Below are 144,179 nucleotides of genomic sequence, written 5' to 3'. Positions count from 1 at the left end.
CAAATTTTTTATGGATTAATATGACATTTTTGAAAGTTTCAAGCATGGTCTTTTAAATTGTGCCAAAAGTTTTGCAATGTAAAATCTTTTGAAACATTTGTTGCTAAAAGAAAGATTGTTTACTTAGAGAAAGTATAGAAGTGTTTCCATATTTTTATACAATCCCTTAATATGGAGTAAAAATTCCCTTTTTAAATGTACAATTTTATGACTAAACTATTAAAAAATATGTAAAACAATATTCACACATTATTTCCGGACCTTAAAATATATTGGCATTTCAATTTTCTGCTCTATTGGCAATTTATACTTAGGGTGATTTCTTTATCAGTACAAGTTTTACTTAGGGTGATTTCTTTAACAGTACAAGTTTTACTTAGGGTGATTTCTTTATCAGTAAGAAGAAATGTCGACAGAAACACTGGATCATAGGCTCCCAACATAGGCACAACAACTTTTTAGAGGGCGTTGAAGACCACCAAGGGGACGTTGGAACTTCCTAGAGAATGCGTAAAATCTTGCACACAAAATAATATTTCAAAATATCAAGTACATTTCGAAATTATAAATTTTATTTTATACAAAAAAATTTATACTTATTTAAATCTGCATAAATTGTATGATTTTAAAGCATTCATTCAGAAATTTATCGAGAAAAATATTACTTGCCGTCCAGTGAATTTGCAGGTTTTTGTACTCGGAAATGTCAGGTAACTTTACTTTTGGTTTTCAAAATCCAAACTAAATATTTTTGATTTCTTAATAATTTATTTCGAGCATAATGGAACAATTGATTGGATTTTTAAAATCGTTTGCTGCAAAGATTTTTAGTGATTTTACAATTTAGTTAAAAAAAATTCGGTTTAAATTATTATTTTTTTACGTAAAGATTATTTTATAAATATTTGCAAAAAAAAGTTTAATTATAAAGTTATTGGATTGTAGAGATTTTCAAAAATATATCTATTGTCGTGATTATAAACATACTTAGATCGAAAATAAAGAATACAAAAAAGTTGTTTTAAATCGTTTTATAAACGTTTACGAGGAGAGAAAAAAAAATTTTTGGGAATGTTTGTTTTTCGAAGGTGGCCATGAGCACAAAAATTTCGGGATCTATGAACTATATAGATGTTATAAGAATTTTAAACTTAAAACTCTATTTTGAAAGTTAAGAAGTATAAAATTCTATAATACAGCATTTAAAAATTATTATGTAAGTTCTATGTAATATCTATGATATTCTAATCAAGCTATTCAACAAACTTCAATTCCATTTTTTGCCTGAAATTTATATTAAAACAAGGTCAAATATATAAAATAAAATGCAAACCTTTTTATAAGGAAAATAAGCTAATGCCATTTTACCACAAAAACTGCCAATTAAAATGTCCCTATACCTTAAAAATATATTACCGTTTAATTGCTTTTCTCTGTAAAAACTTATAATTACGCAAGAGGAAGTTTTTTCTTTTAAATAAAAAAGTTTCAAAACGATTTTGTAACCTCAAGGAAACTTCATTAAATATTTGATATAAAAAATAAAAAAAATTATGGTAAATCACTTCCCTTTTATTGATATATGTCTTTATTTAAATAAATGACGAAATCTTTTCTGATTAAATTCTAATTTTTAACTATTTTTTTAAAGTTAGTTTTAAATTATATTTTTATATGGTTTTCAGAAAAATTACTTCATATTAAACTATGTCAATATTTTTTTGACTTTAAAAGACTGAAATTCTTCTCTGGACTCAAATTAAAAATCTATAGCATAATGTCGTTAAAACCTTCAAATTACAAAAACTCGAATTTGAACAAGATTAAAAATTTTAAGCTTTTTTACTGGCCACTGACCAAAAATGAAAGTTAATTAAAAGAATTTTTTAAACAAAAACGAGGCGAGAATTATCAATTGTACAATTTTTAGAAACAGTCCTTAAATAAAAATTAAGGGAATAATTAGATAAAAATGCAAACGCAGAACTGTAAACATAACTTTCAACTATAAACATTTTCTAAATTAAACAACAATTTAGGTTCATGTTGTTTCAAAAAGTTAGAAAATATAGTGAATCAAAATAAAAATCTTATCAATGAGATGTAGAAAGAGATTCATCGCAAAATTAGTTTTAAAAAAAACTAAGTTCTGTAACATTTTGGAAATATTTTTTTATTAAGAAAAATTCTAAATAATGTTAACTTTTCCTTCTCACTGAAATAGCTCTTTTATACCACCGTATCTATGAAAAGTTCTTTATGTCTGAGAGAATTTCACCACTAATTAAATGCTTAAATTGAAAAAGGATAATTTTTTTAAAAAGTGACGAATTCAAAAAAGAGAGTTAGTTAACCATTATTTCATAAGAGTACAAAGAAGTTTAAATATTTATCTCACATCGTATGATTATGCAAAAATGTATAATATTTCGGAAATATTACCTCTTACCACCTATTTACAACTTACCATCAATATTCTCACTGCATTTAGCTTACTATATACTTATGGTTTTCGTTTTACAATTAACTGACTTGTTTTTTTCTTCGTATCAAAATCCTTAATAATCACCGTATACAAACGAAGAAACAATTTATCCAGAAAAATAAAATATATATAAATACGCTCTAAGAAATGGCTCGAGAAAAATGATTAAATGACAATCTTCTATATTATATAAAACGCTAATGCGTACGTATGTATCAATAAAACCGATGATATTTCTTTTCTCGCGCTGGCAACAGTTTTCATTTTTAATTGATTGGCTTCGGCGCGCAAGAGCACGTAGTGAGCATCATATGGCTAATCCATGTTATATAAAACGCTAATACGTTTTAATTGATAAGCTTCGGCGCGCAAGAGCACGTAGTGTGCATTATATGTCTAATCGGGTGAATTCTCACCGAATTATCAAAACAATTCTCACAAAATTATCTTCATCGAATCCGATGCTTTACATCCGGCGTTCAGTATTATTTCATATTCTTTTCCAACACATGGTTTTAGCCCTCTGGTGGGAAAGACTTTAAAACAAAACTTACAACAGTTACTTTTCTCAACAACTGAAATTTAGAATAGTGTGATTAAGAAAATATGTGAACTGTTTGCAATTTCAAATTAATATTGAAATGCACAGGCTTAGAATTTTCTACAGTGAAAAGTTTTCGGAACTTCAGTGTTCAAAAAAGTATACAAAAGTTAGACGTTAAGATCGTATCCAATGCGCGAGCAAAGTGAAAAAACTGTTTATTAACTGCTTTAACCTGATACGGTTTAACAACCAGAATTTTATCGCAGCAACTAGGCCCACCTAGTGAAGCCACTAAGTTCCTTACAGCTGGGTACATATTATTAAATTGAGGGCTAATCTGTCAATCTTATGACCAACAGAGCTTGGCTTCGTGTCCCAGCCTTGACACAACTATATTTCCTCCATTCCCTTCAACACATTAAGAGTTTCCAGTGTCCTTAATTTGTGACTCTGAACTATTAGGATACGATACTCTTATACACGCATTCATGGCAGCAACATAAAGTTGCTTGACACAAAAGTGTATAGTATTTCTCAACTCAAAGGATGGGTGAAACAACCAAATAAAATAATTAAACCAGTTTTCACAGTTCATTTGATAAAGCCCAATTCAACCAAAAACAAACTCCGATGCCCAGTAACTAAAGAAGAGACGAGCTTCAATGTCCAGTTGAATTTCTTTTTTGCGGTTTTGAAACTATGCTAGTTGTAAATGATTAAATAACCGTATCGTTTTGAAGTCATGACTTTTTAACCATACTAGTTGAAAAAGGTTTCAAAACGGTAAAGTTAAATATATTTTTTACTGTAAACTTTACGTTTAAATAGATCAACAAAGTTCGGCTAGTTATTTTACCGTAATTTTAGGAGGAAAAATCTAACGGTGTGTAGTAAAATTTCTTTTATCCGAATCTTTTTACTCCGAATACCTCTGAGAACAGAAATCAATTTTAAAGTTTTCTTTCCTCTTACATTTGGTTTATTTATTATTAATATTATTTTCCCTGTTTAAATAATGTGCTGTCACTTCTGATAAAAAAGCGCGAATGTTCTTTGTAAAAAATATATTATATCCCATTGCTAATGGAATCGGAGAATGCCTTAAAAGATATGCAAAGAATCAATCAATAAAATAAACTTTCAAAATCAATGGATTTTGCTAACAAATCAGATTCAGTTGCTGCCTTGCGTAATTTGTTCTTTCAAAACAGAAATGAAGGAGTATTGACGGATTTATTCATCTTGAAATCAGGGTTTGAATATTACTCTAAAGATACGTAATTGCGATTTTCAGGGAAAATTTCTCAAAAAAAGAAGTGAAATAGGGAGTAAATTTGTCAGGCAATAATATTTCACATGGATAAAACCTAAATACAGTTGAGGTAGCCAAAAAAATACCAATACGTTACCAAAAAAATTCTGTTGATTTCTAAAGCTATGGTTACTATCAAATTCTATTGTATTAATTGGTCCATATCGGAGACAATGTAGCACCCTTTGGAATCATTGAAAGTATTTTTCTATATATTATTACTTGGGCAATAGAATTTTTCAAAAAAATGTTTTTTTACCAATTTGACAAAAAGACATTTATTAAATAATCATGCCCAAACTAGATTTTAATGTAAAGTAGTGCTATGTTATTAAAAAGTAGTGCTAATATAAAGTTGTGCTATGTTATTTTTGAAGAAGAAATATTTTAAAACAGTGTAATAAAATGTCTGCAATCTGAATATTTTGATATTCTGAGGAAGGTCCATTCCCATTTTATTAGATAATGCATTGCATTCTAATAATTTGTTATCTTGTATTAAATTCAATAATATTTTAATTATAAATTGTTTGTTCTTAAAAAAAGAATAGGAAACTTACTAAATGCCTTCCTTCTTTAACATCTTAAGGTCTTGTTCTTGATGTTAATCCTTATGAGAATTTTAAAAATCTTTTTAATCATTGTTTCTTAAACAAAGGTATTAGGGAATGCTTCTTTATTATATTTAGTTTGCTTTAAAAGCACATTTTAAAATAAAATATTATTATTCCACAACTGTTTTAAAATTAAAATTGAACTTAACGTAGAAATATGTTTCCGAGTCCATGTTTAAATATGATGCATAAATAAAAGAATGGTTTTAAAACTGCTTTTATATAAGCTAACTTTTAATTTCTTTTGAAAACATATTACTCATGTATATTAATGCTGCTTGAAACCGTAAGGTAAAGGAAATAATAAAATTAATGAAAGCATTAAAGTTAATACCTTTGTACTTTTTAAAAATAGTTTTAAGGAAAGAAAGAGCTCTTATTGTTGACATTTAAATGTAAACAATAATATACACTCTAAACATTTATTTTCTAGTAAAATACATTTGTTAATTTATATGGAGATTAGTTAAGCAATGCAAATCACCTAAGAGTAATTAATGTTCTCATTCTTAGAAATTTTAGGGGATGCTTTCTGGATTTTTGTGTTTCTATTGTTTATACGTTATGCAACAAACTTCGCCGAATACTTTCACGATTTATTTTGAATTTCCAGTATGTAGGAAATATTAATTGCATTATTTTACAATATTAGTCGTACCAAAATCATGCAAGCACTGATACACTTAATGTACCAATGTATTTAGGAGACCAGTTGAAAAGTGCAAGGAAAAAAAAACATTGTTAAATACTCTATACCATAAAAAAAACAGCAATGAGTTTGCAAAATCAAGAAATAAAAAACGGCAAATATTTATTTTTTGTGGACAATATATAATGTAAGCTTTAAAAAAAGATATCCCTTTGAATAATTATATGTAGGTATTAAACTGTAAAAATTCCGGATCAAATTATAGTACAAAGTGCATACACATCGAGTGTGTTAGTAAAATAAATTATAACGTAAAATCTATTTTCCCCATCTATTTTCCCCATATCTATATTATATCGTAATTTTTATGATAATATTTATTTAATTAGAGTGATTCAGTTATTTTGTGGTAAGTATTACTATAAAATTTATGGTATATCAGATTTTGTTTGCTCTGTAGCCAAAACATAACATACCTAAACATCACTTTTAGAAATATACGTAGCTGTAGCTTTACAAATCTATCAAAAATTATAGAATTATCTTCGATACTTTTGTAGGCACTTTTCTTAATATCTTTCATCTAACAAACACAATTCATTTGTTGTATGAAGTCACATTTTTCGAATAAATTTATGGAAAATTCATTGCATTCCTTGCCGAATAACTCCTTAGTATAAAAATATTCTAATAAAACTTCATATTTACACTTTAAAATTCATGCAATAAAATAAAGTAATGCAAGCAATGCATACATTTCTGTATAAATCTATAGCAAGTATAGATGAGAAAACCGAACACATCACAATCAATCTTCGGTGAAACTTGAGTGCTTACAATATAAGTTTTCATCAAATACAGACTGAATGAAAACTTCCCGTTTCTACAAACTCGAAATGCCAAATGAAATTTAGAACTTCGCCTCCAAACATAAGCCAACATCCACTAAAACCTTTCAATATATATTTACTATCAATCCCAAACACCCGGTAAGATCTGGGAACTTCTAATTTAGAAGTGTAATTCCACCTCCGCTTAAAACGCTGATCAAGAGCGCGTGAAAAGCTTCGCCCTCACAGTTAAAATTGAACTTCACATTTAATGAGTAATCGTATTCTGTCAAGTGTCGCATGGATTAGTAATCTAAGATCTATCCAGAATTCCATCTTTTGAAATCGTCAGAATTTAGAAGTGAATCTAAGGCTTTTGACAAAAGAAGTCGTGTTAATTAGAAGGGAAGTTAATCTAGGAATGGAATGTTTAGAATTGGTGTTAACAGTCCGAAGTTCATAAAATTTATATCAGCTCAGTTTATTTCTGAAACTATATTGAATACTAGTATTTTAAATTGGCAATACATATTTGAATTTTTCAACTATATAAATTTTATATGATTAATATAACAACTTTTTCATTCTATTCTAGTGCATGAGATTTTTAACGGATCTTGGATGTTTTAAAGTCGCTGATTTCAAATCTGCAATTGATTTCTCACTCAGAGATTCAGAATTTTACGAAAAATGACATTTTTAGTCGATTTTATGTGGAAATGTATAAGTTTAAGACGACACATATAACAAGGATTCACATAAATTATGTAACAAACATCTACAGGAGTTAGGGCATATCGTCTAGTTCGAAATTGTATAGGAACCCATGCCCAGAAATGTCATCGCACGTAGCTAGAGTGACTATTATGACCTGCTCAGAGACACATGAAGGAATAGTTCATAATGTGGAAGCGCCCCTAGTGGCAAATGATTACATCTCCGACCATGGGTTCCTATTCAGTTTTATTCCTGATGATGTGCCTTAACTCCCTTAGAAGTTTGTCTTAACTTTTATGTGACCCTGTTATATAAAATGATTTTAAACTTGTACATTTTGACAAAAATGAACTAAAAAGGTAATTTCTTAAAAAAAAACTCTATAGCTTTCGGAGCAAAGCCATTTTCAGATTTAAAAACCAAATATTTGATGTCAAATATTTGTATAAAAACAACAACAAAATTGTTCCCCTGTCTAATCAATAAACATTATCAGCACTATAAAATGAAGTACAAAATTAAAAATATCTATACCAACACGATGAGAAATTTTAAAACATTATTACTTTTTATTGTTCTTCCCAATGCCTTTACATCATCACATTAAGCAAAACAAATTTCTAGTAGTTCACCCCGTCGAAATAACGATTAACTGTATTCAGTATTGGTTGGCTTCATTCTACTTGCTGAAGTTCACAACAGTAGAAATTTAATACAACCAAGCAATTTTTCCCTTTATTTTATTATTTTTTATCATCTGTGATTAAACTCTTTGACAAAATCTGAGACCATTTTAGACGTTTATACTCAGGCATTTAGTGACATTTGACGATGATTGTTCTGGTATTAATCCACAGAATTTATTTAGAAAGAAAAATTCATTTTAGTTCTTGGATATTTCTGTTAAATTATTTATTGATTATTTATAACTATGAATCATTTTCTCCCTTAATATACGGTAAAAAATATAGAAGTATACAAAAAATTTATAAATGGAAAGATTTAATATTTTTACTTTATTCGTAATTAATTATCTTAGCATTAATTGTCTATATGATAAACCTCACTTGAAATAATCACAATAAAATTTTAAGAGAAAATCAGTTAGTTGGTTTGTAGCTTATGGAACAAAAGCTAGCTGTATTGCACCAGGAATTTGGTCTAAATATCAGGTTACATAATTGCATTATATACTAAGTCATGGTATAAAATTCAGTGTTCTTGATGGAGAAGTTAGAAACAAAATAATACAATTCAACACAAAATTCAATTACTATCATCGCGTTACAAATCACAACTTAAAAAAACTACCAAACTGTCACTTTTCGATTGCGTAAAGTTAACTTATTTTTGCAAATTAGACATTTAAAAATACATTCAATTATTTGACTTAAACACATAATACTCTCGACTGAGTGAAACATTCCTTTACTGATACTAAATATACCCTTTGGCAATTTCCCTAGTCAAATATTATGACACCAGAAATCAGCACGTCAATAACATAGATCGTAAACATCAAATAAAATTAATGCAAGAAATTTCAAAATTTCTCCTACTCGTTCAACAAGTTCAAATATTTTTCTTTTGAACAGTAAAATTGGACAACTTTGACGTTCCGCAAAAGTTACAATTCTTGATCTTAGACTTCTCGTCATCTAATATTGTAGGAAAAGAAATAATAAATTGCTTTTCTCAGTTGAAATAAGACACTTAACTTGTTAAGACATTTGTACATGAAATATTTTAAACGATGGTCTGGCACATTAGAGAAAAAATAAAATAACATTACTTTTCAAAGTATCTGGAAAAATCACTGATAACTTTAAAATAATGTAGTTTAAAAGTAACTCACTTGTTAATTCACTTGTCACGATTTCCTACTTCACTTTTAAGCTTTAACGTTACGGAGGTTATTAATACGCGCACTACCTCGGTATATTGCGAAGAACTCTTGATTTCGCGCTTAAACGGACCTTAGTTAATCTACAGATTATATAGGTAATATGCATATCAAGGTAGTAAGACTAATTTAATGATATAGTTAGTTAGTTATCTGATGTTTTTGGCGCAAGAGCCAGAAATGGCTATACCGCACCATGAACTTGATCTAAAAAACGACTACTTGGTTTAAATAAGACATATTTAATGGTATAAGGTGTAACGATATAATATTGTACCGAGCACAGGGGTTCATTTTGATGACTGAAACAGCTCTTACAACAGACTCCGAAGATGTATTAGCAGAATCTTTTAGAAAATATAACTATTTCTAGCTCGCAATAACAGCTCAAACCGCAGTCTAGTACACAGGGTTTACAACTTCAAATGGTTCAATGAACTCAGAAGAGACTCAGAAAATCAGAACACTATTTCTGATAGAATCACTGCTTAGACTTAGACTGAGTGTGGCTGAGTAGTTCGAGAGTACTCCACTCCTTCAACTGGGTTGGTGCCCTTATACACTTGATGTACTGTCGTTAATAGTCATACAAGAGAAGTAGCAGAAGTTCTAGTAGACTTAAGTTGTTTATACGTTTAGTCAAATAATCACTGCGGGTCATACTTCTATTTATATACGCGTGGAGACGGAACCCCGGAATTTTCCTCATGATTCTGGACAATTTCCGTACAACTCCGCAAAAGTTAGTCTTATGGCTTCGAAACTCCAATTTTTCAGAACTACCATTTTGTTACCAAAATGATCGCCACATCGCCAAAAAATGTCTCCAAACCTAGTTTTCTATAAGAAATACAATAAGCGTTATTTTCTCTCTAAATTATCTAAGAATTACATTACTTTCTTGGACATTTTCTGCTCAAGCTGTTTATGTAGAGTCCGTTTTACATTTTTAGCCTCATAAGAAAAGAAAATTCACAAAATTATACAAATATATACAAATTCGTATCAATTTATGTGTATAGTGACTTGTTGGTAAATTTGGATAAAACTTTACACCATATTTAAAGAATTTTTATATTTTAACTGTTTTGCAATTCGTTATTTTTAAAAGTTCCTCAACATAATTGCTATGATTAATACAGTTGATCTGTTTAATCTTACAAAAACATGTATTTCTCATGAAAACAGAGTAATTACAAATTTTTCAATTACAAAAAAATAAGAAAGATATAGTGTTTAACCCTTTTAATATGCTTAATTTACAGGTATCATGCAACTAAAATGGAAATAAACATTTTTACTACAAAAACACTTTGCTTATATTCGAGCAAACAATTAGAGAATTTATAAGACAGAGAATTGAAATGTGTATTCTTGAACGTTAAGCAAATAATATTGATAAATTTAAAAAAACGGACAAGTATACTAGACTTCAAGGGGAATGAATTCTCTAAATTCTTTGCTCTTTACTAATTCTGACTTAACTACTTTGCTTAATGACCGAAAATTCTTTCGCAGTAAAAACTTTTTAATAAGGAAAAAACTTGTTTACATCTGAGTTTTGAGAGAAAAATTCGTAAAAGATAATTGTATACTTCAATTATCAGTTTAGGGAATTTACTTAAACTTAAGTATTAAATTTTTATCTGAAAAAAAAATAATTACGAGTTATTTGACTCAGTTTTTGCAAGTAATTGGTGCAATACTCATTTCATGTAAATTTATTCTTTCAAAGCAAAAATGTCAGATTCTTTAAGTTTTTACAAAAGTCCAATTAAAGATTTCAAACTAGTGTTATATATTGTAAATGCAGCTCATTTTTTTCCTAATTTTTCTTGCAAAATATTTTGCTATTTAGTCGCATAAAACTTCTTTTCATCAAAGTAATTTCCATTATAAATATTTTATTAGATTGTCAACTGACTCAGAGAAAAAATTTTAGTAAAACTGCAGCTATGTATGGTACTTATGGCATTTCAGGTTAAAGAAATAATTATAATAATAATTGTGATTAATTATTTAAAATATACGGTATTTAAATCACTCATTTGATAGTTTTTCTCAGCTCATGTGACAACAACTTACAGAAAATTCCGATTTTCAAAATTATAGTTCTTATTACACACAATTGGTATCAATACAAAACTGAAATGTAAATTTTACCGAATAAATAATTTTTATGCCATGCTCTAAGAAAAGAAAAATACTAAGCTTATGATAAAATTCCTGAAACTACTAAATTTCAATAATTTTAAATAATAAAATTACTAAATTTTATCACATTTACCAAGTTTTATCAGATATTATAAAACCATATTTTATTGCTAATTTTACCAAAATCATCATTTCGTCACAATAAATTTCTTCTTTTAAATTTACCAAGATTTTTGGTGTTTCCATAGAGCCAGAAACATGGTAAATTGTAACATATTCTAGTAGTTTTGACGAAGTTTTTTTTTTTTCGGCGTAACTTAACGTCTCCGCTCTGTAGACACAATACAGGTAAAGGGTTAAAATCTGATTTAACAGACGGCTATTTGTTATTAATTTTAAGATCCCATTATCATGGCCATAGAAGCTTAATGTCAAGTATGTAATATCATGTCTAAAAAAATACAAAACTGAAAAGTTAATTTAACCGAATAAATGGTTTTTATGGGTATGGGTTTTATGGGTAATATGGTTTTCATGCCAAGATATGGTTTTCATGCTAAGATATCATGATAAAATTACCAAATTTCTTCACATTAACCAAATTTTAGCTCATATTGTAAAACAATATTTCACTGCTAATTTTACCAAAATTAATACTAAAACGCTTCGGTAAAAATCACCGATCTTTTTTATGTCCCCATAGAGCCGAAAACATGGTAAACTTTATCATGCTCTAGTAGTTTTTACCATACTTTATTCTCGGTGTAAAATCTGTTTGTTTTTTCTTAAGTAATATGATTTAAATATTAATTAAAGTATGATAGGTAGTTAATCTGCCTTTTGTATAAGAATCCCGATTCAAACCTCTTACTCGCTGTGCTACAATTATGTATAAGCTTTAAAATTGGAAGTTTTAAACTGGTGTCTTAAGGGTTATTTATAACCGTTAGATGATATTTATAATCCAGGTAAACTATCTTATCTTTAAAACAATAGTTTTTTTTTAGAAAATATAAAAGATCATAGAATAACAATAATTTCAGACAAATGCTAAATTTGTTCCAAATCCATTGTGTATATATTTTGTGAAATGCTAAATTAGTATTATTTGGCACACATTTTCAACATTTTTCATAGAAAATAATAAAGATGGTCTTCATTGAAAAGAAGGAAAAAAAATTTTAATGAAAATACTTAAAAACACATTGAAACAATAATATAGAGCGCTCTTCCCCCAATGAGGACACCCAGGTTCAAATCCCATCGATGGCGGGTTTATACGAATTCGGCTCCTGGCTCACACCAAACGCAGTGCTGACGTAAAATATCGGATCATTGGTTAGAGTCTCCTTGCTGTCAGGCTAACCGTGGGAGGTTTTCGTGATTTTCCTCTCCCATGTAACAGGAACGAGGGTCAGTTCCATCAAAAAGTCCTCAGTGCAGGCTAATTTCATCCAAAACTTGTACCAAGATTTCCCTTGTCATCTGGGTTGGATTCAAAATTACAAGTTTATGGAGTTGCATATATTTGCACAGTACACTCAAAATTTACATTTGTAGTAGAACACTCAAAATTGGGTCGGCTGTTCAACGACAATTATAAAGTAAAATTAAATTTAAAAAAATCAATAATACAAGTTCAAACTATGCTACACGTTAAAGTTAATACTACTAGAAACTATAATCTTAAATATTTGCAAAATATAATCCAAATAAAATTTATTATTTAAATTGCTCCAGCATACAAATAAATTACATGATATTTCAAAAGTAATTCAACATTTTGACTACAATATGCCTGTTCCTTAAGAAACAATTTCTCCATTAATCTAAGAAAGATTTGTCTACCTTCTAAATCGATCCAATATTCGCTTTTTCACAACCATTGAATTACACGTTTATGGAAACATTAAATAATCCTATAACATCTGACAATATTTTATTCCTGTCAAATTACCTTAAGCGAACGCTAAAGGAAATTTATCAAAATACTGGAAAAAATAAAACAATCAACGGATTAAGCGAATCAAGAATGCTTCCATAAAAATATTCCTCACGGGTAAATATATTTTTCTCTCCGTTTATACACATCTTATTGGCTGACAATTATGTCAAACGAATAAAAGTTAAATGGAATCAGAAGCTCCTTTTTGATTTCTAAGATAACATAACAGAATATGCCAAATACATTATCCTTTATAATAAATAATGATTTTTCCATGTGCAATTTTTGAACTTAGAAATTACATTTAGATATTGCTTTCTAATAAATAAAAAAAAGTATTTATCCTATTCAAAAAACTATCAAAATGTTCTACTAATATTTAATGTTTAACAATTATTAAACCTATTATACCTAGAAAAGAAAACCACAGAAGGAAAAAGTATTTAAAAAGTAACTGTTACCTATTATTTATTAAATGGGAATACCTTTTTTATAACTTTTATAAAAAAATTTGAAAGCACATTTATAAAACTTTAATTACTATATTTTAAAGATATATTATATTAACATTAATTTTTGTAAAATATATTATATAGTTATAAATATAACAAAACATAATCTTACAAATACAGTATTAATGATTCAAATTGATTTCTCCATTTCATGTTTTACTATTAAAAGTGTATCCATTAAATATACATTGATTTTTAAAAAAAAATGAAAAGTGTAAAGCAAATCCTTTAAAATTCATTTGGTTGGTTGATTGATTATAGTTATAGCTATACTACGCGCAAGAAAGCACAAGAGCGAGATATGGCTATACTGCGCTCGCCACTAGGTAAAAAAAAATTCTTCAAAGTAGTGAATATAATCTTATTGTTTTGACAAACTTGATAAGTGTTTAAATATAGGGTCACTGAGCAAGGATTTAAAATCTGGGAAAAAGCCTTAAAATTCAGACGCATCTTTTTATAGGAAATATTATGCATCCCTTTTCTTTTATACGCTAAATGTTCCAGAATATTTTTTCATCTAAACTAATCAGTCAAAACGTATTCTACGCCTGAACATATTCAATAAATAAAAGTAGGTCAATGAAAAAGCTTAATAAAATAGCACCTAGCTTGAACATATTTTATTTTATTTCATAACCGTTGTTGAACAGCCGACCCAATTTTTAAGTTTATGACTACCAAGATTCAACACCGAAGTCTCTTAATTTTGAACAAAATCCAGAAGACAAGGGAACTCCTGAACCAAATATTGGTAGAATTTTGCCGTTGTGAAGGACTTTTCGATGGAACTATCCCGCATTTGCGTTACATCGAGAGGAAAACCACGAAAACATCACTCGGTTAGCATGATTGCAAGGGGACTTTAACCCATGATCCGTCTACCACTGAGGATATTTGTCATCAGCACTGTGGTCGGGGCGAGAAGGATGCAAAATTCGTATCAACCAGCCGTACCTGGGATTTGAACCCGATTCACCGCATTAAAAAGCGAGTGATTTCTCCCCCGAGAACAAATGAAAGTGTATACATAATATAAACACAAATTTGGTAAAAAAAAATAAAAAAAACGTGTCTTTCGAATATCAGTCTAAATCACGCCTTTTCATTTTTCATATTGAGTATTTTCAAAGAAAACCATCCTTTAATCGGTATGATGTCCTAGAATTTTGCTCCTAAAAGTTTTGTTATCTTGAACATATAGAACAAATAAAAGTATATCCGTAATGTTAACATTGTTTGGGTAAAAAATTTTAAAACGTAAACCGAGTCTCTTAGAATTCAGGCACAACGCTTCAAAAAAAATATTATGAAATTAAAAAAAATTCTTTTATTTGATTAAATGTTCTAGTATGTTGTTCCTTACAGTAAATAAATAAAATATTTTCACATGCTTGAAGATACTGAACAAATGAAAATATATCAATAATATAAATACAGATGGGTCTGAAAAATTGAAAACCTAAATCATGTTTTATAAAATTCAGACACATTGTTTTATAAAAAATATTACTAGAAAAAAACATTCTTTTATCGAAAACATTCCGAAACGTTGTTCCTTACACTAAATTTCAGATAAAAAATATTTGTATCTGAACATCTTTAACTAATAAAAGTGTATTCAAAAAATAAACACTGATTGGATGGGAAATTGAAAAGCGTAAAGCAAGTCCTTTAAAAAATTTAAACATATCTCTTTCTGCAGAAAAACAAACCAAATACCAGATGTAATTTAAATATTTAAATTGAAATCTCGTTCAATTCGTGCATGATTACTTCTCTCCGTCTTGAACTTGATCCTAAATAATGCATTTCTTTTCAATTTACTGTGTATTACAATTTGATTTAGAAAAAAATTATTCCAATACTATTTTTTCCTAAATTATCCTCCAACGCTTTTTCACTATGCTTTTTTTTATTTCCAAGTCATTTTTTATAATAAAATTGAAAAAATACCTCAAACAATGACAGATTTAGGAAATCTTTTAACAGCAAATTACTTCGCCAGAAATTTAAATAAATCTAAATGTCATCCGGGCATGAAAATTGCGTAGTACGTTGTCATACATACTGCGAAAAAATTTAAAACAAAGCTTTAGAAAATGAATGCACCATAAACTCATCTTCTATGTAGACTCCATTATCTGCAATCAATGAAAACAAAATAACTATTTGGAACGAAGTTCCCTTTTTTGTAATGAAGAATCCAACTCGTTTAGTAAAAAAAAGTAGTTAAATTAGTAATCTTAAACAGTAAAAAACGAAATTCCTTTATTTTAAATTAGTTGAGGAAAAAAGTTTTCTGTACTCAGATCATGAAAACATTAGACGCAAGACTTTTTCGTAAGCTTATATTAACTTATATTACAATCTAAATGACTTTACTGTTTCTTTATTTATGTAGAATTTATTTGAAATAAGATACTTCTGCAATCATATATAATGACAGACCTTACAATATATTTAAAAAACCTTGTAAAAAGTAAAGTAAATAAATAACAATATAAATTATAATTAATAAAAGGTTATTTGTCGAAGTCTCTGTAATCTCATGAAATGATGCTTTTTTGCAAATAACACGCTATTTTCATAACTGATGTGAATTTGCAACAGTTACTCATCACCGTTGTTAAGTGAAGTTAAGCTTATTTTTAGCCAACTCTATATGTTCATTCTGAAAATGGCGCAAAACGTCAATAGGGAAAAAAAGACACATTTTTGAAACAATATAAAAACGCTCATGGTTTAATTTTTTAATATTTTGAAAAACTCCATTTTCTAGGATTATAAAAATTTGCCAAAAAGAGGAATAAATCGTTGATTTTGATAATTTTCAACTAGATGGTAAAATGTCGCCAAATTGGTGATTTTCAAAAAAAGTTAAATTAGCTTATCTTATGAAATATTTTAGAAATTTGTCAGTTCTTAAGCCCGGATAATTCCTTACAGCAAGATGGCATATTCAGATTAAAATTATATATTTGCTTCAAGTATAAGGTACTTAAACTGTGGCTTCATTTTTCATGGCGAAGGAACTTCGAAAATCCTTGTAAATTAAAAAAAATACACCCTATTGAGGTCTGCATCTACTGAGGTCTGTGAATCTTCCTTCTCCATCGCTACACGATACACATTTGCAATGATAGCAGATTGTTGAACATTTAAATTTTTTTCTATGTGTAGTCCTCTTTTGCACCCCTTTTCCCTTACACAAAACACATGTGCTGTGGTGGTGCTGCTTCTACAGTTGTTATGGAAACTATACTGCTCTTATGTATTTTCAGATCAATGGGATTCGTTTATTTACTACACTTATTTTTAAAAAAATAGGGGAAAAAACTCTTGTGCGTGCTGTTCAGCAAGATGCATTTTCAGTGAAAGGGAGAGTAGTGAGGTTATGTCTTTTTGAGAGATTAAAAAAACAGTTCCTTATGCATTTTATACATTATACTAACTCTATTCTTGCTGAGTATTTTATAATGGGGCATTGGTATCCTGCAGCATTTGATTCATATTATCATTTTTATTGAATACTTTTGCTATTTCCATTCGCTGGCCGTGCTTTTAGAAGGTTCAAAAACTCATTTGTCCACTCTTTTATCATATGAAAATTGTACTTTTTAAACCTAAAAACAGCGAAACTGCAGCTACAAATAGACTAAGAAAATTGAACGACGATAAGCAGATGCTTAAGATTGCTATCATGCCTTACAGTATCAATTCTAATGAGTGATTAAAATATTTTGATAGTTTAAGCTATATTCTTTAAATCTTCTCGTATTTCCGCTTTTTCAGGCTCAGTTAGTTATTAAATATCTCTAGAACAGGTTTTCATGGTTGCAATCATGCCTTACAGCATCAATTATAATTAGTCATTAAAATGCTTTGATAATTTAAACTATATTCTTTAATTCCTCTCGTACTTTCACTTTTTCATACTTTGGTAAATAAAATTTAATGTTTATTCAAAACATCGAAGTTTTTCTTTTTGTTTATTCGTATTTTTTATGAGATAATCAAATGCTATTATAAAAAAAATATATTCTTTAATTCCAGCTATATTTCCGTTTTTTAATATTTTGATTAATAAGATACATGAACTTCAATTATACTTTAAACTAATTCAAGTACATTAAAATTTAGTAAATTGGAAGTAAAATGTAATACAATTACAAATGTGAAGTGTTTTTGTTTTTCATCAAAGAATCTAACCCACTATTTCTTAACAGTCAACAACAAAAAAAATATGCCTTGAACTTCAATGAGGATTCCTTAAGCTAGCTCTTAACCATTGTTTTTATAACCCTAACTCCTTGCATAAAAGAAAAAGTTCGTGGTTAAGTACCCAATATTTTGTCTTTTCTTTCCCTTAAAGAACGCAGTGAAGTGTGGCTGTAAGTCTTATTTATGCTCAGAGTTCGAAGGATATAAACTTTTTTACTCCTTATTGCAGCGCTATATTTTTTCATCGATATTAAATCTTCCTTTCGGTAAACACTTTAAATTTTAAGATAAAAACTATAAATACAGGAAATTTTTTTTTTATACTTTAGGTAGTTATAACATTAGAGAAGACACTTATATGCTTAATTCTGAAGAAGATAAAAATTTATTTGAAGTGTTTTTGAGCATGCTACTAATTATATTTATTTTAAGAAATTTATGACTAAAATAAATTGTGAGTTAATTTAAGAGTATGCCTTCAATTAGCAAAACAAGGTACTAATTATGTTTTAGTTACATAATTTTACTAATTAAATTTTTATACTGGATATAAAAAATGTAGTTTAAATAATTAGAAAGTAAATACTGTTTTGTTTGTCTTACAGGAGTTTTATTTGCATCTTTAGCTCCTCGCATAATGTTAAAGGTCATCCTAAAATCCACGCAGTGCATTTAAGTGCAATTCTGATTTTAAAAAAATCGTTATTTTTTATGGATTGGTAAAGCAAAGTATAGGGTAATGTAGGAAACATTCAATTAAGTAAATAATCTTCATGCTGGCACATACGCCCTCTTTCGACAAAATGCCCAATACAAAGGTAGCATAAATGTAATTGAATTTTGTTAATACTGCGCTCAGTTTTCTTCTTCAAGACATGGATGCTTATGGGTTTGTTGTCCTAAATCTTAGAATTTGTAAAATTTCCAAGGAACGGTCCTTTGGAATTGCATTTTGCCTGGGTGACCAATTCTGATCACCAAAATCAGAAATTACCGTACCAGAGAAAGATTCAACATTCCTCAAAATGTTGCTCATAAAGGAAAAGGCGTTGTCCTTTTCTGTTGCACTCCATTTTTTATAATCATGAAGTCTCAACTGGCCCACTATTTTTTTTTCAGTGACTACATTTCATTGCACAAATGATGCGTAAAAAAACCTTGTATGCATTTTGGGACACTCTTTGTTGCATAGAGTGTTTTAGAAAAAAGCCCTTTTCGCTTAGTTTTGATTAAAATTCATTGGTACTTAAGTCAGAGAGGAAAAAAATTATACTGCAACGCATCTACTAGAAGCGAGAAGACCTTCGCCCGGATCACTCTAGTAATCCAAACAGCGAAGGGGGTTAAGGAAGGATGCCACTAATGAACGGATTTCTCGTTTATGGTAACCCGTGCGAAAGCCTTCTCTCTTCTAGATGTTGAACACACTCTCCGAACATGATACGTGATGAGGAGTCAGTTATGCATTTTTGGAAGTGAGTGAGTAAGTGATATAGATTTTTGACTCTAGAGCCATTTCTTGGCTACACCGCGACTAAAACTAGGTTGAGTTTAAAATAACTATGTTAAGATTTTAATAACTCGGTAACTTATTTTGTATCGTGATTTTTATGTTTGGGAATGTAGGAGGGGTACAGGTAAAATTGTGTGCGGATTTTTCAACTCTGTCAGCAATTTCATTGCCTGAAATTAATGTGTGTCCTGGAAACCATTCGAAAATTATTTCTTACCCTAAATTCTGTAAATCATTATATAACTGCATCATATATCAACTATGGAATCTATCTCTAGTTTAACTATTTACTAACTTACTTAAACTGACTTTTTACTGGATTCGTTTAATACAAAATTAATACAGCTTTGGGAGTCGGAATACATAAATACTCCTCAAATTTTGGGAAGAGAAAAGCTGAAGGGCTAAAAATATTGCACCTGATTCAGATGTGAAAACAAATTGAGTGTAATTTTTCGTATAATACAAGTTCTAGATTTACAACGGCACGTAACTTTCGCCTTTAGAGCCATCTGTGAAAATTGGATTAAAATCTTTGTAGTCCTCTCTGCGGAGATTAAATATTTGACAATAGATAGCTGGCGAGATCTGTCCTTTTTTTAGTAGATTAAAAATTTCAATTGCATAGGAAACTATAGTATTTTAAAGAGAACTTGTTTCAAGCCCAGGCAATAAGTTAAATTTTTCTAAGTCTAAAGTAGATAAAAGCTGTTTCATTCTCACCCCGAAAGTTGGGATTGTCAATGGTCGGTTATTAAAATGAATAAGTAATTTCGGCTATTTTATCTTTGTGAGAGATGGTTCATTATGGTCAGAGATGGTTCCTAGTGGTCATCTTTTCTCACACACTTGCCTCAGATATTTCACATGGGACTTAAATGTTAGTTTGGAGTCTAAAATCAGGTCAAGGAATTTTGCTTTATTAACTACTGGAATGGGAGTATTGTGCATATAAATTTCTGATTCTGGATGAATGCCTCTTTTTCTAAAAAAATGAAGATGTCCAAGTTGAGAGGAAAGTAAAACTATTCTTATCAGCCCTTTGCAACATTTTATTGACAGCGTGTTGAAGTTTCCTCTCGATAGTATTCATGTTATAAGGTTTACCAGTAATTCGAATGTCGTCGACAAAGAGCTTTCCGTCTACATGAAATAGTACTGAAGATAAAGTGTTATTAATTTTGATGAGGAAAAGTGTGACACTAATGACGCTTCCCTGGGGAATTCCTTCTTCTTGGTTAAATGTATTTGAAAAAGTCGTATTCATTCGAGCATGAAACCTTCGGCTCGTTAAAAAATGTTTGAATGAAATAAAACTTATTTCCTGATATGTCGCACCTTAGAAGATCTTATAAAATGCCATATCGCCATGTTCCCTCCTACGCCTTTTCCAGGTCAAAGAAAATGGCGACGAGATGTTGACTTTTTTAAAAAAAACTTCTCTTATTTCACTTTCCATCAATAAAATATTGTCCAAGAGTAGCATTTTCAAAAATCACTTTGTTTAGGTATTAAGTTTCGTTTCTCTAATATATCAATTAATCTATTGTTAATAACCTTATCAGACAGTTTGTTAAACAAGTGGTAAGATTTATTGGTCTGTAACTTAGTGGGTTTCGAGGACCTTTTTCAGGTTTAGGAACAGCGTTGTTGTTGCTCTGTTGTTGTTCATTTACGTCGCACTAGAGCTGCACAATGGGCTATTGGCGACGGTCTAGGAAACATCCCTGAAGATGATCCGAAGACAAGCCATCACAATTTTGATCCTCTGAAGAGGGGATGGCACCCCCTCTTCGGTAGCACAACGACCTGCACGTGAAGTCGAGCACTTTACGGTAGAACAGTTTAACGAGGACCAATACCGCACACCCTCGGTCCCTACGCAGACTGATCCAAGTGGTCACCCACCCGCACACTGAGTCACCCGCAGCCAGTGATGCTTGACTTCGGTGATCTGCTGAGAACCGTGTCTTAACGATCAGTCCAATGCGGGACTTAGGAACAGCGATAACGAAAGATTTTCTCCAATTCGATGGAAATTCTCTTTCATGCCAAATTCTATTGAAAAATTTTAAAATAATCTTGAGGCGAGTGTCAGAAAGTTGTTTACAGATGCTATTATGAATTTCATCTGTGCCATGTGCATTGTATTTACAACGGTTAATTGGTGTTTTAAGTTCAAATAAGATAAATTCAGAATTATAATTATCAACTGGTTAAATTTTTTCAGCCAACTCTTTATCTCTTTGGAAAGAAGCTGTATAGTTTACGATGCTGGAGTTTTTTCAAAAACTATCAGCAAGAGTATTGGAAAGTTCTTTTATGTATGTTATTTTATGGTTATGAAGTTCAAGATACGTAACAGATGAAATAGTATAATGACCAGATATTGTTGTATAATGACCAGATATTGTTTTTTCCAGATTTCTTATGATGAGGTATGATTATTTATGCTACTAACGTATTGAATCGTGGAGGCCTTTTGACTCTTAATTTTTCTTTTGTCGTACAATGTTTCTTGCTGTTGCTCGATCTTTTTTTAAATTCTATTAAAATTACTTGAGTTGGAAATTTATGAAATTTTCTCCAGGCTTGTTTTGGGGTTCTATGAGCTTGACTACATTCTTTGTTCCACCAGGGTTTGGGGTATTTAGGACATTTTGAGGAGGAATAAGGCATTGATTTTTCAATAGCATCTATGAGAATATTAGTAATTTCGGAAGTTGCTTCATCAATATTTCTGTTGTCATTCCCTGGGAAGGATAGCTACGAAGTCTTTTTCTTTTTATACCGCCAGATGGCGTTCTTTTTAAATTTGTATGTGTTTGTTTGCTTTTTGTTAATAAACCTTTACTTTCTGTCTGAATCCCGATCCACGGACTACAGTTGGCAGCACGGCTGTGGTTTTGAAAATTATGACGCAGTAAAAAGTTTCACTTAGTTTCGCCGTGATTTACATCGTTTAGATTCCAAAATCAAAATGAGCAGGGATCTGCCGAGTATCCCACTGCTGAACAGTGAGAACTTTTATCAGTGGAGTATTAAAGTCAAGGCTTTGCTGACACTTAAGAAAATTGCTAATGTGCTAACTGAAGAAGCCCCCGTTGATCCAAAGTTGCGAGAACAATGGACACTAAGCAATGATGACGCAGTTGCATACATACAACTATCGCTTTCTGATGACCAAAGTCTTCAGTTCGCAAACGAAACTAATGCTAAAATCCTATGGGAAAAAATTCAAAGCACATTTACTGGTAAAACAGAAGATCGAAAAATCGATGCAAGTAACGAAATAAAAAATCTTGAAATGAAGGAAAATGAAAATGTGTCAGACTATATTGCAAGATCACGAGGACTTAAAACGAAATGTTCATCACTTGGACTGGAAATTTCTGAAAGAGAACTTGTTTATTACACTGTTAGAGGTTTACGAGGACAGTTTACAAAAATAAAAGAAATCCTGAAAACCCAACGTGAAAAACAAATGGATGAAGTTTTAGAAATACTGCGGGAGGAAGAGAACAACTTATCAAAATTAAAAAATGAAATTCCTAGACGAACAGAAGCATTCCAAGTAAAACATAAAAATGAAAATAGAAGCAGGAAGAAATGTTTCATCTGCCATAAAACAAATCACCTAGCTAAAGACTGCTATTTCCGAAACAAGAACGAGGGAAATCAGAACCAAACATCTCAAGAAAAAAGAACATTTTCGAACTATAAATCGGGCATGAACAAAATCAAAAACAATAACGCTCATTGTGCATTTGAAAATCAAGATAAACATTCTAGTGAAAATTTTGCACTTACCGCAGAACAAGAACAACACCAAATAAATTCAAGTGCTACCGGTAAAAACAAAACTGTTTTCATTTTGGATTCTGGTGCTACTTCACACATGGTAAAAGATTTAAACTTTTTTGAAAACTTAAATCATGTTAATGGAATAATACAATTAGCAGGTAAGAAATCAAATTTAATTTCTAAAGGAATTGGCATTGTAAAAGCTACAACAACAGTTGATAATTGCAGTAAAAATCTAACAATATACGATGTAATATATGTACCAGATTTACGAAACAATTTAATTTCAGTATCTAAATTAATTGATAAAGGTTATAAAATTGAATCTAATGGTAATGATATTTTGATTTTAACTAATGATAATCGCAGTGTTTTAAAAGCCGTAAAAGTAAACAATCGTTTTGAAATTTTAATGGAACCGTGTAGTAACATTTCACCTAAAACATTTGATTTTAACGATGTAAATAATTATGAGTTACAATGTAATGAAGTAAGTAATTTGGATACTTATAATATTTGGCATAAAAGACTATGTCATTTAAATCCACAATACATGGTTAAAATGCAAAATGTTATTGGCATAAATTTTAAAGATTTTGAAAATTATCATTGTGAATCTTGTGATATAAGTAAAGTAACTCATAAGAGTCATCCATCAGTTAATATTGCACAAAGTAATTCTGTATTAGAGTTAATTCATGCGGACCTTGCAGGCCCTATAAATTGTGATTCATTAGGAAATTCAAAATATTTTTTAGTTCTAGTGGATGATTTTTCTGGGATGTACTTTTCTTATTTTTTGAAACATAAAAATGAAGTATTTGAAATGTTTTGTATGTTTAAAGAAAGGTATGAAAAATTAATGAATAAGGAAATCAAAAGATTCAGAACAGATAACGGTTTAGAATTTGTTAACAACGAGATTGATAGTTTTTTAGAAAAATATGGGATCATACATGAAAAAACAGTACCGTATAATCCTTCGTCAAATGGACGTGCTGAGCGAGCCATAAGAGTATTAGTAGAAAGGGCTAGAACATTATTGTATGAAAGTGAATTACCATTAAAATTTTGGGCTGAAGCAATAAATTTTAGCACACACATTTCTAATCTTACACCGCGTAAAAATAAACAGAATCTTCCGATTGAAATATGGTCAGGAAAAGAACCTAAACTTAACTACTTAAAAGTATTTGGATGCGTCGTTTATTTTCATATACCTAAACAATTCCGTAATAAATTTGATGTTCCGGGTAAACGTGGGATTTTCGTCGGTTATTCTAGAGAAAGGCGCGCTTATAGAATATATGATGTTGATAAAAATATTGTAATTGAAGAGCGATCTGTTAAATTTAACGAATCATTAAGGGGAAGTAAATTTTTAACAAACAAAAATGAATGTAGCATATGGAACATTGAGGATTTGACCCAGTTTAATATGCCTCTACCACAGATCGAAACTGAAACCCAAAACTGCCCTCCAACTGAATCAAGAAGTGAACATTCTTTTTCTCATAAATCTTCTCAAGAAAGTGCTGATTCACAAAATGAAAATAATCAAAATACTCCTGCATTAAGACGTTCTGAAAGAATTAAAAATAAAATATCCGCAAACGCGAACTTAACCTTGAAAGGATCATCTATTCCTCAAAATTATGACCAGGCGATAAATAGTAATAAATATTCAGAGTGGAAAACCGCAATGGAAAACGAACTTCTTTCGATGGAGAAACATAAGGTTTTCGAATTAATTGAGAGGCCTAAGAAGGAAAAAATAATAAAAAGTAAATGGGTGTATACATTTAAAAATGACAATAATAACAAAATTTACAAAGCGCGACTGGTTGCAGCTGGATTTAATCAAATTAAAAATGTTGATTATTCTGAATCATATTCACCTGTGGTAAATATTGAATCATTTAGGTTATTAATTGCTTTAGCAGCAAAATTGGATTTATTTGTTAAATTTTTTGACATTAAAACTGCATATTTATATGGTGATATTGATGAAACTCTGTATATGGAACTACCTCCAGGCTTTGAAGATAAATATGGTAAAAATAAAGTGTGTAAATTAAATAAAAGTATTTATGGTCTACCTCAATCTGGTAGAAATTGGCATATAAAGTTAAAAAATGAACTTAAAAAGATTGGTCTCACTCAACTTGCATCTGACAATTGCGTATTTACTAAAATTAATGATAATGATTTTTTCGCAATTTGTGTATACGTAGATGATTTGGCAATATTTTCTAATAATTCGAAATTATACAAAGAAATTATTTCAAAACTTAATCAAACATTTGAATTAAAAGAAACAACTAATGATTCAAAATTTTTAGGCATTGAGATTTCACAAAAAGAAAACGGAATTGGTCTATCTCAAACTCATTACATTGAAACTTTAATGAAAAAATATGGTTTGGAAAATTGCAAGAAAACAAATATTCCCATAACTAAAGGTGAAGATAGATGTTTTAATTCTACTGATGATTTAGTAGATCAAACTGATTATCAGGAAATCGTCGGTGAACTTTTATATTTAGCAAATAGAACTCGACCAGATATTGCTTTTGTAACTAGTTATTTATCACAATTTAATAAACGTCCTGAAAAATGGCATTATGTTTTGGCCAAGAGAGTTTTGAAATATTTGAACGGTTCAAAAGATAGAGTCTTGTTTTATAGTAAAGAATTTGGTTTTTTAAGCTGTAGTGCGGATGCAAGTTGGGGCAATGCAGAAGGAGGAAAATCTTTTTCAGGTTGTGTAATTATGATAGGTAATTCTCTTATAACATGGAAAAGTAGAAAACAAAGATGTGTGGGACTTTCAACATGTGAAGCTGAATTGTTTGCTGCAGCTGACACAGCTCGAGAACTTACTTGGATAATAAATATGTTAAATGAACTGAACTGTAAAAAATTTATTGATGCTCCTGTTACTATGTTTTCTGATAGCCAAGCAGCTATTGACTGGTTGAATAATGGTAAATCTTCTAACAAAACCAGACATGTAAATCTTAAATTTCATTTTGTGAGAGATATGATTGAAGATAAAATTTTAAAAACTGTTTATAAGAATACTAATGATAATATTTCTGATTTTTTAACTAAAGCTGTAACTTTTGAGAAGTTAATTTTTTCTTTGGAAAAAATAAGTTTAATTTGAAATTTATGTTAAGAGAATTAATATTTTTTATGTGTATATTGTTATATGTGTTAAAAAGTAAAATCCTTCTCGCAGGGGGAGATTGTTGTCATTCCCTGGGAAGGATAGCTACGAAGTCTTTTTCTTTTTATACCGCCAGATGGCGTTCTTTTTAAATTTGTATGTGTTTGTTTGCTTTTTGTTAATAAACCTTTACTTTCTGTCTGAATCCCGATCCACGGACTACAATTTCTTGTGCCATTTTTAGTTTCATTGAAACTGAGAGATTCGTGGAAGACAACCAATGAGCAGCCTTGATACAAACTCGAGGTAAACGAGATATTCTTTTTGCAGTTAGTATTGAAACATCAACTATAATTGGGAAATGATCACTCCGGTAAAAGTAATTGTCCACTAGCCAACAGATGACGTTTGTGACTAGCCGATTGATGCATACAGGTCAATCTGCATCTCCTGTTTCCCTGAAGCATGGTTCCAAGGCAATGTATTGAGGTAACAGGATGCCCTGCAACTACCAGAATCCCTTTATCCAGAGACACGGGTCTCCACGCACGGCGAACACGTGGGTGGTCTTTTCCCATCAAGCTCTGATACAAAAGGGTGGTAAGTGAACAAAGACAAACAGCCCTCACCAGTAAATTTAGCAACCACGAGAAGGGAGAAAAGAAAAGCGAAAATAAAATAAAACAAAAGGAGAAAGGGCACCCCGGGTTCGTGTCTCCTAGTGTTAACCTAAAGAAGATTAACTCTCTGAAGGGAAATTCAGTAACAATTTTAAGATACAAATTATTGTAGAATGCAGTTCAATATTTGAATTTTGCAAAGCCTGTATATAATTTTGGCATCTGCATGGATTATAAACATGAAGAACTGATATTGAATGTTAAATACATTTCGTTTTGATTTCGAAACAATTCAATCATTTCTTTCATTCTTCTTTTTTCTTTCTTTCTTTAGCTTTATCATTGACAGTTTATCATTCCTAAATAAGCTTACACTATTCAAAAATAAAAGACTGAAAGATAGAATTGAATACTCTTTTAAAACTTTATAGATTTATATATATGATTTAAAATTTCTAATAAATTAAGTTCTCTTTCGATACAGACAATCACGATTTCAGTTATTATATTTTCTGGGTGGAATGTATAAGCTAAGTTCGAAAATATGAATACATATTTACAGAATACATCCAATTTAAAAAGCATTATAAATAAAATAATAAAGGATAACGTTTAAGCCTACAAAGCATGCTGTAAAAATACTCAAAGCAAAAATAATCTTAAAGGGCAAATCAAATGCAGTAGACCAAAGTTTTACTTTAAAATGAGAAAAGCTTTAGAACAAAATGGTTTTGTACATCAAAGAAATGTCAAAGTTCTTAGAAAAAAAGTAGTGTTGGCTTAGATTTCCGCTTTTTGTGCTCTGAACTTAGAGGCAAGAGTGGTGGAAAAAACAACAAGTCAAATCCCAAAATAAGAAGAAATAGAATAAATATTCCTTCAGCAAAATGAAACAATTTCTGATGGAATTCAAGCATATTACTTCGAAAAAAAATTATTCTAACTTTTTGTCATACGTTTTCTTAACTCACGTCAAATTTCAAAGCAACATTTTTGAACATTTGAAAAAAAATGCATTGTATCATTATTTATCGATGGTTCAAAGATACTTAGTTTTTACAGCTCTTGTTGCAGCATCGGCAATAATATAAGTTTCAAAATGCGTGATTATATTATACATAATCCAAAGTTTACTAACAAAAAACTAAATCTTATGTTGAATTCCAATTATAAAATTTGAATACTTTTTAGTAAGCTTTTATTTCAAAGTGCATCATAAAAAGATAATTATCGTCTTAACGTTTTGTGCATTCTCATTGGACGCACGACATGACGAAAACGCATGACATGTTCTTGAAATATAGAAGATCCTGGTCTTCGTTTTCCACGAAAGCTGATAAGGCTTGAGACCCCTTATTGTAAGGAGAATCAAATGTTTTAAGTTTTGAATGCTTACATATAGCATAAATAGAATTTTTTAGCATTTAATAATTTATTTTACATTTCTGGCATTCTATAACATTTTACATTTCTGGCATAAATAGTTAAAAATAGCATAATAGTTATAGACTATATTTAATATTTTCAGAAGTATTAATAAAAGTTTTTTTATTGGGTAGCAGTCTTTTGAAGGTAGAATGATCTAAAGCAGTGTTCCCCAACCCCCGGTCCGTGAATCAAATGGTACCGGGACACCCATTTCATTGAAGCTGAATTTAAATTCCTAGGTTTATACCCCAAATTAAAAATATCTGCGTTCCACTAAAATTTCATTTATTTTAGAAAAAAGGGGGGCCGTAGGTAGTGACATAAATTTTTTAATGTTTGTACTGTATCATTGTCTCCGATAACCCCCAGATGGAACCGTCTCATTGCAAAGAAACAAGCTCAGGGTTCTCATTGATTTAACGTTCCAATAAGTTAAAATGTTAAATCACTTTATATTTATTTTCTTGTTGTAACTGTATTTCATTTTTAAGGCATGTTTAAATACAATTAAATTAAGATTGATAAATCATAATAATCTAAAATATAAACAATTAATGCCCCCCCCCAGCGGGCCACGATAAAACTATCAAACGTTGACAGGCCGGCGGTAATAAAAAGGTTGGGGAACACTGATCTAAAGGACAGGTTTTCAAATCATCAGAGTCATCTTTTGACGAACATTTCCTCTAATTTTAAAGCATGGTGAGAATAAACTCCCTCGTTTTCTTTAACCATTTTTTTTTCAAAGTCATCGGTTATTTTTTGACACCCGGTAAGGGAAGATATATGTGGGTTGTTCGTTACCGATTAAACCTTTTTCAAAAGAGTAATTTTCTTTCAATGACAGACACATGGACACATGACATGATCTTCATTTAAATTCATAAAGTTCTTTTTAAAAATATTGATTTTGTCGCTTTTATAAAAATTATTTCGAATACTGAAATAAATGTCTTTGTGTATCAATTTTATCATCAATAAAATTAATTTTTTAAACAAAAGAAATAAAAAAAAAATTGCTTCCTTAACTATCCAATTAATCTACATGAAAAAGATCGTTGGTAACAAGCATATTCTACTCTTAAAAATTCCTTTTAAAGTTTCTAAGAAAATTAAATAGTTGAAGGAGAATTATGACGATAAATCTTCTTTGAACCGAAAGTGCCAAACTCAACATTATCTCTTGTTTCTAATGGCTTTGGGATGAAATATGAACTTTATAATGCCACAATACAACTTGTGTTTTTGAAGCCATAGGATCATTTTTGTATTTTCTTTCCTTCTTTACATTTTAGCGGAATATTTGTCATCGTATTATATCATTATACATATTTAAAGATGATAGAATAGTTTTTGTAACATGAAAAATTAATTCAAACCTGCCAAAACCATGTATTCGACCACAAAAATGGAATAAGTTTTTTTTGCAAGCATGAATTATGATTTTTTTTTCAATTAATCATTAAAAGGAAATATTCAATAAGCTAGAAAATTTTGTGCTCACTTTTAGACAGTTATTTTCTAATCTTGATACATAAATTAAGGTTATAATCGCGTAATAGAAACTATATTTACTTCCTTAAGTTATAAAATATTGCTACACAACCAATTAAAGCCAAAAAAAGTAAGGGTATATCTAATGCAAAAGGTATTTATTTATTGAAAGCAGTATATATAGGTATTTTTAAGTGATTAAAAATGTGATTGATTGAATTGTTTTAGCAAGAAATCGTGGTTTTTTTCTGTTCGAAATATTAATTCTAAACAAGAAAATAAAAAATGTTTGAGAATACATAATTTTAGAGTAATAGGATTTATAAAATATGGGGTATCGTCAAATATTTCAAAAAAAACATTCTTCGTCAAACAATAGGTTCTGAAACCCATCAAAAGGAAAAGCACTACATTTATATTTTTATTTGCATTAAATACATTATTAAGAGAAATAATAAAGTGTATAAGAAAAATCTTGAATATACTACACTGTAAAAAAATTACGGTAAAAAGTACCAATTCTCAGGATACCGATACTTTTTATCGTAAATTCATTTTTGCAGAAGCATCTTACATAACAAAAATTCTGATATACCGAAATTTTTACAGAATTAACTACCGTAAAATTACTGAATCATTCTAATTAAATAAATATTACAGTAAAAATTGACGCCTGGTGGCTGAGCGGTAGCGCTTCGTGATGTCGCGCCACAGGTCCCTGGTTCGAGCCGGCCAAGGTTCATTCAGGCTCTCTTCCCTTCAGTGGGGCGATAAATGAATACCAAGCATGCTTGGGTTCTAAACACTGGAGGTTCCACGTTCGGCTGACCACCTGACCGGAACATCTGCGCCCCAGAGCCCTAGGTCAAGAAAACTGAGATGGGCACAGTAGGCCTTGGCCCTCTATGGGCTGTCGCGATGCTGAGCTTAGTTTAGTTTTACAGTAAAAATTACTGTGTAGTATTTTTATGGAAAAATAAATTTTTCGGTAAAATAGATGTTACTTATGCACCAAAACTTCACACCGTTATTTGATCCGGATTTTTTTTACAGTGTAGTTTATAGAACGCTGTGTTATCTCACTCAATGAAAGCGTTCACTCAGTTAAGAACACTTCAGTGGTTTTCTGAAGCTCGTGCTATACACAATTGTTTCAGAAAAAAGAATTAATGATGTGGACTTTTTTTTATGGGAATGTCAAAATAGTTATATTATGAATTAAATGAAAAGTATTATATAGTATTAAGATATATTTTATTTTATAATCAAAAGAAATCGATTAGAGACAGTGTATTAGCAAACAGTTACTTTAACTTTATTTGCTCTCTTCTAAACCTTCAAACAATTATTTAAAACAATGTATTAGTTTGAATATTCTACGAAATTTCTCTGCCGTTTTACTTCCTTTATACAAGTAAACACACAATGCAAAGCACAATACTGAAGATACATGGCAAAAAATTTCAAAATAAAAATCTTTTGTCTTAACAGTGCTAACGTTTCCGACTTGAAACAAAATAAAATTTTTGAAACCAAAAACTATTTGCTCAGCTAAAATTATCCGCTTAAAAAAACAATGGCTGTAAGATCTTCCACCAAGTTGCAATGGAAGATAATGTAAATATTTCAAGTCCGCTGCTCTTCTGCGAAAGGATATGTGTTTACATTGAGTCCATTCTTTGCTGAAATATCTTTTCCTTTGGGGAATACATCGTGTTTGGGAAGTTGAGATGGGTGGAAAATAACCATGCATTAGTGTCAAGCCCTGCAAACACTAATCTTCTTCAAGAATGCTTCACCAACCAGCTGCTTATCAAAAATTCTATATCATTTCAGCACTTTATGGAACAGGATGCTTGTTTTTATGCACTGGAAGAAATAATAAAATAGAATATGATAGTCGAATAAGGAAAAGTTTTCGAACTTACTTTATGAGCATTAAAAAACGATGTTTGTGCAGACAGATAATGCATCATTTCAGTTATTAAGCTGAAAAAGTTAGCTAGAGAAATAAGTTACTTATAAAGAGCTACTTAGTTTAAATTTAAATATATACGATTTATATTTAATGCGATAAGAGTTGGAGTCATTTTTTTTCTAAAACGATAGGACGAGAAAGATTTTATGTAATGTGTTAAGCACAGAAATATAAAATTGCGTGAGCCGCAATGGCTCAGGGGATAGAGCGTTAGCCTTCCAATGAGGCGAACCGGGTTAGAATCCCAGTCGATACGAATTCCGCATCCGGCTTGCATCGACCACAGAGCTGACGTGAAATATCCTCAGTGCTAGCAGATCATGGATTAGAGTCCTCTTGCTCTCAGGCTAATCGTGAGAAGTTCTCGTGGTCTTCCACTCCATGTAACGCAAATGCGGGTTTGCTTCATCAAAAAGTCCTCCACGATGGCAATTTTTTCCCAATACTTGATACAGGAGTTTCCATGTCTTCTGGATTGGGTTCAAAATTACAAGGCTGTGGAGTTGAACATTAGTGTCGTAAACCCATAAAATTGGATCGTCTGTTCAACGGCGGTTATGAAATATAAAATTATGTGAATGATCGAAAATAAGTAAGCAGTTTGACTATGTATTTTTTTAAAGAAAAATTTTTTCGTCTTCGGAATTACTTTAAACTCTTTGACGCAGGTGGGACGATGGTGTATGTACCTTATATGTAATTTTTTCTCAAAGTCTAATTTCTAACAAAAATGTATTTTGGTATTTTTTAATGATTAAAAACAGTCTAATTGTTGCTAGAAAATCGATACGAATTCCGCATCCGGCTTGCATCGACCACAGTGCTGACGTGAAATATCCTCAGTGCTAGCAGATCATGGATTAGAGTCCTCTTGCTCTCAGGCTAACCGTGAGAAGTTCTCGCGGTCTTCCACTCCATGTAACGCAAATGCGGGTTTGCTTCATCAAAAAGTCCTCCACGATGGCAATTTTTTCCCAATACTTGATCTAGGAGTTTCCATGTCTTCTGGATTGGGTTCAAAATTACAAGGCTGTGAAGTTGAACATTACTGTCGTAAACCCATAAAATTGGATCGTCTGTTCAACGGCGGTTATGAAATATAAAATTATGTGAATGATCGAAAATAAGTAAGCAGTTTGACTATGTATTTTTTAAAAGAAAAATTATTTCGTCTACGGAATTACTTTAAACTCTTTGACGCAGGTGGGACGATGGTGTATGTACCTTATATGTAATTTTTTCTCAAAGTCTAATTTCTAACAAAAATGTATTTTGGTATTTTTTAATGATTAAAAACAGTCTAATTGTTGCTAGAAAATCGATACGAATTCCGCATCCGGCTTGCATCGACCACAGTGCTGACGTGAAATATCCTCAGTGCTAGCAGATCATGGATTAGAGTCCTCTTGCTCTCAGGCTAACCGTGAGAAGTTCTCGCGGTCTTCCACTCCATGTAACGCAAATGCGGGTTTGCTTCATCAAAAAGTCCTCCACGATGGCAATTTTTTCCCAATACTTGATACAGGAGTTTCCATGTCTTCTGGATTGGGTTCAAAATTACAAGGCTGTGGAGTTGAACATTAGTGTCGTAAACCCATAAAATTGGATCGTCTGTTCAACGGCGGTTATGAAATATAAAATTATGTGAATGATCGAAAATAAGTAAGCAGTTTGACTATGTATTTTGTTAAAGAAAAATTTTTTCGTCTTCGGAATTACTTTAAACTCTTTGACGCAGGTGGGACGATGGTGTATGTACCTTATATGTAATTTTTTCTCAAAGTCTAATTTCTAACAAAAATGTATTTTGGTATTTTTTAATGATTAAAAACAGTCTAATTGTTGCTAGAAAATCGATACGAATTCCGCATCCGGCTTGCATCGACCACAGTGCTGACGTGAAATATCCTCAGTGCTAGCAGATCATGGATTAGAGTCCTCTTGCTCTCAGGCTAACCGTGAGAAGTTCTCGCGGTCTTCCACTCCATGTAACGCAAATGCGGGTTTGCTTCATCAAAAAGTCCTCCACGATGGCAATTTTTTCCCAATACTTGATCTAGGAGTTTCCATGTCTTCTGGATTGGGTTCAAAATTACAAGGCTGTGAAGTTGAACATTACTGTCGTAAACCCATAAAATTGGATCGTCTGTTCAACGGCGGTTATGAAATATAAAATTATGTGAATGATCGAAAATAAGTAAGCAGTTTGACTATGTATTTTTTAAAAGAAAAATTATTTCGTCTACGGAATTACTTTAAACTCTTTGACGCAGGTGGGACGATGGTGTATGTACCTTATATGTAATTTTTTCTCAAAGTCTAATTTCTAACAAAAATGTATTTTGGTATTTTTTAATGATTAAAAACAGTCTAATTGTTGCTAGAAAATCGATACGAATTCCGCATCCGGCTTGCATCGACCACAGTGCTGACGTGAAATATCCTCAGTGCTAGCAGATCATGGATTAGAGTCCTCTTGCTCTCAGGCTAACCGTGAGAAGTTCTCGCGGTCTTCCACTCCATGTAACGCAAATGCGGGTTTGCTTCATCAAAGAGTCCTCCACGATGGCAATTTTTTCCCAATACTTGATCTAGGAGTTTCCATGTCTTCTGGATTGGGTTCAAAATTACAAGGCTGTGAAGTTGAACATTACTGTCGTAAACCCATAAAATTGGATCGTCTGTTCAACGGCGGTTATGAAATATAAAATTATGTGAATGATCGAAAATAAGTAAGCAGTTTGACTATGTATTTTTTAAAAGAAAAATTATTTCGTCTACGGAATTACTTTAAACTCTTTGACGCAGGTGGGACGATGGTGTATGTACCTTATATGTAATTTTTTCTCAAAGTCTAATTTCTAACAAAAATGTATTTTGGTATTTTTTTAATGATTAAAAACAGTCTAATTGTTGCTAGAAAATCGATACGAATTCCGCATCCGGCTTGCATCGACCACAGTGCTGACGTGAAATATCCTCAGTGCTAGCAGATCATGGATTAGAGTCCTCTTGCTCTCAGGCTAACCGTGAGAAGTTCTCGCGGTCTTCCACTCCATGTAACGCAAATGCGGGTTTGCTTCATCAAAAAGTCCTCCACGATGGCAATTTTTTCCCAATACTTGATCTAGGAGTTTCCATGTCTTCTGGATTGGGTTCAAAATTACAAGGCTGTGGAGTTGAACATTAGTGTCGTAAACCCATAAAATTGGATCGTCTGTTCAACGGCGGTTATGAAATATAAAATTATGTGAATGATCGAAAATAAGTAAGCAGTTTGACTATGTATTTTTTTAAAGAAAAATTTTTTCGTCTTCGGAATTACTTTAAACTCTTTGACGCAGGTGGGACGATGGTGTATGTACCTTATATGTAATTTTTTCTCAAAGTCTAATTTCTAACAAAAATGTATTTTGGTATTTTTTAATGATTAAAAACAGTCTAATTGTTGCTAGAAAATCGATACGAATTCCGCATCCGGCTTGCATCGACCACAGTGCTGACGTGAAATATCCTCAGTGCTAGCAGATCATGGATTAGAGTCCTCTTGCTCTCAGGCTAACCGTGAGAAGTTCTCGCGGTCTTCCACTCCATGTAACGCAAATGCGGGTTTGCTTCATCAAAAAGTCCTCCACGATGGCAATTTTTTCCCAATACTTGATCTAGGAGTTTCCATGTCTTCTGGATTGGGTTCAAAATTACAAGGCTGTGAAGTTGAACATTACTGTCGTAAACCCATAAAATTGGATCGTCTGTTCAACGGCGGTTATGAAATATAAAATTATGTGAATGATCGAAAATAAGTAAGCAGTTTGACTATGTATTTTTTAAAAGAAAAATTATTTCGTCTACGGAATTACTTTAAACTCTTTGACGCAGGTGGGACGATGGTGTATGTACCTTATATGTAATTTTTTCTCAAAGTCTAATTTCTAACAAAAATGTATTTTGGTATTTTTTAATGATTAAAAACAGTCTAATTGTTGCTAGAAAATCGATACGAATTCCGCATCCGGCTTGCATCGACCACAGTGCTGACGTGAAATATCCTCAGTGCTAGCAGATCATGGATTAGAGTCCTCTTGCTCTCAGGCTAACCGTGAGAAGTTCTCGCGGTCTTCCACTCCATGTAACGCAAATGCGGGTTTGCTTCATCAAAAAGTCCTCCACGATGGCAATTTTTTCCCAATACTTGATACAGGAGTTTCCATGTCTTCTGGATTGGGTTCAAAATTACAAGGCTGTGGAGTTGAACATTAGTGTCGTAAACCCATAAAATTGGATCGTCTGTTCAACGGCGGTTATGAAATATAAAATTATGTGAATGATCGAAAATAAGTAAGCAGTTTGACTATGTATTTTTTAAAAGAAAAATTATTTCGTCTACGGAATTACTTTAAACTCTTTGACGCAGGTGGGACGATGGTGTATGTACCTTATATGTAATTTTTTCTCAAAGTCTAATTTCTAACAAAAATGTATTTTGGTATTTTTTAATGATTAAAAACAGTCTAATTGTTGCTAGAAAATCGATACGAATTCCGCATCCGGCTTGCATCGACCACAGTGCTGACGTGAAATATCCTCAGTGCTAGCAGATCATGGATTAGAGTCCTCTTGCTCTCAGGCTAACCGTGAGAAGTTCTCGCGGTCTTCCACTCCATGTAACGCAAATGCGGGTTTGCTTCATCAAAAAGTCCTCCACGATGGCAATTTTTTCCCAATACTTGATCTAGGAGTTTCCATGTCTTCTGGATTGGGTTCAAAATTACAAGGCTGTGAAGTTGAACATTACTGTCGTAAACCCATAAAATTGGATCGTCTGTTCAACGGCGGTTATGAAATATAAAATTATGTGAATGATCGAAAATAAGTAAGCAGTTTGACTATGTATTTTTTAAAAGAAAAATTATTTCGTCTACGGAATTACTTTAAACTCTTTGACGCAGGTGGGACGATGGTGTATGTACCTTATATGTAATTTTTTCTCAAAGTCTAATTTCTAACAAAAATGTATTTTGGTATTTTTTAATGATTAAAAACAGTCTAATTGTTGCTAGAAAATCGATACGAATTCCGCATCCGGCTTGCATCGACCACAGTGCTGACGTGAAATATCCTCAGTGCTAGCAGATCATGGATTAGAGTCCTCTTGCTCTCAGGCTAACCGTGAGAAGTTCTCGCGGTCTTCCACTCCATGTAACGCAAATGCGGGTTTGCTTCATCAAAAAGTCCTCCACGATGGCAATTTTTTCCCAATACTTGATACAGGAGTTTCCATGTCTTCTGGATTGGGTTCAAAATTACAAGGCTGTGGAGTTGAACATTAGTGTCGTAAACCCATAAAATTGGATCGTCTGTTCAACGGCGGTTATGAAATATAAAATTATGTGAATGATCGAAAATAAGTAAGCAGTTTGACTATGTATTTTGTTAAAGAAAAATTTTTTTCGTCTTCGGAATTACTTTAAACTCTTTGACGCAGGTGGGACGATGGTGTATGTACCTTATATGTAATTTTTTCTCAAAGTCTAATTTCTAACAAAAATGTATTTTGGTATTTTTTAATGATTAAAAACAGTCTAATTGTTGCTAGAAAATCGATACGAATTCCGCATCCGGCTTGCATCGACCACAGTGCTGACGTGAAATATCCTCAGTGCTAGCAGATCATGGATTAGAGTCCTCTTGCTCTCAGGCTAACCGTGAGAAGTTCTCGCGGTCTTCCACTCCATGTAACGCAAATGCGGGTTTGCTTCATCAAAAAGTCCTCCACGATGGCAATTTTTTCCCAATACTTGATCTAGGAGTTTCCATGTCTTCTGGATTGGGTTCAAAATTACAAGGCTGTGAAGTTGAACATTACTGTCGTAAACCCATAAAATTGGATCGTCTGTTCAACGGCGGTTATGAAATATAAAATTATGTGAATGATCGAAAATAAGTAAGCAGTTTGACTATGTATTTTTTAAAAGAAAAATTATTTCGTCTACGGAATTACTTTAAACTCTTTGACGCAGGTGGGACGATGGTGTATGTACCTTATATGTAATTTTTTCTCAAAGTCTAATTTCTAACAAAAATGTATTTTGGTATTTTTTAATGATTAAAAACAGTCTAATTGTTGCTAGAAAATCGATACGAATTCCGCATCCGGCTTGCATCGACCACAGTGCTGACGTGAAATATCCTCAGTGCTAGCAGATCATGGATTAGAGTCCTCTTGCTCTCAGGCTAACCGTGAGAAGTTCTCGCGGTCTTCCACTCCATGTAACGCAAATGCGGGTTTGCTTCATCAAAGAGTCCTCCACGATGGCAATTTTTTCCCAATACTTGATCTAGGAGTTTCCATGTCTTCTGGATTGGGTTCAAAATTACAAGGCTGTGAAGTTGAACATTACTGTCGTAAACCCATAAAATTGGATCGTCTGTTCAACGGCGGTTATGAAATATAAAATTATGTGAATGATCGAAAATAAGTAAGCAGTTTGACTATGTATTTTTTAAAAGAAAAATTATTTCGTCTACGGAATTACTTTAAACTCTTTGACGCAGGTGGGACGATGGTGTATGTACCTTATATGTAATTTTTTCTCAAAGTCTAATTTCTAACAAAAATGTATTTTGGTATTTTTTTAATGATTAAAAACAGTCTAATTGTTGCTAGAAAATCGATACGAATTCCGCATCCGGCTTGCATCGACCACAGTGCTGACGTGAAATATCCTCAGTGCTAGCAGATCATGGATTAGAGTCCTCTTGCTCTCAGGCTAACCGTGAGAAGTTCTCGCGGTCTTCCACTCCATGTAACGCAAATGCGGGTTTGCTTCATCAAAAAGTCCTCCACGATGGCAATTTTTTCCCAATACTTGATCTAGGAGTTTCCATGTCTTCTGGATTGGGTTCAAAATTACAAGGCTGTGGAGTTGAACATTAGTGTCGTAAACCCATAAAATTGGATCGTCTGTTCAACGGCGGTTATGAAATATAAAATTATGTGAATGATCGAAAATAAGTAAGCAGTTTGACTATGTATTTTTTTAAAGAAAAATTTTTTCGTCTTCGGAATTACTTTAAACTCTTTGACGCAGGTGGGACGATGGTGTATGTACCTTATATGTAATTTTTTCTCAAAGTCTAATTTCTAACAAAAATGTATTTTGGTATTTTTTAATGATTAAAAACAGTCTAATTGTTGCTAGAAAATCGATACGAATTCCGCATCCGGCTTGCATCGACCACAGTGCTGACGTGAAATATCCTCAGTGCTAGCAGATCATGGATTAGAGTCCTCTTGCTCTCAGGCTAACCGTGAGAAGTTCTCGCGGTCTTCCACTCCATGTAACGCAAATGCGGGTTTGCTTCATCAAAAAGTCCTCCACGATGGCAATTTTTTCCCAATACTTGATCTAGGAGTTTCCATGTCTTCTGGATTGGGTTCAAAATTACAAGGCTGTGAAGTTGAACATTACTGTCGTAAACCCATAAAATTGGATCGTCTGTTCAACGGCGGTTATGAAATATAAAATTATGTGAATGATCGAAAATAAGTAAGCAGTTTGACTATGTATTTTTTAAAAGAAAAATTATTTCGTCTACGGAATTACTTTAAACTCTTTGACGCAGGTGGGACGATGGTGTATGTACCTTATATGTAATTTTTTCTCAAAGTCTAATTTCTAACAAAAATGTATTTTGGTATTTTTTAATGATTAAAAACAGTCTAATTGTTGCTAGAAAATCGATACGAATTCCGCATCCGGCTTGCATCGACCACAGTGCTGACGTGAAATATCCTCAGTGCTAGCAGATCATGGATTAGAGTCCTCTTGCTCTCAGGCTAACCGTGAGAAGTTCTCGCGGTCTTCCACTCCATGTAACGCAAATGCGGGTTTGCTTCATCAAAAAGTCCTCCACGATGGCAATTTTTTCCCAATACTTGATACAGGAGTTTCCATGTCTTCTGGATTGGGTTCAAAATTACAAGGCTGTGGAGTTGAACATTAGTGTCGTAAACCCATAAAATTGGATCGTCTGTTCAACGGCGGTTATGAAATATAAAATTATGTGAATGATCGAAAATAAGTAAGCAGTTTGACTATGTATTTTTTAAAAGAAAAATTATTTCGTCTACGGAATTACTTTAAACTCTTTGACGCAGGTGGGACGATGGTGTATGTACCTTATATGTAATTTTTTCTCAAAGTCTAATTTCTAACAAAAATGTATTTTGGTATTTTTTAATGATTAAAAACAGTCTAATTGTTGCTAGAAAATCGATACGAATTCCGCATCCGGCTTGCATCGACCACAGTGCTGACGTGAAATATCCTCAGTGCTAGCAGATCATGGATTAGAGTCCTCTTGCTCTCAGGCTAACCGTGAGAAGTTCTCGCGGTCTTCCACTCCATGTAACGCAAATGCGGGTTTGCTTCATCAAAAAGTCCTCCACGATGGCAATTTTTTCCCAATACTTGATCTAGGAGTTTCCATGTCTTCTGGATTGGGTTCAAAATTACAAGGCTGTGAAGTTGAACATTACTGTCGTAAACCCATAAAATTGGATCGTCTGTTCAACGGCGGTTATGAAATATAAAATTATGTGAATGATCGAAAATAAGTAAGCAGTTTGACTATGTATTTTTTAAAAGAAAAATTATTTCGTCTACGGAATTACTTTAAACTCTTTGACGCAGGTGGGACGATGGTGTATGTACCTTATATGTAATTTTTTCTCAAAGTCTAATTTCTAACAAAAATGTATTTTGGTATTTTTTAATGATTAAAAACAGTCTAATTGTTGCTAGAAAATCGATACGAATTCCGCATCCGGCTTGCATCGACCACAGTGCTGACGTGAAATATCCTCAGTGCTAGCAGATCATGGATTAGAGTCCTCTTGCTCTCAGGCTAACCGTGAGAAGTTCTCGCGGTCTTCCACTCCATGTAACGCAAATGCGGGTTTGCTTCATCAAAAAGTCCTCCACGATGGCAATTTTTTCCCAATACTTGATCTAGGAGTTTCCATGTCTTCTGGATTGGGTTCAAAATTACAAGGCTGTGAAGTTGAACATTACTGTCGTAAACCCATAAAATTGGATCGTCTGTTCAACGGCGGTTATGAAATATAAAATTATGTGAATGATCGAAAATAAGTAAGCAGTTTGACTATGTATTTTTTAAAAGAAAAATTATTTCGTCTACGGAATTACTTTAAACTCTTTGACGATGGTGTATGTACCTTATATGTAATTTTTTCTCAAAGTCTAATTTCTAACAAAAATGTATTTTGGTATTTTTTAATGATTAAAAACAGTCTAATTGTTGCTAGAAAATCGATACGAATTCCGCATCCGGCTTGCATCGACCACAGTGCTGACGTGAAATATCCTCAGTGCTAGCAGATCATGGATTAGAGTCCTCTTGCTCTCAGGCTAACCGTGAGAAGTTCTCGCGGTCTTCCACTCCATGTAACGCAAATGCGGGTTTGCTTCATCAAAAAGTCCTCCACGATGGCAATTTTTTCCCAATACTTGATCTAGGAGTTTCCATGTCTTCTGGATTGGGTTCAAAATTACAAGGCTGTGAAGTTGAACATTACTGTCGTAAACCCATAAAATTGGATCGCCTGTTCAACGGCGGTTATGAAATATAAAATTATGTGAATGATCGAAAATAAGTAAGCAGTTTGACTATGTATTTTTTAAAAGAAAAATTATTTCGTCTACGGAATTACTTTAAACTCTTTGACGCAGGTGGGACGATGGTGTATGTACCTTATATGTAATTTTTTCTCAAAGTCTAATTTCTAACAAAAATGTATTTTGGTATTTTTTAATGATTAAAAACAGTCTAATTGTTGCTAGAAAATCGATACGAATTCCGCATCCGGCTTGCATCGACCACAGTGCTGACGTGAAATATCCTCAGTGCTAGCAGATCATGGATTAGAGTCCTCTTGCTCTCAGGCTAACCGTGAGAAGTTCTCGCGGTCTTCCACTCCATGTAACGCAAATGCGGGTTTGCTTCATCAAAAAGTCCTCCTCGATGGCAATTTTTTCCCAATACTTGATACAGGAGTTTCCATGTCTTCTGGATTGGGTTCAAAATTACAAGGCTGTGGAGTTGAACATTTGTGTCGTAAACCTATAAAATTGGATCGTCTGTTCAACGGCGGTTATGAAATATAAAATTATGTGAATGATCGAAAATAAGTAAGCAGTTTGACTATGTATTTTGTTAAAGAAAAATTTTTTCGTCTTCGGAATTACTTTAAACTCTTTGACGCAGGTGGGACGATGGTGTATGTACCTTATATGTAATTTTTTCTCAAAGTCTAATTTCTAACAAAAATGTATTTTGGTATTTTTTAATGATTAAAAACAGTCTAATTGTTGCTAGAAAATCGATACGAATTCCGCATCCGGCTTGCATCGACCACAGTGCTGACGTGAAATATCCTCAGTGCTAGCAGATCATGGATTAGAGTCCTCTTGCTCTCAGGCTAACCGTGAGAAGTTCTCGCGGTCTTCCACTCCATGTAACGCAAATGCGGGTTTGCTTCATCAAAAAGTCCTCCACGATGGCAATTTTTTCCCAATACTTGATCTAGGAGTTTCCATGTCTTCTGGATTGGGTTCAAAATTACAAGGCTGTGAAGTTGAACATTACTGTCGTAAACCCATAAAATTGGATCGTCTGTTCAACGGCGGTTATGAAATATAAAATTATGTGAATGATCGAAAATAAGTAAGCAGTTTGACTATGTATTTTTTAAAAGAAAAATTATTTCGTCTACGGAATTACTTTAAACTCTTTGACGCAGGTGGGACGATGGTGTATGTACCTTATATGTAATTTTTTCTCAAGCTCTAATTTCAAACAAAAATGTATTTTGGTATTTTTTAATGATTAAAAACAGTCTAATTGTTGCTAGAAAATCGATACGAATTCCGCATCCGGCTTGCATCGACCACAGTGCTGACGTGAAGTATCCTCAGTGCTAGCAGATCATGGATTAGAGTCCTCTTGCTCTCAGGCTAACCGTGAGAAGTTCTCGTGGTCTTCCACTCCATGTAACGCAAATGCGGGTTTGCTTCATCAAAAAGTCCTCCACGATGGCAATTTTTTCCCAATACTTGATCCAGGAGTTTCCATGTCTTCTGGATTGGGTTCAAAATTACAAGGCTGTGGAGTTGAACATTTGTGTCGTAAACCTATAAAATTGGATCGTCTGTTCAACAGCGGTTATGAAATATTAAATTATGTGAATGATCGAAAATAAGTAAGCAGTTTGACTATGTATTTTTTAAAAGAAAAATTTTTTCGTCTTCGGAATTACTTTAAACTCTTTGACGCAGGTGGGACGATGGTGTATGTACCTTATATGTAATTTTTTCTCAAGCTCTAATTTCAAACAAAAATGTATTTTGGTATTTTTTTATGATTAAAAACAGTCTAATTGTTGCTAGAAAAACGATACGAATTCCGCATCCGGCTTGCATCGACCACAGTGCTGACGTGAAGTATCCTCAGTGCTAGCAGATCATGGATTAGAGTCCTCTTGCTCTCAGGCTAACCGTGAGAAGTTCTCGTGGTCTTCCACTCCATGTAACGCAAATGCGGGTTTGCTTCATCAAAAAGTTCTCCACGATGGCAATTTTTTCCCAATACTTGATCCAGGAGTTTCCATGTCTTCTGGATTGGGTTCAAAATTACTAGGCTGTGAAGTTGAACATTAGTGTCGTAAACCCATAAAATTGGATCGTCTGTTCAACGGCGGTTATGAAATATAAAATTATGTGAATGATCGAAAATAAGTAAGCAGTTTGACTTTTTTTTTTTTAAAAGAAAAATTATTTCGTCTACGGAATTACTTTAAACTCTTTGACGTAGGTGGGACGATGGTGTATGTACCTTATATGTAATTTTTTCTCAAGCTTTAATTTCAAACAAAAATGTATTTTGGTATTTTTTAATGATCAAAAACAGTCTAATTGTTGCTAGAAAATAGATACGAATTCCGCATCCGGCTTGCATCGACCACAGTGCTGACGTGACGTATCCTCTGTGCTAGCAGATCATGGATTAGAGTTCTCTTGCTCTCAGGCTAACCGTGAGAAGTTCTCGTGGTCTTCCACTCCATGTAACTCAAATGCGGGTTTGCTCCATCAAAAAGTCCTCCACGATGGCAATTTTTTCCCAATACTTGATCCAGGAGTTTCCATGTCTTCTGGATTGGGTTCAAAATTACAAGGCTGTGAAGTTGAACATTAGTGTCGTAAACCCATAAAATTGGATCGTCTGTTCAACGGCGGTTATGAAATATAAAATTATGTGAATGATTGAAAATAAGTAAGCAGTTTGACTGTGTATTTTTTAAAAGAAAAATTATTTCGTCTTCGGAATTACTTTAAACTCTTTGACGCAGGTGGGACGATGATGCATGTACCTTATATGTAATTTTTTCTCAAGCTCTAATTTCAAACAAAAATGTATTTTGGTATTTTTTAATGATTAAAAACAGTCTAATTGTTGCTAGAAAAATCTGTTAGATTATCGGAATTATATTTCTTCTTAAATATAAAATCAAAAAGTTGTTAGAATTTTTTTCATTCATATTCAAAAATGTGCCAATAATTGATTTTATAAATTAGAGAAATTTCAATGATAAATAACTGTTTCTCATATATCTAAATAACTGCTAATAAAAGCAAATTTGTAAAATTATTGCTTAGAAATGAGCTGTGTTTGGAAGATTTTAACTCAGAAAAAAAAGCCTGTGTTTCATACTGCATTCCATAACCATAAATTATTAAAATGCTAAATTAAAATAAGGAAAAAATATAAAAAATATGCTAATTACAAATTTTGCATCATTGGGTAAAGCATTTAAAATTGCTTTTTGAGCAGACAGATTATGTGTCATTTTAATTAATCATATTAATCTTATTAATCATTTAATTAATCATATTAATCTTATTAATCATTTAATTAATCATATTAATCTTATTAATCATTTAATTAATCATATTAATCTTATTAATCATTTAATTAATCATATTAATCTTATTAATCATTTAATTAATCATATTAATCTTATTAATCATTTAATTAATCATATTAATCATAATTATCTAAAAAGTTTAATTAGCTATTTGTCTTGAAAAATAATTATATAAGTTTAGAATTTACTTGAAGAATTCATAAAAACTGTTTGAGCAAAAACATCATTCGGTAGAAGTTATCTGAAGAAATTTTTTCATTAAAAGTTACTTATTTGAAATCTAAGAATATATTTTCTAAGAAATACATATCCATAAACATTGTGTGTACGAGTAATCTATCAGCATTTTTTTTTGTTAAAAATATAAACTTCTATTAAATGTAAAAAATGCAGGAGATGTGTGAATTACCTAAAATTATTACGATAGTAGTACAAAAGTCATCAAAGTACTTTCTGAAATAAAAGTTTTAAATGATGTTGTCTACTGCTTTCAAAAAAAAAAAATTTTTTTAATTAAAACTATGTTTTTTATACAGACTGAAAAGGGAAAATAATTTTATTTTTGTTAAACCTAAAAACAAAAACTCAGGGTGCATTACTTTAAAAAAAAAAAGAAAATTAGTGGGGGATTTTTGGTGGGGATCGAAGTACACTTCGAAAGTGATGCACCCTCTGTAGCGTATCTACCACTACAAAACTACAACTACAATTCACTAGTATATAAGGCATGTTAACTCGACTCTATGTCGGGGTACCTTTTCTTGGATGACGGTTGACATTGTCGATAACTACTAGCCCCACATTGGTGACCTTCGGACGTGATGTGAACACGCCTACCTTGGCAAAAACGCCCACTTTGATCTGAACACGCCTACCTAGACAGTAACACCTACTTCGTTGGATGGTCCACATTGAAAATTTGACTTGCTACTTGTGACTGCATCATTATCCACCTCCTCACGCAGTTGCTACTCAGTCTCATCTCGATCACACACAACGTCGGCTTGCATACTTGTGATTACTCGACTGCTAACGGCAACAGAGGAGCGACTACAACCGTGAAGTTAATACACCTCTCACATTCAGCACTCAAAAAAATACGGTGATCTTGATACAGCTCTCCCGGCTTCGCACAAAACAGCAATGAATCAACTAGTGGCATCCATTCATCGAATTCTATCATAGCTATAATTCTGGTGGGGGAGTACTGTAGCGTATCTACCACTACAAAACTACAACTACAATTCACTAGTATATAAGGCATGTTAACTCGACTTTATGTCGGGGTACCTTTTCATAGATGACGGTTGACATTGTCGATAACTACTCTCCCCACACCCTCCATTATCAATTATTAAAAGAAGGCACCACATTTTTATAATAAAACTCCACAATTAGTATAAAAAGCATTAAAGAAATCTTTTAAATTTTTGCACAACTTGTAAAACATGATTTTTAAGTGCTGAAAAGTGACTCGGTTATGCAAACATCTGTACCTTTTACACCTTTTATTCAATGTTGATAAAAATGTGCAAAAAAACACCTCATCAGTGAAAGAAAGTAACATACTAAAACAACAGTGCATGCATGACATTAAGCTTCTGAATATATATTTTTTGGGTTGGGATAGACTGGTTGGTAGGGTACTTAATTTATTTAATCTTATCAACCACTACATCAGAATGGGAATTTAAGAATTTCAACACAATAATAATTTAACAACTTCCACATCAGTAATAATAATTCATGAACTTTCACGTCAAAATAAGAATTCATGATGCTTAACATAAGAGTATGAATTTATGAACTTCCACTTCCATTCCACAACATGATATAACGAAATATTTGCCCATTTTAAAGAAGGTAGTTTTTAAGAAGGTATTAAAATATTTTAAATTTAAACATTTTTTATCTATAATTATTAAATCAGCCGACCAGCCTAGATGGTGATCAAGGAGTTGACTTCATGTCAGAAAGGACCCGGGTTCGAATCTCGCTTCGAGTTTGATGTAATTTCTCTCTTTTCTATAGATTTGTCTTACGTTTTGGGGGTGACGTAATCCACCTATATGATGCTCACGAAAAAGAGATCAACCATATCACTCGCTAGGACATGCCACGAGGACATATAGTTGCCAAATATGGTGTATATTGGAAGAAAAAAATTACTAAATCTGTATCAAAATTTAAAAGAATTTATTATAAATTTTATTTTGCAAAATAAAACAAAGAACGAAAAAAAATAGAATTTCCAAAAAATAAATCCAGAATTGAAGCTTATCTAACTTTGAAATACTTTTATTACCCTTGCATGTTAATTATTTATGCAGCATTATACTTAGTTGAAATATTTGTTAACCATACTTTATATAAATCGCAAAGTAACTGGCACCATTAATATTTTGAATTTCCAAAAAAATATCCAAACTCTACTTTAATGTTCACCAAATAAAATCGCTAAATTATTTTTTCTTTACTTACTGTCAATTATTTAGAACAAATTTCTTCAAAAAAGTTTAAATAAGAAGGTTTTCAGCGAATATATTCTGTTTAAATGTATTAAGAACGAATTTTAAAATCATTTTTATTGCAGGAAAAAAAATTACTGAAATCCGCTTTCTTTAGAATGTTAAAACAAATTCGTTTCTTTTGCGCCTTTTGCCTTTTTATTGCGAAGAAAAGACCCATTAGCATTTAAATGAGTCCATTTAACATTTTATGAATTTTCGAGTCCCTGGATAGCAATTACAGAGTGGAAATAGATTGAAAATTATTAATTTTTGGATTTTAGGATGAAATTCGATTTCGCAATTCCTTTTTGTAATAAGAAATGTGAATCTCACTTCAGTTCTAAGCGAGAAAGCGACTTTCGAAATTTATATGGATTACGTTTTAATAAATATTTATTCCCGTTGTTGTTTCATGACAAGAAAATAATAAAAAATTAACTGTAATTTTTTTATTTTAAAGTCTCATTTTATCTTCAGGAAAAAGAAAATTTCTATTTTTAATCAAAGTTTATTAGATTAAATCCCTGTTTTGTTTTTGCAGCAACTTAAAAAATTTCCTCCAGTAAAAATTTAACATTAAACATTCCAGTTTAAAAATAAAATTCAAAACTTAAATGATATTTTATTTATAAAATGTTCCATTTTTAGCACAGGAATTTTGTCGTTTCACGAATTGAACACAATCAATATAAAAGATCCAATAATAATTTGAAATTAATAACCGGTGTAATGATAAATGAAATGTAAAAAATATTCACTTATAGTTTTAAAATCAGAGTGGCGCAGTTGGCTTGTCGTCGGCCTTCGGAGCCCAAGTCTGCGGGTTCGATCCCCGGCCCAGACACAGTATTTTCGGGATGCTGAAAATCCTCAGCGGCCATGTCGTATGATTATGCGGCATGTAAAAGATCCTTGGAGTGCCTTATTGGCTCTTGGCATTTCCGCCAAAATTAAATTCCTAGTGCACTTTAGCATCCAAATAGAGTCTCGGTGCTGCCATCTAGTGTGGCAGAAACTAGACGTCCAAATTAGCATGACCAACGGTATCTCACCCATTGTGGTTGTCCTGAAAGAGTGGATCCACCTCTGGAGAATGCATTAGGTCAGCTCAAGACCGATTGTGCAGCTCATTGAAATAAAAAAATAAAAAATAAAAAAAAAAGTTTTAAAATCTAGTTATATCGGATAAATAAAACATTTTAAGACTTCGAAAGTCCAGATAATTTCCCACTATTATCTCGACGACAAAAAGAACCACGGATACCTCTTTTTTAACACATTATCCATTGAGGATATTTTACACTAGAGCTTTAATCAATTCATTAGAAACAAAATACGAATTAAGTAGCCATCGTTAAAATAGTTAAAACTCGAGGTTCCCAATTTTTTTCGACTGTAGAACCTTAAATGATCGACCTTTTTTTGGCAGAATTTAAAGACGTAATGAATGCCTTTCATTAGCAATGGGGAACAGATTAATAACGAAAAACGCTATTAACTATTTCAAAAATATTTGATCTGAATTTTAGTGATTAGTTTGAATGAAGAATGAAATTCACATCATTTTATCAATATCATTCTTAAAATTGAGTTTTTATGTTAAACAGATGAATGCATAGCTCTGAAGAGGTATCTAATCTAGTTCTGCATTTTATTTTAGTGTATGCATAAATTGTAAATAAATAAGCTGAAAAATGGAAACAGGAAGAAAATAAACATTGAAAATGGTAAAACATTCAGACATCTTTCTTCAATGTCGAATTTGGTTATTTTTATTCGATGTAAAATACTCGTATAATTTTCACCAGCACATATCTTTTTTTATAATTTATTTAACATACTCTTATTAAAAAAATAATGTATTCAATTGGATTCTCTTTCCTAGCAAGTATTTCAATTGAATAATTCCATAAAAATAACGAAAATATTAAAAAAAAATAATCGATATAAATTTAAATTCAGGTTTCGAGTATTATAAATGGTTTAAAAAAAAGTCATAACTTTTAGAACCCCCATGATCCTTTCACGGAACAAAAGGGTTCCGCGGAACACCGTTTGGGAACCGCTGGTCTAAACTATTGAGCGAGTAGGATCCGAGCTTAACGAAAAGAATGAAAACTTCATACGACTTGGTGATGCCACAAATTATTACTAATTATTAATAATTAATTTTACTAACTATAACGAATTATTAATTATTAACTATCGAGTGTGTAGGATACGGGCTTTATGAAAAGAATTAAATTTTTATACGATTTGATGATACCACAAATTTATACTTAACTTAAGCAACTTTTCAATTTAAGACACCTGCCAATTTAAGATCATTTACTTCAGGTATTATAGGGCAGTTCAAATATTACGTAAGCATCTAACGGAGGTTATAAGTTTGCTTACTTTTGCTAACAAGCGGAGAGCAGGGTACATGGAATGCTTACGTAAGTCATTAAAATCTCTTTTTAATTTTCCAAAAAAATTTTTATTCAAAAAAAAATTACAAACATTTGGGAATAAATTATAAATTATTTGGGAATTATTTTTAGAAAAGTATTAAATTTGAATACTAATTTTGTGAGATAAATATGTTGCCCTTTAATACACTATACAGGAAACAAAACAATGCATTTTTAAAGGTTTAAAAAAATTTTAAATATACGTATAATGTAAGTAAACCTACCATAAAAGCACTGTTTAAGATTATAGTTAAAATATCTCAAGTTTTTTTTTAATTTAAAAATACAAGTTTTTTTATTAAAAATATGAAACATATGATTTTAAGGCAGAATTATCTTAAATATAAATAAAAGTTTATAAATTTACTTTTAATTTACACACATAATTAAAATAGAATATATGATCCAAAAGCAAGCAACGAATGGCATAGAAATTAACAAATTAAAGACAGTGTTGCTAAAACCAGCATCCACAAAATGATTTTAATTGCCCCAATGGTTTAAATAACTCCAAATGATTGAATGTTGCAAAAGAGTTGTGAATTACTGCATTAAATGGTGGTTTAAATATATATAAAAAATCATATAATTTAATTATCCTCAATTTACATTTGAAACAAGCTTACTAGGTTATTATTATTAACTTCCGATACTAATATCATTTGTAGAGCCACGTCACTTGTTATAAGCAAATAGATATTTATCTTTGAAGTATGAACAATATATTAATGAAATTTACCATCGAAAGGTAAACAGAACAGTCTCAAGAATAAAATATCTATTGGCGGACTACTCTCATGAAAAATAATTAGATTGGTTTCGTAACAATTGCTATGAAAGAGAAGTTTTATATGAGACAAATTGATCAAAAGATGTGTAATTCACTAGGCTGACACAATCAAATTAGAATCTTATGTAATAATCGAATAATCTACCCGTATTATTATGCAAGATAATACTTCAAGATCGTTTGATAAATTGAATAGTATTTATAACATAATAAATAGACAGCTGTTAATATAAATTTGTGTTCCATAACGCATTTATTAACTTTTTAAGTGTGATTCGATGTCAATTAAGATAGTAAATGTATTATTGGTATGATAAAGGAAGGAAAAGGGTACATTCGAAGTATTAATTAAAATCAAAGTGTTGTTTAGTGAGAATAAATTGGATAAAATGGAAAACCTTTTGTTCGAATGGTTCGATGAATTCGTCTTTTCTCGTTAAACTTACATTTGTAATCTACATTTACGAATTAATCATGATATCATATTACTTCTTTTAAGTCCATAAAAGTGGTACGTTATCGGCTAAAAGTTTAAAAGGAGCATTGAATTGAAATAAATGTTTTTATTAATTAGAAATTTTATTGTTTCGATTAGGAACTGAATTGAACGGTATATTTAGTTTACTAGTGCAAAATCCTGAAAAAAATGTGTCACATTTAACAAATTGTTAAAAAAAAGTCAGAATTACTTGATGTAAAAATCAAAAAAAAATTACTCAAACATTCATCGATATATTAAAACCCCCAACGTAATCTCAGAGAAAAACTGAAGTTTCTCTTGCAGGTTTGAACTCTATCCTTTCAATTCCATTAAAAAATTGCGACATTTCGTACTTGAAAGAAAAAGATGAAGTAAGTAAAACGTTTTTTGAAATTAAAGCAGTTGAGCAATTCATGACAAGTTTTATCTATAATGCAAATGAATAAAATAACCTTATATATCTATAAAAAGCAGTGAATATTTATCTATTTTAATGATTTATTAAAATAGATTAATGTTTCTAATATTTTAATAATTAATATAGATAAATAATTCTAATAACTATTGGAATCTATAATATATATAATAGAATATAACAGAATAGAACATCTATAATAGAATCTATAATATCTATAATAGAATCTATCTATAAAGTATTTGAAATACTTCTATTGAACTATTTGAAATACTTCTTACAGATAAATACTTCTATTATTTTAATATGATCTATTTTAATACGATCTATTTTAATACTATCTATTTTAATATTATCTGTTTTGAAAATTTAGTAAAATAGAGTGAGAACTTTTTATTCTTTATTTTAGACATTTTTCCAGTTTGTTTCGTTTTGTTTTCTTTCTTTTTCATCGATAAAAGCACACACAATAATACACTAATCTATATCACGATCCACCAAAACACTGCCTCAACTACTACTCATAATAAAAATAGGTAAAACACACAACACAACATAAAAAAATATACATATCACACAATCAACCACGGACTGGCTCACAATAGCAGCCAAAGTGACTGATCACCACACACGCCACACCACTGACCCTGCTCCCAGTCCCCGGGGACAGACAGTGAGTCCGGAGCTTTTCAGCTACCCGTGATGGCTATTTATGTTTTAAAAAAAATTAATAATAAATAAATAATAAAAAAATAAAAAAATATCTGTGACGTGACTAGCTATTTTATATTGTACTGTCATTGCCGATGTCCATCCTGTGAGTCTGTAATGTAACGCTGCTAGTTTATCTATGTAAAATTAAATTGTCGCTACTAGGCAGGGATAGCCTGGTCAGTGGGGTGCCGGACCCATGTCCAAGAGTTCGCGGGTTCGGTCCCCGCCGGTCGAAGACTCCCCGTGTAGTAAATGGTGACTGATGCACGTTAAATCTGTCAAGTCTCAAAGTCCTCCATGTTCCCATAACAAATCAATACCTCTGGGGGTACCGATCCAGGAGTTTCCTTGTCTTCTGGATTGGTTCAAAATTACAAGGCTACGGCGTTGAACATTAGTAGTCGTAAACCCAAAGATTGGGTCGACTGTTCAACGGCGGTCGTAAAATAAAATAAATAAAAAATACCGGAGAACGGAATTCATAGTAGCTGTCTTGACTCTCGACTAGACTTGCTTGGGAGAGGTTGTAAATGGGATGATTGAAACATAGCGCTACCCAGAGACCTTTGACTTTGGCACTGAATCCAGCATGCAAATGCTCTCTCGTTTAAAAATCACACTATGGTTTGTTGTTGGATACCAGGAGAAGATATTTCATAGCCTCTATTGCTCTTTATGAGCTGCAGAGCATTCAGCAATCCACCAGGGCTTACGATGTCGGGGAAGAGAGCTTGATGTTTTTGGAAAGCTAGCATCCTCTGCATTCATTATTATGGATGTTACAGTTTCAACAAAGGTTTCAATATTGTCATCATAGCATGTGTTACTTTAATAAGTTGTGCGAAGAGCCTCCAGACAGGACGATCATATATAAAAACAAATAGTCTAATAATAAAAGTAGATGAATCTGAAACAATGATTGGAAAAGGATCGCTATATATGAAGATAATCAACAATTGATAATTGTGAAAAGAGTAAAAGCGCAAATGAACATAAAATCAAACAATGCAGAGATAAGAACATTGCAATAAAAAATCCGGGTAGATCCATCAAAGTGAGTGTCTTCACTTTGATTCGGAAAACAGAAATTATGATCTTGGATGAGCGTTTCAACTTGTTGGCCTCGAGCACTTGTGTCCGAGCTACCCCACAGTTTGCTGTGGCCATAAAAATCCCAAAGCAAAATAAAAGGCGCTGACAGGTGATTTTTATCAGATTGTGAAACGGAAGCATTTGGAAATCGATAAATAAAACAGACTGTTGAGAAAATGTTTACATGAACTTTAACTACAGTTGCCTATAATTTAATTGACAATAAAAGGCGAGTTAACGGTAAAACCTAATGACGTTAAAATTGCGGCACCATCATTCGATCTACTACCATCGTCCTGATAATTTCGGTAACAAACATAGTTAGAACATAAAAAAAACTATCAGATCATGATAAATGAATTTATTTATAATGAGATTTTTTTATTAAGTTGCAAATTACTATATCATTTATTAATATGTAAGTTACAAATAACCTGCTTTGTAAATACTTGTGCATATTATAATTTCGTTGGTCAGTAGGTCGCAATAGGATGTCACATCCACTACGAAAGCATTGAATATTCCCTACACAAAAAAGAATTGAGAAAGTAATTTAATCTTTTCATAAAATGCCAATTTAAACATTATTGTCTAACTAAAAAAACACAGTTCATAGAGTACCGGAACGTTTTATTACACATTCTCGGAATTTTGAGTTTTTGTTCTGAAATATGTAAATGCATGTTTTTTTTTTGTTTTTTTTTAATTTAGCAAACAAAAAAAAAACCGAACCCAAGGAAGCTTTTTCGGAAAGTGGCAGCATAAGAAGTAAAAGCAGAACTGTCAATGAAAGATCTTTAGCTGATGTAAGACCCGTAACTTGAGGAAATTATTTTTTTTTTTAAATTAATGAAAGATCTGTCATCTTACAGATTTGTTTTAATTTATATGTAAGTGTTCCACACTAAAATCAATAAAAATTTAAACCAATGCTCTAACATATTTTAGGTAATTTAGTTTGTGTAAATGTCACACTCGCAACATTAGATTGGACAATTTGGTTAGTGTAGAATAGTTTGATATGAAAGAGATATATCGAAATTTACTGTAAATATTGTGTGCATTACTGCTTTCAATAACCTATAAAATATAACTTTTCCGCTTAAGTACTGCCGAAATGCAAGCTTTGGTTCACATATGAGAAACAAGAATATTCTAAACTATTATGCTTTAGAATCTGGTGAGCGAGCAAAACGATCACGGGTCGCGCTGTAATCAGAAAGGAAAGGCAATACCATTCCGGGGTTTAGAGAGTGATAACGAGCAGGGGTGATAGATTCCTAGTTATTTCCCGTTACATTTTTTATGTAAATCATTTTTATGAATTCTTATAATTTATGAAAGTTCTGTAAAAAGACACATGTATTGTGCTATTATAATCTTTTTACTGATTAAATGATTAAAATCTATTTTAGCCATTTAGTATGCTACGTAATTTATTTTTTGAGCAATAACTGATATTTTATTAGAATTTATTTATGAAATTTGCTTAATACCTTATATTTGCAAACAAATTGCTAAAATAGTTAAAGGAAAATTGTTGAAATATCGAAAACAATTGCTATAATATTGAATCATTTCAAGGAACACCAATACCGGCTATTGAATGGAATTAACTTAAGGAAATAAGTCAATATGGAAATATAGCGTTTATTGTTTAATGTGCAGAATCAATTTCCAAAATTCTATTTAGTCTTAAATGAATCTTCATTTAGATTTGAAATATGTATAATGCAAAATACTTGCATATATGAATACACAATTATTTGGGACCCGACAATTCTTGACTCCCCATAATCCCCATTCTCATAATACAGTATTATGTGACAGCTGATATCGAACGATTTTCAATATAGAGACGGATTTACAGATAACGTTTGGCAACAGCTGGCATTAAGAGTAAAAGATCATACTTTCATGGCTGTCCAGATGTTACGATGATGAAATCTTCAACGATAAGTTCTTAAGCTCAGTCGCCTTGCTTTGTTATGGAATGGTTCCATTGTTTAGATGCTTTTTAGGAAAGAAATTGTAGCAACACGTTTTATTTTGCAATAAAACAGACGAAAGAAACCGTCTTCATATTACGTTCATTAGTTTCTTCTAAGTTTAACCAGAATAGAACTAAAGCAGGTATTAAATTTGACTTTTTATTCAGAGCTAACAAAACATTACTTTTAGGCTTTCAGTAAAGAAATCTGAAAACTATTTTTATCCAAGAATAAAATCACTAGAGAAACACATTACGATTTTTTATTTTATTTTATAACCGTCGTTGAACACCGACCCAATTTTGAGTTCACGACTACCAATGTTTAACTCCATAGCCTTGTAATTTTGAACCCAATCCAGAAGACACCTGGATCAAATTATCTGAAAAACTTGCGTTTGTGGTGGACTTTTTAAAGGAACTAACCCAGATTTGAGTTACACGGAGAGGAAAACCACGAAAAGTTTCCATGGTTAACCTGACGACATGGGGAATGAAACCCATGATCCGTCTACCACTAAGAATATTTTACGTCACCACTGTGTTTGGTGTGAGCCGGGTATCGAATTCATATCGACCAGCCATCGCTTGGACTCAAACTCGGGTTTCACATTTTTAAGAGAGTGCTCTATCCCCTGAGCCACCACGACCCACGTAATGATATTGAAAGTGATATTGAAAGAAACAAAGTGATATTGAAAGAAATTTCATTAAATGATCTCATTCTCTAAATATTTAAAGAAATATATCATTAAAAAGCACTTAAATTATGAAGATGCGCTCTCTGATGAAATGTAGAATTTAGTGACAGGAGTTGAAGAGTTAGATGCAGCAAACTCGAGATTATAAAATCAAATATTGTCACAAGCTGTATTTGACACAGAAATAAACTATATTTTATTAAAGGAAAGCATAAGATTTACGAAACGAAGGAAAAGCTCTAAAACACTGTATATATCCATAGTTGTAAAAAATTAGTTACACAAATAATTTTTCTACTCTTTTTTTCTACTTTTTATGAACACTACGTTTATTTTCCACATTATACCCTGCTCAAAACAACATTTTCATGATTTTAATTTATAATTCCAAATTCACAAATCAGGTATTAATATAATCTTCAATTTGATACATTTAAGTAAAATCAATTATTTTTGAATTTAAAAAAAGAGTCACAAACATCATAAATACACTGTTTTGAAATGCGTGATTCCTTTGATAAATCGAAATTTAGCACCACGAACTGTTGGAGAATAATATTCAAAAAAAATATTACAGGCAAATATTTCAATAAAATTTCATTCTTCTCATTTTTAAATCCACTTTTTTGTTTAGTTCTTTAAAAAGCAATAATTATTTTTTTCTCTCCTCTTCTTTTAATCACAAATCTTTCGATTGTACTGAAAAAACATGATGCTCTCTCTGAAGGAAAATATCCAGAAAAGGAAAGAAAAATAAGTGACGCATTTAAAATCCAAACGGAATTATGAGAGTAAACTAAAGCTTTTGGACAGTTGAAAAGTTTTTTGACAATTCAATTTCTTTCAATCAAATCGACACCACATACGCAAAAATGTGTAATTAAAATTTTAAAGCAACAGTATCATATCTTTGGTTATGTTATGCTTATTTTATTATATTATGTTGAACAGTCAACACAATTCTGAGTTAACAACTATAAAAGCTCATAGCATAGTAATTTTAATTCCCATCCAGACTACAAGGATGGACTTACCCGCATTTGGGTTACTTGGAAAGGAAAACCACGAAAATATCCCACCGTTGGCCTGATGGCAAAGGAACTCTAACCCATGATCAAATCCACCACTGAGGATATTTTACGTCAGCACTGTGGTTGGTGTGAGCCGGGTTCTTAATTCATATCAACTAGTCATAGCTGGAATCGAGCCCGGGTCAACTCATTGGAGGCGATCTCACTATCCTCTGAGTCACCAGGGCTCTTTCCGTATCATTTCATTTTATTTTATGACCGTCGTTGAATAGCCAATTTAATTTATATATATATATATATATATATATATATATATATATATATATATATATATATATATATATATATATATATATATATATATATATATATATATATATATATATATATATATATATATATATATATATATATATATATGTGATGATGATGATGATCTTCTTCGCATCTGTATCTAAAGAAATATAAAACTGAAGAAAAGGATTAAGTAATTGCTTTTTAGCCGTTATGAATTCTTATTTTTCAGATTTTTTAAATAAGAAAAAAATTACGATTCGAATTGTAATAATAGTCGAAATTATGTTCGTAACAGTCGAAAATTAAGTTCGAAAAGTAACATTTTTCTCAGTTTTGATACTCACATACCTTTTCCAAAAAACAGCTTTACAAAACATTTATTTCTTCCGAACTAGATGGCAGCACAATTCACAAAAATTATCTTACATTAAAAAAACTTCTTATTTTTTGAAATTTCGATATCAAGCATCAATAATGCCTTTTTTGAAAAAATTCTTTCATAAACAAATATCTCAAAAACTAAACTATTTATAAAACTAACCTGTTTATAAACCTAAAATTTTATACGATGAAACGAAACTCGAATATTTTTTTCAGTTCTAGCTATTTTTATTATAATTACATTTAGATATCAATGATAGGCGATTTAATTTAAAACAAAACTTTTTTCTTTGGACCTTCCAAGTGCCACCTAAAATGATATTAATAACATATTCAATCCATCATTGAAATAAATCACGAACATTTTTAGAAATACTCTAGATTCAAGAATTTTTTACTTCTGATACATATTCGCAATGTCACTCGACTTTAAAATATTAAAATCGAAATGTGTTTTTTGTTTATCAGAATAAATTTTATCATTTTAAAACCAAGCGTTAAACGCGTGTCATAAACTTTTAATCGGATCAGTGATCGTAGCGTCAGCTAAAAAATTTCCCTCAAGGCTAACAAAAAATTTAAATTTTAGATTTCACTTTGTTTTAAATATCCTACTTAAAACCAAGCATATAATTAAATTTTAATAAAGTACTGAAACCACAGTTAGAAATGCATTTTTTAAAACTGATTTATTAAAAGGAGTATTTTAAAATTTACTCAGCTAACAGTTTTAAGTTAGTTTGGAGTAATTGGCGTAAGAGCCAGTTGTGGCTATATTGCACTTAAAACTAGATTTATAAATAACATTTTAAATGCCATTGAAAAACTAGATTGATGAATAGAGTACCTTTGTCCTTGAAAGAGATAAGAGAAAATGTTGGAATGGAGATAATCTCCAATTAATGAAATTAACGACGGATCGGAGCTAACAAAACGGCGTTGTCTCTGCCCTTACGAAAATTTAAGATATTTTTGAGGTTGTTTTGAGGTATTTTTGAGGTATAGGTTGTTACTGTAAACTCAGTTACTACCTCGTAAAGGTTGTTACTTAGGTGTACGAGGTCGTTTTACATGGACTTCAGCTCATTTTGAGGTTGTTTCGAATTAACTTCATATCAACAAGACCAAGGCAGTAGCCAGGATACTTTTTCGGGGGGGGGGAATGTGGTAAGAAGCAAGGACAGTTTCAGACATGCAAAGTAGGGGGAAAACATTGTAACAAATATTGTTTATTCTGTTGTTTGCAAATGTTAAACTTATAATTAAAAAATATTACATAATAATTATTTTTCAATTAATAGTACATGATAATTATAATAAATTTGTAAACAAAGTTTGCAAAGACATGCGACGGGGATTTGAAGAAAATTTACTCAATTACTTTTTTTTTTTAAATTTTTTTTTTACTTTGAAATATGCTTAATAAAGTTAGCCCTGTTAGCCTTTCTTCTTTAGTAGCATTTCTTGTTGCTGTTTTTACGCGTTTAAGAGTAGAAAAAGTTCTTTTTGAAGTTGCTGTGGTAATAGGCAACGTAGCCAATATTGATAACAAGCAATAAATGTTTGGGGAAAAGATACTGTCATATTCCTCCATTGCTGAAAGTGCCGTATCTGGTCTACAAAGGGGTTCACGCAGATTCCACTTTGATGCCCATACTTCCATTTCCCCCATGAGGTTTTCGATGTCAATGAAATCTGCGTAGATTCGGAAATTGCATAAATTAATATCAACGTTCACACAATACTTAGGTAGCACTTTATTGAGAGATGCAAGAGTATCTTCGTGCTTCGAAAATCTTTCAATCAGTTACTGGGAAAAGGTTTGATTCGACAGTTTCTGTTTTTCTTTTTACTGAGAGACTCAAAGAAAGACTAAAAAGTTTGAATCCCAGAATTTCGGGGGGGGGATTTGTCCCGACGCCCCCCCCCTGGCTATGGACCTGGACAAGACTGATAAGGTGATTTCTAAGGTATACCAGGTTATTTTTCTGACACTTTGTTATAGGTATAAAAGAATTTACCTCATTTCAACTAAAGAGAGTGAGGTATTTATCGAGATGAAGTCATTTTATTTATACCTAAGATTATTTTGAGATTGTTTAAAGTACACTTCATATTAACTCGCTCAAATACAATATTAACTAACTAAGTCTATGCGAAATTCGGGAAATGTGCTTGACACTTATTGATTTAGTTTTATTACTTTTGATCAAATAGGCTTCGATTTTTAAACTCAAATTTTATTATTTTTGTTTTAAAGACGCTTCCTGATCTTAAATAATTGAAAGTAAGAGGATATTCTGAGAGGCTATTGTTGTAGGCTTTGCAATGAGAGAGAAAAATAGGAATATTTCTAGTTGCTGTTTAGGTCTAGTTGTTGCAACAGGTTACGCAATTACAGAAGAATTATTTATTTGAAACTTTCTTTTATAGCTTAACAAAAGACGCAATTACTGGCGAAGATGTAATATTGAAAACTTCGGGTAGGTAAAGAAGATCTCTACTAGTAAAATAAATTAATAATATACACTATTCTTTATATAATATAATAATATAAAAATCAATAAACTAGGTGGACAGTATAAAACCTCACGTTTGCGAATTAATACCTTCGTAAGTATTTTTAAAGAACTTTAGGTTGTCCCACCTTAGATTGATAAATTAATACTTCTAAAAATGCAAAAATATGTACTTGAGGTAATGAAATAATATCCTAAGCTAGAACATTGAGCACCTCACGTAAAAATAACCTTTCCAAGTGTCAAGAAATACACTTGAGGTTGATTTATGATAACCGGAAGTGCAAAATGGCACACCTTAAGTAGATAAATACTTCAACAACTATATAAATCCACACTTGAGGTTCAAAAATAATAACCTTAAGTAGAACATCGAACACTTCACCCACATATAAAACAACCTATCAGACGGCCGAAAAATACACTTGAGGTTGATCTATAATAAAACTTGATGTATACAATGACGCATATGAAGTTGATAAAAAATACCTCTACAAGCATAAAAAATATATACTTGAGGTTAAAATATAATAACCTAAGGTAAGACACCTCACGTTAGTAAAACATTATCTTTACAACTGTCAAAAAATACGCTTGTGGTAGATCAAGAATAACCTGAATTGTTAAAGGAAACACCTTAGGTTGTTGAATAAATACTTCCACAGGTGTAAAAAATATACTTCAAGTTTATAAGTAAGAACCTAAGATTGAGAACGAAACACCTTAAAGTAGTAAATATCTACCTCTTCACAGATGTAAGATGAATCACCTCAGGTTGATACATATATACCTCAGAAGATATATTTAAGGTATATTTGAGGTAAAATTTGAGGTATTCATTTGCACTCTTCTCATTCTAACGACATATTTAAATAACAACCTCATTTATACCTTTGAAAAATACTTTATTTATACCTCAATAATACCTCAATTTTTCCATAAGGCTGAAGTCTACATTTTTTACACTGGATTAATATATGTTTTACTATAAGTAGTTCCTTACAACTGGAACACTCAGACAAAGAATATAGAAAATGAATTCAATAACAAACCACAAAAATGTATACAACACGTTTTAGTGGTTGAGAAAGTAAGGCCATTTAGTTCTAACCAGTTATAGTTTATTAATAGAATGTTGTAATTGTCTTTCAATTTTACGCATCTGAAGGGCTTTACAAGAAATACGAAGATCGCCTACTAATAGTCTGCCTTCCACTGTAGTTGGCAGAGTGGATAAAATTTCATTAATTTTTATGAGAAATAATGTTACTCTGATAACACTGCCTAAAGACACACCTTCCTCTTGATTAAGAGTGTCAGATAAAATATTACTCAGTCTTGCTTGAAACATCCTGTCAGTTAAAAAGCTTTTATTAAAATAGAACATAATATCAGTAATGACATAATTTAAAAGATCTTTTAAAATTCCGTAACGCCATGTGAGATCGTAAGCTTTCTCAATGTCGAAGAATATAGTTACAGTCTTTTTAAAAATGCTTCGCGAATAACCGCTTCTAGTAGCCTCAAATTGTCGACTGTAGAGCCGCATTTTTGAAAAACAGCTTTGTTTCTTGGATAAAATAAGGCGGGATTCTAATATATATACTAATCTCGCGTTCATAATTTTTTCAAGAACTTTGCATGGGCAACTTGTTAGCGTGGTTGGATGTTACTTGGAAGTTACTTATATTCATCTTTCTCGAGAGAAGGGGGTGCAAGAGCTATATTATCCATTCGAGATTTGTGTCTTCGCAAGTACTGGAGGCATATGTAGTTGAGAATAATTCTCTGTCCTGGAGGAAGTGAAATATTGTGCAATTTTTTTTTTAATTTTCTTCCATTCGTTTGTTGACTTGGTGTTATTAGTTATTTCGCTTACATATACATATAATCCAGGAATTTTTCTGACTTTGAGAATTTTTCGAACAAGTGCCGGTGCTTGTTTGAACAATATTAAATTTTCAATTGTAAGATATCTGCAAAATTTTCTCCAGGCTCATTTTTGATCTCTAAAGGGTTTTGAAACGTTCTTTATTCCACCCGGGTTTGATATCTTTTTGTAGGTAACTTATGTAAGGCGTTTGGAATGGATTTTTCAGCTGCTAATAAAAGAGCGTTAGTGACATGAAATATGGCTTCTTAGTATCATTATTGTTAATTATATGTTCATTAAATGTTATTGAATCCTGAAAAAGTGACCAGTCCACTAAATTAAAACGTAATTTTGAAAAAAAGACAGCTGTTGCCGATTCAAGTTATGAGATATTAATAATCAAGAGGAAATTATCACTGTTATAAAGATGATCCCAGGCAGAAAATGTCATACCCGGGTGCTTCATGAAAGAAAGAATAACAGTTTTACAAAAATAAACACGTGTGAATTAAACTATTGATTCATTCAAATATTTTTAAAACTGAAACAGAAATATTTTTTTTCAGTTCGAAAATAAATATTTTTGAACTTTTAAAATACATTAAATCAGTTTATGGTATAAAAATAAAAATAGAATTAATCACAAGTAGTTCTTATAAAATAAGTATTTTTTTATTATGATTTACATTCGAACTGAATATTACGTAAGTACAGATTATTACGCAAGTGACGAAATAAACTTTATAGCTCGGCATGTCAAAGTAAATTCACGTCAATATCGATGATTTGAAATTTTGTTTTGGATGTTTTGTACGCTATTACGTTTATGACTTTCTTTTGAGGCTTTTTTCTTCTGGAAACACAGAAATGCCCCGTTCACAAAATAGCCATGAATATCCAGTAATGATACTCCAAGCCATAAACCAATGTATCCTCCAATAACGCTGAATACTTGGATCCCCTAAAAGGTAAAATTCTCAGATTCAAATTAAATCACAAAAGCTAAAAGTTAAAGCCTAAACACCGATTCAATAAAAAAAAATTAATTTTGCTTTATCACACAAATTACACGGAGAAAGAAATTTTGGTAAAATTACTGCCCTGGATGCTAATGACACTTATAATACATCGAAACCATAATCTGGTTATTAAATCAAAAATGTACAGCCGACGGCGCACTGTGGAACAAAAATCATTTTTCGCTGTCAAATATTAAAAAAATGAAGTTATAAGAAAAAAAAATCTCAATATGGTTTTTTGTAGTAAAATGTCCAAGGAATATGACGGTGTATTTTTTTTTTTTTTTTTAGTTTATTAATGGAAATAGCAATTAAATGGAAACAAAGTCGAAATAAAAAAATTAAAATTTTTCAGTTTAATTTTTATTAATATGATAAATCCTTATAGTAAATAAAAATATTAAAACTATGCATGATTTATAGATAAATGTATTTCTAAGATATGTATGGATTCATTATTTTACATAAATACTATTAAAACCAGAGCCATTTCCCTATTTCTGCCCTGTACAATGGAATTTTAACTTTAGGGTGCTCTATAAAAAAAGCTTTACGTTGCCGAGGTAGAAAAAAAATTGTACATTTGCTTGGTATATATACTCAAGAACTAAGAAAAATTAGCTGCGAATATTTGCGAATTTGGCTGATATATCGATTTTTATAGTTCGTGTCATTTTTATAATAATGATAAAATTAATGAAAAAATTATAAAAATAAACTTGAGATTATTATTTTTGCTATAACATTTTCAAAACTTTTTATATCTAGCAAAATAGATTCATCATTTTTTTTAAATTCGATAATTGAATTTGCAATTAACAATCTTAAATATTTTGATTCAATTTATTTAGTTTAAATTTGTTTTGATAAATATTTGCGATTTTAAATCCATTACTTTATTTATTAGAACTATTAACCACAAATTTGCAATCAAAGATCTCAAAAACTACTAGTAAATAATTTTTAATTTATTTATTTATAATTTTTTCAATAATCATCCGCCATTTTGCTTTGTTTTTGAAATTATGACTTCATATTTGAAATCAGCGACCCAAAAAACCTATAGGTGATCAATTTTTAGAACATTGAAGTTAATTTTCTAATTTTGGCCGCATTTTTCTGATTTTGTCCCACATTGTGGCGCCTGATAGCACTTGTTATTCTGGACCATCAGTTTCACCAGCCATAAGCAGAAGGTTAAACCATCCATTTGGTACTTTTTCCATTCATATGGTAACGGTTTACCGGAAATTCGGGTTTTCAAAATCTTAGTTCTTATTATGACTCATTTAACAAAAAATACAAAACTGAAAATTAGATCCACGTTTTCCAAATATTTTCACATATTATAAAACAATATTTTATTGTTAATTTTACTAAAATCATTACCTAAGCGCTTCGGTAAAAATTTCTCAGCTTTTTGATGTTTCCATAGAGCCAGAAACACTGTAACTTTTCCATACTCAGGTAGTTTTGACCATACTTTTTTAAATTTATTTAGCAAAGTAAATGTGAACTTATTAGCTTTGCAAAAAAGATTTCCATTTATGAAATTAATGATCAATTTATAAAAGTCATTTAGTTATAAAGAAAAACTATTAATTTCAAAACGTTTCGTAAACGTATAAAATATTGTTTTCAATAAAATAAGATGCTTCGCTCACAAACCTCCGTTAATTGATTTTCATTCATCATTGTTTTTTTAATCTTGAACGTCAAGTTTTTCCACAAAAGCACAACGCATTTTATTTTCAAAATGTACAATTATTCTAGCTTTAAGTTAGAACACTTTGTTAATATGTAACTCGTAATGAAATAGCTGATTACCTAGATTTAAAAACTAACCATATGTACTTGAAAAAAAATAATCTAAGGAATACAGATTAAGGAACTCATTAAGAAAATAAATGAGAAATAAGTTTACTCGTTGATGAGAATTATAACAATTCAACTAAATAATTGTTTTTGTCATTCCTTAACAAGTTTTTTTATAGTTTTAAAAATTTTTCAATAAATGATAAAATTTGTGCAACGTATATTCTCTCTTTTTTTTCTTTTTGTTAAATTTGATTGACATCTGTGCGAGCTTATAAAATAAGGAAATAACGGTTTTGTGAGGGGAAAATAAATTTTCTTCAACAATGAAGTACATAAATTTGCAATAACTTTTGAACAATTTGTAATTTTGAAATAAAATTCGTGTTAGGATCACAAATAAAAATGGCACTTTCCAATCGTCAAATTCTAACTTCGTAGTTGCATTTCAGCAGACTACAGATCAACCAAACATTTTTTTTTTCTCAAAATTAACAATTATTAATTCCTGAACTAATTGTCAAATCTTAGTTTTTTTTTTCCTTCTGTCGTACTCTCTGCACTTTTTTCTACATCTCAACGTAATTTCAAGTTTCTAATTATTTCAGATTTTGTGCAGCAAAGCGAAGTATAACGTTACGCAAAGAAAGTGCGAAAAATATCGCATTAAAGGCACTTAAAATTGCAATAACTTTCGTAAAATTGGAATTTTGAAGAAAAAAAACTCTGTGTTAAGTTTATTAACAAATATAGCCCTTTCAGCATACAGAATTTTCTTTCTTTAGTTACATTCCTGCTATAATTGAAGAGTGATCCGAATGGAATTTCTCTAACAAGTTTAACAGTTAGTATAATTTTCGAACTAATTATCGAATGTTAACTTTTTTAGTCCCATTATAGTACACAAGTTTATGCCTTCATATAGCAGTTTTTCATGGAAAACAAAACAATTTTCTTAAAATTACCAAATTCAATAAAAAATACATTCCTGTTATAATTTGTAAAAACACTTTAAATTACCATTGTGTATAAATAATGTTTATACTCTCATTTATAATTCACATATGCCAAAAACTAATTAATTTTTCGGAATATTTTTTATGAGATACACAGTGTGTAGAGTTCAGTAAAATATACTACATACTAAGTGAAATCTAGTTTTGATAGCGATGAACTATTTAATTAATAATACAAAAAAATGTATTGAGGTTTTTGAGGAAAATACATACCTGAAAGAGCAATTTTAATTCAAAAACAATATTTAGATATGTTTTTAATAAAACATACATTAATTTTTGAATGTGGGTACATCAAAGTATGTTCTTTTGAAAGCATTACTGTATAAAAACGTAGAAAAATTATGCTTCAGATTTAATCCATTTGTAGCCAATGAATATAAAATGCGTCAAAAGCTTTATTAAAATTAATTAAATAATTTCGCTTTTTCTTGAAAATAGATGTAATAAATTGAAAATAGATCTTAAAAATAGAAAGCTTGATTTTAGTCTGAATTAAACCTATTTCAAATAATCATATTAATAAAATAACTATGCCATAAAATTATCTTTGAGTATAATAAGTGTTACATATTTAAGTACAAGACCTCAAGACCTTTCAGCGAAACTTTCCAGGCTCATTAGATAATTTCGAAAATTAAATACTAAATTAGGTTTAATTCAAAAAGAGTGTGAAATTTTTTTAAATTTTGAGTCCTTAGATATTTCAACTATTTTGATTTGATAATTTTAATAAAAGAAAACTAATTATAAACTCATGTTTGTGAAAATTGCAACACCATGAGGGAATCGTCATAATTAAATGAAATTTAATATACAGCTGACTAGTAGTAGTACAAATAAATTATAAAATTTTCAAAGCAAACAAACAATAACAAGAGATCAAAATCAGTATTTTGTGTAACCACCACGCGCCGCATTAAGTGCTGTTACACGACGTGGCATGGAGTCAAACAAATTTTGAATGTCTGCCTGAGGAAGAGCGCTTCATATTGTTTGTATGCGTACCCAAAGTTCGTCTGTAGAAGCAACAGGACGATGATCACGAGTGAGACGCCAACCATCGAAATCCCACACATGTTCAATCGCACACATGTGAATACGCAGGCCAAGGAAGAAGCTGTACCTGCCGCGATGCAAGGAAGGATTGAACAGTTCTAGCTATATGAGGGCGGGCATTGTCCTGTTGAAATACAGCGCCTGTCGAGGCTTGAAGGAAGGGAACAGCTTGGGGCTGTAGAACTTCACTGATGTGCCGGTTGCTGTTCAGATTACCCATAATTCGTAGCAATTGAGATCGTCCATGATATGCTATGGCACCCCAGACCATAACTCCAGGTGTTCGTCCACTGTGGCGTTCGATAACGCACTCCGGAAGGTGGAGTTCACCGGCATAGCGTCTGACATGAATTCGACCATCATGGTTCTAAAAATTAAAGCGGGATTCGTGAGAAATCACGACACGCTAACATTCAGCACGCCAGTCCCTATGCTGTTTGACCCATTGCAGCCGCAGGCGGCGATGGTTTAGCGTGAGGGGGATCCTGTATAAAGGAGTCCCTTGAGCGCAGTCCATGCTGCAGCAGGCGTCTATGAATTGATGAAGCACACAATGAAACACCTGTCGCTATTGACCACTGTGCTGCCAGTTGTCTAGTGGGGACCGTACTGTCAGTCAGCGCCATTCGGACCAGGTGTCTATAGTCTCGAGCTGACGTGACATTTCGGGGTCCACTCCCGGATTTCCAAGTTGTCTGACACTCGTTCGTCCACTGCTTCCAAACACACACCACTGTGCTGCTGTTACGCTGCACACGAGCGGCATCTGCACCATAAGATAATCCAGCTTCCCGAAGGCCGATGGTTCTCCTCCGTTCAAAGTCCGTAAGTTGCTGAAAACTCGCTCTCTTTCGTCGAAGAGGCATAAGTAACGACTGAACTAACGTTTACCACAAGCAGATTACCACCGATTACCATACACGCGTCGCTACAGCCGTCTATTTATTCGGATCTATCAGCCGTTCAGAGGGCGCTGCTCAGCATGCGCATGCGCTACAGGTCTGAAATTCTAATCATTTGCATAACATGCTCTACTTTGCATTTCCTGAAAATTTCAGCTCTCTCGCATAAGTCCTTCATGGTGTTGCAATTTTCACAATCATGAGTTTATAAGAATATACCCATATCTTACATATTACTTTTTTTTATGTAGTGGTGTGAAAATCCTAATTTTGATAATTACTTACATTATATTTGGGTCGATGAGTGTATATCTCCGAATCTGCAGTGGCGTAATATACACGAAGGCAGATTAGCTTACTCCTAAACAAAAGAAAAATTTTAAAACATTACTACCATATATTTTTTGATAATCATCATTCACTGATAGTAAATTTTAATTAATTATCAGTTATTGCTCTCTTTTGATAGGACCTTTATTCTCTCTTTATGCATACAATATACGTATACAACCATGCAAACGCTGCTATATAATCAATTACTTGTAATCATGATTACAAACATTTATAATCTTGATTGCAACTGTAATCGTGATTACAAGTTATCGTGACTACATGTAATTATGATTACAATTAATCAAAATATATGATTGCACATATACTTATGCACATATACTTATATTGCACATATACTTATACTTATATTGTATGTATAAAATATATGTACGTATATACCTAATAAATATGCATGTGCAAACAATGTTGACATGTACATTTATACACAATGAATGTATGCATTTTCCGCAAGTACTTGTGCATGTAAAATGCATATCCATGTTCATGTACGCATGTACATACCAGTACCTGTATGAACATACGTTGTATGAACATACATGCATTGTTTGTACAATGTATTTCCCATGCAGATATCTAAAATATATTTATATCTTATGCATGTACATTGTACAATGTATGAATGTCCCATACGTGTATTTTCAAGTAAAATGTGTTCCATGCATGCATATATAATGTATGTACGTCCCATGGCTGCATGTACAATCTCTGAATGTCCCATGGAGGCATGTACGATTCAGTCATGAACAATATAAATGCATATATGTGCAATATATGTGTACGTGTACATGGCATGTATCTCCAAAATATGCATATACACTTACACGATATATGAGTGTTCAATGTATGCTAATGCATGCATGTACGACTTATTTATGAACAGTATATATGTGTATATATGTACATTATATGCATGCATGTATGTACATCATATGCATGCATGTATGTACATCATATGCATGTACATATACACGATATGTGTTTGTTCAATGTATGTATCAAAAAATGAATAATAAATTTGTGCACAATTGTACGTATATTGGGCGTACTTATATTTCACACATACATATACGTACATTCGACATGCATATGTTGTACAAATGTACATACTTGCATTCGACATGCATAACATGTGTACATGCATACATATATTGTACAGAATATAGTGATCAGATGAACATTCATATATTGTATATATCATATATTGTTCATAAATCTTTCACATAAATCGTACACATATCTTTCACTATTGTACATAAATTTTACGTGTATACATTTATGTTATCCCAATGTATGTAATATGTAAAATGTATTTATGTCCAATGAAAGTATCCACACATGTACAATACACGTATGTTCCAAGTATGCATGAACAATGTATGTACATTCATACATTGTACATGCGTACATTGTGCATACGTACAATACATTTATGTCTAAATATATGCACAATGCAATAAATAAAATAAATGTAATTTAAGTGTGAAAACCACTGATAACGACTCTAGCAAGTTAAAACGATATTTAAATTAAGTTGCCAGCTTTAATTGTTCTATATCATTTTAAAATTGTTTGAATAAAAAATAATTTCCGGGTATTTTCTTAAATATTTGACACTACAAATTTATTTTTTTTGTAACATAATGCATAGTTCATAGAAATTTTTAGATGGCAATAAGAAAGGGTTAATTTTAAATGTAGGAATAATATCTAGGAATTTATAAAGATTATCGTTAAAGATTATCCGAATGAGATTATCGTTTGCTTTCCGAAAAATAAGAGATTGAGTTTTATATGTTTTAGAACAAATTCTAAAACAAACTCTAATAACTATACAGTTATTTTTCTAATACATGCAAAGTGTTTGTGAATACATACATTGTAAATACAGATACTTAAATGTACGCATGTATTTATACATTAAATGTAATTACGTACATGACACGCTGCATGTGCATGCAAACATTCTCTGTACATATAACAATTTTTTGTACATCCCTACATTATACGTGCATATGTATTAACAAAGAATATAGATATATACTTACATGTACATACATATGTACATAGGTTTCGCGTACAAGTCATATATCTATGCACATGTAAACATTCATGCATGCATTTTATTTACACAACTATATGTACTAGTGTAATAACTATATGTGCATATAATTATGTGTACTAAGCATATGCGTATTGTATTATGCATATTACAATTTAATTATGTATATTGTATGTACAAACAATGCTTGTGCAAACATTGTACGTGTATATATAGGAATCACAAAGTGTATGTACATGCTTTCGTACATTACATGTACATAAAAATATGCAACACCATACATACGTACATAATGTATTTATTTATAGTATACAATCGTAATTACTTGCAATCATATAGTTTGATTACAAGTAATCATAATTACTTGAAATCATAATTACATGTAATCATATATTTTGATTACTTGTAATCATTAATTACCCGTAATCGTTTTTGTTGCGATTGCTTGTAATCGCAATTACTTGGAATCATGATCACAGTTGTTATCAAAGTTTTGGTGAATTGTAATCAAGATTACAAGTATTTTTTTATAATTTTGATTACTATAATCAAAATTATAAAAAAATGCAATCACGATTACAAGTAATTGATTATACTGTAATCGACTATTGTAATTATGATTACAGCTGTAATCAAAGTTGTAATCACGATTACAAGTAGTTGATATATAGTTGATATATAATTAAACGATATATTTATTTAACTATTGCTGTGTTAAACTAATATACTTTTTCGTTAAATATCGAATAAATTTTTTTCATTATTATTAAATTTTAGATACTAATTCGGGAGGATCTATGTTGAAGTTTTATTTTTATTTCATTTACCAAAAAGAGTCTTAAAGATTTGATTAGAGATACAAATTACGGATTACATTTTTAACTATACAAGAAAAAAACTGTATACGCATACTTATCTTCATCTGATAGCGTTCGATTAAACATGTCTACATCTTCACATGCACCCTAAAAAAATATTCAAATATGTACATTTATTGACAAACATGTATATTTTTTAACAATAAAACTAATCTTACTTGTTGAAGTGCATATGAGTCAACAGCTAAATAAGTATAAGTAATCTTGCTGAAAAAGATATTAAAATAATTACTAAACACATTGTAATAAACTTATTGTTTACTTGGAAAATTAAGAAATGATTTATGTCTTTTTACACATACTATAATTCAACAACAAATTCCATATATTCTAATGTAACATTATGTTTTGACTACAATTTTGTATGTTGCTCACTATTTTTATGCTTTGTAATAAAAAATGTGGACTGTTAGCTAGCTCAATAGATAGTTATGACAACATCCACCTTACAACTTTGTTTTCTTTTTAAAGATTTTATTAAGTGAAAGCTAACATTTATAATAAAATTCCAAAATATATTAGTCCCAGTGTGGTAAAATTAACTTACTGTATAATAATGACATTTTTTGGGAAAAGAAAGCATAATTCTGGCAATAGAAACCAAAATATACTGTATTTAAACAATTCATTTGGTAATTTTTTCGGAAATTCTGGTTCTAAAAATAATGTTTCATTTTACTTACATTCTCAATAAATTTTTTCTATTTCATGCTATGAGGTATCATGATGAAATTACTAAATTTTATAACATTTACCAAATTTTATTATATATTATAAAAGTATATTTTACTGATAATTTTATCAAAATCATTAGCAAAGCGTTTCAATGAAAATCACGACACTTTTTGGTGTTCCCATGGAGCTAGAAGCAACCACATTCTGGTAATTTTGATCATACTTTTTTTCTCAGTTTACCACTAAAAACTCTTTCTCAATACGACTATTTCATAATTGCATCGCTCTAAACTAAGAGAATATTCAATGTACTTGAAATAAATGATCTCTGACTGTAAACTTGTTGATTAACGGAAATGTATTGTGCGTAAAAAATATGCAGGAATAATCGATATTCATATTCATAATCGTCAAGCAAATATTAAAACTTTTTTATCCCTTGCCAAAGTTGTAAAGCAAAAACGAGATACAAAATTTATAGTTTTATATATACTTAGCAAAAGATTTCAAGAAAACGTTAAAATTTTTTGATATATTTAGCTAAAAATATCGAAAATGTCAAATTAAAGAATTTTAATATTTTTTACTAACTTTTTCATCAAGTAATACTTACGTGCAAGGCATACGACATTCTGGGTAGCATAATTCTTTTACTTCTTGATCATGCTCCTTCAGACAATTTTCTAAAGATAGTTGGAAAAAAAACACTATGAATAGAGTTTTTTGTAACTAAATATTATAATACTTTCAGGAAGTAATTAGAGGATTTAGATTAATTTGAATCAAACATTGACCCTAAATTTTATTTGTGTTCATCTAAACAACTTTTAAATCAATAGGTGAGAAAACTTTATAAATATAAAACTCAGAATTAGAAATTGAAAGCACTATGATTTAATCGCTGTTCAATATATTTTTAGAACTGGTTTAGTTTGTTATCAATATTTGTTCAATCAGTTTGCTATCAATATTTGTTTGCTATCAATACTTTGTATGCAATCAATATTTGTTTTCTACATTGTTCATTTCATTTTTCTTTATTTAATTAATTCTAAATAAACAAATTGTTTTATATGAAAAAAACAAAATGCATGACATGGGCGCCTAAGTCACCAAACCTAAAATTAACAAAAAATATTCAGCATAATCTGAATAATCAAATTTCTTTTTTTTTTTATTTAAAGGAAAATAGAAAAAATTACAAAAATTTATTTGTAGAATTGTTCTGAATAATTACGAAACTTAGAAGAAGAAATTATTAAGAAGTAATGCAACAGACAAAAGACACATTTATATATGGAAGTAAAAACTCAAAGTATCAAATTTTAGTCATAGTATTCATTTTTTGGAGTTTAGACACTATTTAGATCAAATTTAAATTCTGCAATAACCTTACAGTTAACTAGAATAATAAATAAAAATAAGTAATACATGGTGTTTTGTCCGTTATTTTAAAATATTTGTTCCTAAAGAAAAATTTAAGTGTATAAAGGAATGGTAATCGTCAGAAGACGCTGGTAAATTAATTAGAATAAAAAATTTCAACACTTTCATATTTTGGAAAGTTATTCTAAAAGGAAAAAAAAACGTTTATGTTTGTTTGTCAGTTCGAAATGTTCAATGCAGGAGTCAATTTTATTGATGGCAACAGTTTTTCTTTTTTTTTCTGCGCAATATAGATCTGTAGATAGTAATACTGGTTAAAAAATGTTCCCCGGGTAACTATAATGATAAATATGGAAATACAAAAGAGTTCAATTTATCGAAAGTTCACAGGCTAATAGATTATTGGCCCAGTTGCCATTTTTTAATAAAAATTTCTAAATCAATAATAGTCATCATGAAATAAACAAAACAATTGCTAAGAAAATTCAATCCATTTTTTTCTAATTGTAAATTTCAAAAGAACTTGTAAAAAATTTTAAAATACATAAAAATTCAGCACTATCGAATATATTCAAGAACTATCGAAATCTGAAGTTTAAAGATCGCAAGTAACAAAGTGTTATTGAACCTGAATTTACTAAACACTTAATTGAATAAAAACTTTTACTTTTTACTTTACACTTTTTTTCAAGGCATTGTAAAAATTAATGGAAATTAAGTACGAGTTGTTATTTAAAATTTTAGAAAATAATAATAATTCTTTAACATAATTTAAATTACTGAAAAAATATTGCCTTTTATGATACCCTTTAAAACCGCCCCTATAAAGGAAACAGTGGGTAGTGTTAATAATATATGTTTCTCATTCTCACAGCTGGCGCTCTGAGCAGTGATGTATTATTAATTAATATTCAGATTCCATTCAGACACTGTATCGTTAACATCATTCATCGCTATGTTATTCAATATACTTTTCTCTTAGAAAGCGTTTTGTTATAAATTATGAAACTCTCCCATCTTATATTAATTAGCGAAATACGAATTCGCGAATGAATGAATGAATAACGAATGACCCCGAAATTATCGTATTTCACAGGATTAAAAACTTGGGAAATGAATATTTATGATATTTTCGTAGTTACTTACTCTCTTTTTGTTTCCAGCAGGTTCGAATATCATAAATGAGAGATAATCTATGGACTGTACAATCGCAATATTTTACGTGGTACTCTGCACAACATTGGGACATGCAATCCTAAAAACCGACAGATGTAAAGTTAGTCATTTTTAGTAATTAATGATTTCGGTTAGAAAGTCAGAATCATTCACTAAGTAAACTAATTTTAATAAATGCAATTAAGCATTTGCGTTTATTAATCCATGAAATTTATTGAAGAAAGAACATCATATTTAATAGGTATTGTCATACCTCTTGCGTCTGTTTTGCACCGGTTCTTCTTTCCTTAAGGCCAGTATAATTCTTGCAGTTAGTCTGGTAAGGCTCTGGTAGTACGTGGATGGTACTCTGAAAACAGGTATCGAATTCATATGAATCTTTCTAATTGCGTTCAACTTATAGAGAAAATAAATAAATATTATTATCAGTAGTAAAAGTTAAAAAGATTCTTGAAGCACAACCAGCTGTTGGACAAGAGGATCGTGAAGAGTCACTTTTAAAACCAATGGCATGATGGTTGAAATGTGATCATTGCAAATCAGCTACTTTCACCTCCCAATCATAATGAAGGAAATGAAGAGTCACTTCTAAAACCAATGGCATGATGGTTGAAATGCGATCAGCATTACAAATCAGCTACTTTCACCTCCCAATCATAATGAAGGAAATTCAGCGATCTGAAGCTTTTAACGTATAAGTAGTTGCAATAAACTTCCCAGTCAAGATGAATGATATTCTTCGAGATCTAAAGCTTTTATCATAACTTATAAGTAGTAGTAAACTTCCCATTCAAGATGAATGACATTTAACGATCTGAAGCTTTTATAGTAACATATGAGTAGCTGTAAACTTTAAATTAATAATTTTCGCGTTTCCAAGTTTAGAATTATGACTGAATAGTAAGTATGCTGCATTGTACGAGTATAACACAAGTTTCATCGAAATTTTAATACTCATAGTAAAATTAATTCTATTAAAATGAAAATTATTAAAAATTAATTTTATTGCTATCTACTGAATATAATTAGTTTTATTTATCGTCCACTTCAAATAAAAATTGATTTTATTACCTAAATTATACAATGTAAAAAATTCCAGATCAAATTACGGTAAAAAGTTTACCCTAAAGTTTTATACCTTAACATTAATAGTAATATTTATCTAATTAAAGTGATTTGGTGAATTTACAGTATAGAATTGAATTTAATGTAGAGTTTAATGGCACAAGGTGAATTTACAGTAAATATTACAGTGAAAAGTACGGTATATCATATATTTGTTCGTATAATTTTACGGTAAAATGAGCTGGTATCCAGAGTGCTAGTACTTTTAATCGTAATTTTATCTAGAATTATTTTTTTAGTGTATCATTAGTGAGGAGGAACACTCCTATTTATATTATAGGTTTGGCGCGGAAACACCGAAACTTTTTATATGGTTCTCGACAATTCCAGTATAACTCCATAAATGGTAGTATAATCGTTGCGAAACTTGAATTTTCTGGAACTATCATTTTTTTGCCAAAAGTGGTAGCTAAGTACCTCCAAATCACCAAGATTATCACTAAGTCACCTAGACTATCGCCAAGTCGACAAAAATGTTACCAAGCCGAGTCTTTCAGAAGAAATACATTCGACGTTATTTTCTCTCCAAATTACGTTAGAATTACGCGACTTTCCTGCAAATTTTCTAACTAAATTGCTCATTCAGGGTCCTTCTGAAATATTTAGTCTCATAACAAAAGAATATTTATAAAATTATCAAAATATTTTCGAATTTATTACAGTATCAATTTATAAATAATGAAAATGAAACACCTCTCTTATCCCGTAGTTGTAAGTTCGTCCAGGTTGCAAACTGACACCATCATATTGAGGATTGGGAATAGTCTCAGGATCGTGTATAGTCATCCGTGCCCTCACAACAGGATTCATCGGACTGTACTCATGACTTTCTAAGTTCAACATTATGGACAACTCTATTTAAAAATTTAAAGCAGTTTAATCCTTTCTAGAAACAAAATATATTGTGCTAAGTTTAAAACTACGTTTTTTAGATCAAGACTCTCATGCAATTTCATGTTTAAAAATATTACATGTGTAATTGTTTACTGAATGGTTTAAATTACTTAATGCCAATTCAAATAACATTCAACAATTAGGTATTAAGAGGAAGTAAGTCAAAGTAATTACAAAAAGGCTAGGAAATGTTTTAATTAATTTCAAAACTGACATGGCATTACGAACAATACCTGAAGAGCGCCCACTCCTTGGTCGAAACATACTGGCATTTAAAGGAATGGCTGATGCATTGGCCCAGCGAGCATTGATTGTATAACAATTGGTGTATTCATAATTGAAATATTGACCTATCCTAAAATGCAAAAACAATGTTATAATATTTTATATATAAACTTTCAAAAAAATATAAAGAAAATTTTTAGATTGTAATAAAAAGGAATTTATTGGAGATTTTTTTTTGTATCAATACTTTTTAAAGAAGGGTTTTTTTTTAATAGACTATGATAAAATTTGAATGCAATCAAAATTATGATATTTCATGAGAAATTTTTATTTATCCTTTTAAAATGGGATTTTTGGGGTAGATTGTGGATATAAATTGTATTAACATTTAAGGAGGATTGGATTATCACTTTTATGGCGTATTAGTGGGTTTGTAGCTGGTTTTTCTTGTGGATCTTTTTTTTTGTTCTGACGTCCCCTGGATGCGGGATGACTTTTGAGCGAGTAAACAGGTCAGTATGGATTATTTCGCCTTGATGGAAAAAGTATAAGAAGCGTGAAGAGTGGCTGAAAAAGCAGTACGACGGGAGTGGGGATCGTGCCCGATGAAATGTTGGGTTGAAACTTCACCGCTGACAGGATCTATCATGACTGCTAGAAGTGTGTTCTGAGCCGGTATCTCCGAGAATGAGTTTAGATATAGCTGGAGTCTCGGAGTGAGTTGATCTATGCTGAAAGGTTGGTGTTTGGAAAGAGTCTCTGGATGCCGCGACTAAGTACGCATCATTGGTCGGATGAGCTGTTGTCTGGAAGAAAGTTGATCTGAAGCCTCAGAATAGTTGACGGGAAGTGATAGATTGAATGTCGCTAAGTTCAAGACGGTTGGCAAGAATTGAGCGTTCCTCGGCAGAAAATCGAACGTTTCTAAAGAACTGAATGGCGGTCAGAAAGTCGAAGTTCTCCTAGTCCACAAGTCTAGCTGCAGGCCCGGTGGGCGTTCCAGAAGGTGATCTGCAAGTTCCTTGTGTATTTATAAACTCTAATTTCTTACCTTTTTAGTAACTTTTTAGAAGAGCATTTTATTCCGTATTTTAAATTATTTCTATCAGGTGTTAAGATACCTATTTTAAGATGAGCCTTGGATATTTAATTTTAATTATCTGTTGTAGGAATAGAATGACCTAAAGTTTAAATCTTTTTGTAAATTTAGAATGAGCTAGGATTTTTATTTCATAAATGTCTCTTTTAGTGTGAATTAATTGAATGTGGTGCATATGAAATTTAAAAGTGCTTTTTATCGAAAAGTTTTATCTTGAGTATAACCATTTGGAAATTTAAAAGTGTATAAATTGGAAATTTTAGTGCACATGAAGGCATCTGGAAATGATTGAAGTTGTGTTTGTTGAAAATTTATAGTTATAATAAAATTTAATTTTAATTGTTAAATGTTTCATGTAATTCATTAGTTATTTGTCTATTTTTGAACCTGGGTAACCGTTACCAAAATTCAATTAAAAGTTCACAGCCTTGCCAAAGTTTGAAGGGTAACGGTACAAGATTTAGAATTCTCAACTTTTTATTAATGACTATTTCGATTGTTATTTCTAAATATTTTCGTCCTTTAAATTCTTAAAATAATAATTTTAATTACTATAGCTATACTTCTTTAATTTTATATTTTGAAAAAATAGAACACGTAACATATTCATGTTAAGTCGCATATTTTTGAGAGCAATTATTACAGAAAGTCGTACGTTACAATAAATAATTACTCAACGGCAAAACTGAAATTATCATATAAAAATCGTATTAGTTAAAAATTTCTAAATGTGTAACCAAATTAAACCGTGTACACTGATATAAAAAAACATGATCAAAATTACGAAAATATGGTAAAATACACCATGTTTTTTACCATGTACCATGCTCTATCGCCAAAATAATTTTACCGAAGCTCTTTGGTAACTATTTTGGTAAAATTAACAATAAAATTTGGTTTTTTATTATGAGAAAAAACTAGGTAAATGTGGTAAAATTTGGTAATTTTATCATATACTTTCGAGCATGGTATGAAAATCATATATTCGGTTAAATTTACTTTTCAGTTATGTATTTTTACCAATTGCGTGGTAACACGAACCATATTTTAGAAAATCAGAATTTCCGGTAAGCCGTTGCCATATGAAAGGAAAAATTATCAAATAAATGGTCTAAATACCGTTTTGTATAATTATTTTTAAGAAAAATAAGTTTTTTTAGAAGAAATGTCATTACCATACAGTAGGGTAATTGTACCAGAACTTTTTTTTCTTATGCACTTTTTTTGTCAAAATAATTAAATGAACTCCTAAAATACTCACAAACCGTCGCAAATTCGTTCCTCAAACTGGCAAGATCGAATTAAATCTTCTCTGGTGTGACCCATAGTTATCCTAATAGATCGGTTCAAATATTTATAGGCTTCCATCATTCTAGTTACATAAATCTAAAAAGATATAAAAGAAAACTGCATTAAAATAACGCCATAAGACAAACTATTAACTAAAGTCGCCAATCACTAGATATTTAACATTAATGCTAAAAGTGGGTTTCTTCAATTTCAATTCGTTTTATCACAAAATTTAACGCAATGTTGGTTGGTTAAAGTTTATTTGCACAAAAGTAAGAAATGGCTATATTGCGTTCGTTGCGTTTTTAGGATGTACTGGGGAGTTTGGGAAAATTTCGTTTACTTTTCATCAAGAAAATCAATCATCAAGAAAAAATATTTTATTGAATCATATATTGTCTAATCTGGTCAAATACTTTTACCATTTTTCAGTCAGTAACATGATTCCACGTGTATAAGATTGATCTGGCAAAAAAACAACTGATCCAGGTGATTTTTCTCCTTATTTGAAGTAAAGGTTTTACCGTCGAAAAAATTTCGTAAAAAAAGTCATTAAAATTTTTTAGAAACCGAAAATTTGTTGCTGACAACATCATAGCTGCCAATTTGCACTCCATTGAGAAATAATTTTCTTAACGGTAGCAACATTAGCGTTTTAGCTTATAAGATCTTGAAGTTTTAAGTTTCAAAGAAAAAAATTTAAACTACCACGACGAATCAGTAATTTCTTTAAAAAGAATATGAAATAAAACAAAAGATCTATTTGTTGGCTAATTATGCTTGATGGTTTTCTTTTTAGAAAATCCTTTCAAACTTAATTGTTGTTTTACTACCACTTCATAAAATCTTTTTCAACGACCTTACAAGTTGGCAGGTATGCAGCTTATTTCTCGTTTCCAGTGATAATGCTCTTCAAAAATTGATTACTTTTTTTAAAGTTTGAGAAGCAAATCACAGACAACAACGCGGCGTCACAAATTTCTTACAATAAGAACATGGGGAACCCATATGTCGAACTTTGAGATTAAATTTTTAGGCTTTTTGAAGGATTATGAATGATCGAAATCAATAAATTTGATGTCTCTGCAATTTCGCAAGTTGTTATTCGCCGGTGTGCATCAATTAATGCCTTTTTTGCGTCCTTATCAGCTAAAACTGGCGTGGCGCATCATCGTGCATTTTAATCGAAATTATTTTGAATCGAAACTTTGCAAACCAGTTTTGGCATTGCCGTATTCATCGAATAATTTTTTTCTTGCTTGAACAGCGTTTTTACCTTTTCGATAGTAAAAAAGTTAACTATGCCGAAAATGCTGCTTTTTCACTTTCTATATTTGAAAGGACACCAACCAAAAAAAAAAAAAAAAAAAAAAACTACTGCGTATAATCAATCAAAATTCCCAAGGTAAACCATGCCATATCAGCTGTCAAAATGTATAATGATTACACGGTTTAAGTTGGAAGTTGTACAAGAAAAAAATACAGTTAAGTTCTCTGTTGGGGAAAAACGAAATTACTTTCCGAACAACCCAATATTTTAATAATAATTTACAATAATTTTTTTAAGCAACAATACTATAATTGCAATTTTACAATAATCAATAATTTACAATAATTAATTTTTGCAAGGAAAAGGTTTTTTATAGAAAATGTTATTGGCTGTATATTAGAATATTAAGACAAACAAAAAACCTAAAAAATACTTTAGTACTGAATTAAAGTATTAAATCAATTATCCTTGAGGTTAATTGGGTATAATATTAAAAAAACACAACTACTTCCACTTAGTAGGAATAACATTTACCATGACGCAATGCTAAATTCTATGCCCCTATCCACATAAATGCCACTATCCACATAAATCAATTATTAATCAAAAATCGAATATCAATTACTTTTCTTTATAATGCAATAAAATCTGGCGAGCAGCTATTTAAACGATCAAACACTTCGTTTGTTTATTTGTGGCTTGAAGTTAGGCTCGCAGAAAATGCCGTTCATGGGTTAAATTTAGTAGGAATAACACAACCTGTGACGTAGGCTATAGTATACCCAATTAAGAAAAAAACAAAAGTATGAGAAGGAACTGATTTAACCTCTTATTAGAATTATTTTTTAAATTTGAAAATACGCTTGTTTTTTTAAAAAACTGACTGAGTTTACTCAGTATTTTAAAATACTGGGTGAATCTGCAACATACATCATCACTTTCGCCTTCATTTTTCTCACAAATTGATTTATCCAAGTTGCACCACATACTTTGTCGAACTCTGCAATAAATAGAAATGAGAGTGTCAATTATTGAAAAAAAACTTATCTGAAATGAAACATTTGCTGAATAAAATTATCTAAAAAATTCATTATTTAAACAAAAATTAGAATTTGATGTTCATAAAACTTTATAATCTAAAATGTAACTAACGCAATACCGACTCTATAGATTATTATTTCCTTCGCAGTCTTTAAAATAGATTTTTTTTTTTTTGATAAAAACTATTTCATGAAACAATTCTTTTTAATCACATTGTAAATCTGGTTTTCTAAAATTCTCCTAGAATCCATCCGTAAAAGACGTCACACTTTCTTTCAATATTTTGACCCTCCTTATCCCATTTTGTCCTTTCACCAAACCCAAGACTACCTTGTCACATGTCACGCTATGCCACGTAAGCATATGCTATCAGTTTAGAAACAATGCTCACATTATAGATCATATTTTATTTTTAAGCAACTACATGTTTCAATGACAAAATATGAGTGTAACAAAAATCATGATTATAGATGTGTACTTATTTTGATTTGAAAAAAAAAATATGAACACAAATCGTATAAATCTGCTGATTAAGAATGTAGTTATGTATTAATTTCGAATAAAGTGTATGTCTCACTTCTTGCTATCCCCTTTCTCCCCCTTGTCAAAAACTGTAACTATTTCGCGAATTCCAAGCATTACATATACTACATCATTACCGTGCTTGGTAAAATTACCATACTGTACGGTAATGACATTTCTAATAAAAAAATTAAGAAACATAGTTCTGATTAATAATATAAAAATATTAAACCATTCATTTGGGGATTTTTTCTGTCTACATGGTTATGGTTTTCCGGAAATTCTGGTTTTCAAAATTGTAGTACATCTTACCAGACATTTAGAAAAAAATTCAAAACTGAAAAGTAATTTAACTGAATGGTTTTTATGCCATGATCTAAGGTATCATAATAAAATTACCAAATTTTATTATTAATTATTAAAAAAAACATAACTTATTGTTAAATTTACCATAATCATTACCAAAAAGCTTCGATAAAACTTACCAGGCTATTTGGTGTATTCATAGAGCCAGAAACACTGTAAATTTTGCTATATTCTGGTACTTTTAACTATACTTTTTTTCTCAGTGCAATAGTGATTTGTTACATTTTTTTTAAATATTATTTATGACTTCTAATGTACATATTATTTCGCTTTCACTTTTGGTAAAGTTTCTACAATAAAGGCAGTCATTCCACAAATAAAATAAAAATACGGTAAATAATTTTAAAATAGACCTACAATTTAAAAAAAAAATGTCAAATGAAATGTCAAATCAAGAAACAAAATCGACTTATCTCACCTGTTTCCATTACATACTGTAACCGCTGGAAATTTGAGAACAGGGGCTTGTTTAACATTAACTTCCATTGTAGTTGGATACTTGAAGTATATTTTTAAAAAAGCCAATGTCTGATATAAGCATCCTGAAAAATAGGCTATAGCTCCCAAAAAATAAAGTACTCGATAGGCTAAAGTTTTCTTCACTAAGAAGACATTTTGCATTGGTTCATTGCTTTTCTTTTTAGACATTTTTGTTGTAGAGTATCTTTCCCATACATCCATTTTCATCTTTATGTAATTAATATAAAATTAATTACCACTAAAATAAATGAAAACTGTTAAATTTAATAAACACTAAAATAAATATGTTTGTAAAAGGATAAGCATTACTATACTATGACTTACTATTATTATAGATACAAAAGTCATTACATAATCAGCATTAATGTAAGCTGTAAGTTGGTAAAAAAGTTTTTTTTTCAGACTAATTACTAGATTTAAGAACTTTCTTAAATGTTCTAAAACCCAAAAATTCTATGAGAGTTAAAATATTATCTCTAATTATAACAAGTAAAATGAAATAGACAATCATTAATATGGTATGAATTGCTACTAGAATATTTTAAAAATGTAAAGCTTTAAACTTGAATAATTTGAACTTGTATGAATCGCTAATAAAATAGAAGAGATAAGTTTATAGAAGAGATAGTTATAGAAGAGATAGTTATAGAAGATATAGTTATAAAATATTAATAATTTTAAATGAAATAAAATTATTAATATCAGTAAATATTATTTAAAATGCATTTCGACAACAATATAAAATATTTAAATATTAGTTTTAGAATTAGCAACATTAATATAAGTAGTTGGTTGGTGAAAAAGTCTTTTTTAGTACTAACTACTGTATTTAAGGACTTTTTGAAATGTTCTATAGCTCAAACAAGCTCAAAATTTATTTTTACTGCATCGAAAGTTATAATATTATCACTAATTAAAATAAATAAAATGAAAAGGCAGACATTACTATAGTAAAAATTGATATGAAAATATTTTTAAAATGTAAAGCTTGAAATTTGAGTAACATGAACTTGTATGAATCGCTAATAATTTAGAAAAAATATTAAATGATATAAAATTGTTGATATCAGTAATAAAATGCATTTCCACAACAATATGAAATATTTAAATATTTTTAATATTAATGACATTAACATAAGTAGAAAATGGGAGAAAACATTTTTTCATAACTACAGGTTTTTCATAACTTCCTAACAAGCTCAAAACATTTTTATTTTAATCAGAAGTTAAAATTAAAACAAATTTAAAACTTATATTTATGCTTACTTGTTCAGAATAAAAGACATTTAATTTTTTTTTAAAAAAATACTATTTAGTTATTAATAAATACTTAATTAAATCACCTGCGACAGAGATGCAACTAAGCAGGTTTTTGCATTTTAACTCCTCACCAAATAAAAACCTGCTTTTTCCATTTAAATAAAATCTTACACGTTTCTCCTACAATGAGTGAGAAACATACATTTTTTCACTCTAAAATTTTTAAATAAAAGTAAGATTATTTTAATTCAACGTGACTACTGTATACGTGTACTTGTTTTAATCTATTTTAGCATATTTTATATTTCATATAAATTAATTGATTTTAAAGGATACTAAACTAGATACGTCTTAAAAAATTATAAATAATATCAAACTATGTCGTTAACTGTTGACTGTAAATCAACTTGTAAACAAAATAAGTAGTAAAAGTTGAAATCGAAACAAAATCGAATTTTTACACGCTCACATTATGTTTTTAACAACTGACACGATGTCTCTTATTCGTGCTTACATAGATGCCACACCTTCCATTTTTCAAATTCTATTCGTCAAAAAAGGGGATGGTACTTATCAATAAAATCGAATTTTTTCAAAACAAAGTATGTAAAAAAAATTTTTTTTGTTAGGGATCGTTTGCAAACTGTTTGAAGAAAATGCTAGTAAACCACACGCTTTAGAAAAAGAAATTTTCTTGAATAAAATTTTACGTGTAAAATATTTAAGTTTGAAGCAAAATTTATTTACAATATAGAATTGTTAAAAATATTAAGAAAAATTGCATAGACTAAAGAAACAATATTTTAATAATATTTAAATTTCGAAATTCAGTCAAAATCGCTTTCACTCTAAATCCAAAGTTAAAAAAGCAGCTAAATACTTTTTATAATCGTAAATAAAGCTTTAGAAGTAATTTGACTTGATGTCAGTGAAAATGAAGTAACAGAACAGTTTCGGTACTGTTCCTATATGCGATATAACTTGGTAAACTGTGTAATTGCACTGCATGGCCCATTAAAATGATGGATGGTCCATTAAAGTTTTTATAAAACTATTTTTTTTTAATTATAATTTATAATAAATGAAATAATAAATTTAGTAAAAATAATGCTTCTTTATGAACCCTAATAAAATGACAGAGGATAAAAATGTCTAAAAACAACACTTTTAGTAGCTCCACCTAGCGATTGGTAAAATAACTACATTATTAAGTAAGGTATCACATATTGGGACGATGCCACAAGTTCAATGTATTTTTATAGTATCATTTTGGTTTCCAATTACTTTCTTATAATGTTTCTTTCCTTCAAAATAATTTCAGAAGTATTTCCCTTTCCATGACTAGTGCTACACGTTATAAAATAATTTACTATATTGAACAACAAAATAGTTGTACTAGTAAAATTTGTTATTTCTTTTCCTTTTTTCTTCGTTTTTTTACATCGTTAAAAAAATGTGAAAAATTTAATTCTAAAGCTTATATTTATTCATCTATGCCCGACATACTGTATGTAAAACAAAGCAACAATACAAACCGACTTTTAGACAGTTACGAGCAAGAAACTACGCAAAACATAACAAGAAGGATATTCATTCTACTTTAGAAAATTACCCACTAAACCTTTTGTCTTTAACATTTTCCAGAATCAAAAATTACCTGTCGATAGATCCATACATTAAGGCTGGTTTTGTGTGATAACATTATAAATTTCTTACCTTTTCTACACGTGTAAAAAGCTTCCATTTTTATTTAAAAACTATATCGCTTCCATGCAAACTATAAATGAAATGAACTTTAAACTAAATTCTTAAATTAAAATATTTTTTTTTTACTAGTAGTAATGAGTTTCAAAACACAATGCAACTTTTATAACTTACCAAAAACTATTAAGTATAAGAATAAATATTTGAATTTTTCCTTATTCGTTGAAATACAATCATGAAATTATGATTCTTTGTAATTAAATTTTACTTCTATAAAGTAACAACAAAAACTAGCAAACGCTTACTTAATTTTAAACTCAGTAAATTCATTTTAACTTCATCAGTTCCGCTCATTTGACAAAATTAAAATTACAAAATGCAAATTTAGTGTAATAAAAACTTTTCAATCTACATGATTACTGTAATTACAAAAAGGTGACAAAATGGAAAAATAAAGTATCAATTTACCTTTGCTTTTTTTCCGCTTTTAAATTTTTTCCAAAACAATATCAATATATAACTTATTTATTCCTATCATCTGTAGAAACACTAAGCTTGATTATTAAAATTCCAAAACAACGTACGTTTTTACTATTCTATTTTCGCAATTTTTATTTTAACTCTTCCCTTTAAAATAATATCCACACATCACTTGATAATGCACGCTACACTATTTTTCACCATTAATTCTTGCAAAACAACACAAATTCTGGAATGTAATTTATCAAACTTGTCTTAAATGAAACTTATTTAATTTATTATTCAAAAAAGATGCAAAATATAAATACATCATAGCTTTCTACACACGCAATTTCTTTCATCGATTACAGAACCGCTGAGAAATCGTACGATTAATTAGAATATTAAATGCAATAACAAGTTGAAAACGATAATGAAAGGACAAAAATATTTTTTATTTGTTTTGTGGCAACAGGTGCTACTTAGATAAATCCATCTTTTTTGCAATATTCTTATAATAGTATAAAAGGATTTTCAACGTAAGTGTGTCAGATATAGTTTAGTTTTCATGGTATATTTATCTTGAAAACTGTTATGGTTTGTGAGATTCAAAGACCATTTGACAGTTATGAATCGATATGAAAGACCAGTATGTTTACAAAGTATTCAGCACTTCTTCTAAATGGGCATTGCGATGAAAAGAATGATTAACCGAGTAAGATTCAATATCAATACATATTTTAGATTTTAGCAGAAAATATATTTATTTATTCTAAAATGAAATATGCAGTTATTTAGTTTATTTTATGTGTAAGAGTAAATGGCTAAAAATATCTTTATACACTAAAGCTTTTTGAAGGAAAAATATATATCGGCTTATGTTGCACTTCCATACTTCTTTTTGTTGAAATGCACTATTATTTGTAGCACTTTTCGCGTTTTCTTTTGGAAAATTCTCACTTTTTTGTTAACCCTTTCTGTTTCACTATCAAAATACAGTGTTCTTTTTCCTGAAACTTTTCTTGCACGTTATTGCAAATTGTGTAAAATCCGGCCTGTGCACCAATAGATTTCATTTATATATGCAAAGACATAACAAATAAAAATCTTAATTTCCTTCAGAAAATAAATTTATTACTTTTTTGTGCGAGGCGGCTGCCGGTACGTAACTTTGATTATGAAATTATTAGCATGCATTGTAAATGTAATAAAATAATGAAATGTTATAATTTATAAACCGGAAAGATCGACATTTAGGATATGAGCAAGATAGTCGAGTTACGTTGATGGCATTGATTAACTGGGATGCTAGTTAGTTAGTTTTAATTTTTGCGCAAGAGACAAAGGAGACTATACGATTAACTGGGATGAGACAATGGATTTAATTATGGATTTAATTATCATCCTAATAGTAAACTGCCTTATACCAAATACGAAAAAAATTTATTGTTCTAGTTGGGCACTACAGCTTTTGTTACGTGATGCTATAATACCTCAAAACTGTATTCCAGTAAACTTTTCCAGATGCACTTCAGATAGTAAAATGGATTATTCTTTTTTTTTTTTCATTCATAAAAAACGAATAACTGATTGCATTTTTCCCTTCTCCATCGTTCAAACCTGGTTGAAATTTAAACTAATGTCAAATGCATTTTATCTTTAGGCAATGTTATAAGCAACACATATTAGAGAAACCTCATTTTCTGATATGTTCTTAGACATGTTTATGCATTATTTAAAAGTTGAGCAATTAAATTGAATTGAATATAAAGTTTAATGGTTCAAGGTCCAAAAAGGAAATACACAGTTTTAAAAACAGATTAAAAAGTAAATAAAACAATACTTGAAAAATCAAGTAAAATGATGAATACTCTGAAATAATACAAAGTTAAATGCGTTCATAAGGGGATAAAACTTAATAAAAATGGTAAGCACTGTAGTACAGTTATATAAAACTTAAAATTCCTAAAGCGAGTAGAAATTCAAGGCTGTTAAGATGATGGGTTTCATCTAACATTCTTGTATACATGAAATGCGGTTGCATCGCATCTTGTATATATAAATTGGTTAAATCAAGGGCAAACTATTAAAATGTAATGAATAGTAAAAAGAAAAATTTTATTACTTATTTCAAATATATTTTAGAAAATTCGTAGATAACTGTTGCTTAAGTAAAAATAATGATCAGCCTTTTTCATTACGAATTGAGAGTCTCTTTTCAAAATTAATTCTTCTATTTTAAAACTAACCATGCTGCACCACTTAATTATGACACTATCTGTTTACATGCATTATATTTCAATTATTTTTCAGGAACTCCCTAATCTGCATGGAGAATAAAATTGAACAAAGGAACATAAACCAAAACATTCCAAGTCACAAAAAATGACTTTCGAAAATAAAAACTCTGAGCGCCGCGTCCATCCAGACCAAATCAGCCCTGCCAGCCATACGTCAACCAATTCTTTCTGGAAAGAGGATGACCAACTTTTACAACGCATGAGTAAAAGAAAAAATCAGAAAAAGAACTGTTTCAACATTACAGCTAATAATTGGAAGTATTGCATTTACATCGTAGGCAGCATCAGCATTCTAGGTGGATTCCTTTACCAAAGCTTATCGTTCTTATTCATGTTCTATGAATACCCATCTAATGTAGAGTACTATGTTTCAAATGATGTGGAAATTGATTTTCCAGCAGTAACAGTGTGCAACGCCAATCCGTAAGTAGAGGTTTTTGTCTCTGTTCAATATTGAATCGTACTGAAACAGTTGCCTATTTTTCTGAATCAAATGTATCCACTTAAAGTATCAACTAAAAACGATATAAATACCGTATTAATAATTGAAAACAACACTTTGTGGTTATAAGCAATTAATATATTTCAAATCAGTCTTTTGCTTACAAACATTTTTAATTGAGGAATTATTGTGTCAATTTAAAAATAAAATGCAAGTTTTTTTAGTGGAAAAAGCTACAAATTGATTTTATACTGTGTTTGTGGACTTGCAGATATGCCAAATACACTATCATAAATTTTAAACACATTTACATAGTAAACTTTCGAAGCTAAATTTATCACAGCAAATAAAGTAATAAATTTTATATCTTTCAAATTAATTAATTTTAGAAATTAAGTAAGTAGTAAATTTGTTTAGATTCATTGGCACAGTGACTAATTGATGTTATATCACATCTGCAACAGTATATGCATTAAAAATGAAGTTTAATAAAATGGGTGCAATATCTATATTGAACTATTAGTCTAGAGTTAGTGAGAATATTTTTATTCAGTACAAGTGAGTAAACTTCTTTTCTCCAAGTGTTGTTAAAATTAACTTCCAACGTGAACAGTCCAACTTAGAAACATATCCCAATTAGCTAGGATTTTAATAAAATAAATGTTATTCTATAAAAAAATATCTATGGGCAAAATATCTTCATGTCGAACGTAAATATTTAAAAAACAATCATGATGTATTTCAATTGCTTTCTTTTAACGCTATTCTACACATAGTAGAAATAGACTTAAACAAAAAATAATTTTTGTGTCGAATTATCTTTGGATAAATAAGTTTTTGTGTAAAAAGATTTTTCGATTTGCTTAATTAGTTGTACACAGATCATGAAATATGCAAAAATGGGATTAAAATAACGGGGTCAAACCTTTCGACAGCGCTCTTCACTATTTATATTACATAGTGACCATATTTTTAAGGTGCGGCTACCCCATATATTTTGTAGTTCTAGAATCCAAATCCGTTGAGATAAAAGGTGTGCTTACGTTGGGAAAGTGTATTTTACTTCCCTTTGGTCTCATTCCGCAACTTAAAATATTGTTTGCACTAATTAATAAACATGCTTAAAGACAGCACCTCAAACCATAAAGGTTGAATACTAGCAAGTGAAAATTCATTCATTAGAACAAAAACTACCATAGTATTCGTTTTTTTTAATGTGTTCATTGTACAAAAAAAGAACAGAGCACTCTATGCAGATGATATCTTAAGTTACGAAATCAGGCACAAAAACGTACTTTTTCTGAATAAACAAGCCTTTTTTTAATAGATTTTCATTTTTGGCCCTAAAAATGCAGGGGATAGCCAAAATCTGAAAAATATAGCCATATCTCCAGATCTTAAAAGAATCGAAAATTTTTGCACACAATTTTAAAATTTGCTCTTTAAACAATGATAATTCCATGCAAAAAATAGCTTTTAGTAATTATTTGCTATTTCTTAATAATTTGTTTAACAATGGTCGAAAAGGTTTTGATTAAGAAGACATACAATTTTTTATATATTTTAAAAAATCTTGGATTGCAAAATCTTGAGCATAATCGGTCAAATAGATTCCAAGTTATCAAATTTTTAAAAATCCTCCATTTAAATTTTGATTTCTCGAGAACTGTTCGGCCAATAGCGTCTAAATTTCGTAATTTGCCAATTTTTTTCTAAAAAAAAGAACGTAACATTTGATTACATAAACACAAATGAAAATTGTATTTTTCATAAATTCTCAAACAAGTCTTAGTGAAAAGAAAAATTATTACACAAATGAAACAATTTTAAATTGTTTCACTGTGCTTAGTAATTATACAAAATAAAAGGTGGCTTACCGTTCTTAATAAATTATACATTTTTTTTTCAGGATTAGATATAAGCTGTGGTGTAAAGAAAATCCCTCCATATGCTTTCGCAAACCAGGGGAAACTTTAAAAGTAAATAAAATTTACGTCATTGTATAATTTTAAAATATACACATTTGCATTGTGTAACTTTTAAGAATAATATATTTTCCCGTTCTTAATTTTGAAAAAAAATAGAAAAGGTTTCCTTCTAATAACTAATGCATCAGTTATATTTTTATTGTAAGATTTTAAATGCTATTACAGTAAATCCTGATCAATAAATAGATTTGTGTCAGATGTGTTTTCATGCAAGAGCCATATTTGAGCTATACGATGCCTGAAATCTACTAAAAGAACGGGAACACTTGGATCAAGTGTTGCGACAAACTGACTTCCGTTGAGAACTTTTCGATGAAACTAACAAGAATTTGCGTTACATGGAGAGGAAAACTACAAAAATCTCCCACAGAAAACTACAAACCCAATTCAGAAAACGAGGGAACTCCTGGATCAAGCAGTTGAAGAAAATTCCTTACGGAATTTTTTTCCGCTGCTTGGAAATTCGTAAAAAAATTCCCGGATATGGAGAGGAATACTACGAAAACCTCCCATAGTTAGCCTGACGGCAAGGGGACTCTAACCCATGATCCATCTACCATTGAGGACATTTGAGCCGGGTGTGGAATTCGTATCAACTAGGCATTGCTGGGATTCGAACCCGGTCAATCTAATTCATTGGAAGGCGAAAGCTCTATCCTCTGAGATACTCCAATTCATACTTGCTGCCTTTCTGAATACGATAGATCACTTTGTTTAATAAATTAATTTTTGTCACCTAGCGCAATAGCCAAAAAAGGTAATACCGTGTCGAGCTCTTGGTCAACCACTTTGCGCTATGATGTCACAAATATATCAGTCCAATAAGTCGTGAGTTCACAAGCTTATCGATTATGTATTCTTCGAACTATATGACATACTTATTACCATTTTATATGTTTTATTCTGTCGACGACATAAGAACCCAGGCCCACGCTAAGCATTCGTCACCTCATCATCTGTGATAAAACCGTAAATTTGGCGGAATAAAATTATGTTTTGGCGAAAATATTGGCAAGTGATTTCTTACACTGCAACGAAAAATATATAACCTGATCCTCAAAATTACGCCGAAATGAATTTTTTATTAGATTGCAGTAATTTTCGGTAGATGCGCAGCATAACCAATCAAAATTAGGTCCAAATAATGTAAAAACCAGAAACAAACTACCGTAAAATAGTTTTCTGCGAAAAAAAAAATAAATCATAAAAAAATTTTAAGACTTACATTTGGCGAAGACTTTCGAACATTTGCGAATACTTTTGATATTTGGCTATTTACTGGCTAATAATTTAAAATCCTTTGCTTGGGCCCTAAAAACCCAAATGAATAATTTAATTTTGAGAAAAATTTGAAATTTCTCGATACATTTTAATAGTTACTTATAAATAATATATAAATTATAAATTAAAGGATGTTCGACAACGACAAGCTGATGAGTATGATAAGTTGAGCAAAGAAAAAAGAATCAAATTAGGAAACCAGTTTGAAGATTTCGTTCTTTATGCCGAATTCGCTGAAATAGTATTAACTGAACCGTAAGTTGTATGATTGTATGTACCACTTTTATTTTAAATTAATATTTTGCACTGTAAATAGAGTGAGGTATGAAATATTTATGAAATTTAATGTATTATTAACCGAAACTTTGACAATTAAAGAAAATAGCTTTAATTTGTTTAATACCAATCTATGGGAACACCAAAAAATTCAGTAATTTTTACCGCAGCACTTTGGTGATGATTTTGGTAAAACTAACAACAAAATTTTGTATAATATGCAATAAAATTTGTTTAAAAGAATAAAATTTGGTGATTTTATCATGATACCTTAGAAAATGGCTTAAAAACCATTTATTCGATTAAATTTACTTTTCAGTTTTGTATTTTTTACTAAATGTGTAGTAATAAGAACGTTAATTTTGAAAACCAGAATTTTCGTTAAACCGTCGCAATAGGAACGGAAAAATTACCAAATGGTTTAAAAACAGTTTACTTTGGTTTTGTTACCAGACAAAGTTACCAGAAAAATGCCATTACCATACAGTACGGTAATTTTACTAAAATACGGTAATTTTACCATCGTGGAACTTTCGTTACATATAGAACATATAGAAGAACTCTTAATAATCAATTTGTTACTTTAAACCAATTGTTAAAGCAGGAAAATTCATCGGCCAAGCATTAGGGCTAATTTATCTTTAGGGATTAGTTCTCAACCCACATTTCTCCTTTTACTTAAAATGGTAATAAAACCTTTAAAAAAACATCCAATGGACAGCAAGAGAGGCACAACATGTGATCTGTCAATCTAAACAAATACTTGCAGTTAGAGGCAATGTATGTTACAAAATTGAAGAATGGTCACATTTTTTGTTGCAATCATTCAGGTTTATAAAAATTGAGTAATTGTTATTATTATTTTTACGAAATCATGTATTTTTAAAACGTAATAAGTTTTAAAGTTTTATTATAATTAAGATACATTGATCATTATTTGTTTCCCTAATTATTTCATTTGACAATAAAAATTATTATTAAAAATTTTCGAAAGATTGTATTAAAGTAGTGCTCACTTATTTTTTATGCTTGCAGATTTGCTCAGTTTTATGATTATGAGTTTACGAACTGTTTTACATTTAATGCTCGTTGGGGAGAACAATGGAGTATAAAATCTGCAGTTCTTTTTAATCCTATCACAGGAAAATCTTCAGGTATGTTATGAACTTAGAGAGTAACATTTATTTAGAAAAGTAGTTATTTATTTTCAGTTGATGAATTCAGTTATAAAAGCAATTTCTTAAACTTTTAGTATCATGTGTTAAAAATATCTATTATACAAGATGAAGAACAATTATCTTATCTATGTAAGTAAGATAGTTGCTGTTATCATCAGTCCTCGACATGATACCCAGCGGTGGACTGACTGATTTAAAAATTTAAAACCTCTGAAACAAAGTGCGATAAAAAATGGAACAATCGATATGTCTATTATGAAAGCTGTAAACCTTTTATGAACAAATTTTATGATTGAGTAACAAAAGTTGCCAGGAGATGGCGCTGTTCCCTATACAGTGTTCTTGAAAGGAATAAAAATGTCATAGGACTATAATCCAACCTGTGATATTTCAGTACCAGCTCATTGAAATACATGATTTAAACCTCCTATTCCCGGTACGATAACCTCCTTTTACGTTTTCGAACTAAAACTGATCGCTCTGATCATCAATCGCTTGCAGCGCTATCTGTTGGCAGTTTTTATAACTGAATTTCATAATTTCCATTCAACATTTTTAAAGCCATTACGTATTACCGTTTGCTTTATTTCTCCATTATCTTTTATTTACGAGATTTTTAATTTTGCAATCAGTCAGTCAATTTACTGGGATTCTGTGAATAGGATATAGATATCGTGAAAAAATTTTGAAGTCAATAATTCGGGAAACTTAATTGTGCAACTGCATTTTCGATATTTTATTCCAAAAAAATCCATTTTTTGTAAAGTATTATCTGTTTGTTGCAGAGTTAGTTATTTGCCTAAATATTGATGTAGATAACTACAGTAACATGACAGGTCCCCCAGCTGGCTACATACGAATGGTCATTGTGATGCCAGAATTGGCATACACATATTTATTTTCTATCTTTTAAAATATCCTTCATTACTTAAGCTTATTTTTATTAATAGAATTACTTTTAAAATAAATCAAAAACTTCGAACTTCTTTTTAAGCGAACATAAAATATTTATTTTTTCTCTTCCAGATCAATGTAACGGATACTTTCTTTTTATTTCATTATTATGCAGACATATAAATTTACTGTCGCCTCTAATCGAAAACAAAAATCTATTTATAACTTTTTATTTTAATTTTCCAACGGCTAAAATGTTTCGGTTGCATGGTTATAAGAATTCACATAAATTTGTTGGCGACTCGTGATCGCCAAGGTGTTCTTTTTAACCCATGTGGATATGCTAGTTGGCTTTGTTTTTGGCTATGATATATTATGATAAATCGCCAAATTTTGGATCTCCTACCCATACTCTTTCTCTGTCCGTTGAGAATAATATATTCACTTTGAATTTCTAAATTGGTGAGACTGGGACCCCTTCTGGGGGTCCTCGCCAGTCTTTAATTTTCTAACGGTCAGAAATGTTGTTCTGCCTTTATGATCTCTCAATAGAGAGTATTATTCTTTTTTCATCCCTTTAAGGGATTTCTTATTTTATTGATGAAGTGGCCACTATAGAAATCTTAAGTTATGATTAATAAAACCTAAATTTACATTCAATGATTTGCACATTATTTCCTGGAAACTCAACGTTATTGTTTTTATTCATTCAATATTGGCCAAAATGAACATTCATACATTCCACTATCAACGATACGGTTAATGAAGGAAGCAGCAAAGACTTTCATCATTACAAAAGTGGTGCCTAATGACGGGGAAACGTATCCTGTAAGAATATTTACGTCCATCATGTATCATTCCTATTTTATGAAAGCTGTAAACCTTTTATGAACAAATTTTATGATTGAGTAACAAAAGTTGCCAGGAGATGGCGCTGTTCCCTATACAGTGTTCTTGAAAGGAATAAAAATGTCATAGGACTATAATCCAACCTGTGATATTTCAGTACCAGCTCATTGAAATACATGATTTAAACCTCCTATTCCCGGTACGATAACCTCCTTTTACGTTTTCGAACTAAAACTGATCGCTCTGATCATCAATCGCTTGCAGCGCTATCTGTTGGCAGTTTTTATAACTGAATTTCATAATTTCCATTCAACATTTTTAAAGCCATTACGTATTACCGTTTGCTTTATTTCTCCATTATCTTTTATTTACGAGATTTTTAATTTTGCAATCAGTCAGTCAATTTACTGGGATTCTGTGAATAGGATATAGATATCGTGAAAAAATTTTGAAGTCAATAATTCGGGAAACTTAATTGTGCAACTGCATTTTCGATATTTTATTCCAAAAAAATCCATTTTTTGTAAAGTATTATCTGTTTGTTGCAGAGTTAGTTATTTGCCTAAATATTGATGTAGATAACTACAGTAACATGACAGGTCCCCCAGCTGGCTACATACGAATGGTCATGCATGACAATGACATTATTCCTAACCCTACTCAAGATGCTGCCAGTTTAGAAGCAGGAGCCTTTTATTCATACAGCATTCAAAAGGTTTAAGTTTTGATTTTGCTTATAAAGATCAAGAAATAAATTATAATCTCTGTTGGTAAGAGAAATAACAATAATGGGTGTATTGTATTTGCATAAATATGTGAGATAATCATAACTAATATGTGGTACCACTCTACATATGCGAAAATAAATTATGTATAGGTTAAGGAAAGCTCCATGTCGTTATTTTTTGAGGTTATAAAACAAAATTATTAGTTCGCCTTTTTTTACCTACTTTGTTCAAGACAATGTGGCTTACATGTAATGAATCTAATAATATTACAGTGTATGGAAAGGACTGATACCAAAATCAGTGTACTGCTTATGGGATGAAACAACAAAAACCATCGAATGAATGCTGTTTTCTGGCGAAAGTCATTCTTTATATGAGAATAGCAAGATTTTGACAAGAGTTGCTGTTCTCCGTCATTCTAACGTTAACGCTATTAGAGCTTCACACCTCATGCGCGAAAATTTCCCACTTAATCGCAAGGTCAATGAGGAGTAAAAAATGCGTAGTAGATCTGAGTTACGGTTCACGTAAGACACCCTTTATGCAAAATCTCTCAAATATTGAAACTGCTGTCTCTTAACGTTTGAACCTTAACCCTTACTTTATGTGCTTTAGAAAAACAAATGGTCTTATACACTATCTACCAATAAGTATTGCATTGCGACACGTGTGATTGAAAAGAAAAGCAAACTTTATTCATAGTCAATAGTTGGTAGAGCCTCAACGAGAGGCAATTACAGCGTGAACCCACCGGTGCATACTTTCCACAAGTCCTTGTGTGACGGCTAGTGTTAATTTCTTCCACTCGTCTTCCGCACTTTAATGGATTAGCTTAGATAATTTGCAGTTTAGATAGGTAATGAAAATATTAACTGCTTTTGAATTTTAGCAGCAATACACATCTTAAATAAGATTAAAAATAGGCATTTTGCTTAAAAATAAAACTAAGATAACAAATCAAGTTAAATATATTTATTGCAGGTAACAACTTATCTACTCGAGAGCCCTTACCAAACAAGATGCCGCAATTATTCAAAAGAAAGAGAAATCCGAACAGGAGCTAAAATGAGCCAAAAGGTGTGTTTATTTTCACTTCACGTATTTACTAATAAAATTGGAATTTTCTTAAATATCGAAACTCAAAATGAAAGAGAGAAACACAGAGATGCAAAGAAAATTACAAGTAAGTTTTTCAACAGAGAAAAAAGATGGGTAGCCAAAGGAATATTCTAAAATATAATCTTTAATTAAGAAGTTTTAAACCTTAAATCTATCTCTGTTGATTAGGGATTTCGTTCTAATATCATTGATTCTATCAATGGTAAATTATTTCTTCATTTCAATAAAATCTCTAATTAAAAATTTTTAAATTTGTCTTGCCTTATTATTCTAGAATCAGTCCTTAAATTGTTAAAATGTTGAATCGATTTGAAATTAAAGTCATTTTTCCCCTATTAGCGAATCAAATTTAAAGACAATTGCTGACATTAATAACTGGAGTATTTACCAAGCTATATCGTATTACAAAAATAATTAGTTTAAAAGTAGTAAATAGTTTAGTTAATTAAAGTTCACGCTCATTCGAAACCATTTCTTTATAAAATCAAAATTTATCTTCTTTTTGTTTAGAACTGTCTCCTAGAATGTTTTAAGAACCAGACAGAAAAACAATGTGGTTGTTCATATCGAAGATTATCCTTAATGTACGGGGGTCAACCATGTGAGTTTAACTCTCAAAGTAAGTGTACAAATAACTTTTAAGGTATAAAAAAAATTAATTTGACCAGAAAAAAGCTATAGCTGTATACCCTCTAGTTGAATAGTTTTTTCAATTATCACATTTTTTGCGTGATTTTTTAGGTTTCAAAAGCTATCATGTTTGAAATCGCGTCAGAGAATTTCTATTTATTTTTTTTCATCCTTAAGTTCAAACGCTTCGAAGCATGACTCATACATTCCTGGTATGAGGACATCGCTTTAGCGACTATACAAATAATTTGTTGTTGCTTTGATACCGAAGTTTTTCATATTTAGAGCTGAAAAAAACGGTATCCAACAGATATAATCTATATCAGTGGTTATGGAATTTATTTGTTAACAGTAAAAAAATGTATTTTTTGACATATTACGATGTAGTTCAACAAAAAATATCTGTAGTTTTAAAGAACACTATACATTCCTGGTATGAGGACAGCACCTTAACGACTATACAAATTATTTGTTGTTGCTTTGATACCGAAGTTTTTCATATTTAGAGCTGAAAAAAACGGTATCCAACAGATATAATCTATATCAGTGGTTATGGAATTTATTTGTTAACAGTAAAAAAATGTATTTTTTGACATATTACGATGTAGTTCAACAAAAAATATCTGTAGTTTTAAAGAACACTATACATTCCTGGTATGAGGACAGCACCTTAACGACTATACAAATAATTTGTTGTTGCTTTGATACCGAAGTTTTTCATATTTAGAGCTGAAAAAAACGGTATCCAACAGATATAATCTATATCAGTGGTTATGGAATTTATTTGTTAACAGTAAAAAAATGTATTTTTTGACATATTACGATGTAGTTCAACAAAAAATATCTGTAGTTTTAAAGAACACTATACATTCCTGGTATGAGGACAGCACCTTAACGACTATACAAATAATTTGTTGTTGCTTTGATACCGAAGTTTTTCATATTTAGAGCTGAAAAAAACGGTATCCAACAGATATAATCTATATCAGTGGTTATGGAATTTATTTGTTAACAGTAAAAAAATGTATTTTTTGACATATTACGATGTAGTTCAACAAAAAATATCTGTAGTTTTAAAGAACACTATACATTCCTGGTATGAGGACAGCACCTTAACGACTATACAAATTATTTGTTGTTGCTTTGATACCGAAGTTTTTCATATTTAGAGCTGAAAAAAACGGTATCCAACAGATATAATCTGTATCAGTGGTTATGGATTTTATTTGTTAACAGTAAAAAAATGTATTTTTTGACATATTACGATGTAGTTTAACAAAAAATATCTGTAGTTTTAAAGAACAGGAAATTTCTGTAGAAAAGTACAGAATTATTATGCTTTTTAACAGAAATTCTTTACAGTATAGTGCAGAATAAAACTGAGGAATTGCCCTATTCCATGTATTACATGTTCTTAAGCCTAATAAATTTTTAATTTTCAAAATATCTCTTCTTCTACTAAGTTTTTAATATAATTTAATTATTTTTTAACAGTGTACTGTCTCGGTGTCTTTGAAGATGAAGTATTTAAAGCTTGCAATGCTGAGTGTCCAATAGGGTGCAAGTAAATTCATTAATATAATTAATTAATTATATTAAATTAATTACTAAATATTTAAAATGTATCTATATTTATTCAATAAATAATTTGCAACACAATACATTATTTTCTGTTCAATTAGAAACGAAATTTTGAAATTACTATTCTAATCTGGAACGCATAACAAAATAATTTTAATTCTTTGATATTTAAGGAAAGTGGAATTCAATTATATCAACACTGATAAAGAGCCTTTACCTGAGGTAAGGAAATGCCTTTAATTCACTTCAGAAATATAATTTCTTAACAGCTGTTTCATAATTAATTTTTTTTAATCATAGGATGCTTCTTTTTATGATAATATGGGCCTCGGTAATGTTTTCGAGACTACTGAAGAAATAAAGTAAGTTTTTTTAAGGAAACATAAATAAATAAATTAAAGCATGTTTAATTTATATATTAAAGGCATATTTTGGTTGTCATCGATTTGAAGTATAATATTTATATTTTTACATTAATAATTGTTATTTTAGTTACAGATAATTTAAAAAATTATAACAGATTTATTTAACTTTCCTGTAAGAAAAAGAAAAATATCAAACACAAAAGCTACTCAAACTGACCAACTACGCAACTCTCAACTACTTCAACTACTCTAAAGTAACATAGTTATGGTTCAACATTTTATTTTATTTTATAACCGTTGTTGAACAGCCTATTCAATTTTGAGCTTATAATGATCTATGAATGTATCTTTCTGGAAACGTAGCCTGTCATGCTAATTAATTAGTCGTAAATTTCTGGCACAAGGGTTGAAAAAGGCAATACAGCGTATAGGGTCGTGGTGGCTCAGGGGATAGAGCGTTCACGTTCTAAGGAGGTGAACCGGGTACGAGTCCCAGCAATGGATGGTCGATACAAATTCAGCACTTGGCTTGCACAGACCACAGTGCTGACGTAAAGTATCCTCAGTGGTAGGCGGATGGTAGGTTAGAGTGACCTTGCCGCCAGGCTAACCATAGGAAGTTTTCATGGTTTTCCTCTCCAAGAAAGCAAATGCGGGTTGTTTCATCAAAAAGTTGTTCGCGAAGGTAAATTTCTTTCAATACTTGGTCCATTAGTTCCCTAGTTTTCTGGATTGGGTTCTAATTACAAGGCTACGGAGTTTAACATCAGTAGACGTAAACTCGAAAATTTGGTCAGCGGTTCAACGACGATTATAAAATAGAATACCGCGCCTAACATTTGGACGATCGTAGACTGTCGTGCTAAATGCTAAATTTTTCAAACATTCAAATTATCTCTTTTTAACGCTTTACAATTCTTTTGAACTTTCATATTGCCTTTTCGCAATGCATGGCAAACACAAAATGTTTTTACCCAAAATGGGGGAGCAGTTTCGTTTTTCTTACAAATATTTTTTTGAATATCGAATATCCTATATTTGTTCTGCCAATTATATAACTAATTCGACAAATAAAAGCAATTAATTCACTCATTCAAACAAACAAAATCATTAAACAAACCACTTCAATCATTTAATATATTATATTCATTTTGTATTTCATACCAAATTTATATTTTTACTTTTAGGAGAAATATGGCATGTGTGCGAATACATCACGATTTAACAGATACAAGATCTTTGAAGTATCAACCAAAATATGTGGTAAATATTGAAAAATGTCATAATTTGGAAAGTTCCTCTATCTATTCCTTAATCTTTAATGCTGATAATATTTTTCCTAAAAAAAAATAAACCCTGACTAAGCTTTTTGAAACATTTAAATTAATTTTATGATTCAAAAGCACTGAATTTTAATCATTATAATTTTTTAAACTATATGTTCGTAACCTCGCTTGAAATCGCACAAATATCACTGATATATTTTTATAATTTATTTGAATATTTTATTTTGAGTGTTTCGTTATCGCCATTATAATTTGTATTTTTTATTCATCGAAGTAAAAAATGTACACGTCCTTAATTGCAACTTAATATTTAAGTGCGGTATAAAACGGTATTTCAATTTAAAGAATCTTTATTCAAAGTGGGATTAAAAAAGTTAAAATCCAGTTAATTAAAAAAATTTTTCTCTTCTGCAACCAAAATCCACTCTTTGCACAACTTTTGATGAAGATTTGTCATATTTCGATAAAGCCTTCGAATCGAATTGAATTGAATGTAGGGCTTAATGGCACAAGGTCCAAAAAACATGCTGCACCACATACATGATTAATAAACGGTAAAGTAAATTACGTACCTGAAATTAGGTAAAATAGTACATTCTCAATAACAGTGTAAAGTGTTAAATGCATTCATAACCACTATAAGACAGTTATAATTAATTTAAAATTCGAAAAGCGCGCTGATTGTATGATGGATTTCATTTAACAAGTCTTTTTTACGAAGAAAAAAATGGAGTTCAAAAAAAAGAAAATTTGATGTTGATTAAATCAAATAACACTGGGGAAGATTTTTCTTCTATAGTATGGGATTTTTAAAGAGATCTTAAATATTTTTGCTACACTAATTTCGAATCTGCAATCGATTTCTCTCTACAAATTATAGTTTTTATGGTTACAGTTTATATATTCCTAACCAAGATATTTTAAAATTCTCCTCAGTGAATACTTAGAGTCCCCACTTCTCTGCTAAATAAAGCGTGGTAGGAGGAAGGCGATAATACACTTATAATGCGATACGTTAAGGTCGATTTTTTTAAACGTTAAACATGTTTACAAAACCAATACGTTTTTTATGAACTTGTACGTTCATATAAAAAATAAACTAAACTAAAAATACCATTTTTGAAAAAAAAATTTAGTTCTCCGAACAAAACTAATTTTAAGTTTGAAATCCCCACACCCGAATTAGGTAAAATCAAATAGTAAATGCTACAAGAAGTTTGTTTCTCAATATAATTAAAATATGATGAATTGATAATAAAGCGCTACAAGTATTGAATTGGAGAAGAGGTTCCTTTAAAATTAAATAATGATGAGTCGACTTTGTATGCCATCTACGTATACGGGTGAATTTAACACAGCACAGGCCAAAGCCCTAATATAAATTTAGCAACATGAAATATCTTTTCACTTTGAAGGTCTCCATAAAGAACCATAAGAATACCATACCATATGCTGCTACCATAAAGAATTGGCCATAATATTAGCATAAATAATTCCTCGAGTTAGTAAAGAGTACAGATAGTGTGTTGTGTTGTTGTTGTTGTTACACATCCCCCTGGAAAAGGAAAGCCTAAACCAGGTCCAAAAGGCCCCGTCGCGTCAGTTCCCCATATATCTGCAAAAAGTCCCGATCAACCAGCAGCTGCTTAAAAGAAGCGCCAAGGCAAAAAAAGAAAGTGATCAGGACTAGCAGGTTGTGAGCAGGAACAAGGTCGGAAAGTCTTCTTCCACTTTTGAAACCTTAAACACTTAAGGTGGCCACTACGGAATCTGGCCATAGCCGATTGGAAAGGCCGAGGGCCGCAGCATTGTACAGATAGTGTTAATGAAGTAATGGCAGATCAGGAGGCAGAAACAACCAGCTCGGTACCTAAAATTCCAATATGGCTGGGAATCCCACAAAACAAAATGTCAAAACTAATTTTGTGAAAGTTAGATAATACATTGTAAAAAGTACCGGTAATCAGAGTGCCGGTACTTTTTACTGTAAAATCAATTTTTACCGTAGAATGTTACGGTACAAAAATCTTATACACCGTTATTTTACAGTAAAATCTCTGAATTATTCTAATTAAATAAATATTACTGGAAAAATAATTATATAATATTTTACTGTGAAAACTGGATTTGAGATAATATGGATTTTACGGATGATGCCCCTTAAGTGCCGGTACCTTATACCGCAATTTGATCCCGAATGTTTTACAGTGTAAGTGCTTAATAATACATAAAATAGGGGGGATTTCGCTATTAACATGAACCAGCAGATGGAGAAAAAAAACGTAGGCTGTCAGACTAGATGCATAAACCTTCGAATCTCTAAGTCCTAATGCTTGAAAATCTGATCATTTAGCTCAAAAATTATACAGGGTGTTTACTGTTTTTATTTTGCGCAATTTACACGCTCAAAAAAGTTCTTTTATTGTTTAACCGTAATATCGGTCACTAGAACCAGAGTAAAGTAAACATTTGTTATAACTTATTAAAATTTTAAGTTTGTCGACCATGTTTCCGTTTTAAGTTGTAATAAAGTGCCTTGAAAACAAATTCAAGAAAAATTGTTTTGTACAATAATATGGTTCAACTTGTCGCTGTATTAAAGTTGATGCTAATTTTAACGATACAATGGCTCAACGCGCGTACCTTCTGGCTTTACTTATATATGGAGAAATTAGGTTAGTAGTCGAATTATCAAAACTGTCCAACAATCGTATCAAAAATATAAATTTCCAAGGTACGAGAAAGTATATTCTTTCTTAAAAATCATTGTGTAAGATATCAATTTATTATTTCCTTTAAAAATGATACTCTGAATGCATGAAACAAAAAATGTAGCGCGATTTGTAAATGTTTTTAAATTGATATGATCTTTTTATTTTTTTCTAGACAGTTGAAGTGTTCAGCTTATTAGGAGGTTACAGTGGATTGTGGCTCGGTTTCTCAATTTTGCATTATTACGGCTACATCTTGGCCAAAATAATGGAATTCATTCAAAGAAGAAAAGTTTTTGACAAAAGAGAACATCTCAGAAAGACTCGGAAAATTAAAAAGCACTACAAAGGAAGCGACTAATAAATAAATAAAAAATTCTTATGTTTTTATGTCATTAAATAACTTTGAAATTAATTTTAAAAGTTCAAAAAACTGCTTTTATAGTGAGTAAATAAAAAAAAATTCTTTTCAAATGAACAATATAAAAAAATGCGCACCAACATTATCATTTAAAAATTAAGTTTTTTTTCGAAATAATTGGCAAAAATAATAGCACAAGGGAGGGGGAAATCTTTTCTTTTTTTTTTTCGTTTTCCGTTGCATGAGATTTTGTAACAGATATTAAATACTTATATATAGCTGATTTCAAGTCTGCAATTAGTCTCTCTCTCTCTCTCTTTCTAAGCTACAGTTTTCTTAATGACATTTTTTGTCTATTTTATTCGAAATGCACAAATTTAAAAAAGTTATGTACAACAGTGGGTCGCATAATTTAGACAAATTTCTAAGAAGTTACGGCACATCATCAGGATTAAAATTACATTGGCACCCATGCTGGAAATGTCTTAATACGCTGCTAGGGGCACTTTCCAATTACAAATTGTTTTTTCGTGTGCTTCTTAACAGGTGCACTCGAAGCAATTCCTACACAATTGTAATTCTGACGTTGTGCTCTTACTCCCCTAGAAGTGTTTTGCAGCATTTATGTGAACCCTTGTTACACATAACGTTTTTAAACTTCTACATTTCGACAAAATATGGACTAAAATGCCATTTAAAAAAATCTGTAGCTCTCGAAGCAAAACTAATTTCAGTTTTGAAATCCTCACTCCCGAATCAGGCAAGATCAAGTATTTGTATAAATATCACAGAAAAAAAATTCCCAGTGTAATCATACAATAAAATGTATTTGTACTAAACATTCAAATTCTGTTTAAGCAAGAACTAAATTTTCGAGTGACACAGGCAGAATAACTTTATTAAAAGAAGTTATTAAATAATTAAAGTTACTTTTAATATAAATTAATTGCATTAAAATAAAAGTTTGGAAATATATAAGATTTATTGATTTAATATAGAACAATAACTTGGAGTTCAAACAAATCTTACAAACAATCTTATTTTTCTTAAAAAATCTCTTCAGTGCTAAATATTAATTACAGCTGAAATTTAATTAACTAACTTTTGCAAAGATAAATTATAGTTGACATTTAATCAATTTCCTACTTTTAAATGTACCATCCATACAATTTTCGATGCCCAATAACTTTTACGCTTCGCAAGTATCAAAAATATTTCGAACTCAGTTTAGACAATAATGAATATTTCACTCCCTTTGAATTACTACTTAAGGCATAATAAATTTCTCAAAGATTTACTTAATTGTTTCTCCAAACTTCAATTAGTTTACTCTCTTACTTTGATAAAGTAAGTAAATATTAGCAAGCTCCTTAAAATAAATTATTTTTTGGAAAATCAGTTGCAGTGCTGGTTTAATCAAAATATATTAAGTAATTTATAAATCTTTGATAGCATTATCAACAACTCCAAGAACCCGAAAGCAACTCAACTACTTAAAATATTTCCTGGATTATAAAATTCTTAAGTAGTTTCATATCAAACTTGTCTGGGATTATAGTACTCCTAATGATAGCTTTAAAATATTGGTTCTTAAATATTTATTGAGAGGAAAAGCAGTAATTAAAAATCGCACTAACGCCGCATGTGGCACTAGGAATACTGAAATTCCTAAAAGCGTCGTTAGCCGTTTAAATTTTTTTATTTCACATTCCCTTATTGGTTTTATTATTAAATCCTTTCATATAATATTAAAAATGAAGGAGTTCAAAACTTTCTACATATTATCCAGATACTTAAAATCTTAAGGAAAATAAACACCGTCTGAGGATTGTTTGTCGCTGAATTCAATTGAAGTATAGTTTACTGACACAAGGTCCAAAAAGGACATGATTCGGCAAGCGAAATTTTTGAAAAAGTTGGCAGAGCCCGTGCAGTGGATTGTGAGTAAATGTGGCAACTCATATGATGAAACTTGTAGATTTAAATATTTTTATTAAATATAGTGTCATCTCGATGCTGGAAACAATTGAAAGAATAAGTGCTTATAATACAGTTTAAGCATATAAGGCTAACATCGTACATCACCCGGACACAACGATATAATAACGCAAATTTGTAAAGTGGCATAGTAAAGTGACCACTACTTTCAACAATACCACCTTTTATACAAATTCAGTAATGACATGCAAACTGAATGACGTCACTTACGTTATATGTAAAAGAAAACATACCTGTTGCCAACACACGACCGAAACTTAATTCTTTTAATTCAATATGTTCTGAGGAGTAATATACCAGTCCTACAGAAACAGTTCAGAAAGAGCGTGCGCGAAATTTATGTTCATAAAATGCATAAATAAAATCACATAAAATGATTACTAGCAAAACCGAGTATAAATAAAAACGAACATAAGCTAAATCTGATACAATGGTAAATACTATAAAACAACTTGCAATTTAAAATACCAATAGTACGTAGAAATGCAAAGATGTTAGGATGGTGGGTTTCATCTAATAAACTTTGTTTGTCATTATTAAACATTTATTTTCCTGAAAAAAGAATGAGAATTACGAAAAAATTGGTAATGAGAAAATCAAATAATATTTTTGTGCTATTGGTAAAATAATTCTCTTCGAGAGAGAAAATATTTTTGTGTACCTCTTTCAATTGTTTGTGTAATTAATAATGTTAAGAGAGCTGTGTAAATTTTTCGGCTATTCCACGCAACAATCAATTAAAAATCTATTAAATCAACAAATAATTAAAAAACACAACAAAAAATTTTTGATAGAATTTAATTAACCTCATTCAATTATTTACATAATGGACAGTACTAAGTGAGTGAAGGAGTGCTATAAATATTCGGCTACGCAGCGTCGAAAACAGGGTTAAAATCAAAAACTAATTTTAAAAATTATAAAATTAATCAAATTTAAAAATATTTTTAATTAGCCTCATTCAATTATTTGCATGATTGACAATATTATGTCTGTAAGTACTGTAAAGTTTCGGCTATGCTCCGCGGAAAACAAGGAGAAATCAATAACCACATTGGAATTATAATAACCAGGCTGAAACTGAAGGAAATTTTAAGAATGGTTGAATATTGGTTGGTTGGAGTTTATTTGCACCAGAGCCAGAAATGGCTAAACTGTAGACACTAGGCTTAAGAGTTATTGTTTTATTTATTACTAGGAGGCTTCGCCGCCTGCTCGCTAGCGCTCACCAACCCCCGGAACTGCTTTCACAGTTCATTTCAGATTGCTTCGCAATCCAATGCTCGCTTTGCTCGCTCATTGGATACGTTCTTAACGTCTAGTTTTTGTATACTTTTTTAAATACTGAAGTTCCGAAAACTTTTTACTGTAGAAAATTCTAAACCTGTACATTTCAATATTAATTTGAAATTGCAAACAGTTCACATATTTTTCTTAATCACACTATTCTAAATTTCAGTTGTTGAGAAAAGTAACTGTTGTAAGTTTTGTTTTAAAATCTTTCCCACCAGAGGGCTAAAGCCATGTGTTGTAAAACAATATGAAATAGTAGTCTGCCACTGAACGCCGGATGTAAAGCATTGGCTTTGATGAAGATAATTTTGCATTTTTAATTCTCTGAAGGGCGCCACCTTAATAATATGGAATTTGTAAAATAAATGTATATATTTTTGATTGTTGATGAAGCCCATTATTTTGTGTTTTCATCAGGGTTCAGAAGCAGAACAACTATAAGTTTTTTATTTTATCACAAAAAAATAAAATGTATAAAAAACAAAGAAAAGAGTAAGAAAATGAGTATAGTCATTAAAAAAGTTAAAATTATAATATAGTATTTGCCAGTAAAAATAAAACTTTTTGTTTAAGTCATTGCTAACAATTCAAATTTCTCCGAGGCAATTCTAAAGTATAAATTAAGGTAGTATTGTTAAGTTGAAACACAATATTTTTAGTTTTGATGTCAACAATACAATTCAATTTTTCACAAAAACGATTGTTTCCATTGTTAAGTTCAATGTCAACAATTCAAATTTTTCTGAGGCAACTCTTAACCTCTAAATATTATTTTTTTATGTACACATTTCTAAATGTCAGTATTCAACCACAAAACAACTTAAAGTCCTCAAACTTAGCATGAAGTTGTAAAATGTAATGAAAGAGGGTCATAGCAATAATGAAAGTAGAAGTAAAGTTAGTACTGTAAAATTAAAACAATATTTTTAATCAATGAGCCAAGTTCTTCAAGAAGCAGTTGTAGAAGTAGGTTGTTTATTTAAAACTTTTTATAGAATTTCTTTAAGAACACAATTGTTAATTTGGATATTTGGCAATACAACACTTTTAGAATTGAAGGATTTGTTACGTCAAGCACTCAGGTATCATAATTTTGATCTAGTTGCGCTTCTATGTCATTTTGATTTATGTTGCAAAGTTAACTTTCAAAAAATTCTATGGCTGGCAACAGCATTTTTATTTTTTAAGTTGTTTATTTTTATTTCTTTTAGAATTCGTTATTTTTTTAGCGAAATGTTTTTTAACCTAACAGAATTCCGACTGTTTTCTCTATGAATGAAGAAAATAAAGTGAATATTTAACTGTTGTGAAAAGAATCTTATTTAGTTGTACAAAGTACTTCAGCCAAAATTTGGGAGCCACGTAAGAGAATTATATATATTAGATCAGAAAAACATCATTAAAAGGCAGAATGCTTTGGTGTTTTCAAAACAAAGCAAACGTTGCCACCGGTGGAAAAGAAATACAGCCAAAATTTGGGAGCCACGTAAGAGAATTATACATAATAGATTTTTTAAATTAATGGATGTAATCTTATAGTTTTAATAAACTGGATAAGATTGTGACGTATAGGGTCACCAAGTAAGGATAAGAGATCTGGATAAAAACAACCAAAAAGTTTGTTCCTCGAATATTTTAATCGTTTACAGTTGGTTAAAATATATTTAATAGTACTGTCGACACGACAAAGAGAGCAACTAGGGGCAGGTTCAGCTTTCAGTAAATGTTTATGGATAAAACGGGAATGGCCGATGCACAGTCTATTAACAAAAACTTGGCTTTTGCGATCAGAAGATTTTTTTTACAGGTATGTATCAAGGTTAGGGTAAATTTCATGTAATTTTAAATTAGTTCGGTGGAAGCTTTAGTAATTTTCTAGTTAGTCTATTTATTTTAATCTAATTCATTTTAGTCTACAAGTATTGCTTTTCTTTTCAGAAAAAGCATGTCTTTTAATATGATACCTTAGAGCATGACATAAAAACCATTTATTCAGAGAAATTTATGTTTCAGTTTTGAATTTTTTACTAAATGCAAACTATAGAATAATAAGAACTATAATTTTGAAAACCAAGATTTCTAGTAAACCGTTACCACATGAATAGAAAAATTTTGAAATGAATTGTTTAAATACCATATGTTTTGGCTTATATTAACCACAATTTTGTTGTATTTTTTATCAGAAATGTCATCACCTAACAGTATGATGATGTTAACAGATTTTTGTTCTCTGTGTAGATCTTTGCTTAGAGTTTAAATTATAACTTAATATATTTTAAATTCTTTTTTTTTTTCGAAAAATTATTGAAATAAGCTTTTTTAAATAATTTATTTTTGTTTAAAAAAATTTTCAGAGTTTCAAGAAGAATACATGAAACGTATTTCCTTCAAAAATGTCGAACTTTTCAAAATTGATGCTTACAATGTAACTTGTCGGAAGTGTGAACCTAAAAAATACACATAAAATCGCTAAATGCGTAAAGAACATCTCTTAACATCAAACAGAACTTTGTTTTAAAACTTCATTTTTAATAAAAAATAAAGTATTATAAATATAAATTAACAAAAATATAATTAATTTAAAGAAGTTTTAAAAAGAGCAAAACATCAATATTTATCAATCTACTTAAAAGTTTTCATTTTAAATAAAATGACAGCTGAAGGATGAAACTAAAATAATGGTTCAATATATTACAAACATTTTTCTGCATTGAAAACAGTGTTATAAAAATAGTAAAAAAATCTTCAGTAGTAAACAAAAACAATAGTGACAGTGACATGAACATCACTAGGTAAATCAATTTAGCATTTATCTCGTATTTTTAAAGCACGCCATTCCTTTTCTTTGAATATTATTCATCTGAATGAGAGATGGGGTACTTAGAATTGAAATCGATTGATAAACAGCTCTCATACATAATACCGAAGTTGGTCACGAAAAAATAAACTGACTTAAATTTAAAAACATGTAAAATAATTTAAGCTAATAAGGGGTGAGCACGAATTGAAAAATTCACTATGAGAAAGTAGTAATATACCATAAGGGAGGTCAACCCTTTAAATAATTACGAATAAAGACCAGGCAAAACCAAGAAAAACTCGTTTGAATATTCGAGCTCACTTTATAAACATTTTTCACTTCATTAATGGTGACGAGGCATACGACTCGGGATTTGACTTCGATTGTAAATCAATTTTCTTTTGATAAGGCTTCTTTTTTCTGAAGAATAATATAAGTTCAAATATATATAATTTCATTTTATGTATTGTAGTTTCATACTTATAAGCCATTACCTAAAAATTTAAGTGTAATAATTCAATCATTCATTAAAATAAACATTGTTGTTGACGTATGCCTGTTTAGGCAGAGAGGGTGCGATTGTTCTTGTTTTCCAGTGGCGCCATCTATGGCCAAGAATTCGATTTCTGCCACACCATACGTCACACCCGTTTATAGGGCGAACCCATTCATACATCCCTTCATTCATCCACAAATCGTAATTTTGACCTGAATCAGAGAACGATGGATCTCCAATCCAGTACCCCCAGAGGTTATGATTTGTTATGACATAACAAATCAATACCAATATAAATAAACATTGGTAGCCATAAATAAAAGTTTTAATGGCAATTGTTTTTAAAATAAAATGTAAAGTTTTTTTTTAAGTTAAGTTGCGCAATAAATACGTAGAACCTTTTTAAAATTAATTTTTTTTTTCTATTTAAGCAGTTTAAAAAAATATTTAGTTGAAACTGGGTTTGATGTAACCTGTTGCCTTTTCATCAGTTTCAAGAAATGTTTGATTAGTTACAAAGTTTAAACAAAAGGGATGCTTTATTATTGGATTTCACAGAGACGGAAAATGCAGAGTATCAGTCATAAATAAATTTTAGATATTTCTTTTTCCTCTTTTTTTTCTTTCGTAAAAATGAATGTTGATGATTATTGTGTCCCTTATTGTTTAATTTACTGATTACTAAATTATTACTGTAATTAAAATATTTGTTAGAAAGTAGCTTTATTCAGAGCATCTCTATTAAAAGAAAGGAAGAAAATAATTCAGCTTTAAAGCGATAGTTTGTCACGTAACCACTCAGCATGCCGTGAACTTGCACTGTGATGAGATATAAAATATGCCAGTTTGCCAGTTTTAATTATTGAACTCTAGACTCTGACACAGAGTACAGATATGGGATTTTTTTTATTTATTTATTTATTCGTTTATTTAGAAAAAATGTCTGTACATTATGATTCTTTTATCCCTACCTATTTCATTTAAAGATTGAATTATTACTGTAAACTACATTAATAAAATGAAGAATTCGTCTGTGTTTCCCTCTTATTACTCCAAATCCGTCAGTTCTATCGTCTTAAAAACAATTATTAGACCTTAATTATTGAAAAGATTGATTGATTAGACCTTAATTATTGAAAAAAGACGCTTTTTAGCCCCCGATCCTAAGAATCCTAAAGTGAGGTTTATTGTAAAAAAATTTTATAGCATCGATACAGCTTTTTAAATCAGAAATGATAAACCATTTTTTGTAAATTTGGCTTAAAGGAAATTGAAGGGCAAGAAAAATGTGTAGGTAGTTTCTCTGATATCACTCCCGCATTGTGCACAACAGCACTAGCAACATGGTTATTAAATTTATATCCTTCAGTGTGTAGTACATAAGAGCCGTTAAAATTACATAAATTGAAATAAAATAACTGTTGATAAAATCACTGCAGATGTTTTATCCTTAGTCAAGTTTTCAGAAATGTCAATAGTTTTGACATGCACGTCATTCCACATAGAAATCAACTCAGCTGATTCTAAAACATTAAAATCATCTAAACCTATTTCTGTTACAAGGTTTTTCATCCTTAATCCAAAAGTGGGAATTAAGGCAGGTCTGTTGTTGAAATGAGTAGAACATGATAGTGCTAAACGTGAGAGTATAATGGATGCGATAGTTGATATTTAATATGAAAATAAAAGTTAAGAGAGAGTCTATTTCGTCTCAAATTAAGAGAAGGTTCGTTATGTAAAACATATAAACTATAGATAGGTGGGAGGTACGAAAAGCTCCTGGCAATTCTGAATCCCTGATGATGGATATTGTTTAAATATTTTAAAACCGACTTAGTACCTGAGCCATAAACTATAGCACCATTATCTAACTTGGAACGAACTAAAGAATGATATATTTTGAGCATAGTATCTGCCTCCCATGATGTAGTAGCCAGTACCTTTAAGATATTTAATTTTGCAAAACAGAATTTCAGTAATTTCTGTATGTGAGCTTTAAACATCAATTTTGAATCCAAGATCAGACCTAAAAGTTTATTTCCTGGACAACAGGGAGGACTGTATTAATGTAAAGTTCAGGATCAGGGTGACTTTCTTATTTTTGACAGAAATGGCATCAAGAAGTTTTCATAGATAAAAAGGAAAAACTATTTAAATCAGACCATTTTAAAATCTTGTTTATCGAAAGTTGTAACTGTTGTTCAATAGTTCGCATGCACGTGGCTCTGCAAGTCAATCTAAAATCATCTGCAAATAACTCGCCTTCAACTGTATTTAGTAGTTGGTCGGTTGGTTCATTAAAGTTTATTGGCACAAGAGCTAGATATGACTATAATGCGCCAGTCACTAAGTAAAAAAAAAAACTTTATTTTTAAAGCAGTGAATATAGTTCAATTGTTTTGACAAACGTAATAAGATTATGGTGTATAGGGTCACCCACCAAGGATTTAAGATCAGGGTAAAAGCTGCCAAAGATTTTCTGTATTTGGTAGAGATGATAAAAGTTCGTTTATTTTTATGAGAAACAGAGTCAGCTAATCATAATACCATGCGGAACTCCTTCGAGTTGGTTAATATCATGTGATAAAATTGCATTAATGCGTACCTGAAAGGTTCTGTCAGTTAAAAAGTTTTTAATGAAATAAAACATGTTTCCCGTATTATTATAATTAATCAGGTCCATTTAAATACCATGTCTTCAAGTCACATCGTACGCTTTTTTCAAATCGAATAGTACTGTCACGAGGTGTTTATTTAGAAAAGCTAATCTTCTACTTGCGTTTCTAGCATAAGTATATTGCCAATAATGGATTTGCATTTTCTAAAACCACTCTGGTTGATATGATATATATTTGGAAATTCAAGAAGTTGGATAAATCTGGTATTAATTATCTTTTCAAGCAGTTTACAAAGGCAGCTAGGCAACGCAATCACTCTATAATTGTTCGGGTTTTCAGAATCTTTTTCGGGTTTGGGAATAGCTATAATTAATTCAAAATCCCCGGTGGTATTTAAAATTTTAAAAAAATAATTTACAGACTTAAAAGCAAGATTAATGAAAAAATAGTACTAAATCGCTCGAAGAAAACCGCTTTACTGTTATTGACGCCAATGATGCTTGATTAATTTTGGTGAGAAGTACAATAACTAAAATATAAAAAAATTATGAAATAAATAGAAAAAATTAATGGAGAAATTGTATTAATTTTTTCAGGAGAAAAGCAAAAATTCTCCATACTATTGCTGAAACCAATGATGCTTGATTCATTTTGGTAATAGGTACTAAAACTAAAATTTAAAAAAAATAATAAACTATTTACTAAATAGCAAAGTTAATGGATCAAATGTACTTACTCGTTTAGAAGAAAAGTAAAAAAATCGCCATACTACTGTTGAAGTCACAATGATACTTAATTAATTTTGGCAATAGGTATTAATTAAAACAAAACTGTAACGCGATACTAAAAAGCAAAAATTGATAGAGAAACAGTACTGATTCATTCAGCAGAAACATGGAAAATAGTCATACTATAATTGACGCCAATGGTGCTAATTAATTTTGATAACATTCACTTTTGGTGTTATGATAATTGGAGCAATTCTAATCAATACCAAATGTACTAATGTAGGAGAAATTAATAAATTTGGCACTTAATAAAACTGCATAAATCCTGACCAGTTTTAATCTAAGTAATATGTATCGAGGTTTTGCGGGCCACCGAACAGGATATATACCAAAGAAAACTTCTTAATTGTGGTAAATTTAAACCATCATGAGTTGGCCTCGAGCAATAACATTCCAAGCAATATTGAATACAGTTAATCGTTATTTTGATGGAATGAATTATCAATAACGTATTTTGCCTAATTCAATAACCTTAATCTGCCGGCAAAGGACAAAAAATTATAAAGAAAAAATTGGATTTATTTTTGCTCTATTAATTGTGTCGGTCTATGTCGTTCAGTTTTGTGCGTGAATTTTCAGTGCTGTTCAGTACTGATTTATTGATAGTTTTCACCTCGTACTGAGAACAGGTATTCAACTAGATAATAATATTTGCAAACAATAGAAGTCAAAAGATTTCTTCAGAATCTTTTTACTAAAAGAAAGAATATAAACAAAGTATAAAAAGCAGATGGATATACAATTAAATTATAAACATAAACAATATCAAATATTTTATATCATAGATTTTTAATTCCATAGGCTTTTGAGCTTTAAAAACAGCATAATAGTTAATTGATTTAATTTTCTAGTAAGATTTTAGTTATATTTAATACTTTATTGCTTCAAAACAACTTTGTCATCTTACATAAAAATTTCCTTCACAAGCTCAGGGTTTTAATAAATAATTATCTCATAAAGAATGCAGGAAAAAAATTTCCCCTTTCATAGTACAATGTCATTACCTTAAAATTGTTTACATCTTAAATTGATACATAACGGTGAAATCTTCATCGTTAAGCTTAATCAATGCACTAAGTATGAAAAATGCATATTGATTTTTATAGATTAATTTATTGGTATAAACAAAAAGACAATATATTTGACTTTATCGGTAGCAAAAACGAATACGCCAACTTTAAAAAGAACACGCAAAAACTATTGATTTACAATTTATTGTAGTAAATGTAACTTTAAATATTGTATTGTAATAAATGTAAACAACTTTCTTTTTCTTTAAGCGGAAAGAATAGTCATTCCAACGTAACTATTTTGCCATAAATGCTATCAAAGATATGAAGATATTTAGGAAATTATACTTAATTTGAGGAATACGATTATCAATAAAACGTATGAATTTTTGTATCAAATGAAGTATTTTAAACTTCTTTAAAAGAATAGTGGGTTAGTTTAAAGTTATTGTTATTGTAAGTCGTAATACGAGCTCGATTGCTATTGCATATATAATCATCGTATAGAAATAGAAAAGGCTCTGCAAACTTCTCAGCTATATATATAAAATTTCATAACGTTAAAAAGATTCTTTTTTCAGAAAATACTTAACGTTGAGATCAACCCTTTGTTCAGTCGATACGTTTAACTAATTAGGAATGTGAATGATTAAATTCAAAGTATATTAATAACAAACTTCATTGGCTTTATCTCTAAAGTCAAAAAATGAATATTCAGAATTAACGATATTTTTTTCCTTTCATACTATCGAAATCGTTTCTTGGGAAATTCTCAGAGCGAACATTTTGTCAAATTGAAAAGCTACTAACTTCAATTGTTTGAGGGTAAGAATTTCCTCAGAAGCATTAGGCATTATGAAACATCTTGATTAACACAACTGATTTCGAAATGCAACATAAAGTTGAAAAAGTGTAAGTAAATGATTGTTCCATAGTCGCCATAAACCTGGAAAATTTTATTGCCAAATTTGATTTGAATTTGTGCCACTCCATAATACAGTAGTAACGGTTTTAAAATATGATATTGAAAAAAAATTAGTTGGAAAACGTTTAAAATGTTCTGAGAAGAAACATGAGCAATAAAATAATTGCATCAAATATTTAAGAGTTAGAAATTCTGTGATACAGTGATGAAGCTATTGCCAAAATAATGAAATGCAGCTTAAGGAATGCTGAATGGTCAAAATTTTCTAAAAGTGTAGCTAATATAGATCTATCGTTTATTTCAAAAACATCGTATCTTAGAAAAAGTAGACAAATTTCTTTTATTTTTCTCAAAAGAAAAGAAGGTATCATTTTCAGACATATCTATTCCACCATAAATGTTCCGTAACATAAAGACAGTCGTAAGAATGTATTTATTACACAATAAATACGTAAAACAGGTGAATTATTGCATCTGATATGGCACGTTGCAGTAGTTATTGAAGCCGAAATAATATATATTTGATTGATGATGATATTCGTTTATTCAATCTGAAATTCATACACAGCTTTGTATTTCATCCATCAGCAGGTTAATAAATCAATGCTACTTATATATACATAATGGTTGATAATAGCATCTTTTGATATTAAATAGTGTCTTTTCAGAATTTTCTCTTAAACTTGATATTACTGTGCATTGATCATTAAGTGTATTGATCGATATTGATATGTAGTCGAAAAATTCTTAAAATCAATACTTTTATTGAAAATTTAGCAAATGTCCTTAAAAGATATGAATCATTTTTATTTAGAAAAATACCGCAATTTTAAGTAAAATCACTGTTATCATGAAAAATTTATTTAATATTTGTATTCTATTAAAAGCTTTTTAAAATCCGTTATTTTACAATGAGGATAATAGAAACATCTTAACAAAATAGCAAACAGAACTCGAATATTAAAAAAATAAAATCAATGTTAACTATTTCAAACATTTTTCAGATGATTATTTGCTGGAAGTTCTTATTAATAAGACATATTTTAAATCTGAATTCCCCATTATCCGCCATGACAAATAAACCGAAACAAAGACGATATAATAAATCTATTTGGGAAGAATCATATGAGCCTAATTTTGATTTTAAAAAATCAAAATGTTTTGGCCCTTCACCCCAAATCACTCCTTCTGTTTATACTGTTACTAATTCAGTATGGAGAAGTAATAAGAAATCGACACGTAATTCAAAGCTTAATAGGCGAAAAGAATGGAAAAAGAAATTTTCTTGGTTGAAAAACGAAAAATGGAAGAAATTTATTAACACTGCAGGGTGTTTTACCATTTTGAGTGGATTTTTGTATCAAAGTTCAACATTTTTAAGTATCTTTTACAACTATCCAACTATGGTTGAGTTCAATGTTGCGAATGAAGTACAGCTTGATTTCCCAGCTGTAACAGTTTGTAACAGCAATCCGTAAGTAAATATAGTTTTAAACAAAATAAAAGTTTGTTTGCTTTTAATTAGTCAAAACATTTCTAAATTTAAACATATAATAACAGCATAACTTCTAGTTCTGCTAGCACTGAGCCGAACTTGAAAAGTTATTTCTCAAGGAATGTAAAAAGTATTAAGAAAAGTATTTTTTTTTTTTTATCCCTTCATGGGGGGCATAGCACACATTCAATTTTTTAGTCAATTTTTCCTTCTTTTTTTCTTTAAATTTCCTGCGCAAGAGCCAGAGGAGGCTACACCTCGCTTAACAGTTGGTCGGTATTAAAAGCCTGTTGATTTAAAAGTTTTGGAAGCATCCAGCGTCTTTAAGATATTCAATAAGATTTCTATGTGAATAGTCTCCAATTAAAGTCGATAATTCAAGATATTTACAGTCAAAATATCGTCGTCTCTTAATTTTTAAATTTGATCACTGGGTCAAGGTCAAAGTATCGTCATCTCTTAATTTTTAAATTTGAAAACTATATCGAGAACCTTATGGTTTTAAATTTTTGAAAGGGACGAATCTAAAATTCACAGTCTCTAAATTTCTATCACAGAGAAAACTTTCTTAATTCTGCAAAATATCTGCAGAAAGATTAGGTAAAAATTTTTATCTCTTTTTTTTTAATCTCATGAATTTAAATCGATGATGATTCATGAAAAATTTTATTTATTAGTCAGAAATATTTGAGGGGGGGACTTGAAGAGATTTCTAATTATTGAGGAGAGCATATATTCATCGTCCCCACCCCGCCGACGCCCATGTATCTTTTTCTGCTTAACTTAAAATAAGCGTCTATTAAGTGTCTTTTTATTTTAGTTGTTTTTTCTATCTAAGACTTTTATTTCTAAGTAAGTCTTACAATTATCGAATTCACCGTTGCAAATGAAATACTGCTCGTTTTTTCAGCTGTTATTGTATATTTTCCGATAAAATAAGAACATTTTATGTTAAAAATTTTAGATATAAACTTTAAACAATAGAAAAACTTCTCCTTAATGTCTAGCGCAATTGCAAAAACTATTTTTTTAGATTTAAAAAGAAGCTGGGAAGATTTTTCCAATAGACGTTAAATATTCGTATTAACCAAAATATTGCAATGAAATAAAATCTAGTATTCGAATCTAGTATCTAGTATTTGAAAATCTAGTATCTGAATTCTATTGTTATTTTTAATAGTCAAAAACTAGTTAATTTTTTGGTGGCGAAAACAAAAATGGCTGTACTACGCCAAGAACTTGTAACTTCAAAAGATAAACGACCTTTAAAAAAAATCACCTTCAAAAAAAACTTTTTTTTTTGTTTTTTTTACCTTATGAATGGATTGAGTTTTCAAGTACAACCCAATGCCAATTTTGATGATTCTAGATGAAAGCTTTAGTCATTAAGAATATACGATTGATAAAATTATGAAGTTAAAAAGACAAAAACGTTACTTTCTAAGAATAAGTACATTTTTTTTAACAAATTCGAATTTTTACTCATAAAATATAAATGATCTTTCCTATAGTTTAAACAAGAAGACAGACTTCGGCTTTGGACTTGGAAATTTGCTTTTCGTTATGAATTGTTCAAATTAAAACTTTTATGCATACAGTTTCACAAGGTGTCACGAAAAAAAAAAAAAAACAAGTCAAAGATATTGCATTATAGAATGGAAGTTTTTCACTTTATTTTTTTTATATTTGTACGTTCATTTCTTTTGACGACCACTTTAATTCTGAAGTTATGCCTAGTTTATGTATTTTATTTTATTTTTTTAAAGTTTTATTTTACAAAGTCAAGCAAAAGATTTGCTATTGTAAAGTTGTTTAATCAACAAAAACGATACTGAAATCGTTTGAAAAGGTATTTCATCCCTGCTTTTTTTTCTTTTTTTGTGGCAATATGCCCTCCAGGGACAATTTTGACAATTATTCAAAATTGGAAATTACACAAAATTTGGCAATTATTCATAGATTTCTACAAATTTAATCTAGGTGGGAAGATCACTTTTGAAGTCCAGCTGATAAGAATATATAGTTTAAAACTAATCTTTTTTACGAGTTTATCACTCAAACTGAAGCTATTTTATGTTGCTAGGCGAAAATGAAAATTTCCTACGTTTATTTTTTCTATTAAAATTAAAATTGAATCGTTAAAAATTAAATTAGTTATTGTATCTAAGAATGTGAAAAAATATTGCTTACCCATATACTAAAAATGTTATCAAGTGGGCTTATTATCTCAACATATAAAATAAAAAAATAAAACTTCTTTTTCAGATTTTTCCCAGCGGATTCCGTGAATTTTTAAGGCACTGCAATTTAATAAATAAAAAACTTAATTTTAGATTCTGGAAAAACTAAAAAATTACCATTCTATGTCAGCAATTATTAATTATTGCAATTATCAATTTATAATTTTAAAAAAATGAAAAAATTATAAAGAATTATTTTGAAAATTTTTTTTGTTTAATAAATATCAAACAATTTGTGTTTTTTTCAGAGTTCGCTACAAGATTTGGTGCAAAGAAAATCCATCCATATGTATTCGAAAACCAGGAGAAACGTTAGAAGTAAGTTAGAAATAGATAGAAGGCAAAACCTTATACCTAATGTAACTCAATACCTAATTTATATCTTAATACTTTATTGTTTAAAAATTTATATCCTAAGAATAAAAAAATTTCAATCAAAATTCAACGAAATTTTAAAAAATGTTTAATCACTAAACGACTATTCTTTGACTTAACAAGAGAACTTTTTTCAAGAATATTGAATCAAACTCTTTAGTTACCTATCATGTTTGAGGTTGGTTTTTTTTAAATTTAGCAGTATGTGGTTCTAAAAATAATTAAGTTCCGACATAAAAGTAAATAAAAACATGCGCAACATTAGTCTTTTATTGACATTGAACATAATATGATGGTCTGTTAAGTATAATCAAAAGGGCATTTCCAAGTCAGAGAGACAAATAAAACTTAATACTTTACACAAATGTTTTGATGAATATGAATAAAATCAATTTTATACATTCACATTTTAGCACAAACATATTGCAAGCATAGATAAATATTTTAAAGTATTATTTTGTCAAACATATATTATTTAATTTCTTGCGACACGTGTAAAATTGTAGAATAACCAAAAATGATACAAAAAAGAATATATATATATAATATATATTCAACTTTAGTAAGTTATTAAGTTGAACAAAATCAACCCGCGAATACAAAATGTACTTACAAGATGACAGTTCAATTTCCACGGAAACGTGGTTCAACATAAAATCTCGTTAATGTTTGCAAACCAATTTGCGTTTATAATTCAAAATATGGTTTAACCTGGTAAATAGATATTGAAATGTTGAAAATGAAGTACTTCGTAACTATTTCAGAAATTATTTAATATTCTCAGGAATGTAACTTTTTTGAACAAAAATAGTACACTTATAATTTTTTTTCTTTGATAATATATTTCTGTTACGAGATGTTGATAGTATATTTCTGCTCTTCACTTGAGCTGTCCTTCTGAATTATCGTTGACCTCAACTATTTTGAGACCAATCACAAACCAAGAACTGTTTTCAAAAAAGTACAGTCCAAAAAAATGAAGAACACCTTGAATAACTTTTGACCTAATGATTGAATCTTCACATTCTAGAACTAATGGTTTGAAGGGATAAGCTCAAATATGTTAATTAACTAATGCAGATGATATTTTAAGTTACGGAAATCAGACACAAAAACGTGCTTTCTCTGAATGAAATACCTTTTTTAACGGATTCAGATTTCTGACGCTTAAAATATAGGGGGTAGCCGCTATCTGGGAAATATGATTCCAATAGTTTGTTCAGGAGAGCGCTCCAAAGTTTGGACCGCTTAATGTTAATTTTACTTTTTACGTATTTTGCTGTATCTCGAGAACTTTTTTAAGCGAATTGAAAGAATTTTATACACAATTATAAAATTCGTTTATGTAAAGATAATTCCGCGCAAAGAATAAATTTTAGTAAATATTTATTTTTTTGTTATTTTATTTAATTATAGTCGAAACAATTTTGATTTGTAAGGTATGCAATTTTTTACATCATTTCAAAGAATGTAGTTTTTCATGGAAAAATACAAAATTTGAAGGAAATCCATCGAATAGTTCCTAAAAAACGAATTTTAAAATTGATCTTTTTCGCGCCGTCCGTTCTGTAATTGACAAAGGAAATAGAACAATTGCTATTCTATTATAGTATCTGGGAAAAAATCTTCCAAAAAGCTTTCAGTTATACTTATTTACTTATTTCAGGAAATTCGGGTTAGACATGCAGAGGAATATGATAAATTAAGTAGGCAAAAGCGAATTGAACTAGGAAACCAGTACAAAGATTTTGTCCTGTATGCTGAATATGAAGATGCAATTCTCACAGAACCGTAAGATCTCTTTATGTCATTTAAATCAGAATTTAAAACAATTATCTTTATACTCAGTTTACACTTTTCACTAAAAAAGATTATGTAAATTTTACAAATCATCAAGGACTCGGCTTTTCATTGCCTTATCCTCGAAATTCATAGACTCATACAGTTTGAAAACTTCGACACAAAAACCTTGGTTAGTTACATCGCACTGTGAACTTAAATTTAAAGTTTAAAAGTTAGATAGAATGTAAAAACGTTAACAAAACTATCGTTAACAAAAACTAGAAAGAATTAAGAAACCCAGTGCCTTTGAAATGTTATTAATATTTAATAAAAGCTGGAAGGAATTAAGAAACCCAGTGCCTTAAAAATACGTATAAAGATTATCATAATATTTTCTTTTTCCAATTAATACACGTTAGGTGTTTGCAAAACGCCAGGTTTGACTAACATGGTAGCGATATATTTCAACTTTAATGTCCCGAAATAAGGTTTTTAAAAAATTGTTACGATTAGAAAAAGCAGTTGGGCATTCGTCCATAACTCATAATTTCGAACAATTATCGTTATATTTAAAGTTATCAAGTTCCGAAGTACTTAATAAAAATTATGATACCTTTTCAGTTTTAACGGATATTTCTTAATAATATTTTCAGGTTTGCGGAATATTACGATTACGAATTTACAAACTGTTTTACTTTTAATTCTCGTTGGGGTGAGCAACAAGAAGTGAAACCTGCTGTTCTATTCAATCCAGTTACTGGAAAAGCTTCAGGTAAGTTTAAAAGGACAAAAACTTAGTTACGACCATTAAAAAACACTAATTATAAAAACAATATAAAATTAATTATAAAATTAATAATAAAATTAAATATAAATTAAAATTAATATTATAAAAATCAAATGTAAATAAAATATATATTATAGACAACAATGAGCTATATAAAACACTTGCAAAAAATATAGCTAAATTTCATCATCATTCCATCAGCTAAATTTCTTCTTAAAATAATTTCAAATACTCAACGATACGCCATTCATTTTTCACTCGATATAAAATATACCCCATATTATCGATTTCCTTTATTTAACAGTTTCAGAAAGTTTCTTTTTTTTTCGTAAATCTTGACCAAACAATTTCTTTTTCACTTTGGCTGGTTGGTAGGTTGGAGTTTATTGCAGAAGTGCAAGAAATGGCTATATTGAGCCAGACACTATGCTTAAGAGTTATTGTTTTATTTATTATTTTTTAGAGTAATGGATATCGTCCTGTTGTCTTAATAAACTGGATAAGATTGTGATGTATAGGGTCACCAAGTTAGGATAAAAGATCAGAATAAAAGCAACCCAAAAGTTTGTTCCTCAAATGCTTGAATCGTTTGCAGTCGGTTAAAATATGTTTAATAGTATGTCCACACGACACAGAGAACAACAAGGTGCAGGTTCAGCTTTCACTGAATGTTTATGGGTAAAACGGGAACGACCGATGCGCAGTCTATTAACTAAAATCTAGGTTTTGCGATTAGAAGATATTGTTTTACAGGTATCAAGGTTAGATTAAATTCCATGTAGTTTAATATTAATTTGCGTATTGCAGTGTTCTTTCCAGACCTGCTCTATTGAAGATTTGCAAATTTGTTTAACGTCCAAAGGTAATAGGAGAATAGTGCTGAAATTTTGAGTTGTTTCAGACAAAATATCGGCTTGGTCATTCCCAGGAACAAAAAGGTATCCAACAAAAAAAAAAGGGTTTCCGGGACCAAATGGTGTGTGAAGGTATCCAATAAAAGTAGATTCTATATCATTTGTCTTGTAAATGTGAAACGTAACCTTGAATTCTAGGAATTATGGGACTTTTCCCAATGTGAGAAACACAAGATACAAAGTTACGAGAGTCGGTATAAATTATCCACTTTTAATAAGTTTCGTCTGAAATTAAATTAAGAGCTAGCAGAATAGCACAGCTTTCGGCGGTAAAAACTGATGAATCTTGATGCAACTTTGAATTACATTTTTATAACAACATTTGAACACTATAATCGGGCAATCGTCATCAAAACCAATTATCTATAAAAATATAAGCAAAAAATGTGTTATGTGAGAAAATATGAGTAATATTGTTATCCTTACAAAGATTAAAAGGGAAAAACGGCTTATGTCCATAAAAGTTGATTCTGGGGGGAAATGAAAGTGCTTGAACGAGAACCCTTTTTCCACAGCATGATCCACCTTCGCTCTGTAATAACTCTCGGGGAGAACCGATTTTCCATGTTATTGATTAGTCAAAACTACGTAATCCACAAAAAGCGATTAAATCGTCATTTTTGTGAAATATTTACATAAACCGTTCTGAAAACATCGTTTACATGAAAACAGAACACAACGCAATGCAATTGCTAGGGAATAACGTGCTTACTACAGAGTTGGCACGAAACTTACGCATGTAAAAATTCGGTGAAAGTACTGTATCTCAATTTCTATAAAAGCTTCAAAGCAACCATATAAATTCTATAATACTAAAGAATATGCTGAACACTGGATTTTATTTCGTAGAGCTCTTGTTGTGTCTAAACATGGACGTAGATAATTACAGTAACATGACAGACACCCCTTCCGGGCGTGTAAAAATGGTTATACATGCCAATGACATAGTTCCAAATCCAACGTATGACGCTGCAAGTCTAGAAGCAGGGGCCTTCTACTCTTACGGAATTCAAAAAGTAAGTTTAATTTTCAGCTTTATTTTATTTAGCATTCATATTAGTCCGAATGAAAGCTTGCACTCCCTTTCATCAGGCACGTTCTATCTGAGAGATGCAAGAGCTATTTTCAGATACAATGTGCTCGTTAAACGTTTTTCGGTGAGAGAGTCTCATTGTAACTAGTGGATATGAAAGCTTTTCCATTTATTACATTTTTACTAAAATAAATTTGTCTGCCTATTTTTACTTTATTTATTTGCTTTTACTAAAATAAATTAGTTTCTATTCATGTTTCTTACGTAAGCACATTTAAAAGTTTGAAATTGAAACCACTCAAGCAACAAAAAAAAATTATTTTTCAATATAGTTTTACAACTGGGCACTAATATTCAATATCAATTCAAAAACAATTTAAGCAAATAATTCTATTTACATGCATTAACGAACTCGTTTGTTTTTTTGTTAAATAAAAAAAAGACCTTTTAAACTATAAAATTTAGATGGTTGAAAAAAAATATTAAATAAACTTAATCTTGATCTGAAATTTAAAAATTTTATGCGATCATTATTTTCAATTCTATATATACACCGGTTCCTATGAAAAACAAAAAAAAGTTAACTCAGAAAATCGTTGTTGTTGTTTCTAATAAAACTTGGACAAGCCAAGCTCACCAGCCAATGGCCATTTGTGAATTAAGTCAGGAGGGTCGTTTAACGAAAGAGCACCGCAACGGTGAAAGTAAGTCTTAATTCAAAACCCCACAGATAGATGACAGCACCACTCATTCAAAAGGCCACCTCCTCAATTGAGACATAGATAGGAAAAATTCCTCAGAAAAGAAATTGAGAAAGAAAAAACCCATGGTACCGCTATCGACGCACAGGACTTTCGATTTCACAGATTTTGCGAGTACTTATAACCGCGTGTACTCGATGGGCCAGCGGAGTCTAGGATCAAACCCTGGCTCCTCCGAACTGGAGCCAGATTCTCTTAGCACTGGGCTACAGCGGCTCTCTCAGTAAACTAAAAAATTTTAAAATGCAACTTAAGAATACATTATTTGAAAAACGAAAAGAAATTAACATAAAATGAAATTGAATAATCAGAAGTAAGGAAAAATTTTAAAATATATTATTAAATGTGTTATGTCATTTCTTTAATTCGATTTTTTTTTAAAAGAAGAAAAAAAAAGTCTCTTTTAATATGCAGCGTATTTTTTCCTTATTTTCAGAATTTTTTTTTTTCTAGAAACTGAAAAATAGAGTTTGGTTTTGTATTATTCAAAAGATCCAGTAATCAAAAGATAATTTTACAGGTTATGACGAAGTTGTTGGAGAGTCCCTATCAAACAAAATGTAGGAATTATGAAGAAGAAAGGGAAATTCGAACAGGAGCAAAAATGAGTCAAAAGGTAATTGGTTGATAAATTTAGGTTTTGACTCTATGCAAGCCAGTTCATTCAGTTATAACTTGTTTCCACTAGCAACTTTAAGCTTTCCTAACCTACTAGTAGAAACAGGGTACCAACCACATTGCCACCTTAGTAATCTATTGCGCACTTTACAACATAAAAGCTAGCGATATCGTTTAAAAAGTAACAAAAATCCCATCTATAAAACTGCCACAACAAATAATACCGTAGGTGTAACCGTTGAACTTACTATGAATTTGTACGAAGATCCCCTGTCTATAACATAGACCAGGGGTGTCCAACTGGCGACCCGGGGTCCGCATCCGGCCCGCGGGACCTTTTTTTGAGGCCCGCGAACTAAAATATATTAGTTATCAATTATCTAACGGACAACTTTCGTATAAAATCTATATGGGTTTAAAAAACTTTTCTCGTTAATAAAAACCTAATTTATTCGTTTCTGTGAAATTCTCAGGTTTTGCATCCAAGAAAATATTTATACAAATACAAAAATAATTGTGTATGTTGCTCTTTTTTATTTCATTTTTTTGTATTTTGTGAATATAATTTAGCATGTGCGTATCAGAAATTTTCTCGAAGAAATTCTCCGATTTAACTTTTTGAAACCACTCATTTAGGACAAAAATATTTACAGACACATTTGTAAATTTTAAATGTAAATATCTATTCTGTGGTGGTTGCTGCAGACAAACCTCAATTTTCTCATTGAACATTTTGTGTGCTACTATGTAAGTTTTAATACCAATCTTTTTGAAGTTTTATATCTTAACAATTAGATGTCTGTTGCACATAAATTGTTTAATACATAGGTGCACATTAAAATGATTGTAGCCCGAATTTTTATTATTTATTTAATATTTTTAAATATATTATTAATAACAATTAAAATATTTTTAAAAATCTACTTCTTATTTTAATTTGTAATTCAATACTTTTGCTTTGTACAACTTGGTAAAAATCTGACAATAATATTTAATGTTCCTTCAAACATAAAAGAGTCCTACATAAAGCTTTGCTAAAGTTGCGGCCCCCGGCCTCATGTAAGTTGGAAACCCCTGACATAGGCCATAATTCCACCACCGCCGATATACATGGGTGACCAAATACTTATAAGCAGAGTATATATATCGTTGTAGTTGGGTTTTTAAATCAATGCTGTTAAATTTTAATGGGAAAGTGTAAAAAGGCTTGATACAATAAAGTTTTTGTTTTCTTATGTATATTTTACGTATATTTTTCTATTAATTTCTACCACAAGAATCAAGGACTATTATGTAACTTAGCGTTTAGTCAACATTATGGACTCGGATTAAATAAAAAAAAATTCATATAAGTCTCAGAAACACAAGGATTATAAAAATAACCAAGCAATAAATTTTAATTTGAAAACAAAAAAATTTCCCTCTCTTCACAGCTGAGTGAATACAAATCACTTTTCAATCTTCTCCAATTCGGATGCATAAAAAAAAAAATTATACTCTTTTGTTGCAAATCGTAATCATCAATTATAATTTTACTACGAATCATAAGCTTTATTAATTTTTCGACTTCTCGGTCTGGTATCGAAATATATTGGGAAAATTTCTTTCTTTCTTTCTTCATTATTTTACAGTTGAACCAAAAGAAACAGCAAAAAGCAGAATCTACGCTTAATTTTTACTCGATTGAGACGCCTTTAATAAAAATTCCACAGTATCAGGCTAATCAATGGGGAGCCACAAAGCGACGAGTTTAAGATAACCAAACACAAAAAGCATGCGTATAAAATTTTATTTGTGTCGTGTTCGTGAGGGAGAACCATTTAATTACCAAAAACTTCTAGTATGTAAGAAGAAAAAGGGACGATTCTGTCTTAAGGAGTCTCTGTATTTATTTCGCACTTCTTCATTGAAACTAAGGGTGTCTATTATCTTTAAATATAAGATGAGAACAGAGCAGTTTGTTAATTCAGGCCAACAAAAGACCACATTACATATAACTAACATGCTAACAAATTAAGTTTACACAAAATATAGTTTCAAGGTACATATTCATTGACCATTATTTTCTTCGTGGATATGAAAAAAAATGTTTTGCTACAAAGTATTGTAAAAATTTTAATTCCACAAAATAGCCACCCTGTATATATTTTAGAATTGCCTATTAGAGTGTTACAAAACGCAAACGGAAAAGAAATGTGGTTGCACGTACCGACGTCTGTCTCTAATGTATAGTGCTACACCATGCCAGTCTAATTACCAAAGTAAGAATAACTTTTGGAATGTGCTGTTTTTGAACCATTAAACAATTTTAAATATAAAAAGGAGCAAACAATAACCAAAAATTATGCTTTATTTTTAGAAAAGTGTCTAAAAGTTGTCGAAGATGAAGTTTTCAATGCATGCAACCCACTTTGCCCAATGGCGTGCAAGTGAGTATTAAGTTCAAATAGTCAATGTATGCTAGATAATTTGTGAGAAGTTATTGAGGCATGCCAGATATATGCATACCATAGGCACATCTGAATGCTACACAAATGATTTAAAATGCGACTTAAGCACATTCTTAATTGCAGGGTATAGTTCTTTTTTATTAGTGTTAAACATTTTTTCGCCTTGTGCTGTCGCAATTCTAAAATGCTTTTTTTATTTTTAGAAAAAAAAGGTTTTTATAACAAAATGTTAAAACATTTGTATTATCTAAATAACTGGCTCAATTATCTTTTATATCACTTTTAGGAAAAAATAATGTCATTCTTCTCAACACCTGTGAAATTTCCGTAATTTCAGATATTTTTTTTCAAATGGTAACAAAGCTAACCAAATAATACTATGATAAATTAGAATTTCGTTCTCCAATACATATAAATAATTTAAACTACATAAAAGGCCAGAGAGAGAAATGTTACGTTATGGTCGAATAAAAATTTGATTTAAAAAATTTCTGCTTTCGCACTTTACCATTAGGGAATTACCTTAAAGCTTACTTTAACCATATTGGTCAATTGTGAATCGATTTGTATGAAATACATGTTATATTCCTACAAAAATAATAAAAATAGTAACTATATTTATTGTTTACTTGGGAAAATGGATTTTAAGTTAAATTTTTGATTAATTTTTATATATATATTCACATGATCATTATAATGACATAACACATGATTCTATTCAATCTTATTTTATTTTTCGCATATTTCAGAAAAGTGGAATTCCAAAATGTGGCCACAGATAAAGAACCATTACGAGAGGCTAGTTCAAATTCAACCTTAACTATAGTTATTTATTGTGAAGAATTATGTAAACTATATATAAATTTTTATGTTCACGTTTTCAGAAGTCTTCGTTTTATGAAAGGATGGGAATCAATCAAGTTTTTAATACTGGAGAAGAAATGAAGTGAGTATTTCGAAATATTGTCAATTACACTCCCAATGAAAATAAATTAATATCAAAATTCATACTTTGTAGAATAATTGTGAAACATTCGTTTGAAATTTAATAATTGAATAGTTTCAATGTCGGCTGCACTTCTAAAAACAGTCTCAAAAATTTCTTTTAAATTCCGAAAACTATAAAATAATGCTTATATCATTTAATTTCTATACATTTTAAATAAAAATTAAATGCCTAGAGAACATCAAAAAACTTTTATACGTTATTTTTGTAAACGATAAAAAGTCAATTCAGAGGGTTGAAAACTATTTTGATGGTATCTCTGTTGCTTAATTATTTGTTTAGTGAATTTTTATCTCGTTCGCTACTTCTTTAAAAACAAATAGTTTAAAATATGTCGATCAAAATTTTTTTCCATATTTTCATAAAAACTCGCAATTGATATAAATGTAATAAAAAGAAATAGTTTTTATTAGATTCATATTTTTTCATTTAAGCAAAAATATGGCGTGTGTCCGAATTCATTATGGTTCAACAGAAATAAGAACTCTCACACATCAGCCTAAGTATGAGGTAAGCTATAAATATAGTTTATTTTACAAATATGCACATTCATCTAGATTCTAAAACAATGTTTCTCAATCTGGGGCAAGAGAACGATTAACATTGATTGATTGAATGTAGGGTTTAGTGGCACATGGTCCAAATGAGGACATGCTGCACCAAACAATACGGTAAAACAGTTCAAAGCCTAAGTGCATACAAAATTTTAATTGTTGTACAATTATTACTAATGTATAGAGTAAGCTATAAATATAGTTTATTTTATAAATATGCTAGAGCAATGTTTCTCAATCCATCCACATCTCCTCCACATCTAAGACAGAGGATCAAGTTACAGGGTGATGTGTTTCATTGTTTTAATTTTTAGTTATTGTTAAGTTAAAATTTTGTTCAAAACCGAAACTCATGATTTTCCAGGTGCGCGGATACCCTATATTTAGCATTTTAATAATTTATGGTTATGAAATACGGCATGAAACATCAGTACTTTTTTTCTGCTTTAGCGTAAAAGGTAAAAACTTCTTAACACAGCTCACTTCAAACAATAATTTTTCACGTCAGCAGTTATTTAAATATGAAAGAAACAGTTATTCATAATCGAAATTTAATTTACAAAATGTATAAATTTTAGAATATAAATGGAAAAAAAATAACTACTTTTTTCGGATTTTATATTTTAGTACAAGTATAATTCCAATAATCTAACAGATCTTTTTTAGTAACTAGTAGACCCTAATTGAAAAATATCGAAAAACAATGAAACCTCAAAGCAAGACCACCTGACTTTTGGGAGACACGGAATTTTTTCCATAGACTTGGTGTTGAAAATAACCTTTATGTGAGGCCATTAAAACCTCTCCCAGCGACCGGAAAGCATCTGCACCCAATGCGGAAAAGGTAAAATAAAGAAACATGAAAAAATATCATAACAAAAAATTTAAAAATCATAATTTTAAAAAAAAATTAAATTTAAAAATTAAAATATTATAACAAATAAATAGATTATAATGTAATCAAAATATTTGTGAGGCTCTAATTTAGAGAGCTCTTTTAGAAAATACAACCTCATGTGGCAGTCAGAGTGCACTAAAGACAATAATATCAATGATTTACTTTTAGAGTTGAAAGTTAAATTAGGAAAAAAAGTTCTTTTAGAAAAAAAAGTTCTTTTAGAAAAAACAAGCATATCAAATAAACAAACTTCTTCTCACCTTTTAAAGCTAACTAATTTTTAAGATATAATATTAAATACAAACATAAACATTTATTTATTTAAAATAGATTTATCATGCATTATTGGTAAATTTCTTTTTACACTTAATTATATCTGTTGGGATAATTTTTACAGATGCCAAATTTTATTCATCGATCCGTCGCCAAATAAAGTGGCATTTCCGCACCAAGAAAATGACACAGACTAAAATTAAAATAGTTTGTGAAAAAATAATGTACCTTCGCTAACGATTTTGAAGTCGATGGAGGTAACCTCTAAGCATGATCTAACTCCATCAACAACCATTTTACTGTTCAACAGAAAGAGGTTTCACCGTATATTTTTGCTTGTAATCAGGGCATCAGAAAAAATATTTATATAAAAAGGGACACTGGTAACCCATCTGCAAAGGGTTGACAGAGATTATGCTTATGTCTCCCTATAATAGAAAAAGTCTTCAGTTGAAATATTTTTAAAGTTATATTATAACAATCAGTTTGAAAATTTCCTATACTTTAAATCGGGAGTGAAATATGGTAATTAAATTTTCTTTCTAAATTAAATACGCATAAAATGATATTTATCTTTACTTTTCCAGTCTATAGAAGTTTTCAGTTTACTTGGTGGCTATAGTGGATTATGGCTTGGATTTTCTTTGTTGAGCTGCTACAACTACATCTTAAAGAAATGTGTGGAATTAGTGCAAAAGAAAAATTTCAGCAACAGGAGCAAAAGTTAAGCACTAACGAAGCCATCATAGAGCTATGTAACTATTTTGTCCTTTTTACAATAGCAGTTAAATTTCTTTTCATAATTTCATTTAATTAAAATGTGGGTGATATACAAAATTTGAGAAAACATTTATTGCAAGCTCATTTTCTTCTTATGTCAAGCAAAAATTAAATAATTCACATTTCCAGCAATAAAAGGTAGCTATGAAATTGCACAAAATTTACATGTTAAGAATAAAACTTATTTTCATATAAAAATTTAGATGAATCACATTGAAAGTTATCAAAATAAAAGAGAACTTATTCAGAAATTTTTTTTAAATGCATATGAAGTTTAAAATCGCTATAAAATATGAAAACTAATAAAATCACATTTCATACAAAGGAATGAAGCTTTACCTATATATGAATGGCAAAAAACGCTAAAAGAAAGATAGGCAACACAGTAGACTACTCATTCATTCTAACTCAAAAGTTAAAAAAAATAAATAGAAAGTTTGAATTTACCAAAAATTAAATTATCCAAAATTCTAAAATAAGCAGCGATAGGGAGAAAAAAATATTGTAACATAGAATCAAAGACTAACAAAGTATTAAAAAAAATTTTTAATCCGTATAACAGAATTTAAAAATAAAATCTACATAAATACAAACATAAACAAATGGGGAGAAATGGTAAATGAGCCAATATTCATATTTTTATTCACTGATAACTTATAATAGTTCATAATTATAATTTTTATTCATTTAAATATCTTTTAAAGCAAAAATTTTATTAAACCTAGTTGAGAAAAATTTGTCTACCATAAGAGAAAAAGAAAGATTTTTGCATCGTGAACTGCGGCAGAAAAATCGCCAAGTCTTGGCAACTTCAGAGTAGCAGCTTAAGTAGAAAATATACTAAATAAACTTTAAAGAAGAAAATATTAAATATACTTTATTTCCCACGTAGAAAATATACTAATTTATAAATGTAGACTTAAGTAAAAGTTATTATGAAAATTTTATGCTTCATGAAAAGAATGTTGTAAAAAAATACTTACAGACCAGTAACTTTAAAATTTAAGTTCTGAAAAAGGCCAGACTAGCTCACATAATTCTGCATGGGCAGCAATAACAACTACTAACTAAACTCAGTCAGTGGCGCAACAGCCCATGGAGGGCCAAGTCTGACTATGCCCATCCTAGTTTTCTTTGCCTTGGGCTCTTGAAGATATTCCTCTTGAGCGGTCAGCCGAACACAGAATCCCAAAAGTCCACAAGCAGGCTTGGTACTAAGCTTATCAACCTACTGAAGAAATGAAAGGGTGAGTCAACCTTGCCTAGTCCTAGAATAGAACCCCAGACCTGTGACACAGGAGCACAAAGCACTACTACTCAACCGCCAGATTTCCGAAATAACTAAACTACTTAAGGTTAAAAGGTCGAAACAATCATTTTATGTACTCTGAAAAAGAAACTAGCTTTTATGAGAAAAAATGCAAATATTGGGACAAAAAACTAAAGATTAGAACAAATCAGTAAGAAAAAAAATCTTAGTAGGAAATTCAAATTATACAACCTCTCCTTTTTAGCAGAAGAAAAGATTCAAAATCACAGAATAACAAGAAACATTCAACATTTATCAACTTAGGTTTATTATTAAACATGAAAAATACAGCAATTAAAAAAATGAATATGAGTTTATACAAGCATATACATGACAAAGCTGAAATTTAATATCTGCTGCTGCCATAGCCACCAGAACTTCGATAGCTACTGCTTCCTCCTCCATAGCCGCCGCCTCCTCCGTAACTTCCACCTCCTCCATAGCCGCCGCCTCCACCACTGCGATATCCACCACTGCTGCCACCTCCACCTCTACGAAAGCCACCTCCTCCACCACCACCACCTCGTCTTCCACCTCCACGTCCTCCTCCTCGTCTACCCCCTCTACCGCCACGACCTCTAGCAGGTCTTCTGGATAAATCTTCTAGCTTATTTTTTATGGTCTTAATTGGATCAATTTCCTCAGGAATGTGTACAAATCTAAAAAATAACATAAGAAAATAGATTTTAAAATACAAAAATTTTATAAAAAATTTTTTTTCGAAGATTAACAAAATTAAATTATATACAACCAAGGCTCGAAATAAATGGTGGTGAAATAAATGGTCAGGGTCGAAACCACTAAAATTTCACTTGGACCACCGTGAAATAATTATCAACGGTCCCTCAGCAATTGATGTAAAAGGATGGCACACTGTTTCATTTTAGGATTTTGGTTGATGTTTTGACCAGTGTTTTTGTCACAGAATAGAATATTCTCTCATAATTATGGAAAATACACTTTGTTTTGTAATTTTTTTTAATTTAAATTCACTTGACTAGCTCTTCAAGCCAACTATTTAATTTTCTGAATCTCCATTCTTTAAGTAAATTCTATAATTATTCCATACCCTTTTTTAAGACAAACATTAAAATAAAGACTTATATCTATGAAAAAATGTATTGATAAATCAGTTTCTGACAACTAAAAAAAATTTTAAAAATAACTTAAAAAAAGAAAATGAAGGGATAGGAAATATTTTCTAAAATTTAAAAACTGCTACTGCAGCAGGATTTTTGGTTCGAAAGTCAAACATTTTTCTCAAAATAACAGAAGAATATTATTATGCAAATACAATGTTTAATGCATTTTAAAATTTTACATATATTTTTTAGAAAATATCTTACAGTGATATCAATAAAAACAATTGTATATCAAATGGCGGGGATGGTTTCTAGCTTTTCTTCAATTACAAAAAAATTAAAATCTAAAACCAAATTATTAATTTCCATGAACTTTTTTGAGCATTTTATAGGCAGTGGAACCACAAAGTAAATATGAAGTATAAGTATATTGAGACTTGCAGAACTCCTCCAGATATCAGTCTCATGTAGTGACAGGTACTATGGTTACGAGTAAAAGTCGCTTCGAATAAGGGCGTGAGGGTAATAGTTTTGCCTCAATCTTGGCATAAGTCGGCATGAGTAAAATTAATCGACACCTTTGTTCTTCCAGTGCACCACCATCAGAAATGTGCTCCCACTTATTACCATAGCAGCAGACTGCCCAAGACTTTCAGTCTGGAGGAGTATTCCTCAAAACCACACAGTATTCCATTTTGTTAAATTGTTTCTTACAGCAATGCATTCTAAGCATGATTTGATACTTCCATTTTGCCACACAGAGCAGTAAAGTTGAAATAGTTCTAAAATTATAGTGTATATTAAAAAAATATATATATTAATATTGTTCTGAAAATAAGAATTCTCTAAAATAAATTTATTTTGACTTTATTTAAAACTATAAATAAGCAAAATATTTTTTTTAATTATGAAATTAAAAACTTAATGTCCATGGCTATTAAAATTAGGCTTCACTCAAAAGGCAGTATATTTTGCTAAGCTCTACACGATTTCATTAACAAAAATAAGAAAAGCATAATAGTTTTGAACACATTTGAAATATAAAAGAATTAATATCTGTTCTATAATTTAAACAGAAAATCTACTTATTATCATAACAGACATTTTTTATTGAGCGTAACTATTTAAAAAATAATTGCGTTTCCCACAAAACTGCTCATTGAAAGCAGAATGGTTTATTTTTATTTTACAACCAGAATTGAACAGCAGACCCAATTCTGATTTTAGGACTATCAATGTTCAATTACGTGGCCTTGTAATTTTGAACCCAACCCAGAAAATCTAGGATCAAGTATTGGAACAAACTACCCTTCATGGAGGAAATTTTGATGGAACTAACCCGACAATTGTGTTAACATGGGGAGGAAAACCATGAAAATCTTCCATGGTTAATCAGAAACAAAGGGGATTTTAATTTTAACCCATAATTGTCTACCACTGGGGATATTTTTTATTAGCACTGTAGTCAGTTCAAAGCGGGAGCAGAATTCAGATCAACCAGCCACATCTGGCATTAGAACAGCAGCTCAATATAAGCTTTCATGAAAACTCATATATATCTTTAAATATAGCTACTTCAGTATTCATTGTGCTATTTCAGTATTTTTTTTTTTCTAGGTTAGGGGTGCACAACCTTTTTGAATGAAGGGCCACTTGCACAGCAGGTTGGCTAACGAAGGGCCGCACATGTATTGAGACATGTTAATGACAAATGTAGTAATATTTATTTAAACATTAGCGTTCTATTTTTTTTATCAATAAACTTAGTAATATATTTGTGAAAAATTAAAGGTTCATATAACAATAGATTTATCAAAATAAATAAACATTGAAGAAAAGAAATGTTTTTTATCATATCATGCAATACGAAAATTCATTTTAGAATTACGAGGCGCATCCAGAAAGTAAGTTTCCCTATTTTTTTTAAAAAAGAACTCATACTTTCAGGAACATATTTATTGGCAACAAGTACAGCAACGCTTCAGCTATTTTTCAACATAGCCACCACCAGAATTGAGACACTTATCGTATCGTGGGATCAACTTTTGTATCCCTCTGTCGTAGAACTCTGCCGTCTGTAAATGGAACCAGCGTGTGACAGACCTCTTCAGCTCTTCGTCGTTGCCAAAACGCTCACCGGAGGACAGGAATTTCCGGAGGTGCAAGAAAACATGAAAATCGCTGGGAGCAATATCAGGGCTGTGGGGTGGATGATCAAACAGCTCTGAGCCAAATTTCGTCAAAACAGCTGCTGTGCGTTGAGCTGTATGTGAAAGAGCATAATCATGGAGGAGCACAACACCTGCAGTAAGCATTTCACGCCTCTTGTTTTGAATGGCACGTCGCAATTTCCACAGTAACGGTCAGTGCTTACTGTTTCACAACGTGGTTCTATTCACAGGCGGAAGAGTTCTACGACAGAGGGATACAAAAGTTGAGCCCATGATACGACAAGTGTCTCAATTCTATGTTGCTATGTTGAAAAATAGCTGAAACATTGCTGTACTTTTTGCCAAAAAATATGTTCCTGAAAGTATGAGTTCTTTTTTTTTAAAAAAAAAATAGGGAAACTTACTTTCTGGATACGCCTCGTAAATGTTAATAAATAAAAAAAAACTGCAATGCCCACAGAATGAAAGTAGGAAAAATTTTAGTCATAATTAAGTAATATAAATTCAAACTAAATATTTTAATTGAAGAAAATTTATAGGTTTTAAACAAAAGCCTAAAATAATAACAAAACTGTGATAGTATAGGAAAATAAAATAGTATACTGTGATAGTATAGGAAAATAAAATACTACTCTCATTTTGTAATGTACTTTATTATTTCATTTTATTAATTATTAGATTTTTTTATCGAAAAAGATCACTTAAGCAACAAAAAATTGAAATCTAAACTATAAACAGTGAGCAGTTTAAAAATTCACGTTTTCCGCCATTTTATGAATTTCTCAAGTGTCAATAACATTGCATTTAAATTAGGGATGTAACGAGTATTTGGCCGTTCCGTGAAAAATTCAGTTGGTTGAATGATCAGTCAAATATTCGGCAGAATATTTTTTAGAAATGTATTTTTCTACGTTTTTTTTATTTTTGAATTTTTATAGATATTACTTTTTTTTTTAAAATTATAATCAGACAAGTCAATTTTGTTATTTTTTTGATACTTTGAGAATTGAGAAGGATTTTTTCCCATTTTTTGCTGTTTTTATTATAACCCAGCATTTTAACAGAACGTCTCATACTATTAATTTATTATCACTCTTTTCCTGTACTGTAATATAAATAACCAGCAACATAGAAAAGTGTGATTTTCAGTATTTAAGTTTTGTTTCTGGAACTAAGAAAATTTGTTTTTTTTTTTCTGTTTTTCTTTTTTAGGCATTTTTATTATGACTCATCATTTTTTAAAAAATAAAATTACTAATAAAATTTATTTTATAGCAATTTTTTTCTTCTGAAATTATGACAATGAGAAAAATTTAAATTGCGATTTTCAGCATAAGATTTTCATTTAAAAAATTAAGAACGTTTTTTCTAACTTTTTATTTTCTTTAAATAAAAAAAACTTTTTTTAGACGTTTTATTATAACGCAGTAATTTTTAATAGCATTTCTGCTGACTTAATTTTTTTTTCTTGACTTTTTCTGGTAATTGGAAAACTGAGATGTTCAGCTTTAAAATTTTCTTTCAAAAATTAAGATTGATTTTTATGTTCTCTGCCCTGTGGCAGAATTTTTTCCAGCTATCTGCGACAAACACTCTAGCACTAATATCTTTCTGCAAGATACTTTTAATAATAACAAACATATATGTCACTAATTTAAAATAATAAAAGCGTTGTGTTTACAAAAAAAAAGATATTTTTTAATAAAACATGTAATAAATTTTTATTCTAATGTTATGGGTGATATTCTCGAATTTTGTGGGGGGGGGCACACATATTACTTCCTTCTTCGCATTTTGTAAATAATTATTAAAATAAAAAATATAATTAAAAATCATGAAATCCGCAATTGCCGAAAAAAAGACCGACGACAAAATTACGCGAATCGGGCTCCTCAAATGCGTGTTTCGTTTCGAGATTACGTTGTAGTAATAAATTATATCGCATAAAAAATATCGGATTTAAAAACTATGGAGAAATCAATAACAATATTGTTTCGAATTTTCCATATTGTTTGAAATATATCGGGATATTTAAAATCCACGTGAAAATCAATAACTGCCGAAAATATAATCGAAACACATCGATTTATAATACTATCATCGTAAGTTGAGAGCGAACGTAATAGTTATACGTACTAATTTTCAATATTTTTTTCAAAAGAAAAATCTTTCTGCAAGAACTCTGTAACATTCTGCGACAATGTCGCCGTGTCGCTGCGATTCTGCCACGGGGGTTCTCTGTTTCGCTTTTCGACATTTTCAAAAACGTTCTTGATTGTCCTTATTTTTTGAGTTAATTTATGAATACGTTTTTCCAGGAAATATTATTCTGAGCATTGAAATTTTAGTTTCAGTGTTGCTATTCTGCTAAAAGATTTTGCTATTTGGCCCCAAGTGAACAGCGTTCAGTCGATTTTGTTTCTTTTTTTTGCCGAATATTTGGTTTTTGACTAAATCACAATTCATTACCACATTCGACCAAATAATATTCGTTGCAGGGGAAAAAAACGAAGGAAAAATAACTAGGATTTACGATAAAACTGCGCTGAAATACCGTATCAAAAAGTGATTGCTTAATCGCGCGATTAACAATCACGCGTCGTAATAACATCGTAGTTAAATAATGGGATCATCAAAATTAAGTGGAAAAGTATAGAAATAATTGGGGGGAAAAATTACTTATATTTATGCTGAACTCAGCACGAATAAAGCGTGTCAAATGCACGATTTAAAATTTGCATGTCGTAATAGAATAATTGGTATTTTTTATGATACGTGGGAACGCATAGCAATAACTGCCGAAAAAAATTGTTGAAAAAAAAGAAAGAATTGCAAAAAAAAGATACAAAAATCTCTTAGATTTAAGATGAAATCGTCACAAATAAAGTGCACCAAAAAGTGATTATTTAAATTTGCGATCTGAAACTCGCGTCGTCATCACGTAGAAAAGCGGAAATAACTGCTTAAAAAAAATCATTTATACTTACGATAAAATCGGCTTAAAGAAAGCGCGTTAAACGTACATTTACTAAAGAATCTGTTAAAATTGATTGTGTCAAAACATGATGACTTACAAGTGCGATTAAAAATTGCCATTTTTAAAAAAAAAATTTATTGTGTTTAGAAGCTCTCGCGGGCCACACTTCAGTAGTCGAAGGGCCGCAGGTTGTGCACCCCTATACTAGATGGATCACTTGCCAGTAACATTGTTTTTTTCTTCTCTTGAGAGAATAAAATTAAGAAGAAAATTTGTTTATATGCTAAAATTATAACCAAATTATTGTTGAATCGCTTTTAGCGATTTCATTATAAAACATAGAGCATTAGATACTTTAGTGCAGATAAAAAAAATAATTAATGTACATGATTTCACATAAACTAACTTAAATTTACATTTATCCAAAAAGTTAACTTTTGCAATTATTCAGAAAACAAAATTTGTTAATAAACAATATCAGATTAATGTGGTGACTATTTTTAGAATTTTGAAACTATTTTTTCTTTTTATTTTTACTTATTTAATCAAAATGTTCACATTTTGATACTTTAAAAAAGGCTGTAAGTTCTTATCAATAATTTTGTTACAAAACCTTTCCCCCAAATTAACTTGTTGTTAGTCTTGTTAATAACAAGTTAGGCTAAACATCTTTTAAAATTTCTAAGAATATAGGTAAACAATTTAAAACTAGCTTCTAAGAACAAGTTTATTGAGACAGAAACATGTTCTTTTATGATGTTATAAAATTTGAATCAATATATTTTTAAAAAAATTAAAAATGGCAGTAAAACAAGTTAATATTTTCTTTCATTTCAGTTACTTTATAGCAGTATAGATATTTATGAGAACATAAATTTTATCTACAAAAGATCTGCTACAAAAGAAAGTATTACATTAAAGAATAGAGAAGTTTACGTTATAGGAAGGAACAAAACTAAAAATATTTCAATATAGATTTTTAGTAAAATAAACAAACCGAATGAATTTCCCTTGGCAACAGTAACGGCTGAAGTTTTGAGATAGACCAGACGGTGCGGTATATGTGACATCAGTCATCTCGATGTTCATATACCTAAAAATAAAACAGCAAAAAACATAACTTAAAATATCAACAACAAAAATAGTTTCAAACCATCGGTCATTGTAGGATTTCAGGTAATCAGCACGTCTAAAAGGATATTTTTGATTTTAAAAAACATTTCTAATTTAAAATAAACTTTTACAACTCTTTGGTTACTCCTGTTACATTTCAAAGAGAAAATAAATTGACCTTTTTAATCAAAGAAATACATATCTTCGTATAATTTTTAATGTTAATTGAAAAAAAGGATACTTACTAATATCATAAAAAATATTCCAACAAACAAAAACTGTATTCCTATATGAATTGGTGTCAGCATTGAAATTCATAAATTTACAAATGACGATCATAATACAAATGACAAATGAAATTCATAATAATACAAATGACAATCTGCACTCTAAAATCACGTGAATATGAATCACAATATTGGATTTCAGAATCATGCGAACATGAATCTTGGCATTGGATTTAAAAAATGTGAAAATACAGATCACACTGCATTACTTTTAGATGGTGTAAATACGAATCACAATTAATAATTTTGAAATCGCGTATAAAAATGAAAATTTATATTTGATATTACAACAGCATAAACGAATCACGACATGGGATTTTAAACTCGCGAGAATACCAATCCCTACATAGGATTTTAAAAAGCGTAAATACAAATCGCAATATTGTGAATATTTCAATATATTAAAATATATATATATATTAAAATATTGAAATATTCACTCCAACAACAAAAAATAATTGCAATTTTATTTTGGTCTCACTTGTTGAAATAGGGCTTCACTTTTAGGCACATGTAAAATTGGCAACAAAAAAAAAACTGTAGGAGGGTCATTCTTACTGAATTCAGTTTTTGCACTCTGATCACCATTGCATAAGATAAAGAGCTTGTTGAAAAATATTTCCCCACAAATAACTCAATTAGGTTTACCATTTTCTCCATAACAATTGGAACTATATTCGGGGAGAATGAACTTTCATTCACAGAAAGCTTTCAGCAAATCCTTACTTATTTTTTCAGATAAATTTTGGAAGATTAAGAACTATTTAGTGCTTAGGTGATAACAGTAAAAGAAATACTTTGCATTTAGTGGAAGAAATAATTTTTTACAGTTAGAAAAGCTAAGAGCAGTAACTATATGGGAAGATTTCTGTTTCATGATCCGCGGCAGAATCAGAAAATCCAGGCAACTCCCCGGTGCCAGCCTTGTCGGAAAGAAATATCACTGAAAGAGATCAACTCGAATTAATGTAACTCGTATAAATCCATTCCTATATAAACAGGGGTCTGTCCAAGCCAAATTTACTACCGTTTAGCCGTATCACAAATTCAACTTTAGGAAAAACAGTAATTTCACAAAATACTTTTTCTTCAAATTTTTCTTTTTGTGTCTCGTAAAAAACGATAAATCCATATTTTACCTTATTTTTGGGTTGATTTTTTTAATTTTCACAAATTATGTCTAATTTTCACAAAATAGGTACTTCTCAGAAAAACCTACACAGACCCCAGATAACCCTACAAACAAACCATGACATGTTTTTTTTTTTAAAATTTTCAAGTTTAAAATTCGTTAGGTGTCTTGGCTATTGTAGTTACCATGACCACCATAGGAAAAAATTCCCACTGTATTTTACTATTACACGTTTATGCCAAATTTAATAATCATAGTTAACAATTAAGCCTAAATTAAACAGAAATCTGCACTCTAGCGGCGGAAACAAAAATTACTTTCGAATTCAAAATTTGGTTTATTACACAATTAAAAACTCTCTGTTTCAACAAATCAGTACACGAAACATAACTAAACACACCCCTTTAAAATTAAAACAAGAAAATAAAAGTCTTAATAAAATAAAAGACTTATTAAAATATATAAGAATGGGTTTAGAATAGAATAGAAATTACTTAAAAAAATTCACTTATTACACTTTGTTAGAACTATTTAATATCAACACAGGTGGAAAAAAAAAAGGAAAAATACTTCACTACTTCAGAATTCTTTTGCAAAGGCATATATATAAATATATTTGATAAAGAACAAAAGCATACCCGTCAACAGATTGAATTTTTCCTTTTACAGATGTCTCATCACGAAAGTCGACCGTAGTTGTCTCACCCTCTAGCCCTTGTATCAAACTTACTAGAGTTCTTGTTGATAAAGCTCGTTCTCGAGCCATTTCATAAAATTAAGTTAAGTTAAATTTAAACACAAATTCTAACCAAAAGAACACAAATTCTAACCAAGAGAACACAAATTCAAACGAATTCTAAGAAACATAAGGCCGGCAAAAAAGGAACTACTACACTACTCAGTTACAGTTTGGTAATCACAGTTGATATTAGTGTAGTTACGGCTGCATTGAAACTCGCTGAAAAGAAATTTGCAAGTTTTATTGGCTGATTTTATCATCGTTTAAATCGCGATCGTTTAATCATTGTTTCGTTTACCATACATAAAAAGACCCCTATATTAGTCCCTGGTGTTTACTAAATTTGACCTTACGCGCATTTTTGAATTACTTACTGGACTCAAATTTGTGTTTTTTCATTCTACATTTTCACTCTGTTCTAGAAAACCGGGGTCGGTAGCGCGTTGGGCCTATGTCCAAGGGGTCATGAGTTCGATCACCGCCTGCCGATGATTCCCCGTAAGCAAAATGGTGAATGGTGCGCACTAAATCTATTGCTGTCACGAAGTCTTACTAGTTCCCATAATAAATCAATACCTGTGGGATTATTGGATTGGAGCTTGATCGTGCTCTGGTTCAGGACAAAATTACGATCTGAGGATGGATGGTGTGTGAATGTCTCCTCCCAGTAAAATGAGATGTGACGTACGTGTGTTGCCGTTGGATCCTCCTCTGCTATGTTTACCAGACCGTTACCAGCAGCCCATTGTTCAGTTCTAGTGTGACTTGAATAAAAGTACCGTACCGCACCTATTCAAGAGATTTTTTTTTTTTTCAGTTTAATGTCATGAGGTTACAACTTCCATTCAACATTATAATAAAGAAATAATTAATAAACGTTTCCATGATTAAGACTATTTTCCGAAGGCTCCGTCGTCTTTTAAAGTGATTCTTTTTGCCAATAATACGTTATTTTCGTAACTGCTGTGAGTTTACAACAGTTTTACCCTGATACATTGCTGTGAGTTTACAGCAGTTACGTTGGATTTTTAGGGAGAATTTTACCTATCTAAGGCTAGCGCTGTCTTTGTTTTATCTGAAAATGGCGCAAAACGTCAATATTGAAAAGAGTCATAGTTTTGCGAAGGAAAAGCTTTTGAATCTAGTTTTTTTATATACAAAAACTTACTCCACTGCAACATTACTTGGGCTCATAAAAATTAGCAAAAGTTGAGAACAAGGCAGTGATTTTGATAATTTTTCTCTAGGTTACCAAACAGGC

The 144,179-nt window shown here is 30.3% G+C and overlaps 4 protein-coding genes across 4 annotated transcripts; 2 read left to right on the top strand and 2 right to left on the bottom strand.

The window, feature by feature from the left end:
• Nucleotides 1–62,850: 62,850 nt before the first annotated feature.
• LOC107450958 (degenerin mec-10-like) lies at nucleotides 62,851–83,035 on the bottom strand. The gene is made up of 12 exons (XM_043044783.3): nucleotides 82,741–83,035; nucleotides 81,324–81,393; nucleotides 79,095–79,219; nucleotides 76,743–76,864; nucleotides 76,309–76,469; nucleotides 74,744–74,839; nucleotides 74,461–74,569; nucleotides 72,542–72,611; nucleotides 71,412–71,460; nucleotides 71,288–71,340; nucleotides 68,248–68,323; nucleotides 62,851–63,112 (listed from the first exon to the last, which is right to left on the bottom strand). The coding sequence occupies exons 1-12, from the start codon at nucleotides 83,007–83,009 to the stop codon at nucleotides 62,924–62,926; spliced, it is 1,389 nt and encodes a 462-aa protein (XP_042900717.2). The 5' UTR covers nucleotides 83,010–83,035; the 3' UTR covers nucleotides 62,851–62,923.
• A 5,509-nt stretch (nucleotides 83,036–88,544) lies between these two features.
• LOC107450957 (degenerin mec-10) lies at nucleotides 88,545–104,214 on the top strand. The gene is made up of 12 exons (XM_087160150.1): nucleotides 88,545–88,948; nucleotides 90,877–90,946; nucleotides 92,367–92,491; nucleotides 93,548–93,666; nucleotides 95,982–96,148; nucleotides 97,143–97,238; nucleotides 97,791–97,899; nucleotides 99,405–99,474; nucleotides 99,665–99,713; nucleotides 99,792–99,853; nucleotides 101,044–101,119; nucleotides 104,029–104,214. Exons 1-12 carry the CDS (start codon nucleotides 88,611–88,613, stop codon nucleotides 104,212–104,214), a joined length of 1,467 nt encoding a protein of 488 aa, XP_087016276.1. The 5' UTR covers nucleotides 88,545–88,610.
• A 12,998-nt stretch (nucleotides 104,215–117,212) lies between these two features.
• On the top strand, nucleotides 117,213–126,257 carry LOC139426494 (uncharacterized). The gene is made up of 6 exons (XM_087160149.1): nucleotides 117,213–117,616; nucleotides 120,126–120,195; nucleotides 121,919–122,043; nucleotides 122,688–122,806; nucleotides 124,585–124,751; nucleotides 126,050–126,257. Exons 1-6 carry the CDS (start codon nucleotides 117,213–117,215, stop codon nucleotides 126,155–126,157), a joined length of 993 nt encoding a protein of 330 aa, XP_087016275.1. The 3' UTR covers nucleotides 126,158–126,257.
• A 7,404-nt stretch (nucleotides 126,258–133,661) lies between these two features.
• On the bottom strand, nucleotides 133,662–143,140 carry LOC107449423 (U7 snRNA-associated Sm-like protein LSm10). The gene is made up of 3 exons (XM_016064942.4): nucleotides 142,818–143,140; nucleotides 140,645–140,740; nucleotides 133,662–134,076 (listed from the first exon to the last, which is right to left on the bottom strand). The coding sequence occupies exons 1-3, from the start codon at nucleotides 142,943–142,945 to the stop codon at nucleotides 133,764–133,766; spliced, it is 537 nt and encodes a 178-aa protein (XP_015920428.2). The 5' UTR covers nucleotides 142,946–143,140; the 3' UTR covers nucleotides 133,662–133,763.
• Nucleotides 143,141–144,179: the final 1,039 nt, after the last annotated feature.

This window comes from Parasteatoda tepidariorum, chromosome 3 (assembly GCF_982258835.1).
Source record: "Parasteatoda tepidariorum strain Cologne lab strain chromosome 3, Ptep-v5.0, whole genome shotgun sequence".
NCBI lineage: Eukaryota > Metazoa > Arthropoda > Arachnida > Araneae > Theridiidae > Parasteatoda > Parasteatoda tepidariorum.
The sequence above is the reverse complement of the archived record's forward strand: the minus strand, read 5'-3'. Positions and strand labels throughout refer to the sequence as shown.

Excerpts from the sequence above, each read along its gene's own strand:
- LOC107450958 (XM_043044783.3), bottom strand. The coding sequence starts at position 83,009 with ATGAAAATGGATGTATGGGAAAGATACTCTACAACAAAAATGTCTAAA. Across the intron at positions 76,865-79,094 it reads GAACGAATTTGCGACGGTTT|GATAGGTCAATATTTCAATT; the intron begins GTGAGTATTTTA and ends TTTGCATTTTAG. Across the intron at positions 74,570-74,743 it reads GTGCAAAACAGACGCAAGAG|GATTGCATGTCCCAATGTTG; the intron begins GTATGACAATAC and ends GTCGGTTTTTAG.
- LOC107450957 (XM_087160150.1), top strand. The coding sequence starts at position 88,611 with ATGACTTTCGAAAATAAAAACTCTGAGCGCCGCGTCCATCCAGACCAA. Across the intron at positions 88,949-90,876 it reads ACAGTGTGCAACGCCAATCC|GATTAGATATAAGCTGTGGT; the intron begins GTAAGTAGAGGT and ends TTTTTTTTTCAG. Across the intron at positions 101,120-104,028 it reads AGTATCAACCAAAATATGTG|ACAGTTGAAGTGTTCAGCTT; the intron begins GTAAATATTGAA and ends ATTTTTTTCTAG.
- LOC139426494 (XM_087160149.1), top strand. The coding sequence starts at position 117,213 with ATGACAAATAAACCGAAACAAAGACGATATAATAAATCTATTTGGGAA. Across the intron at positions 120,196-121,918 it reads AACCAGGAGAAACGTTAGAA|GAAATTCGGGTTAGACATGC; the intron begins GTAAGTTAGAAA and ends TACTTATTTCAG. Across the intron at positions 122,807-124,584 it reads AGTTACTGGAAAAGCTTCAG|AGCTCTTGTTGTGTCTAAAC; the intron begins GTAAGTTTAAAA and ends TTTATTTCGTAG.
- LOC107449423 (XM_016064942.4), bottom strand. The coding sequence starts at position 142,945 with ATGGCTCGAGAACGAGCTTTATCAACAAGAACTCTAGTAAGTTTGATA. Across the intron at positions 140,741-142,817 it reads AAAATTCAATCTGTTGACGG|GTATATGAACATCGAGATGA; the intron begins GTATGCTTTTGT and ends TTTTATTTTTAG. Across the intron at positions 134,077-140,644 it reads TGCCAAGGGAAATTCATTCG|ATTTGTACACATTCCTGAGG; the intron begins GTTTGTTTATTT and ends GTTATTTTTTAG.